Source organism: Dromiciops gliroides, chromosome 1 (genome assembly GCF_019393635.1).
Source record: "Dromiciops gliroides isolate mDroGli1 chromosome 1, mDroGli1.pri, whole genome shotgun sequence".
NCBI classification, from domain to species: Eukaryota; Metazoa; Chordata; class Mammalia; order Microbiotheria; family Microbiotheriidae; genus Dromiciops; species Dromiciops gliroides.
The window spans coordinates 167999289-168143467 of record NC_057861.1 but is presented as its reverse complement, the minus strand read 5'-3'; the positions used below and the strand labels follow the sequence as shown (position 1 = coordinate 168143467).

General features: G+C 38.0%; 2 protein-coding genes across 2 annotated transcripts; both read right to left on the bottom strand.

Moving 5' to 3' along the window:
- Positions 1-38965: 38965 nt before the first annotated feature.
- On the bottom strand, positions 38966-64393 carry SNRNP48 (small nuclear ribonucleoprotein U11/U12 subunit 48). Its single transcript, XM_043975317.1, has 9 exons — positions 64181-64393; positions 60785-60898; positions 60274-60334; positions 59495-59569; positions 49488-49676; positions 48197-48318; positions 43348-43466; positions 42763-42927; positions 38966-39187 (listed from the first exon to the last, which is right to left on the bottom strand). Exons 1-9 carry the CDS (start codon positions 64355-64357, stop codon positions 39148-39150), a joined length of 1062 nt encoding a protein of 353 aa, XP_043831252.1. The 5' UTR covers positions 64358-64393; the 3' UTR covers positions 38966-39147.
- Positions 64394-78710: 14317 nt separating this feature from the next.
- Positions 78711-132232, bottom strand: LOC122735628 (desmoplakin). Its single transcript, XM_043977332.1, is given in 30 exon segments — positions 78711-82698; positions 83794-86088; positions 87349-87447; positions 88120-88227; positions 88611-88694; positions 89026-89188; positions 89733-89926; positions 90342-90480; positions 91192-91358; positions 94678-94817; positions 94820-94882; positions 94885-94896; positions 95313-95351; positions 95354-95392; positions 95395-95421; positions 95424-95511; positions 96930-97056; positions 98812-98966; positions 100153-100200; positions 100202-100303; positions 100857-100982; positions 101526-101662; positions 101993-102098; positions 103133-103294; positions 104852-104902; positions 105798-105926; positions 110679-110853; positions 112373-112521; positions 115876-115981; positions 131457-132232. Coding segments are annotated over 30 exon segments (8673 nt in total). The 5' UTR covers positions 131678-132232; the 3' UTR covers positions 78711-79476.
- Positions 132233-144179: the final 11947 nt, after the last annotated feature.

Here is a 144179-nt window from a genome sequence, read left to right as displayed (position 1 = left end):
TATTCACCTTACTTTGCATTGTCTACTGAATTCTTGATATGACATTGTTTACTGTTCAATCTTTTATCAGTCCTGTCCAACTCTTTGTGACCCCATTTGGGGGTTTTCTTGGCAAACATACTACAGTGGTCTGCCATTTCCTTCTCCAGCTCATTTGACAGATGGGGAAACTGAGGCAAACAGGGTCAAGTGACTTGCCAGGGTCACATAGCTAGTAAGTGACTAAAACCCTTAAAAGCTTTGAAAATCCTTTCCTAGACATAACCCTCTGAAGTACTGTTATCCCCACTTTCTAGATGAGGAAATAGAGACCCTGAAAGACTAAATGACTTATGGCTTTATAGTTTATATGGGCTGGAAGTGAAATATGGACTCAGGTCTCCTGGCTCCCAAGTCCAGTGCTGTACTCATTACATACTTACTACTCTATCTCATACTTGCCTAATCTCTTCACTTCCTATCCAATCCAATCAACATTTATTAAGGATTTGCTAGGTGCCAGACACTGTGCTATGTGGGATACAAATACAGAAAAGAAAGATGGTCCCTGCCCTCAATCTAAAAGAGGAGACAATACACAAAAAGAGACAAAAACCGGTAGGGGCATGGGAGGGTACCAGCATGGGGTACCCTGCCCCAGCGGCATCTGGTTCCTTAAGCTGAAACGAGGCAGAACAGCAGATGCAGTGAAGTGAACTAAGGGGCTGGTTTCAGCTGTCTAGAAAGGAAAGCATTAGGAGGTAGCTGAGGGAGGTAGTATCAATCAGGGCTTGAGTTAGAAGCATGACAATGAGATTGGTAGTATGAGTTTATACAGGGAGGGGCTTCTTGACCACGAAGAGCAGCAGATGGGATGACACCTATAATTTAGCAAAACTGATTCTCACCTGTATCTAAAGTCTTGCCAGATTGGTAAGATTGCTCAAAGCTTGAACTTCTCTAAAAAATCCTTCAAAAATCCAGGGTCAACCCCTAGATTTACCAAGCAATGTGCTTGGTAAATGTTTAACAACCAGCTCTCTGATGTTTTTTTTTTAAGTTTACTCTACATTAATAATATTTTCACCATCACTTCCTTAATCAACAAAACAATAAATTAAGTCCCGATTTGTAGCATTGTCCAATTTCTGAAAATTTAACAAGCAGCTCTCCCCTTAACCTTAAACGGATTGCAGCACACCCCTGCCTTATCTCTATGAAGCATCAGAATAGAACTTCGATTAAGATGATTCTTATAATTATTTATTCTAGGTAATAATTTTAATTGGTGACAACAGCAATCAGTCTTTTAGCTGAGTTTAAACAACCAGTTCACAGAACTTCCGGAGATCATTGCAGTACTATAAAAGGAGGAGCTCACATCTCATTTGTCAGAGACATTTATTCAGTAGGGCCTTTAGCATCCTGTAGTACATATTTCTTATATATTCTGGGTTGTTGTCAAATTGCTCAGTCCCTGAAACCCCACAGGCATCACTTTATTCAAAGGAGCCAAAAGCTATATGCTGGAGTCGGTTCAAGCTGGATCAAGAGCATGAAGTGCAAAGGGGAATACAAAGACCCACTCCCAGAAATGAAGGCCATTTAGTGACAGCAATAGCGTGCCAGCACACTGAAATGTTTTATGAACAGATGTGAACTTTCCATCCAAGGAATATGTAGATCCAAGACTGGTTTCCAGGCAGTGAGAAAATCTTAATTAAAGAAAAAGAAAAGAAGGAGATGAAGAAAACAGAACTGGGAAAATAATATTCACAATGACTATGATAAAATAAACAAAATCAATATTAAAAGGCACCTCAAGTCAGATTAAAACAGAGTGCTATCATACCCACATTTAGTTTACATATTCAAATATACTTGACCCCCAAAAAGAAAAATACCAATTTAAATAGTGATATGCTCCTGCCATTCTCTCATGAGAATTTTCCCAGAGTAAATGTGTAAGACGGGGTTTCAGAATCTGTTGTTGCCTCGGTTGGTCTAAGTACCCAGATCCTCTCATAGCGCAATAGTTTCCATGTGCTGAGTATGGTTCTAGAATTCTCTTCATCATCTCCCCAGATAGTATATTCGTTCTCTCTATGCCAGTAGGCTTGGTGAAAGGGAAAGCCTTGGCTGGTGTTCTGAACATAATGAGTCAGCTACAAAGTCCTTGCTATGTTCCCTTTGATTTCCATAGGTCTTCTCTCATCTCAATATGAAGCAAGAATAAGAAAGAGCTAAGTGACTTATGCATGAAGCCCTTTCAAGGGCATTTCCTCATTGGCTCAGTCAGTGCCCTCCTCCCAACCTTAACAGTTTTCTTTCCAGTTAAGTTTTTGCCTTTTTTTGTTTTCTTCTACTTGAGTATAAGAAATGGCATCAAGATAGTAGTGTCAGGGCTAGAGCACCAGACTCAGGAGTTAGAAAGATCTGAGTTTGAATCCTTTTTCAGATAGTCACCAGCTGGGAAACCCTGGGCAAATCCCCTAACCTCTCCCATCCTCCCATTTCTCACCTGTAATAGGAGGGATTTGGACTTAATAGCTTCTAAGGTCCCTCCCAACTCTAAATCTACAATCCAATGATCCTAAAACTTAGTTCCCAACTGTCTTCTGATCAATAGTTTAGTTGGTTATTATAAAAAATAAAATTCACCTCTGGTATAGTAACCTTCCCATAACATTTTCAGGTGTCATCATGGTCATCTGAGGCAACAACAGATTCTGAAACCCCATCTTACACATTTGGCCTTGATCGAGATACATGGTGGTAAAAAGTGTTATTGATAGCATAATAGCCTCAACTCTATATCGCATATGGGTATAAGCATCCTCCACAGGGGAGAATGTAATATGCTGTATGTATCGAGTTTAAATTTGTTCTGTATGAATTATATTTTGAAGAACTCTCACTGTTTAATTTGATCATTGACAATGCTCTACTAAAGATTAGTGGGAATCCAGCAGTTCAACAGCTAAAGAAGTAAAAGTATCCGGAGACAACCAGAATCCAGATTCCCTGATGGTATCTTAACACTCAATGAAGACAAGATTTCAGGGACTTTAGATGAACATTTTTGTTTTTTTCCTTCTGTTAGTATATACATCATCGTAATATGTATTTTCTGCAGAGATGGTTAAGAGACAGTTGAGATACAGTTAAAAGTCAGTTAGGGGTTGATGTTAGAGGGGTTAGAAGAAAAAGTGAGTTAGGGAGGCTTCTGAGGTAAACGGGGAAGAAAGGCAGACATTTTAGAGGAGCTGCTGGTGTTTAACCTTTGGACCAAAATAGAAGAGACTACAGCTACAGATTTTGGGTGTGGTAAATGAGTTTTGGTTTTTTAGGCAGAGCTAGCTCTTTGGAGGTAGGTTTGGGTGCCTGGGGTTTTTCTTTTTACCCCAGAGATTTATACATTGTTTCTAGTCCTATTGATCTCACTTGTGTGATTCAGATAGTGTTTTAAACTTGTTCCCATTAATAAACCTGTTATTTATTTATTTATTTTGGTGAGGCAATTGGGGTTAAGTGACTTGCCCAGGGTCACACAGCTAGTAAGTGTTAAGTGTCTGAGGCCGAATTTGAACTCAGGTACTCCTGAATCCAGGGCTGGTGCTTTATCCACTCTGCCATCTAGCTGCCCCTAAACCTGTTATTTTTGAAAGAGGCTGTTTCTTTTTATACTTCAATAGTAATGTGAGCTACCCAATTAACTCTTATTATTACTAAGTTTGGCCCTTACACCTCCAATGGTTTCCATAGCAAGTATCTCATATCTATCCAATTATTCTCTGATACAAACTACCTTCTTTTAAAGAGCCACTATTGCCTTTTCAGACACAATTAAGGCTAACACAGTACTTTATGACCCATTTAAGGAATTTTCAAGGATAAAATTTTTACCATATGGGTTTCTCATTATCCCTTTATCCTTCTTAGCAATTGCTAAATACTTTTGCAAAATTAAGGATCATCTCTATACATTACCAAAATTACTCATTTAAATTCAATAAATATTCCTTGAGTCATTAAAAAACATTATGGGGCAGCTAGGTGGCACAGTGGATAGAGCACCGGCCCTGGATTCAGGAGGACCTGAGTTCAAATATGGCCTCAGACACTTAACACTTACTAGCTGTGTGACCCTGGGCAAGTCACTTAACCCCAATTGCCTCACACACACACACAAAAAGTTATGTATAATTAACCTCTCTGCCTTTCCTGCCTTCCCTTCAATCAAATAAATATTTGTTTAAATTCCAGATAGAGAGGGGAAAAAGAAAAGGGAGGTCAAATTGGTTAATAAGTTTACACACATAGCATCTACATTTCTTAAACTTTAAAGTAGGGTTCCATTTCTTTCTTTCCAAGACTGAGTCTTTAAAGAGGAAAACACTTTCTCTCTTCAGTCTTCCTGTCTCATTCTAATCTAACCCATGTCATGAATCACTAGAATTTTGCCAAGAAGCTTTTCCATTAGAAAAATGGACCCCAGGGCAGCTAGGTGGTGCAGTGAATAGAGCACCGGCCCTGGAGTCAGGAGTACCTGAGTTCAAATCCAGCCTCAGACACTTAACACACACTTACTAGCTGTGTGACCCTGGGCAAGTCACTTAACCCCAATTGCCTCACTAAAAAAAAAAAAAAACATGGACCCCAGGGCGGCAGCTAGGTGGTGCATTGGATAAAGCACCGGCCCTGGATTCAAGAGGACCTGAGTTCAAATCTGACCTCAGACACTTGACACTTACTAGCTGTGTGACCCTGGGCAAGTCACTTAACTCCCATTATCCTCCAAAAAAAACAAAAAAGAAAGAAAGAAAAATGGACCCCAATTTCAGGAATATCACTTTTGCTCCCCAATTTCCTCCAGTCCTAGCACTATTAATCATGTGAACTAAAAAGATACATCCTGGGATCCCTGGCTGTTATATGATTTCCATTTTCTGGCAAATTATTTATGTCCTGGCCCAGTTTCCTCAACTATAAAATGGGGATAATAATAGTGTCTACCTAACATGGTTGTTGTGAGGATCAAATGTGATGATATTCAGGGGGCAGCTAGGTGGCGCAGTGGATAGAGCACCGGCCCTGGATTCAGGAGGACCTGAGTTCAAACCTGGCCTCAGACACTTGACACTTACTAGCTGTGTGACCCTGGGCAAGTCACTTAACCCTCATTGCCCCACAAAAAAAAAAAAAAAATGTGATGATATTTGTAAAGAGCTTAGCTTGGTACATAGTAAAATATTTAATAAATATTTGTTTCCTCCCTCCCCTGCCCTTAAACTTGAATTTTGGCTCTTCAAGAATGTGCAGCTCCTAGCCTTTGTCTAAAGCTGAACACCACCCTCCCCTCAAATAGAATTTCATCATTGGGAATTCTCCTGATCCTGCAAGATCCAATTGGTCTTGGTACACGTCCTCTGCCCCTCTGACTGGACAGTAGAGCTGTGAACTCCAAAACCGCCATTTAAGGAAGCAGCCTAGTCCAGCCATCTTTTCATTTCCCACCCAGCTACACTCTTTTGAATTTCACTGAACTTCTCCATCATGCCACAGTGCCCAGTACCTTCTTCAGCTTCCTTTTGTGAGCTGTCTTCCCCTATTAGGTTATGAGCTCTTTGAGATCAGGGACTGTCTTTTTTTTCCCTATCTGTATCCCCAATGCTTAGCACAGTACCTGGCACATTGTAGGCATTTAATAAATGTTTATTGACTGACTGACAGAAGGAACTGAACCCTAGATCCCAGAGGGTATATTATACTTAATTAGAGGTACCATGATGACATAATGTGTTGAAATAGAAAGGACTTGATTTGGAGTTAGAGGACTTTGGGAAAATCTGGAGTTTGTTACTTGCTATCTCTGTGACTCTGGGCAAGCCACAACCTCTATGGGTCTCAGTTTCCTCATCTGTAAATATATAAGACAGCCCACCACCCTGACCCCCCACTGCCTGAAGGCTAGGTGTGTTACCCCTCCCTCAAGGCTCCCCAGTAGCCTTCAAGGGACTGGGGGGATGTCTAGGCTCTCTGCAAATGGCTTCAGTCCCCACTAATGGGTCCCTCAAGTATAGAGGGGATCTCCCTGTGCCTCAGTTCCATTTAACCACTGATAGTTGTATTCGCTTTAATAAAGGAATTTTTACTTCAAAAGATATAAACACAAATATATAAACTTATTCCCCCAACACATAGGAGGCATAATTCCCACCCACTCCTCAGTCTTTGGAAAGGGGAAGGGAATTAGCTTTCTAATTTAGCTTGGTTCCTATAGAGCACAGTCCCAGTTCTAAGTCCAAACCCCATTACCATACCCCCACCAGGCTCATTTCCCAAGCACCCTAGCTTCCCAGGGCTTCCATGCTAGGCTGACTGGTTGTCTTTCCCATCCCTCCTTAAATCCTGGCTCCAAGGTCACCATGGCTCCAATTCCTGGGTCCACAGTGGGGAAATACTCCTGGTACCTGAACCTGGGAAGAATAAATGACACAGCATGGAAACAAATATCTCCAGACCCATTTCTCATAGCTGGGGTAATCTTTACCCTCTGGATCTAGCAGATGAGAATGACCAAAAAGAGAAACCCACTCTGTCTCAGTTTTAAAGATGAAGACAGACAATCAAAGGAGGCTAACCCAACCCATGTGGTAGAGGGCCTAGAGGCCTCCATGTTAGGGAATACAGAACTGCTCCAAAGGCCCCTCATGGGCACCGCCGTGTTAGGCAAAGTGGGCATGGCTACACAAGCCTGGTTACACATTTCCCCCATTTTAAATTCACCATCCCTGGCAAATAGGGAGGGATGCATTCAAGAAAAAAAATTGCAGAACAGTTCCCTACAGTGTCTGAGAAGGCATAAGCAATATCCTTACACTTGCTTCCCAAGAGCAATATGTTAAAGTCTCAAGACCGCAAATGTTACATTATCATGTGGAATCTCATATGTACAGATGAAAATCACAATCATCTCCAAATACCGTTGCAGTAATCTAGGCTAATTAACTAAGGGTGTAATTATGTGAGTGGAACAAAGGGGTCAGATGGGAGAGATGTCATGAGGGTAGAAATAGCAAGATTTCTCAAGTGATTAGCTATGTGGAATGTATGAGACTGAGGAACTCAGATTACAAACCTGAGGTTCTGGAAGGAAGACAGCCCCTTTGACAGAAAGAGAAATCAGAGCCAATGACAGTAGCAGTCAGTACAAAGACACTCCATTCTTTTTTCTGGCCCCAAAGTTATCCTAGGTTCTTTTTACAACAATGTTTACCCCCTCCCACCTAGTCGAATTCATTCTATGTCCAATGTTCTGGGGCACTTACCTGTCTACAGGAATCAGGTGTAGTGGGAATTGAAGCAAGGCCTGACCAAAGTCTACCACAAAGCTCATAGCCAGGAGTGTGCTGGTAAATGTTTAACAACTGGATCTCCAGGGGCGAATATTGTCATAGTAGAGGTAGAGGTAGAGGTAGATATATATAATACACATATATATATATACATGCATCCATATATACACGTGTATGTAGGCATATTTGTATGTGTATACACACAAATATATCACACCCACATGTGTATGTTTATACATGCATGTGTATATATGTGTGTTGTATATATACATACACACAAAAATATACCTATACATATGTTTGTGTATATACCTATATATGCATATGTAGGTATTTGTATATATTTTATACACATTTGTGACACACTTTTAAGTTTAATCTATGTTATTAATATTTTCTCTATCACTATCTTAATAAGAAGTAGGCCAAATTTAGCCACTCTCTGTTTTTATAAACCTCCAAGTTAAGAATGTATTTTACATCTGTAAATAAAGTTTTATTATACTTTAAAATATAAGGCAAAATGTCTTAGTTCTCTGACACACCAAAAACAGCCCTAGTTTGCTGACCTATGGGTCTAGGCAATCAACAACACAATAAATTAAACCTTGATTTGTAGCTTCTGATTTCTAGCTTCTGATTTCTGAGGTGTAAATAAATTCAAGGGTCTATCACCTCCAGGATCAAGTATAAAATCTTCTATTTGGCTTATAAAGACCTTTATAACCTGACTTTCCAGTCATCTTATAGGTTACTGCCCTACCCAATCATTTTCTCCCATTCAGTGATGCTGGCACTCCTTGATTTTCCTCACACAAGACCCTCTGTCTCCCACTTCTAGGTATTTTCACTGACTGTCTCCCATGTCTGCAATTCTCTCCTTCCTGGCTTCCCTAGCTTCTTTCAAGTCCCAGCTAAAATCCCATTGTCTACAGGAAGCTTTTCCATATCTCCTTTAATGTTAGTGCTTTCCCTCTGCTGATTATTTCGTGTGTGCGTCTGTGTGCAGTTGTTGTAGTTCAGTCATTTCAGTCGTGTCCAACTCTTTGTGATCCCATTTGGGGTTTTCTTGGCAAAGATACTGCAGTGGTTTGCCATTCCCTTCTCCAGCTCATTTTACAGATGAGGAAACCGAGGCAAATAGGGTTAAGTTTCCTGCCCAGGGTCACACAGCTAGTAAGTGTCTGAGACTGGATTTGAACTTGGGAAAATGAGTCTTCCTGACTCCAGACCCAGTGCTCTATCCACTGTATTACCTACTGCCATATATACATACACACAGATATATATAGAGATAGATAGATACATGCATATACCCATATACATATATTTATTTATATTTATAGAGCTATATATAATTTATATATTTATCTAGAGAGATGTACACACACACATACACGCACACTATATATATATACATACATACATATATATATATATATATATATATATATATATATATATATATATATATATATATATATATATGTACGTGCGTGTATGTGGAGAGAGAGAGAGATTATCCATAGTTGTTTGCCTGTCATCTCTCCCATTAGACTTTGAGCTCCTTGAGAGCAGGCACTGCCTTTTACCTTTCTTTGTATTCCCAGTGCTAACTAAGGACAGTGCCTGTTATATAGTAGAAGTTGAATATGTGTTTATTGACTGATACTGAAAATTTAATAATCTGCTCTCAGGAGCAGGTATGAGCTGACTCTAGTACACCCCTGCTTATAGCTAATGAATGAATGAATGAATGAGAAACTTCCGTAGGAAAAAATGAGTTCTTGATCTCCTTGGAAAATGATATAAGAAAATTAATGTTTCAAGTCAACAGCAAGCTGAAGATGGGGTTGGTGTGTTCATACTGGGAGGTATTGCTGTCATCCTTCAGCACACACTCACAGGCTCATCTATGGGATTGTTACAGCAGCAATAGCATAAAACCTTGCTAAAAGTGGCAAGGATCTTTGCAAGGCTCAAGTACAGAGCCACACTATGATTCTTGCCATGTAGAATAAAGGTAAATAATAAAATTCTGAACCATGTCCTCATCATCTTCAATGCCCCTTACCTGCCTTTGAGGCACACATACACGTACATGCACATGTATGTGCAGACACACATATAAACACATGTGTATAGACACATATATACATATACACATACTACTCTGGTATCTTTGCCAAGAAAACCCCAGGTTACAGAGTCAGACGTGTATGTGTGTGTGTGTATATAGTATATACACATATGCATATGTACATGTGTGTTATGTGTACATATGTATGTATATGTGTGTATCTATATGTATGTGTGTGTGTTTAAGTTAGGTCCCCTTTCAACTAGCACCCTTTATAAAATTTGAATATAAATGCAGAATACTGGTAAAGCAGTATTGCCTATCATGTCATAGCAAAAGATAGTTGAATTAAGGAAACTACAAGGAAGCATTTACAGTGCTGATGGTGCTCGATTAATTGAGTCTTCAGGGGTTCAAGAATTTAAGGAAAGGTTGGACAAAGCTTTCGGGACAATGAAATTACATTTCATAAGCATTCTGCACACAGAAGAGCACTTGGAAGCTCCTGCTGAGAGAGCTAGGGGCCAAGCACTAATTTGCAATCAATCTCAAGCCCTGATTTTGAAGCTCAAGTGTGAGGTACCATTTTCATTTCAACATTTTGAAAAAAGCTTCTGGCATTGATTCCCAAGGTTTTCTCATTTCTAGAGAATGTACTGCAGGCTGAACAAAGTCACGTGATTTTTGATGGCCCAATTAAATTGAATAAGAATTTATCAACCCCCTATTATGTTGCAGGCATTGTGCTAGGGGCTTGGGATACAGAGATAAAATGTCACAGTATCTGCCCTCAAAGAGCTTACAATCTAATTGAGAAGGATAGGAGAGAAAGGTCAGATATACAGACAAATAAATGTTTCAATGTGGAATATGATCTGGACAAAGATCTAGGTAAAGTTTTCTAAGAAAATTGAAAAGGGAGAAATCACCTTCACTTAAGTGGGCTTTGAATTAGAATTAGACTCGATGGTTTTATGGAGGTTGTGAAACCAGAACTGAATAGTAAAGGAAGAGGATTTCAATAGATAAGGGTGAGGAAGGAGTAAATTCCAGGCATAGGGTTTGGCCTACCTCAGTACCCTCAAATTCAAATAGAAACAGGGGCCATATATAATCCTTATATAAGGATCCCTGTGGCTTGCATATTGACTTTAAAAACCACATATTAACATCATCTATGTCCTATTGTATTTTTATTTATTTTATTACATATTTTCCAATTACAGTTTAATCTGGTCGGGCAACACTCCTGACCATACTTGGGAATATTTTCCACAGAGGCCAACTGGCCTAATTTTTGATACTTCTGGCTTTGCCTGAAGGTAGAACAATAGGAGGGAAGAGGACAAAAGAACAAAATTGCCTAACAGCTAGCAGTCCATTTTGGCTAGAACATGGAGTATATGAGCATAATTACATTTTGTTTTCTGAGAAGGTCTTTCTTTCTTTCTTTCTTTCTTTCTTTCTTTCTTTCTTTCTTTCTTTCTTTCTTTCTTTCTTTCTTTCTTTCTTTCTTTCTTTCTTTCTTTCTTTCTTTCTTTCTTCCTTCCTTCCTTCCTTCCTTCCTTCCTTCCTTCCTTTCCTTCTTTCTTTCTTTTTGCAGGGCAATGAGGGTTAAGTGACTTGCCCAGGTTCACATAGCTAGTAAGTGTCAAGTGTCTGAGGCCGGATTTGAACTCAGGTCCTCCTGAATCCAGGGCTGGTGCTTTATCCACTGTATCACCTAGCTGCCCCAAGAAGGTATTTCTTAATGTAAAATTTTATGCTATCAGGAACACAATGTCAAATATCTTGGGCCTTCCTATGGACTGAAAAAAAATCCATCTTATACTTCAACATCTGACTGAACAAATTCAGCAGAGGAAGGAAATCCATCATTCAATTTTGGATTCAGTAGTAAATGACAATATGGCACAGACTATAGACATCATCTCCTTTTATATCCATTTCCTGACAATCTATAGACCAGGGCTTCTTCAACTTTTTCCACTTGAGACCCCTTTTCACCTGAGATACTTTTACACAACTGCAGGTATATAGATATATAAAATAGGTATACATAACTTTTTACTGTTGCCAAATTTTTCTTAACCCCTACATTCAGCTACATCACCCCAAATGGGGTCACAACCCACAGTTTAAGAAGCTTTGTTGTATACAACAAAGAGTTCAAAGGTAGTACTTATCCAAAGTAGATGGGGCAGCTAGATGGCACAGTGCATAACGTGCTGGGCTTGGAGTCAGAAGACTTATCTTCCTGAGTTCAAATCTGGCCTCAGACACTTACTTAGCTGTGTGATTCTAATCAAGTCACTCAACCTCTCTCAGCCTCAGTTTCCTCAACTGTAAAATGGAGATAATAAAATCACCTACTTCCCAGAGTTGTGAAGATACAATGAGAATTATCTCTGTACACATATGAGTGTATATGTGTATACATACATACATATATACATACATTACATTCAATTTAAAATGTTTTGCACAAACAAAAGCAGTGCACCAAAAATTAGAAACAAAGCAGAAAACTGGGGGAATTTTTTTACAGCAAGTTTCTCTGATAATGGCCTCATTTCTCAAAAATATAGGGAAGTGAGTTAATTTTCTTTAAAAGAAAGAGCCATTCCCCAATTGATAAATGGTCAAAGGATATAAACAGTTTTTAGATGAAGAAATTAAAGCTATCAATAGTCATATTTTTTAAATGCTCTAAATCACTAATAATGGAGAAATGCAAATTAAAACAATTCTGAGGCACCACCTCACATCCCTCAGATTGCCTAAGATGACAGAAAAGGAAAATGACAAATGTTGTGGGGTATGTGGGGAAATAGATGCACTAATACACTATTGATAGAGCTGTGGATTAGTCTAGCCATTACAGAGAATAATTTGGAACTATACCCAAAGGTTTATTAAACTGTATATTCTCTTTGGCATAGCAATAGAACACTAGGTCCCCAAGGAAATCAAAGGAAAAGGAAAAGGACCCATATACAAAAAATTTGTATCCATATGCAAAAATATATATAATAGCTCTTTTTGTGGTGACAAAGAATTGTAAACTGAGAGGATGCCAATCAATTAGAGAAGAGCTAAACAAGGTATGGTGTGTTAATATAATGTAATACTATTATGCTATAAGAAATGATGAAGCAGATGGTTTCAGGAAAACTTGGGAAGACTTAAATAAACTGATGCAAAGTGAAATGAGCAAAACCAGAACATTGTACACAATAACAGCAACATTGTAAGGATGATCATCTGTGAATGATTTAGCAACTGATCAATTCAATTGTCCACTAGAACTCCAAAAGACTCATGATAAAAAACGCTATTCACTTTCAGATAGAGAAGTGATATATTCAGAAAACAGATTGAAGCAAACTTTTTTCCTTTATTTTCTCTGCTTTTTTTGTTCAGAACATGGGTGATATGGAAACATGTTTTATTTGACTTCATATATAATGATGAATATCTTATTTCTTATGTTTATAGGTAGGAGGGGGGTAGAGGGACAGAGAGAATTTGAAACCAAAAATAAAAATAACTTTTTGAAAAAAAGTGTAAATGGAACAGGGGTGTAAATAACTACTAACAGTAGGAGGAAAACACTAGAGTTCAAAACGATAGCATCATAGAAAGACATTTTTGAAATTCTTGGAGCACCATTAGAATACCATGGGGGAGATGTAGCTGGCTCCACTCTGGGAAAGTGAAGCCAGAATCATTTGCTACATACACATAAACACACACATAGGGTGGGGAGAAAGACTGAATTAGAGAAAAGTAAGTGGATCATCAAAATATAGTAATTTCATTTCTTTCTTTCTTTGGTAAACATAGGAAGAGGAAAAAATACACTCTCATGTACGATGAGCAATATAGTGTTCTGTGCTCCACCTCACTTCATTCAGATACTCGCACTCTTGATCCTGACATCATCCATAAATATACCACCTTCATGTTCATGAACTCTGAAATTCCCTTATCTAATCAGTCTGTTGACTTTCCACCCTCCTCTCTTCCTTCTGTTACCAAACCCTTCTTTCTCCACACAATCACCTCCAATCCCTTGACTCCTAAGTTCTCCCCAGACCATCACCCCTGTACTAGTCACATCTCTTCCTTTCCCCATCTTGACCCCTTGGTGACACCATCCTCTTCTCTTGAGTCCCTGGCCCCCTTATTATATTGCCAACTGAGCCCTTCCAAGCCTGTCTTTGATCACTCCCGTCATTCTTTGCCTTCACTCCTACACATGTGCTGCTGAGGAAAGGCAGAATATTATTCCACCATTAAATCAAGCAACCATGCGGACTGGACCCACTACAAATTTATTTAACATAACCTCAGCTAGACCCTCACTGCTGCAGGCAATCCTTTTACATCTCCCTAATTCATTCACTCTCTCACCCACAGAAACTCTTCCAAACCTTTTCATCTCTCTTCAAACCTCCCATGGCCCCCAACGCCCACGCTCTCACCTGAAAACTTTGCTTCATATTTTACTGAAAAAATTGAGGCCAATCATTGAGAGTTCCCTTTTCTCCCCTCTTTCTTCATCTCATATCACCCAGATGTCCTTTGCCACTATTTAGGTAGTTCAGTGGATAGACTGCCAGGCTTGGAATCAGGAAGACTCATCTGGGTTCAAATCTAGCCTCAGACGCTTACTGGCTGTGTGACCCTGGCCAAATCACTTAATCCTGTTTGCTTCAGTTTCTTCATGTGTAAAATGAGCTGAAGAAGGAAATAGCAAACCCCTTCAATATCTTTGCTAAGAAAATCCCAAATGGGATCATGAAGAGTTAGACATAACAGAAAACTGACTGCATAACAACGGCTTCACCTCTATCTCACACAGCTCCCTGTTGCTTCCAGGAACAAATACAAATACTCTGTTTAGTGTTCAAAGCCTGTCATTACCTATCCCCCTCCTATTTTACCAGTCTTCTTACACTTTACTACAGAAATTCTCAATCCAATGAAGCTGGCCTCCAGGCTGCTCTGAGAACTAGACACTCCTCTCTGCTGGAGGCATTTTCTCTGGCTATCCCTTGAGCCTGGAGTATTATCCCCCATTTCTGCCTACTGGCTTCCTTGGCTTTCTTCAAGTCCCCCAAATCCCATCTTCTATAGGAAGTCTTTTGCAACTCCTCTTAATTACTATACTTTCTCTATTTTGTTGTTTCTTATTTTTCCTGCATGTTGCACATATATATGTATATGTGTATATACATATATGTATGCATACATACATATGGACATTTATGTAACTGTGTGTGTTTATATATGAGCAACATGAAGGGAAAAATAAAAAACTTATTGTGACAATTAAAAAGTTGAGAGACAGTTTCTGGGTAATTGAATCATTTTATTAATAAAGCTAGCAGATTATTAATAAGAGGCTGGTCATTTGACAGTCTGTCTCAGACAAAAGACAATCATGGCAGTGGGGCTAACAGCTTATATACCCTTGCATGTTTGGGTGGGGTCTGACCAAGACGAAGAGAGTTAATGCAATTTTATTACCAAGGAGAAAGTGGACCACTAAAATACAAGACTTAGGAAGAAGTTGGAGGAGCTCTTAATCTTCCTAAGATATTGCTTATTAATAATTATTTTTCACAATATATACCCATGAGTTGATATATCATGTATATGATATGTATATATGTATGTGTATGGTCACTTGTCTCCTCCATTAGATTTTGATCTTCTTGAGGGCAGAAATTGCCTTTTGCCTTTGCATCCTCAGCTCCTAGCACAGAACCTGGTATAGAGTACATACTTGATAAATGTTTAGTGACTTCCTAACCATTCCATCACATTTTCTTCAGCAGATTGCCTCTTCTATCATCCCCACTCTCTTATTTATCTTTAATTTCTTCCTGTCTACTGGCTTCTTCCCTACTGCCTAAAAATACGCCCAAGTCTCCTTCATTCTCAAAAAACCCATTCCTACTAATTGTTCCACATCTTTCCTGCCTTTTGTGACTAGACTCCTTGAGAAGACTACGGAAAATAGGTGCCTCTACTTCCTCTCCTCTCACTGTCTTCTTAAATCTCTATAGTTTGGCTCCTGACCTCATCATTCAATTGAAACTACCCTTTCAAAGTTGCCAATGATTTCCTAATTGCCAAATCCAATGGCCTTTTCTCAGTCCTCCTCCTTCTTGACTTCTCTGCAGCCTTTGACACTGTAAATCTCCCTCTTCTCCTCAATGTTTATTTGTCTCTAGGTTTTGGGGGCACTACTTTCTCCTCTTATCTATATGACCACTCCTTCTTAGTCTTCTTTGCTGGATCTTCAAGCAGGTTATGTCTGCCAACTGATGGTGTCTCACAGGATTCTGTCCCAGACTCTCTTCTCTTCCCTCTACATACTGTTTTACTTGGTGATCTCATCGGCTCCCATGGATTCAATTGTCATCTCTATGCTGATAATTCTCAGATTTCCTTAGCCAGTTCTAACCTCTGCTGAACTCCAGTCTCCCAATCTCCAACGGCCTATTAGACATCTTAAACTGGATGTCCAGCAGACAGCCTAAACTCAACGTGTCCAAAACTGAACTTATTATCTCACACACACTCACCAAATCTCACCCCTTCCAAACTTCCCTATTATTGTCAAGGGTACCCCAATACTCCCAGTCCTCCAGAGACCCAAACCACATGTCATTCTCACCTCCTCACTTTCTCTCATCTACAATATCCAATCTTTTACCAAGCCCTGTTGATTTCACCTTTATGACATCTCCAGAATATTCTCCCTTCTCTCCTCTGATACTGCCACCACACCACCATGGTGCAGGTCTTCATCACCTGGACTATTGCAGTAGCCTGCTGGTTGGTCCGCTTGTCACAAATCTCTCCCCAGTCCAGTCCATCTTCTACTCAGTCAGCAAAGTGATTTTCCTAAAGCATAAATCTAATTATGTTACTCTTCCCACTACTCAATAAAATCCAGTGACTCCCTATTACCACCAGAATCAAATATATGATCCTGTTTGGTGTTCAAGGCACTCATAGCTTAGACTCCCCACCCTACATGTACATGCATACCTTTCCAGTCTTCTTACACTTTACACTTTACACACACACACAAGAGCAACCACTTTCCTATTCCCTAAACAAGACACCGCGTATTTCTTGGCTCTGGGCATTTTCACTGGTTGTCCTCCATGCCTGGAATGCCCTCTCTTTTCATTTCAACCATTCTTCAAGTCCCAGCTAAGATCCCACTTTCCCAATCTCCTTTAATTCTAGTGCCTTCCTTCTGTTGATTATTTCCTATTTATCTTATATATGGCTAGCTAGGTGGTACGGTGGATAGAGTAGACAGGCTAGAGTCAAGTAGACTCATCTTCCTGAGTTCAAACACAGCCTCAGACACTTACTAGCTGTGTGACCCCGAGCAAGTCACTTAATCCTATTTGTCTCAATTTCATCCATAAAATGAGCTGGAAAAGGAAATGACAAACCACTCCTATATCTTTGCCAAAAACAAACAAACAAACAAACAAACCCAAATAGGGTCACAAAGCTAAACAGGCACAACGGAACATCTACATTTTCTTATCATAGTTTGCATGTTGCCTCTCCCATTATATTGTGAACTTATTGAGGGCAAGGACTATCTTTTGCCCTTTTCGGGGGCTTAGTACAGTGACTGGCACATAGTAGGTCCTTAATAAATGTTCATTTACTGACAGCTCTCCTTTCTCTCCTTTCCCTAAATGAATTTGCTTCAAGTTGCTGGTTTCCTAATTACCATTTTGAGCCAGAGACAAAAGACCCCCTTCCCTCACCCACTCCTCACCCCACTTCTTTTCTCTGTTCCTTGTACTCAGGATAGAGAGAGAACCTCCCATCTTTCTCTCACATCGGGGAGACTGTTACTCTTAGCAACATTTTCTAACAAAACCCCTATTTCAACCCACTGTGGGGAATATCAGGGTCTCATGGAATAGTTTAGGAAATGACCTAAAACTGAGAAGAAAGATCACTCTACAAATATTTGTGCTGCACATGATGAAATGAGATCAAAGCTTCTGAGGATGGGCTTATCAAGTGAGATCATTTCTCCCCCTTAAGCATTCAGCTGGAAAACTCTTAAGGCAGGTGAATATCGAGTCAGACAATCTTCAAAGATCACCTACGGTTTTCAGTGGTCTACTTTGTTTTCAAATGGAGTGACCCATGCCAAAAAGTTATATATTCATTCGTTCTCGCCATCCACCCATAGCACCATCTGATATAACAATAAGAACATTTTGCCCATCACTGCTATGAAAATAGTCACAGAGCAGCGGAGGCCAAACAATTTCTCTGTCTCCTTGGGTGTTGCTAGCTTTCAGCTAACACCACCCTACTCCAGGGGCCCCCACCCCTCAGCAGATTCTCACTGAGCTGGAGTACACAGGCTTATTTGCTTCAGCTGGTTCTCAATAAAGGCACTTGAGAAGAGGGAAATTCCTGGGTGAGGCAGGAAAAGGGAGTTTCTGTTAAAGTAAGGACTTCTGCCTTTTATGGTCCTATTAGCAGAATCACTGAAAACCTTTTCCCTAACTAATTGCAAACACATTGCTGTTGTTTGTTGTTGTTCAGTCATTGCAGATTCTTCGTGACCCCATTTGGGGTTTTCTTAGCAAAGATGCTATGGGAGCTTGCCATTTCCTTCTCCAGCTCTTTTTACAGATGAGGAAAGTGAGGCAAACAGGGTTAAGTGACTTACCCAGGGTCATACAGCTAGTGTCTGAGGACAGGTCTTTCTGACTCCAGGCCAAGCACTCTATCCACTACTCTTATCCACATTGTTCCTTCTTACTATTTAGCCTACAAAGATCTAGAAATTTTTTTTTAATTTTTGCTTTTCACAAATCATTTAGGGTTCACAGCTTAGTTTCCTTAGATAGGAATGCCAGAAATTTCTCTAAGTGGTAGTTTTCTGCCCACCTCCAATTTAGTAGAGCTTAATATTGTAGAAAAGGGGACCTCTTATACAATCAAGTTAAATGAGTGGGGAAAGTACAGAACTGAGATAGGGTGCCAGGGGCAGTGTGGTCCGATGAAAATAGAACTAGCTAGAGGGGCAGCTATCAGTGGATAGAGTGCTAGGACTGGAGTCAAGAAGACCTGAGTCCAGATCTGACCTCAGCCACTCACCGGCTGCGTGACCCTGGGCAGGTCACTTAAGCCTGTTTGCCTCTCCTTCCTTATCTGTAAAATGAGCTGGAGAAGGAAGTGGCAAACCATTCCAGTATCTTTGCCAAGAAAACCCCAGATTGGGTCATGAAGAGTTTGAAATAACTGAAAAACTGGACAACAAGAGAGTCAGAGGCTATAGGTTTAGAGCTTACTACCTGTATAGTCACATAAGCTACCTGGGCCTCTGTTTTCTCACCTGTACAATGAAGGGCTTGCACTAGGTGGTCCCTACTATTCCCACCACCTCTAGATCTATCTTCCTGTGATTCTAGTCTAAGCTTGGCTACTTATCATAAGACCCTAAAAAAACTGTTTTTCATTTAAGGGTCTCAGTTTCTACACATATAAAATGGAGAGGAGGTGTCTTCCTGCTCCCTCCAGAATCAAATAGTGTTCTTTTTTGCTTTCAAAGCCCTTCATGATGGGGCTCCTCCCTGCCACTGCAGCTTTCTTACTCCTAAGCATTTTCACTGTTGTTCTTGGGCTTTCTTCCTCCTCATCTCTTCCCTGGCTTCCCTTGTTGTTGTCCAGTTGTTTCAGTCATATTTGACTTTTGGTGAACTCCATTTCGGGTTTGTTTTGTTTTGTTTTTTTGCGGGGCAATGAGGGTTAAGTGACTTGCCCAGGGTCACACAGCTAGTAAGTGTCTGAGGCCAGATTTGAACTCAGGAAGATGAGTCTTTCTTATTCCAAGCCCAGCACTCTATCCACAGTGGTGCCGCCTGGATTCCCTGGCTTCCTTCAAGAATCAGGTAAAATCTTATCTTCTACAAGAAACCTTTCCCCATCCTCCTCAATCTTAGTGTCTTCCCTCTGAGATTATCTGATTTTTTTTCTTTCTTCCTTCTTTCTTTCCTTCCTTCCTATCTATCTATCTATCTATCTATCTATCTATCTATCTATCTATCTATCTATCTATCTATCTATCTATCTATCTATCATCTATCTCTATAGATAGGTATATAGATATACACACATATATGCATATGTGTGTGCATGTGTATTGAGGAGATTAGGAGAGCAAGTGGTTAATTGTGGGAACTGAGTGAACCATACTGACTCCATCTAGTGACTTAATTCTGGAGCTAGTTCAGTTCCATTTCTATTCACTTATGGGTCTAGTCCAATTTCTGTCTTGTGAGAAAACCATATTCAATTGTGGGAATTGTGAGAAAACTTTATTGTATTGTTTGAACCTAGTATTGCATGACTGGGAAAATGGACCACCTCTACCTGCTGTTTAGACACCCTTATCTAAGGACCTATGTTATGCTGACCAGAAACGGGTCAGATCCTAAGATTGATACAAGCAGTTTTCTCCCAATTGTACACCTCAAGCAACCCATATGTTTTTAGCTGAAAACTAACCCCACACTGATCAATCAGTTATTGTTTCCATGTTCTTTTAAGTGTATATAGATGCTTGAGGGGAGTGAGAAAGCTTTTTCGAATTTAGGGAATTGCATCTCTTTGCCCTCTGCCTTCCAACCTGAAAAGTTCCTAATCTGTACAAAACTAATATGGCAGAGAGAAGCCAGGAAGCTGCCTGAGCTCTCCCCAGTTTCCCTCATAAATAACATTAAATTGAGCCTCTAAACGGATTCTGGAGCACTAGAACCTACAAAAAGATGGACTGAAGCAATCTTCCAGCTGAAGATAACTTAGAAGGACTTCAGGAAAGGTCTGTCTCACTTGGGAAAAAGGGGTGCACAGCCCAGCAAAGATAATGTCTGGGCAAGCCAGCAAGACACTTAGCCACAGAACAGATTAGCAACTGAGGCCCCTCTGTCCTGGCTCAGTAGGTTAGTGGTACAGCAGGCCAACTGTGAGGCCTCCAGCCCCAGCGCAGAAGGCAAACTGCCAGTCCCAGAACCCCAGCTCCTCAGGCATGACTAGATTGGGCCATCCCAGCACAGTTGGCAAGCTGCAACCCCTGAAGCCCCAGCACAGAAAGCCAATGGCCAGGCTCCTGGTTCCCCAGTGCAAGAAACTTGGGACAGTGCCCTCTGTGCTCCAGGAGTGGGTCTCAACTTTAAAAGTCATGAAATAGGCTAGAAAATGAGAAAAGAAAAAAGAAAAAGAGCCCTAATCATAAAGCTACTATGACAACAGGGAAGACCAAAACACAAACTCAGAAGAGCACAACACTGTCAAAATGCCTACATGCGAAGCTTCAAAGAGGAAGACAAATTGGTCTCAAGACCAAAAAACCTTCTTGGAAGAGCTCAAGGGGCAGCTAGATGGTGCAGTGGATAAAGCACCGGCCCTGGATTCAGGAGTACCTGAGTTCAAATCCAGCCTCAGACACTTGACACTTACTAGCTGTGTGACCCTGGGCAAGTCACTTAACCCCAATTGCCTCACCAAAAAAAAAAAAAAAAAAGAAGAGCTCAAAAAGAATTTTAAAAATCAAAAATAGGAGAGGTAGAAGAAAAACTGGGGAAAGAAATGAGAATTATGCAAGAGAGAGTCAACAGCTTGGAAGAGGAAGGACAAAAATTGAGGAAAAAAATTCCTTAAAAAATACAATTGACCGGGGGCAGCTAGATGGCGCAGTGGGTAGAGCACCGGCCCTGAATTCAGGAGTACCTGAGTTCAAATCCGGCCTCAGACACTTAACACTTACTAGCTGTGTGACCCTGGGCAAGTCACTTAACCCCAATTGCCTCACTAAAAAAACAAAACAAAACAAAAAAATACAATTGACCAAAATGGGGGGGGGGGAGCCACTCAAGAAAACAACTCCTTAAAAAGCAGAATTGGTCAAATGGAAAAGAAGGTACAAAATCTAAATGAAGAAAATAATTCCTTAAAAATGAGAATTGAGCAAGTAGAAGCTAATAATTCAATGAGACATCAAGAATTAGTCAAACAAAACCAAAAGAAAAAAATAGAAGAAAATGTAAAATACCTCATTGGAAAAACAACTGACCTGGAAATAAATTCAGGAGAGATAATTTAAGAATTATTTGACTACCTTAAAGCCATGTTCAAAAAAAGACCCTGGAGAGCATTTTTCATATGAGCAAGGAAAATTGCCCTGATATCCTAAAACCAGAGGATAAAATAGTCACTGAAAAAAATCCACCAACCACCTCCTGAAAGAGATCCCAAAATGAGAACGCCGAGGAACAGTGTACCTAAATTCCAGAATTAGGTCAAGGAGAATATACTGCAAGCAGCCAGAAAAAAACAATTCTAATCTCAAGGGGCTACAGTTAGGATTACAACAGGATTTAACAGCTTCTACATTAAAGTATTAGAAGTCTTAGAATGTGATATTCTGGAAGGCAAAAGACCTTAGATTACAACCAAGAATCAACTATCCAGCAAAATTGAGCATAATCTTTCAGAGGAAAAGATGGAGATTCAATGAAATAGGGAACTTTCAAACTTTCCTGATAAAAAAGACCAGAGCTCAGGGGCAGCTAGGTGGCACAGTGGATAAAGCACGAGCCCTGCATTCAGGAGGACCTGAGTTGAAATATGGCCTCAGACACTTGATACTTACTAGCTATGTGACCTTGGACAAGTCATTTAAACCTCATTACCCTGAAAAAACAAACAAAAAAATGTTTTTTAATTAATAAAAATAAATAAAAAGACCAGAGCTGAACAAAAAACCTGATCTTCAAATACAAGACTCAAGAGAAGCATAAAAAGGTAAACAGGAAAGAAAAAAACATTTTATTCAATAAAATTAAACTGTTTACATCTCTACACAGGAAAATGATACTAGTAATTCTTTTTTTGGGGGGGGGGGCGGGGCAATGAGGGTTAAGTGACTTGCCCAGGGTCACACAGCTAGTAAGTGTTAAGTGTCTAAGGCCAGATTTGAACTCAGGTCCTCCTGAATCCAGGGCCAGTGCTTTATCCACTGCGCCACCTAGCTGCCCTGATACTAGTAATTCTTGAGAACTGTATCTTTATTAGGGCAGTTAGAAGGAGTATACATAGACAGAGGGTATGGGTATATGTTGATTCTGATATAATGATATAAAAATTAAGGAGTGAATAAAAGGATTGGATTGGGAGAAAAGGAAAGGGGGAGGCAGAATAGGGTAAATTACATCACATGAAGACTCACAAAAGACCTATTACAGTAGAGGAAAAGAAGGGAGGGGGTGAGCATTGTTTGAACTTTACTCTCATCAGATTTGGCTCAAAGAGGGAATATATACACACTCAATTGAGTATAGAAAGTTATCTTAACCTATAGGGAAGTAGGAGAAGAAAGGGAAAAGAAAAGGGATGGGGGGCTGATAAAAGGGAGGACAGAAGTAGGAGGGGAAAGGAGGAAGAAAAGGGAGGGGGGCTGATAGAAGAGAGGACAGATTGAGGGAGATAGTGGTCAGAACCAAAGCACTAGTGAGAAGGGACAGGGTGAAAGGAAGGAGAAAAGTATAAACAAAGGGAAAAATAGGATGGAGGGAAATACAGTTAGTAATCATAACTGTGAATGTGAATGGGATGAACTCTCCCATAAAATGGAAGTGGATAGCAGAGTGGATTAAAAACTAGAATCCTACAATATGTTGTTTACAAGAAACACATGTGAAGCAGAGAGATACACTCAGAGTAAAGGTGAAAGGCTGGAACAAAATCTATTATGCTTCAGCTGAAGTAAAAAAAAAAAAAAGCAGGAGTAGCAATCCTGATCTCAGACAAAGCAAAAGCAAAAATAGATCTAATTAAAAGAGATAAGGAACACACTTACAAGCTGTGTGACCCTGGGCAAGTCACTTAACCCCAATTGCCTCACTAAAAAAAATTTTTAAAAAAAGAGATAAGGAAGGAAACTACAACTTGCTAAAAGGTACCATAGACAATGAAGTCATATCAATACTAAACATATATGCACCAAGTGGTACAGCATCCCAATTCTTAGAGAAGTTAAGTGAGTTAGAAGAACTAGAGAGCAAAGCCATACTAGTGGGGGACCACAACTTTTCCTTCTCAGAACTAGATAAACAGTTACGGTGAATGGAATTCTAGAAAAGTTAGATATGATAAACCTCTGGAGAAAATTGAATGGTGATAGAAAGGAATATATCTTTTTCTCAGTGGTACATGGCATCTAAGCAAAAATTGGCCATGTATTAGGGTACAAAACCCTTACAATCAAATGCAGAAAGGCAGAAATATTAAATGCATTCTTTTCAAATCATTAAGCAATAAAAATTATGTATAATAAAGGGGCATGAAAAGATAGACTAGAAATTAATTAAAAACTAAATAATCTAGTCCTAAAGAATGAGTAGGTGGGGGCATCTAGGTGATATACTAGTTATAGCACCAGCTCTAGAGTCAGAAGGACCTGAGTTCAAATCTGACCTCAGATACTTGACACTAACTGTGTGACCCTGGGCAAGTCACTTAACCCTGATTGCAAAGAAAAAAAAAATTAGTGGATCAAATAACAATCAAAATTTCATCAAAGAGAATGACAATAATGAGACAACATACAAAAACTTAAGTAGTTCTTAGGGGGAAATGTATATCTCCAAATGTTTCCATGAACAAAAAGAAAAAGAGGAGATCAATGAATTGGGCATGCTAAAAAGGCTAGGAAAAAAAACCAAATTAAAAATCTCCAATTAAATACCAAATTTGGAGTTCTGAAAATCAAAGGAGAGATGAATACAATTAAAAGTAAGAAAACTATGGAACTAATAAAACTAAGAGCTGCTTTTATGGGGTGAAAAACGATAAACTAGCTAAACCTTCGGTTAATTTAATTAAAAAAAAAAGAAAGAAAAAATCAAATTACCAGTATCAAAAATGAAAAGGGTGAATTCACTACCAATGAAGAAGAAATTAAAGCTATAGTTAGGGGCTATTTTGCCCAACTGTATGCCAATAAATCTGACAGTCTAAGTGAAATGGATGAATATTTATAAAAATATAAACTGCCCAGATTAACAGAAGAGGAAATAAAATACTTAAATAATCCCATATTAGAGAAAGTAATTGAACAAACCATCAATGAACTCCCTAAGAAATATCCAGGGTCAGATGAATTTATAAGAGAATTCTACCAAAGATTTAAAGAACAATTAATTGTAATGCCATATAAACAATTTGGAAAAATAGGTGGCGTCCTGCCAAATTCCTTTTATGACACAAATATGGAGCTGATACCTAAGCCAGGAAGAGCTAAAATGGAGAAAGAAAATTATAGACCAAATTCCCTAGTGAATGTAAAAATTTTAAATAAAATATTGGCAAAAAGATTTCAGCAATATCTTATGAGGTGGGATTTATACCAGGAATGCAGGCTTGGTTCAATATTAGGAAAACTATAAAAATAATTGACCACATCAATGACAAAACCAACAGAAATCATATGATTATCTCAATAGATGTAGAAAAAGCTTTTGACAAAATATAGCACCCATTCCTATTAAAACACTAGAGAGCATAGGAATAAAAGGAGCTTTCCTTTTTTTTTTTTTTTTTTGGTGAGGCAATTGGGGTTAAGTGACTTGCCCAGGGTCACACAGCTAGTAAGTGTTAAATGTCTGAGGCCGGATTTGAACTCAGGTACTCCTGAATCCAGGGCCGGTGCTCTATCCACTGCGCCATCTAGCTGCCCCAGGAGCTTTCCTTAAAATGATAAACAGTATCTATCTAAAACCATCATCAAGCATCATATGTAATACAGATAACCAAGAAGCATTCCCAATAAGATCAGGAGTAAAATAAGAATGTCCATTATCACCACTATTATTTAATATTGTACTATAGATGTTAGCCTTAGCAATAAGAAAAGAAAAACAAATTGAAGGAATTAGAATAGGCAAGGAAGAAACAAAATTATCACTCTTTGCAGATGATATGATAGTATATGATGGTAACATAAATCATCAGCATTTCTATAAATTACCAACAAAGCCCAGCAGCAAGAGATTGAAAGAGAAATTCCATTTAAAATAATTTTAGACAATATAAAATATTTGAGAGTGTACCTGCCAAGACAAACCCAGGAACCATATGAACACAATTACAAAACACTTTTCACACAAATAAAGTTAGATCTAAACAATTGAAAAAATATCAATTGCTCATTGGTAGGCTTAGCTAATATAATAAAAATGAGAATTCTACCTAAATTAATTTATTTATTCAATGCCATACCAATCACACTACCCTAAAATTATTTTATAGAGCTAGAAAAAATATAACAAAATTCATCTGAAGAACAAAAGGTCAAGAATATCAAGGGAATTAATAAAAAAAATACAAAGGAAGGTGGCCTAGATGTACCAGATCTAAAACTATACTATAAAGCAACAATCATAAAAACTATTTGGTACTAGCTAAGAAACAGAGTGGTGGGTCAGTGAAACAGATTAGGTACACATGACACATTAGTAAATTACTATAGTAATCTACAATTTGATAAACCCAAAGACTTCAGCTTCTGGGATAAGAACTCACTATTTGACAAAAACTGCTGGAAAAAAAATTGGAAAATAGTACAGCAGAAACCTGTATATACAAAGATACCATGATTTAGACACAAAGAGTTATACCATAGGCAAATCAGGAGAGCAAGGAATAGTTTACCTGTCAGATCTATGGAGAAGGGAAGAATTTATGACCAAACAAGAGATAGAGAACATTATGAAATAAAAATGGATAGTTTTGATTACATTAAATTAAAAAGGTTTTGCATAAACAGAACCAATACAACCAAAGCAGAAAGCTGGGAAACAATTTTTATAGTCAATGCCTCACTTCTCAAATATATAGAGAATTGAGTCAAATTTATAAGCATATAACTCCCCAATTCATAAATGGTCAAAGTATATAAACAGGCAGTTTTCAGACAAAGAAATTTAAGGTATCTATAGTCATATGAATAAAAGCTCTAAATCACTATTGATTAGAGAAATGCAAATTAAAACAACTCTGAGCACCTCACATCTATCATATTGGGTAATATGACAAAGAAAGAAAAAATGACAAATGTTAGAGAAGATGTGGGAAAATTGGAACACTAATGCACTGTTGGTAGAGTTTTAAACTGATCCAACTTTTCTGGAGAGCAATTTGGAACTATTCCCAAAGGACTATAAAACTGTGCATAAACTTTGATCCAGCAATCCCACTGCTATATCTGTATCCCGAAGAGATCATAAAAAAGGGAAAAGGACCCACATGTACAAAAATATTTATAGTTGCTCTTTTTGTGGTGGCAAAGAATTGGAAATTGAGGGAATGTCCATTAATCAGAGAATGGCTGAACAAGTTGTGGTATATGAATTAATGAAATGCTGCAGGCTGATTTCAGAAAAACCTGGAAAGACGTATACGAAATGATTTTGAGAGAAGTAAGTAGAACCAAGAGAACATTGCACAGAGTGACTACAATAATGTATGATGATCAACTGTGATAGACTTAGCTCTTCTCAGCAATACAATGATCCAAGACAATTCCAAAAAACTTATGATGGAAAATGCTATCCACATCTAGAAAAAGAACTATGAAGCTGAATGCAGACCAAAGTATACTATTTTCACTTTTTTGGTGTTTTTTGTTTCTTGTGGCTTATTCCTTTTGTTCTGATTCTTCTTTCACAATATGACTAATGTGGAAATATGTTTAACATGATTGTACATGTATAACCTAAAACAGATTGCTTATTGTCTTGGGCAGGGGGGAAGGAAGAGAAAGAGGGAGAAAAATTTGGACTTCAAAATCTTACAAAAATGAATGTTGATAACTATATTTACAGGTAATTGGAAAAAATGAAACACTATTAAGTGCAAAAAAACCCTCCCTAATCTTTCATCCAATTAGAAATCAGATTAACTAATGTTGTATTGTTACCTTTCAATTAAGTGGTCTTATTATTTTTAACGTATAAAAGTCTGTCTTTCTCTGTATTTGGAGTCCAGCCCTAAGCTGAGGAAGAGGCCTGGTCCCAGTTGAGAAATTGCCATGCATTGTTTAATAAGTCAAAATGCTCGGAAGTACAAATCTTTGTTTCCTCAGTCATTTCATCTTTCACCTACCACAGTGGTATGTATGTGTATGTGTGAGCATACATATACACATATATATGCACACATATATGAGAAACAAGTATTTTTATGTGTGTGAAAGAAACTAGTATATATACATATATGTATGTGTATCACTGACACTGTATAGGTATATAAATATATATATGAAAGGAACAGGCATTTAAATATATATACATATACATATATATATAATTGAAAGTATATGTGTGTATGTGTGTGAAGGAAACAAACATTTATTTATCTAACTGAAAAGATATATAAATATATGAAAGGAAAATGCATTTATATATGCAAAATCACTGAAAATATGTGTGTACATGTATTTATATGTAAATGAAAGGGAACAAGTATTTATTAAATACCTACTATGTGCTAGGCACTATAATAAGTACTATATAAACATCTTATTTGATACTCACAACAACTATGTGAGGTAGATGCTTTTGTTATTCCCATTTTCCATTGGGGGAAACTGAGGCAAATAGTGGTTAAGTGACTTGCCCAGGCTCACACAGCTTGTAAATGTCTTAGACTGGATTTGAACTCAAATCTTCCTAACTCCAGGTCCACCATTCTGTCCCTCTATGCCAAGGTTTCCCCCATTAGCAAAGTTCCTGGCACATAGTAGGTGTTTAATAAATGCTTGTTGACTGACTATTTTTACCAACCTCAAGTAGGTATGAAGAGAACAAATGAATGAATCAGTGCCTATACATACTGCTTCAGTTTTAGGGAAGAACACAATTCATTAATAAAATTTGAAAAATGTGACAAGTGCAGGCTAGGTGTGTACCTGATGGATAACTCCTTTGTTGAAATAGCAATAGTTGGGGCAGCTAGATGGTGCAGTGGATAGAGCACCGGCCCTGGAGTCAGGAGTACCTGAGTTCAAATCCAGCCTCAGACACTTAACACTTACTAGCTGTGTGACCCTGGGCAAGTCACTTAACCCCAATTGCCTCACTAAAAAAAAAAAAAAAGAAAAGAAATAGCAATAGTTATACATAGCTGGCTTGTTTCTTTGCTTTCTTCAACCTAGAGAAAAGGCAGTTTGTTAAATTAATTAATTCACCAGCAAAGAAGTGTAATAAATAATTTCGCCACCAAGTGGTGCTACCCTCAATCCCCTAGACAAATGGCATCATCAAAGGGTATATAGGGAAAATGTCCTGGCTTTCTAAAAGGCCTTAGTATGCCCACTAGTCACCAAAGGGTACATACATGAACTCTTAGACTACTAAACCCTTCCACTAGTTCAGGATTGCAGGGATTTCAGTACAATGCTGGCCCCATTCAAACTTTAGCCTAAGGGAACAGAAATGAATATTATTCTAAAATATTAAAATTATGGAAATTTCAATTTGGTTCTCATAACCTACTTTGCATTTGGGAAGTCTGCTCCTAGTCCCCTAAACTCACTCATAGGTCTTAGATGATTAATTTCTGGTGGTTAAATAGTTTTTTAAAACACAGTAAAGTAATGGTAAAAGATTTAAGAAAACTGTTGGGGAAAAAGTTGTTATATAGCAGAACCACACCATGTCACAAAAGTCTTAGTGCAGTTTTAAGCTTTAATAACTCTATAAATGTAAATGTTACAAACTTACAAAAAACATCTGAAAGGTTATTAAAAATGTTAAATATGTACTTTTCTTATTAAATATCAACATAATCAAGTCTTGTGCTATATATCATCTAATTAATTTTCAAACTTCATAAAAATTTCAATTCTGCCTTTTGCCTGGGAAGTGACAAACTTCAGATCCAAAGCCCTGAGGGACTCAAAGAAGGGCAGCATCAGCCAAGCCTAGATTCAAGGTCACTGCCTAGAATGAAAGAGCACCTTAGCAGTTCTGTTATCAGGAGCACAGTGATATCTTGCTGAGCTAGAAGCTGGAGGAAGTAGAGATTATGGCAGCTCAGGCAGTCCAGCTGATCAGCCCAACTAGCTGAGATACTATGCACGCTCTGGGAAGAGCCATCCCAATCACTAAGTGACTTTCCCAGACACATCTGGAAGAGGCTGCACCCAGGGAGGAGCTAGCCCATCTACCAAGCAACCTGCCAGGTCCAGGCCTGCCTCAGCTATGCCAGGTGAGGAGCAAGTCCAGAACCTGCTTGCCCAGCCCAGCACTGAATGGATTCACCTAACAAAGATGTCATGCCTTTGGAGGAGCCTCATGTATCAACTCTCCCATGACTTAGAGTGAATGTTGCTTAGACACTCCAGAAAAAGAACATGGAGGCCCTGCTGCCTCAGCATTGAGTTGTCTTTGCTACATAGGTTTCTTACATTTGTGCCTACTACCCTTTTAATGTAAGTTTATGTACATTATCCCTTTCCCTCCTTACCCACCCCCAAACCTCCTCTACTATTCTTCAAGGATTCTGTGTCTATTTATAAGAGTGCATTACAATGACAAATGATCTTACTATGTCATTTGAGTTAATACCTTCGATAAGAAATATCTAATGTACTTGCTGATTGTTAATGGGAAGCTTACCAGTGAGGGTTCATGAGCTATAGCCTTAGGACAACTACTACAAGATTACCTCTAGAACTCAAAGTAGCAGTCTCTCCTCTAGGGACCAACCTGCCTGTCCTAGGGCAAATTAGAGAGTGAATTCAGAGGAGATGTTACACACTGAGTAGAGATGACTTTGGGATATCCAACTCAAAATATCCAAACAGGCAGGTGGTGATCAAGGAGTATGGCTTGGGAGGAAGTCCGAATATACATAGAACTGTGTGAATGGATAGAACATTGTGGTGATAATTAAACCCATGCCAGCTGATGAGGGTATAGAAAGGATGAGAAGAGAGTCCGGGACAGAGATTTAGGGAACACCCATAGTTAGGGGGTGAGACATGAATGATGATCCAACAAAGGAGACTGAAGAGAGATGTCAGATTGGTAGGAGTACCGAGGGAGTAGTATCCCAAAAACCCAGAGGAGAGAGCATGTAGAAGGAATGGTTGTTAACAGTGTCAGATGCACAGCTAAAGACAATTTCTCCATAACAAAAAGGTTGAAGTAAAATCTTTGTGCAAAGTCTATCTGAAAAAAATCTGACGTTCAGAATCTATAAGGCCCTCAGACAAATTTTTTCTTTTCTTTTCTTTTCTTTTTTTGGTGAGGCAATTGGGATTAAGTGACTTGCCCAGCGTCACACAGCTAGTAAGTGTCAAGTGTCTGAGTCCAGATTTGAACTCAGGTCCTCCTGAATCCAGGGCCTGTGCTTTATCCACTGCACCACCTAGCTGCTTGCCCCAGGACAAATCTATTAGCATCACGTTCATACCCCAAGGGAAAAATGGTTCAAATGACATAAATGGTCAGTTTTCAGAAGAGGAAACATTGCCAATAAGCACTTTCAAAGTTATCCAGACTCTAATACTCAGGGAAACGCAAATCAAAATATCATTGAGGTATTACCCCCATGAAGCTCAGGTAAGACAATCGACAAAAATAGCTAAAAATGATAAATTTGGAAAATGGGGAACACTGTAGGGAAACAAATACTCTTACATTTTTGGATGGGGCTAAATCTATAAAAGTCTTTTTGAGAATAGTCTGACAACATACAATAAGAGCTTTTAAACAACCATATCCTTGACCCTATTTGTCTATTGCTAGGACCATAACCTGTTTTTGTCATTCAGTTGTTTCAGTCGTGTCCAACTCTTTGTGATCCCATTTGGGGTTTTCTTGGCAAAGATACTGGCGTAGTTTGCCATTTCCTTCTCCAGCTCATTTTACAGATGAGGAAACTGAGGCAAACAGGGTGAAGTGACTTGCCCAGGATCACATAGCTAGTAAATGTCTGAGGCCAGATTTGAACTTAGGATGGATGATGAGTCTTCCAGACTCCAGGCCCAGCACTCTATCCACTGTACCACCTAGCTGCAATAACCTACAGCTGGTCTTAAAAGGGGGAGAAAGGACCTAACTGTACAAAGTGCTCATAGCTCCTTTTTTTGTCATAGTAAAAAAACTACAGTCTGTATGTCCAATAACTAGGGAATAACTGAATAAAGAGCTAGTCTTTTTTTGTCCTGTGAGGTTAAGTTTGCCTCTTCATCCAGGAGACACCAGAGAAACCCTTTTAGAAATGTAGCAATATTTTAAACTTGGAACAAACATGTTTCTGATTCCATTTCCTTTTGCATTTCTGACCCCAATTACCAAAGCTGACCTCACACATCTTATTATAACGTCCTCCTCCTCCCAGATACATGTTCCCAAGTTTGGGGAGTGGGGGGGGGGGAATAAAATGACATTACTTTTCCTAGAAAGACCATCATGACTATAAATGTTAAGTGACTTCAGGCTCGGTCTAATGATGTCATATGGGAGTAAATAAGGTTATGGTTTAAGGTTTGCAGTCAATTACATTACAAAATAAAATAATAATGTTCTTCACATCGTGCCCTGCCTCTGAGAACCTTAAAATGTTTTACAAATACTTTCCTTGTTAATTCTTACTCTGGTTCAAGGGAGACAGGTGTTACTCTATTTTTATCCTCATAGTTTGGTCTTGTCTAGTGCCTTTCCTAAAAAAAACAAAAAACATGGTAATAGGTATATTTGAAATATAGGGGGCTAACCCAAACCTGACCCCCTCCACCAGGATTAGTCTTACCCCTAAGCATGAGGTACATCTTAGAGGGGGCATTCCAGGAGACTAGCACCCATCAAATGTCCCCCCCCTTTCTTAAGTTCCAGAGGAAAAAAAACATTAATTCCACTATGAAAAGGCTTAAGATGCAAATATGCCTGGAAAGAATATCACATTTCCTTAAATTCCCACTGATACCTGAGCTTCCTAAGAGCAGGCTGAAATAGCAGGGAGGAGCGTTCTGGGTGCCTGAACTGCCAAGTGGGGTTCCATGACTGAATAAAAAAGGGGGAAGAAAGAGTACACAGAAGGGATTAAAGACAAACATTTTGCTTTTCACAGGATGACAACAATTCAGCAAATAATGCTTGGGACTGAAAGACTTTGTTTTCTCATAATCTTCCATATCAAAATGTAAATGTAACTTGGTAAGGGCAGACACATCCTATAATTTTTTTTTTTTTTGGGTGAGGCAACTGGGGTTAAGTGACTTGCCCAGGGTCACACAGCTAGTAAATGTTAAGTGTCTGAGGTCGGATTTGAACTCAGGTCCTCCTGACTCCAGGGTCGGTGCTCTATCCACTATGCCCCTAGCTGCCCCCACATCCTATAATTTTAAAGCATTTCTTTTCAATTCTGTCATAGGATGATAGATTTAGACCTGCAATGGATCTCAAAGATCAAGTCTGACCTCTCATTTGACAAATGAGGAACTTAGGGAACAGAGGTTAAGTGACTTGCTTAGACTCACATAGCTAAAATAAATGTCTGAGTTGGGACTGCCCTATCTGAACATCTGACCTTGTTACCCCAACCCTTCAATAAATTCCAGGACTTCCTAAAGCCTTGAGAATCAAATAGAAAGACCTCTGTCATTTAAAGCACTTTACAACCCGGTCCATTCTTGCCTCTCCAGTGTCCCTTCACATTCTCCCTGGCTGTCTTCAAGATTGAAAGCCTTCCCCTTCAAGGCTATCTTGTGTTTATTCTGTCTGTCCACTATATTCCTGTATATGTATAGAACAGGAGACTGGCCAATAAACCCAATCCTTATGAGTGCTCACATACGTAGTACTTAACTGAAATGCCCTAGATGTAAGAGACTGGGAGCCTGCTCGCAAACAGGCATGCTAATGTGTAATGGAAGTGCACTGTGCACCTTAGCTGAAGCACACATACATGTCCTGGAGTTAGCTCCAGTCTGACAACCACAGGCTGAAGATGTACAGCTGAACTGGGATGCAGTGAAAAGAACACTAATCAACCAGGACCTCTTCCAGAGGGCTCTTTTTCTGGACCAACTGATATTGGAGCAGACAAGGGTCCTCAAACCCTCTCTCACCTGGAGCTATATAAAGAGAGAGAAATATACACACACATGTATATGTACATACATTCATATACCCATACATATATATGTATGGACCTATATATATAGGGGGGTATATATGTATGTGTGTATGTATATATACACATATATACATATATATAAAACACATACACATATATATATATGAGAAACACATACACCCACACACATATATAAACTGCATGGGGCAGGTAAAGATACAATCTGTGTACACGTGAGTCTATATATGCCTTTATCTAGACATAGACACACATAAGAGTGTATATATGTATCCATACATATAGACATATGCATGCAAGATGCACACATATATTCAAGATGTGTGTGTATGTATGCTTCTTTTAAAAACTGCCTGTTAATACCTTTTGATCCAGCAATACCACTGCTAGGTTTATATGCCAAAGACATCCCCAAAAAGAGAAAAAGACCAATTTATACAAAAATATTTATAGCAGCTCTTTTTGTGGTGGCTAAGAATTGGAAATCAAAGGAATGCCCCTCAACTGGGGAATGGCTAAACAAACTGTGGTATATGATGGGGATGGAATATTATTGAGCTGTAAGAAATTGCAAGCAGGATAACTTCAGAAAGACCCAGAAAGGCATGTATGAAATGTATTGTGAAGTGAGCGGAACCAAGAGAGAGAACATTGTACGCAGAGACAGCAATATTGTTTGATGAAGAACTGAAGGTCTTAACTATTCTCAACAATACAATGATCCAAGACAATCCCAAAGGATTATTGATGAAACATACTATCCACCTCCAAAGAAAGAACTGATATTGATGTAACAGACTAAAGCATGCTATTTTTCACTTTCATTTTTTTCTTTTAATCAAATTTTCTTTTACAAAATGATAAATATGGTAATGTTTTACATCATTATACATATATAACCCATATATGATTGTTTGCTGCCTCAGGGAGGGGAAGGAGAGAGGGAAAGAGGGATAAAAATTGGAACCCAAAACTATAAATAAAAATGTTTATTATTAAAAAAATTTAAAAGATTGTTAACCTAAAAAAAATTAAATTAAATTAAAACTGCCTGTTTGTCATTTGAACCACTTCTCCTTTGAGGAATGAACATGATGTTAATAGATTTGTATGATGGCCTTATAAACTCTGGATGTAAGATTTTTTTTCAAATAGTCTTTGCACAAAGATCTTTCTCCAACTTTTCTTTTAATTTTGAAGACGTTGCCTTTAGTTCTGCATTTGACACTGTTAGCTACCCTTCCTCTTAGATACTCTCTCCTGGGGTTTTGTGATGCTGCTCATCTATGTATCTATGATACACATATCTTTATATTTGCATATAGTATGTGTGTGTACAAATACACATGTAGTATACACACATATGTATATATATATATATATACATACACACACACATACATAGTGTATCTTTGCCTGCCACATGTAAGCAGTTAAGTCATATCCGGAGATGACTTGCCCTAAAGCAATGTTGTAAGGAACCAACACGACTCATAGGCAGCAGTAGAGGGGTTAGGAGACAGATGGACAGGGAATCATTAAAGGATAAGTCGGTTGTCCAGGGAGAAGGTCTTTTTCCAATGATCGACAAACCATTTAATCCTGGGTGCCACTAGAGAGACTACAATCTTCTGTGGGTGCTGCAGGAAGTTCTAAGACCAAGGAAGAGAAGGGGAGGAGAACAAGGTAGAGAAGAAAGGAATAGAATAAAGGAAGATGAGAGAAAAAGGAAGAGAAAGAAAAACAATGCCTCTTGTTGATTGTTTGATGGCACCAGCAACCAAAAAGCAACTCTGTGAAGTCATGGAGCAGAAAACAGGTTCCTATTAGAGAGCCTTGGGAGAGACCTACCTACCTCCTTTCCTGCCTTCCTAAGCAATAGGGCTGGCACCTGTCAGTAAAGGGCTCCTTTTTCTGCTTTGTGGTGACAGCTCTATCTCAGGCACCTTCCACATCAGACTTGATGGGTTCGACACAATAAGCCTTAAACAGTGATGCTGTCAGTTAGATCACACTGGTCTCCAGACATCTCTCCAGAAACCTCTGAGTCCCTAGATTACCTGCCACACCTCAGAAAGTAAAACCTAGGAGTACTGAAAGTTAACTATTTCAATTCTGGAAAGGACATGACAAAGGACTGCCATTGTAAATTTATTATTTGGGAAGTCTCTGTGGCTCTCTGTGCCTGCCAGTCAGCAAGTAATGTTTTCTTTTTCTTTTCTTTTTTCTTTTTTTTCAGTGAGGCAATTGGGGTTAAGTGACTTGCCCAGGGACACACAGCTAGTAAGTGTTAAGTGTCTGAGGCTGGATTTGAACTCAGGTATTCCTGATTCCAGGGCCAGTGCTCTATCCACTGTGCCACCTAGCTGCCCCGCAAGTAATGTTTTAAAGTCTCTTCTATCAGGGGCAGCTAGGTGGTGCAGCGGATAAAGTACCAGCCCTGGATTCAGAATGACCTGAGTTCAAATCTGACCTCAGATACTTAAAACTTACTAGCTGTGTGATCCTGGGGCAAGTCATGTAACTCTCATTGCCATTAAATAAATAAATGAGGTCTCTTCTGTCTTAGGCATGGTACTAGTGGCTTGGGATACTAAGACAGAAAGTTAAAGCCCCTGCTCTCAAGGGAAGACAATATGTATATAAGCACATACAACATTAATACAATCTAAATTTTTTTGGGGGGGGAAGGAAGACACCAGGAGCCAGGGGCATCAGAAAAAGCTTTCTGTAACAGGGTTAATCATTTCAAGCACAGTACCCCAGACTCCAAATCTTGCACCATATTGTAGTTTGTTAAAAAACTGTGAACCTCTCAAATTTCTCATGAATTAAATAAAAACACCTTTAATCAACAGAAGACAAATTATTAAGCAGAATGATAAAATATGTATTATTCTGTTTGGATCTTTTTTGTTGTTGTTGAGGGTTTAAAAGTAGGATCAAAATTTTAGATCTGGAGCATAAACTAGTATTTATATAAAAGAGATTTACAAAGCATTTTCCTCACAATAATTTCTCTAAATTAGCATGTTGTTCTCATTTTACAAATCTGAGTCTCTGAGGTTACATGACATGACTAAGGTCATTAAACTAGTAAGAAGCAACAGCACTGAGACTCAAACCCAGGTCTCAAGTCCTAAAGTCAAGTGCTCTTTCCATCATCTTATCAGAAAGGCATATTAGTGCTCCTATAAAAAATTAAGCATCCAAAAAAAATTAAAATTAAAAAAAAATAAGCATCACGAGTGTCTGTTCCAGAATACTATTTTATTTTGTAAAATGACATTTAATTATTTAATTGCTCTAGGCAAAATTAAATTTAAATTGTTTTAAACTCAACCCATTATTAAATAAATTATTTTCCTTTTGTTGGTGTTTATGTCAGTGGTAGGGCTTACCTAGAAACCACTGTAATCTCCATATACTGGGAATTCTCAATCTTTCTTTAAATAATGAACATAAAATGACTGATAAAAGCTTAAAAGCACTAATATTTTCAAGGCAGCCTACACAACATACTGTTTCAATTTAATTTTATTAAATGCTTCACAGACATCCATTTTGTACAGATGTTTTTATATATACTCTCCTTACAACTTGGATTTTGATTTTGTCTCATTTTAGATGTTTTCTTCTTCTCTATACTATTTTTTCATACCTCTCTCTTCATTTTTACTTATTTTTTCTTCTCTATTGACAAATTGGATTTAGTCATTCAGTTTTACTATTTACAATGTAACCTTTATATAAAGACTTTCTTTTATAGTTGGTAAAACATAAACATTCTAGTGAGAAACTGAAATTTAAATGAATGCATGGACTCTTTGGGCCCTGATATTTTGGGGATCCATCCAGTTCTTTCTTTCCCTTGATTTTCCTTCCCCTTGTCCCCATCCCCATTGCCCCCACTGGCAATGGTAATAGCACTGTGATCTTGCACTTTCCAAGACAAGCCCAAATCACTACTTGCTTGCTTCTGGTGCCTTTCTGGGTTTTTCCCTCTGAAGTCAGGAAACAGCGATTCTGAGAAATGGATCTCCTGAAGTGAAGTGCCAACTGCCTGTCAGGTCACATCCATCTCAGCACATATCTCAAAACGGGTAGATGACCACTGACAGGATCATCCTGAAAACTGAGTAAGTAAAACCTGTGCCTGGCTAGCCAGGAGATCTGCTGAAGTAAATGAAAAATGTCAGGCCCAGCTGTTGAAAGAGTCCCACAACCTAGAGTCTAATGAATGGTCTATGTCTTGGGTATATGAATCTTTTGAATCTTACACAATTTCTATGATGGAGGAAATAATTGTTCTATATCTAAAAAACAAAAACAAGACACAAGAAAATCAGTCCCTACCCACAAGTAAATTATATGACAATTAAAAAAAAAAAAGACCAAGTGTCCACATCATTCTCAGCATGCAGTGCAGGGGTTATTACTCCTGGGCCCAGTCTCACTTTGATCAGCACAAGAGCCTTGACCTGCTCTATTTCTGACCTGGCCTGGTTTGACCCTTTCTAGGCAACTTGGTGCTCATTCTACTTCAAGAGGCTCAATACATTAATGCTGGACTTACCGCAGATACCTGGTATCAGCTTAACCCACTGTAGATCAGGAGTTCCGACCTCAAGAGACAGCCTCTGCCTCTGTGGTAGCAGGGATCACTTTATAGGCATGAGCCACCAAACCCAGCCTGGAAGAGTCCTAAAAATTTAATCTAAGGCTCTTTACAGCTGTTCATAAATCCAGCAAGCAAAATGGATGTGCTTCAAGGTTCCTACTCATAAATCTTATGGACATCAGGTATAAAGAAAGCTAAGATAACTGGTGAGCCAAATTCTATAGTTATTTTGTCACTGTCTACTAACTTGAAAGAGTTCAAGTTTCATTTTTACTTGGGAAGCACACTGGAATTTTTAACCCAGGGCTACCAGATGAAAGGCCAATATTTTGCCATTTAAGTTCTAGACATTTGACATTTATGCCAATTTTTCACCTGAATGGTCGAAAGCACAAGGAAATTATGAGATCTTGAAAAAACTGGACTTTGACTCTGCCAAGTCTCAGATTTCTTGGCTTTAGGCTTTTGCTCTAACATATGCTTTCTTATTTAGACCAGGTTAAGCATTTTATGATACTTGTAATAAGTGACCAAGAAGAATAAAATTTCCCCAACAAATTCAGAAATGAGAAACTGGCTAACCCACCCACAGTGAAGAAATTAAAGTATATAAGTAATGTTTTCAGCAACTAACCAAGTTTGATATTAATGAATGTTTATTGAAAAAAACAATAATAATCTAAGCATTACACGGATACTTTAATTACACATAGTTCCAACAAAATGCAATTACAATAAAAATAAGTACATTATATTTCTTGGTCCCTCGAGTAGCTGAGATAGTTGAACTATCTTCATTAGTTCATATTACATAAACATCATTAATAAACACATATGTATAAATATTTTCACTTATCTTTCTGACCCTTACTTTGCTATTTTCTTCTTTTATGGCCATGATGCCTTTCTTCATCCCTGAAATAAAAAGATATTATGAGCTACTAAACATTTCAATGTCAGTTTAAAAAAAATTAATTCAGTACAGATACATCACTTAACATTCAAACTGTTACTAAAAACAACAACAAAAACTGCAACGAAATCTTCAGCTATCTGTCCTGATAATGCAAAAGACCACAATGTGGTTAGCAGGTGAACTGTTCAAAGATTAATATGAACAGCTACAGTTGAGTAATGGGTCCCAAAATGTTAGTGTACATAATTGGATGTTTATGCAGTTATAGACATATAGGAACTACATCAGGGATGGGAAATGAAAGGGCTTTAGTGAGTTCAGGAGTGGGAAGCAGACAAGGGGTTTCAGGAACTCATCTGGGCCCCGTGTTAGGAGCCATAGTGGTGAGGACTAAGAACTAGCACTGAATGGGAAAGGGGTTTGAGATAAAAGGATCTAATTCAGCTGCCCAGATGAGATAAAGGCACCTGTAAGACTTTATGAACTGGGAGTAAATGGGGAAAGACAGTTGTATCTGAGACATGGGGGACCCAACCCTTGAAAGGCAACTTTTTATGAAAACCAAGGGAAGGGACGGAGAGTTGCCCTTAGGTATCTGAGAAAACAGGTTCTGCCAGCTTTACAAGTTTGCACACAATGGCAGATTTCATTTTCTTCAGCAAAAAAAAAGTTCATAGAGGCTTTTTTTTGTTTCTAACAAAGAAAAAACAACTTTGTGCTTTAAGTTAAACTGTGGTCAGCATTTAGAACATACAGTAATACATATAATGGGAAGGAAATAAAAAGATATTTTTAGGTACAGATGTTAACTTTTTCCACTCCATAGCTTATGAAACAACTATGAACTTTTTAGCTTTTTAGAGTAGCCAAAGTTACAGAATCAGCACTCTATTAAGTCATAGTAATAGACAAAAACAGAGACATGTAACACTAAAACTGAAAACAATCCAATCTGTTCCCCACCACCAAACAACTGAGTTTAAGTATGTCTAATCTTCCAGGAATTGTCTTAATAAAATAATGAGAATACAGAAACTTTCTGATGTCCCTCCTCCAATTTATTTCCTTAACTCACCCTGCAACCCACTCCATGTCAGAAATAGCTTGCAGAATTTAGCCCCATACTACAGCAGTGGTGTCAAACTCAAACAAGTGAGGGCCAAGTAAGCCATACATTAAGGATGGGGGAAGGAGGGGGGGGGTCACACAGTCATGTAATTTTCAAATGCAATATTATCTGTTATTTGTTTTGTTAAATATTACCTAATTACATTGTAATCTGTTTGGGGTCACACTTGGGAGTGTTGTGCATCATTGCGGGGCCAAGTGTTTGATGACTGTATTACCTACAGGACAGGTCTGCACTTTCTCAAATTATCATGGCGGTGGGGTTGCTACACAAAAGAGAAATCTGAAATGTCAAAGTATTACTGAAACACAGTAGGTGCTGTATCAAATAAGCTTAAGAGCAGTACTGAAAGATGGCAATCAGGGACAGCTAGGTGTTGAAGTGGATAGAGCACCAGCCCTGGATTCAGGAGGACCTGAGTTCAAATCCGACCTCAGACACTTGACACTAGCTGTGTGACCCTGGGCAAATCACTTAACCCTAAATGCCAGAAAGGAAGGAAGGAAGGAAGAAAAGCAAGCAGGCAGGCAATCCAAGAATGAGCAATAATCAAGAGTAGACCAAAGAAAGACAGATATTTTTCCCTTTTATCAACCAAAAAGGATCACAAAGTAAACATTCAATTCTGTAAATTAAGGATTAAATGTGAGCCAATAAAGAAATGAATGACTGCAAAAGTTTAGGATAAACCAAATAGATAAAAGGGTATTCTTTGAATATAGCTAATTCTTGATCCTCAGTGGTAATGGAGAGCAAACAATAAAGATACTTGAAATCCACAATTCATACAAAACCACAATTCAGGTGTTAGTGACCTCAGTCATTCAAACCTTTATAAGAGCTATTATCACAGAAGAAAAATTAATTATTTTGAGGATGTAGTTCTTTTTCTCTAGCCCTGCAAAGAGCAGCTGGCACTAATAAACACTAAAAATAATAAAAGGAAGCAAAAAGGACATGAACAATTCCTCAGAATTCCTTACTTCACCCTGCTCTCCCCTCTAACATCTACACTTCTTTTTTTATTTGGTTTGTTTTGTTTTGTTGCAGGGCAATGAGAGTTAAGTTACTTGCCTAGGGTCACACAGCTAGTAAGTGTCAAATGTACTCAGGTCCTCCTGAATCCAGGGCCTAGCTGCTGCCATCTCCACTTCTTTTAACAGCACTGCCATGTCAGATGCAAAACCCTGCCATCATCTTTGACCCCACTTCTCACATGCCATCCCTCTTGATGGCCAGTGCTCCTCACCTCTACCTCCACCACACCTGGCCCTCCACTCCAATACCACTGCAATCCTTTAGGTCAAGCATTCTCTCTTCTTGTCTAGACTACTCTACTAGCCTTCTACCTAAATGGTTTTTTGCTTCCAGTCTAACCTATCTCCAATTTATCTCCCACACTGCTACTTAAGTAACCTTCCTCTGATCACGTCACTCCTCCCCTTACAGACTTTCAGTGCCTTCCTATGACCTGTCAAATAAAATAGAAGCTTCTAAGTCAAGGCCCTCAGTCCTGAGATTCCAACCCTGCTGCCTAGCCTTCTCCTCATATCCTCTAAGTCCTAGAACCACTAGATAACTGCTCCTGTACCATGCTCTTGACCTGCCATTTCGGCAGCATCCCCCAAGCCTAGAAGAGTCTTCTTTCAAGTTTCCCCTAAGACACCTCTACAAATCCTCCCTGAGGCAGCATGAGAGTAACCATGCCTATCTTCACATGAACATGCTCACAGCATCCTACCTAGATCCCTCCTTTTCCCTTCATCCCTCACTTCTTTAACGCCTTCTGTTAGCCTCTGAGCTCCCTGAGATCAGGGTCTGTGTCTTACCCATCTTTAGGTGACTAGTATTAGTAGGCAGCTAGGTGGCACAATGTATAGAACACCTGCCCAGAGTCAGGAACTCATCTTTCTGAGTTCAAATCTGGCCTCAGACACTTACTACATGTGTAACTATGAGTAAGTCACTTAACCCTGTTTGACTCAGTTTCCTCATTTATAGTGAGCTGGAGAAGGAAATGGCAAGCCGCTTCAGTACCTTTTCCAAGAAAACCCCAAATGGGGTCACAAAGAGTTGGACGTGACTAAAAACAACTAAAAAACAACACAGTAGGAAGAAAAGAAGCATTCATTAAGGGCCTACTATGTGCCAAGCACTGTGCTAAAGTGCTTTATAATTATCTCATGATCCTCATAACAACCCTGAAAGGTAAGTGGTACTATCCCCATTTTACATTTGAGGAAACTGAAGCAAAAAGAGGTTAAGTGATTTGCCCACAGTCACACAGCTAATAAGTGTTGGAGGGTGGATTTAAACTCAGATCTTCCTGACTCTAGGCACAGAACTCTATCCACTATGATACCTAGCTGCCAAGTGGCAGTACAGTAATGGATAAGGTAGGATTAGGAGTGATTGTAGTTTACAAGGAACAGCATTTAAACTTACCTATCTCTCTTTCTTCTTAAGTCCCTATCTCTCTCTTTCTCCTTACTTCTTTTTCGTTTACGTGGGCTCCGGCTTCTATCTCTTCTGTGTCTTGAGTGGTCAGCATCTTTATGGCTTTCCCCAGACTGTCGTGAATCTACTGAAGCTGATCGTCTTTCCTCCTTTCTGGAAAGCAATATTAACCAGTGAATCTTAAGCAGGTGTATTTCCTTCATTCTTCCTTGTGCAAAATGAAGCTACACCACACCCATGAAAAATATTTTAAGCAATGGAATCTCAGAGTAATACAATTTATTCCAGAGTGGAATTCAAGATTAAACAGGGTTTTCTTGCACCTCTCTTCTGGGGAGTGAGAAGTGAAAGAAACAGGTTATACGGCAGTTTCACTTACAAGGGAATTGTATGGCAGAGCTTAAGAGTACAGTATACAGGAAAAAATCTCATCTTGAGTAATAGCTTAAAGTATTTTTTTTTTAATTAAATTGTTTTAAATGGTTCTGAGAATTCCAGAATGATGGCAAACTATGAATGTACAAGGACATGCTCAGAGAAGAACATTCTGACAGTGCCAAATGATACACACACCTTCCAGAAGATTTTGCTGTGTTAGAAGCATTTTCAGCATCATCCTCTGCTTGTTCCACTTCCTCCTGCCAATGGCTGCTGAGCTCTGCCATGTGCACACTGATCACATCTCTAATTACCTGGGGAAAGGGAGGTCATGGGAAGAAGTTCAATGAAAATGAGAAAAGACAATTAAGGGGCTTATGTGCAATATACAAAATATGGAACTAGTCAGTCATTTCCCAAGTATTTACCCTGACTTCCTAAGTAATCTGGAAATTCTTTAACAACAGGGACCATGTATCTATTTCCTTCATACCCCATCTTCCACTCTCAACCTCTTTCAACAAGTTTTCACAGTGAAACTGTTTACAACTAGAGATAATTTGCAGAGTCCATCCAATCACCCCACCCACCCATCCCCCCCCATCTCCCCCTCCCCCCTCCCCAACCCCTACACAAGGTTAAGGCTTTAGGGAAGATAAGAAGGTACTTTGAAGTTGAGAAAAGAAGGGGAGCGGAGGGAGGAGAAAGTGGGGAAATAAATTCAGAGCTGGAAGTGTCTCATCTAGGTTAGAACAGTGAGGTCAGGCTCTTGGCATCAAAGGAAGCCAGCATGTTGGGGAAAAGGGGGTTAGAAGGTGTACACACAATCTGCAAGTGCTGAGAGATCAAGGACTAAGAGTAAAAGTTAGCTGAGAGAGAAGTGGTGAATCACTGGAAGATTTCAAACAGTAAAATGAAACAATTAGTAGTTCTGAGAGGAAAAAAAGATTGAAAGTAACACATGAGTGAGTGAAAGGGAATGAAATCAGGAAAGAAGTCAACAAATGTATTAGTGTATTTTATGTACCCAGTATTCCATTAAACATAATGGGAACTACATATGAAATTTTTAAATGCTCTATGACTTCAAAGGGATTATAATACAGTTAGTGAAAAAAGGATTACATTATGGACTATAACTACAATACATAACAAGTCAACTAAAAACATTATTAAGCATCTATGGGGTACAAAGCATTGGGGGTACAAAAAGATAAAAATAATATAGATCCTGTCCTCACAGAGATTACAATCAAATAGGGAAGTAAAGACAAACATCCAAGTACAATATAAAGTAAAATATGTTAAGGGCAAAGGAGATATGCAGACAAAATGTTATAAGAAAATTTGAAAGAGAGATCACTTTCAGTTGGGGTGGTCAGAGCTGACTGAAGTGACAGCTGAGCTGAATCTTGAAAGAAGAAAAGGACTGTAAGAGGCAGAAATGTAAAGACTTATACTCTGCACATGGGAAGGATATTTGTGCAGAAAAGGAAAGAACAGAAAGACTGTCTGGAATGTGCAATGCCTAGAGGATAATGTGAAATAAGGCTAGAAAGGTGGGTAAAAACCAGCCTATAAGAAGCCTTAACTACAAGATTGTGTCTATCCTGAAGGGAAAATTTTTGAGCAGGATGTGGTATTAGAAAGATTTCTTAGCAGCTGCATGTAAAGGGTAGATACTAAAGACAGTGAAACCAGTTAGGCATGTGTTATACTAGTTCAGGTTAGAGATATGTGGGCCAGAACTAGGATGGAACAAATATTGTGGAAACAAAGTCAATAGGACTTGACAACTGACTGGATTAGAGGGTAAATGGAAGAAGAACCTGTATAAACTGTGAGAAAGGTGATGGCAAGAGCAGAAGCTGAAAACCTGGGAGGACAGAGAGGCCGGGAAAGACAAGTGATTATTCTGTTCTGAACATACTTTTAGTTTAATATGTTGTCAGGACATACAAATAGAAATGTGCCAGCAGCCAGGTGGAAATGAACTACTAGAGCTTGAGGATGAAATAAGAGCTGGATGTTTGGAAGTCATCTGCAAAGACTCCATAACCGAAGCCAGGGAAGTGTATGAGACATCCAAAGGAGAAAGTGTATAGAGAAGAAAGAAAAGGGCCAATGACTGACCCTTGAGGGACACATACTTAGGAGGCAGGAGAAAAGGAACCACCCAAAGATACTGAGGCAGGTAGGAAAAGAACCAGAATACTGGTGCCATGAAAGACAAAGCAGAACAGTGATCAATCATATTAAGTCTTGTAGAAAGGTCTAGGTGCGAGGAATTGAGAAAAGTCAATATTATGATGAGGTCCGAGAAACTACTGTTGGCTTATGTCATATTCACAGCCATCACTTTGTGAAAACAAAAAACTAGAAATGAAGTGGACACTGATCATTTGGTGAATGGCTACAGACAGACTGTGACACAGTCAGATGTGAGCAACAGAAAGATCATTTTAGTTAACTATATTTAAAGAGTAGATACTGGAGACAGATAGATCAATTAGGCAGTTATATCGGTTCAGGCTAGAGATAATGAATGAATGAATGGAATGGAATATTACTGTGGTAAAAAAAAAAACACAATTGTTTAAAAGAAACAATCTTTAATGACCTTAGAGCAGTTTCAATAAAGTGACAGACATAAAAATCAGATTAAAGAAAGCTGAGAAGTGAGTAAATGGTGAGAAAGCATAGCATGGTGGGAAGAATGCTAGATTTGGAGTTAAAAGAGATCGGTTCAAATTCTATTCTTGCAGCTGGGTGTCCTGGTGGAGAATGTTGTTCTTGGAGTCAGGTAGACTAGAATTCCAATCCTGATGCCAACACTTACTAGTTGTAAGACCCAGGGCAAATCCTTTAACCTTTCAGTATTTTTCCTCATCTATACAATGAGGATAATAATAGCATTATCCTCACAGCAGGTAATCAAGTAAGATAACATATGTAAAGCATTTAGCATACCTCAAAGGATTATTTGAATGTTGGAAGCTATTATCATTACTATTACTGTCATTATTTTGATATCTTTGTATCTTCACTGGTTCCTTTTCCTCTTGCCCCCTATGTGTGGATGTCCCTCAAGGGTCAGTCCTTGGCCTTTTTCTTTTCTCTCTCTATACTCTTTCTATTGGAAATCTTCAGCTATCACCTGTTTGCAAATGACTTCCAAACATCCATTCTATTCCCAACTTACTTGAACTTACTCCCTGCTCCTGGGAAAGTTATTTACCCTCTCTGAGCCCCAGTGCCTCATCTGTAAAACAAGGGGTCTTACCCTTTAGATGGTCTCTAAGGTCCCTGCTAGCTCTAAAGCTATGATCCTACAAAAAGCTGAAGCAGCAAAAAAGACTACCCTTCCTAAAAATAGGAAGTGAAAGATTGCTCACTATCTTTGTATGGACTACTTATCTCACTATTCACTCCACTTCAGCAACATCTGCTGCTCAGCCTGATTCTGAATCCAAGATGCCCTCCCAAGATAAGCTCATCACTTCTAAATTCATCCCCTGATGGACACCACCTCCTCCCTCAGTCTCCTCTTCCCTCTGCCTGAAGAATAGAGTATCAAACTCCTCCCAATGTCTTCCTTTATAAAGGACAGAAACTGAATTCTCAGGTCACTCCACTTTGCATCTGCTGCCCTGCCTATTTTCAACTCCCCAAATCAAGAAAGCCCCTGATGTCCCATTCCCCCCCAACTACCGCCATCCCCACTTTCTCACCCCCTTTTCTGTGATGTCTTCCTTTTAGACTGTAAACTCCTTGAGAGCAGAGCCTGTCTTTCTTTTTATTAATTGTATCTTCAGAACTTAGCACAATGTGTGGCACGTCATAGTGATTGGATTGGATGGAAAAAGATACTGGCTGACAACTTAAGGGAGTTGAAGTGTGGGGTTTTTGGTTGTTTGTTTTGTTGTTTTTAGGTTCTAGGAGATCTAAGGTCTTTTTTAAGTAGTGAGGAAAGATGGGAAGGAGAGTGATAAATTAAAGACGGAATTAGGAGGGAAAATCAATATGAAGGACTTAGCTTTGGCAAAGAAGATGAATGAAGATATGGAGAGTTTGTGAGGTACAGAGGACAGGATATGAGGGCACTCATGACAAAGAGCTGCAATTTTTCAAAGAAAGAAATCAATGAGGTAGTAACGACTTTATGGAGTGAGTGGGACTTGTGAGATAGTCCTTTAGGGATGGACTGAATAGACAAAGAATGTTTTAGGACAGCAGTATGAACAACAGCACAAGAGGAAACTTCGCAAGCTTGTGGAACAATAAGGACATCAGCCAAAACGAAGCAGAGAGAGCATGGTGGAGAGGCAAACTGGAACCACATTAGGAGTCTTAAATGCCAGAATTAGAACTGAGGCAGCAGGAAACAGAAAGCCAATCAAGAAGTATTTGTGATCCAGCAAAGAGATAACACAATTATTCTAAGTAATAAAAATCAGCACATTACCTTAGAAAATTAAGAGGCTAAAGTTTTTCTATATATAAACCAAAGACTTTCTGCTGCCATCAGAAAGTGATTCTCAAAATATGGTATGAAATAAACTCAAATTTTCCTTTAAGTAGTAAAATATTCAGAATTCTTAATCAACTCATTAGTTGAGTTCATAAAGGCACTTAAAGGCACATAAAGGCATCTTAAGACTATAAAATTCCAGGGCAGCTAGGTGGCGAAGTGGATAAAGCACCAGCCCCTGGATTCAAGAGGAACTGAATTCAAATCTGACCTTAGACACTTGACACTTACTATGTGACCCTGGGCAAGTCACTTAACCCTCACTGCCCTGGGAAAAAAAAGAGAAGAAAAAGAAAAAAGACTATAAAATACCTCTGTGCTGTTTTACACGTTCTGAAAACCCATTCCCTGCTAAAGGGTGGTTTTTGAAGCAAAAGATGCTACATACTATTAAGTGTCTACTCCAGCTACACTTTCATCTTCCAAAATATCCCTGCAGCATCTTGGAGTCCCATGGAAAGTTTAAAAAGTAAGTACCCAAGGCACACAGACCATTTTCTGGTCATCACTTACCTCAGTATAAGACTTTTTGGTTATATGAACATTCTTCGCTCTGTAAGACTGACGTCGTCTTTTATAATCTCTCATTTCGGCCAGAATTTCAAGATGAGATTTTGGACCCTTCTGACTATCATCTAAGAATGAAACATAATGATCATAGCCTCAACATGCTTTCCAAAAAAAAAAAATCAGCATTCATAGTATACCATCAAATGACATTTCAACTGTAGAACACACATTAGAAGGAAAAAGATTCTGCCTTACATAAATGGGCCAAGTAACAAGGAAGCTAGAAGCACAGCTCTTTCATTAAACAAGATGGGAATAGAGGGAGGGGTTCAGGTTCATCAAACTCATTTAAAAGTACCATGCAGAAGGGGGAAAGGGACCCACATGTACAAAAATATTTATAGCTGCTCTTTACGTGGTAGCAAGGAATTGGAAGTTGAGGGGGTGCCCATCAATTGGGGAATGGCTGGACAAGTTGTGGTATATGAATACAATGGAATACTATTGTGCTGTAAGAAATGATGAGCAGGAAGAGTTCAGAGAAACCTGGAGGGTCTTATGTGAGCTGATGATGAGTGAGATGAGCAGAACCAGAACAACATTGTACACAGTATCATCAACATTGAGTGTTGACCTACTGTGATGGACTATATTCTTCTCACCAATGCAATGGTACAGAAGAGTTCCAGGGAACTCATGATAGAAGAGGATCTCCAAATCCAAGAAAAAAAAAAGAAAGAAAGAACTTTGGAGTATAGATGCTGATTGAACAATATTATTTCTTTTGTTTTGGGTGCTGTTGTTTTTTTTTTTCTATTTTGAGGTTTTGCATCACTGCTCTGATTTTTTCTTTTGTAACAGGATTAATGCAGAAATAGGATTAATGTTATTATGTGTATATATATGTGTGTGTGTATATATCTATATCTATATGTATATGTATAGAGATATATAGACATAACCTATATCAGATTGCCTGCTGTCTAGGGGAGGGGGGAGGGAGGGGAGGGAGGGAGAAAAATCTGAAATTGTAAAGCTTGTATAAACAAAAGTTGAGAACTATCTTTACATGTAACGGAAAAAATAAAATACCTTATACATTAAAAAAAAAATTAAAAAAAAAAGAAAAGAAAAAAAAAAGTACCACGCAAACACAATACATGGAATTTCACTGATCAGAAAGTTGTACTATTTTAGCTCATTTTAAAGAAGTTTTTAAATGACTATATAATCTTAATACTGTACCAAATAACAAATACTGTACAAATAACAAACTACAGTATTTATCTCAAACCTTGATTGACTTTAGCAGCCAGGTCTACAAAAAGGTCACTGTCATTTTCAGTGATTTGAGACCTGGACCGCTGTTTCTTTGTCTCTTCAAGGACATAATCAAAGATGGCATGACGATCAGCTTGGGTCAGGTCACAGATGAAACGCTTGTGATTCTGAGGCACTTCAACAGGCACTGAAGAATAAATCCCTACAGTAGAAACACAGGGACAAGAAAACTACATGAAACAATGTAGAATAAAACTTTTGACTGATATCAACACATGAATGTCATAAAAATGCAACATACTGATAAAGTCAACACACCAGGACAAATAACACTCATCGAGCAATTTCTGAATACTTAATATATGTATTTATGTTGTCAGTTGTCTTGAATATACAACGTCCATAGTGAAGGGTTTGCTTATTCACAATAGTAGTGAAGATAGATCCTTGCAGTGACAAAAACAATTAAGTATAGCAAAAGGCTTACCAATGACTTAGGAAACTCCTCAGGGTGATACGTTTGACATTGTTATTGTGCAATTTCAAAATGACTCATATTGGAAAATGTCTGCTTTGTCAAAATAAAACATACCAATCACACCAAAATCTAGGGGGCTTTGTAAACTGTGAAGGGACAAGTATATTCTGAGTTGGTTAATGAGTTCTTTGTGTATCTACATTAGTCTCTTCAGTTCTACAAAGTTCTACAAAGTTCTACAAAGATATGAGGAGAAAACGAGGAGGAAAAAACACAGAAACTGCATGGAGAGACTGATGTAGATGGACAGGAAACTCATTAACCAACTCAGATTTTAAAATCATGAATAGAAGATGAAACCAAAGGCAAATAACAGAGAACATGCTAATGTAGCAGTCTCTTAAGAATTCCACCCAAAGAACTACAGCCAAGAATGAGATATTCCTAACAATTAATACTAAAGACCAAAAAAAAAAAGTAGTCCTTTTTCTACTTATGTTAGGGGTTATTAGGACTGAGAAAGGGCTATAACTGCCGCTGGGGGACAGGGGGTGGGGGTAGGGAAAAGAGGTGGAATGATGGACAATGAAAAGAGGACTAATCAACTCATTTTATTTTTGATTTTTTTGGAATAGGAACAAAAATGGGACCAGAAAGTGGAAACTTAAGATGTCAGGAGTCAATGAGTTCAAGTCACTATTTCTGGTCAAAGTACTTCCTACAGACTAAAAGAACTGGCAGATGTGATTGGTGAACCACTCTGCTGGCTCATCATCCATATTATACTCTGGAATTGGAAGTGGGTCCCTAGGCTCTGTCTGAGGAACTTTTCTCTCTTTATAGCCTCACACAGTAACTTCAGCAGACACCACTGGTTTAACTCCTGTCTCTATGCAGAAGACTCACAGACCTATACATACAGCCAAAGTGTCTCTTCTAGTCTCTAGTACTGCATCACCAACTGCCCACTGGACATCTCAAATTGGATGTTCCATAGGCATCTCAAAGTTGACATAGCCAAAAGAAAACTTTGCCCCAAAACTCACCCCTCTCTTCCAAACTTCTCTGTATCAAATGAGATCATTACCTTTCTTCTAGTCTCCTAATCTCAACAGCTTCCATGCCTCCCTCTCCCTCACTCCACACATCCAATTGATCACCAAATCTTGACCTTTCTGCTTCCACAATCTCTCTCAAATCTGTCCACTTCTTAACACATCCACTACCCTAGTTCAGAGCCTCATCACTTCTCTCCTGGACTAGTGCCACAGCTTCCTAATCAATCTCTGTCTCAATCTAGCCTCCACAGCTGCCAAAGTGATGTTCCTCAAGCACAAGCTTGCCAACTAAATTGTACGGCTCTTCTTACACTTCAGGCTCCAGCCAAAATGGTCTGCTCTCTGTTCCTCACATACCACTCCATCTCCTGTTTTGTACTAGCCATACCCTAGGCCTGGAATGCAGGCCCTCTCTACCTATGCCTCAAAGAATGCCTCACTTCCTGGAATGCTCAGGTCAAGCACCACCTTCTATATAAAGCCTTTCCTCCCTCCCCGACTATGTGGTATTTATTTTGCATCAATTCTGTATGCACTTATGTACATACACATTGTCTCCTCTGATGGAAGCTTCTTGTAAGTAAGGTCTCTGTTGTTATTGTTTTTATTTCTATCCTCAGCATTCAGCCCTGTGCCTGGCACATGGGGAACATAGAATAGCTCATCTTGGAGAGCAAGAGATGCAACAGAATTGGAGAAATGAAAATGACTCAATTTTCAAAAAAAGGAGAGGATAGAATCAGTAGTCTATAAGCCAGTAAGCCTTACTTCTATTCCTGGCAAAATTCTAAAACATATTATCATGGGATGGTATGTGATGAGCACAAGGGAAACAGCAATGACTAAAAATCTAGCATGAGATAAAAAACCAGTCAGATCAAACTGACTTTATTTCTTTTCTTAATAAGGTAACTAGACAAGTAAGTCAGGGAGACGCTATGAACACAGACTTTAATTTTAGCAAAGCATTCTTTAAGCTTGTTTGTTTGAATTTAAATTGGTTGATATTTGCTTGTTCATCTACATTGGTCTTCTTCAACAACTTCCCTCAGTAGTATTTCTTTCATTTTTTCTCTTCAGAATGTCATTCTTGAGAGTTTCCTATCCTTTCTAGGCTAACTTTTCCTATAGAATTTCAGGCCATAATTTTTTACTTATCCTTTCCTTCAACGCTTTGAAAGTTTCTTTTCTAAAATCCAAGGTTCACATAAGATTGTGCCTGGTTTTTTTCTCCTCTTTCACAAACTACCTTGGAGCGGCCACCCCAAGATTGCTACTATTTCTACCTCAGCAACCAGTTCTTCCTTGTGGCTGACAATCAGATCCAAAAGAGTAATTCCCCTATTTGGGTCCTTCACCTTTTTAAGAATGAAATGACCATTAAAGCAAGTAAAAAAAAAAAACCAATTACTGTTCTGTTTGGGGCAGAAACAGAGCTCTAACAGATGCTAATTAAGGTCCCTTACTACTATTATATAATCACAAATCACCATGCCTCAGGCTTATAATCTACTTCCTCCATTAGTAGTACAAGAAGAAAAGTACAATAGCATTACAGTATGTCTCCTGCCTTTGTTCATCTTCACTCACACGTTCTTCACCATGTTTCCCTTCTCTGGTTCTTGGATTTTCTCATGAGTATCTCTTTATAATCTAACTTAAAGTGCTATAGAAATGCTACTTTTTTTTATTAAATAATTATTTTATTAAATAATGCTACTCCTCCCTCCTCTCATCACGCCTACCAACACATACCCTAACTCGATTTGCCCAGCCTATTCCTTATGAATACAAAATACCCTTCCATAGTCATGTAGTCATCAGTCTCATCCCGCTAAGCTTCAGAGATATGGATGAAGCCAAATTAGGATTTCTAATTTACTTTGATTGTTACTTATTCTTCACACACGTACACAAAAACACAAGGCCACTGGTTTAACTGTTCCTCAGATATTTTGCTTCCTGAACATAAAATTCTACGCTGCAATTTTAAAAATCAATTTTTACAAATAAAGGATGGGAGGACATGTCTAAACAATATGTCCTGTGGAAAACAATTTAAGGGTTCCAGTGAACTGCAAACTCAATGAGATAACAGTGTTAACATGGCAACTAAAAAAGTGAATATTATCTTAGGCTACATTATTGAGATAGGTACTTTGTGCAGGACAAGGGAAGATAATCACTGTGCTACACTTTCCCTGGTGTTCAGTTCTGGGGGCCAAATTTAAGAAAGAGAGAAGCGCTCAATGTCCAGAAGAGTAACCAGGGTGGTGAGAGAATTAGCCACTGGAGGATCGGTTAAATAAAGTGGGGGTGTTCAGTCAGAAGAAGAGACAAGTTAGGAAGAATGTGATAACTGTCTTCAAGGATCTGAAAGGCTGTCACATGGAGGACTGGACTTACCCTGCTCTTCCCCAAGGGCAGAACAAAGTGAAATGGACATTCCAGATGAGTGACCTCGGGCCTGATACATTAAAACTGTCCAAAACTGAAATGCGCCCCTTTGAAAGGCAGTAAATTCCTCCTCACTAGAGCTATTCAAAGCAGAGACTATATGATCACTTGTTGGTAATTGGTGTAGATGGGACCCTTGGTCAGGCAAGAGTCAATCTAAAGGACAATTCAGAATCTATAATGTGTAAATCAGCATGGGACTACATGAAATACACAATCTGCTATGTATGATTACTCAGCTTACATTCAGAGATTCCACGATTTTCTAGGCCAACAATAAACCAACAAAATTTATGCCAAATTCGTTTTACATTAGTCACCATGTACCATCCTCAAAAAAGTAAATACCAAGTTAATTCAAAACCAGTTAAAAGCAGTGTATAGCAACACTTGCAAGTTTCCAAACCAATGCATTAATGAAAAAAATGAATAGGCACAGTACCTTGAAGTGACAAATTAACAAGTGAGCAGAAGTATTTGGGGATTTGAGGCTCTCAAAATAATCATATGGTTATAAAGTAGTACAGTTACTTTATCATTTATTAATGCAAATAACAGTTTCCAAATTGCATTGTTAATAATACAACATATACCAAATGTTATTAAAGAATTATTTTAATCATCACTGGATTAACCCAAGGGAATAAATCAAGTAGATTTTATCTTAATGTCCTAATTCATAATACAATGCCAAGTCACCAGATCTTCCCAGATATTTATTTGGGTAAGAAGCAATCTCAGTGACATCCTAGACAAAAAGCAGAGGTGAAAAAAGAACTCTTTAAAAAAGAACATCTGAACAATTAAACAACCTAGAATGACAGATGATTGTTCACCAGTCCGTAGGCAAATTAAAACACAAGTTATTTGGAAAACAATTCCCTAATTAGCCCCTGTACCAATACCCTAGCCATGTCTACTACTCAAGGGTTTGATTAAGTCAATATACTATATGTATTGTCAGTATACTACTAGTAGGCACAAGAAAGAATGTCTTTGTGTAAGTACTATATATATATATAAATGTAAGTACAATTTGTGTAATTACTATATATATATGTAATTTTAAAATGAGTCAGCTCTAATACCTAATTATTTAGAGTAAGGGCAATGGAAATTTAGGTAAAGTAACACAAATATTAGAAAAATGTTAACTATTGACTCACAATTAGTTTTGCCCATATGTTCATTATTCTCAAAAACGGAAATACAATTTACTCTTTAATATGACCGTGAGGTGGGGGGGTTTGGGGGGTGGGGGTAGTTGTGAGACGACATGATTCCCTTTAATTTCATTCCAGTTAATGAAGCAGTGTGGGGGAAAGAGTGCTAATATTTTCTTCTGAATTTAACCAAAAAAAAAAAAATCAAATTAAATAAACAATTTTCTGCAGCCCATCAAAATAAAGTTTAGTAACATGTTGATACTTTTGAAAGGATATCTGCAAAAAGGATACTGCAAATCTTTTAATAAGGAGTACAATGATGTTCCTAATTCCTCCTTATACTCACCCCAATTACTGAAAGAGAAGAAGGGGGAAAAATTATTAACTATAAACTGTATTTAATTTTTAAGAATGTATTACATACAAATACATCACATTTCTGAAAAAGAAACAATATGAAATGCCACTACAGAAAGGAATAACACAGACAAATAATGTTTGCATTGAAAGATCACAATACATAGGACATTATAGCTGAACGTTCTATATGGATGGCTTCTGCCTCCCTTCTACTTTCATTTACTAACCCATAGTTGGCATTCAATTCTCATGCTTCCTTTCCAAACTGCTATGGCACAATTAACTAGCTTATAAATTTTAACAATTAAAACACAGTATGATGTATTAGAAATAGGATAAGGATCACAGGATTAAAGAGTTGGAACTCAAAAAGACTTTGGACATCATCTTGTCCAACCCCCTTAATGTCCAGATGAGAAAGAGAGGCCATTAAGGGCTAAGTGACATATTCCAAGCTAGTGGTAGAGCAAAAACTTAAACGCAGGCCCACTGGCTCTAAAGCAATGTTCTTTCCACTTTATTACACACTGCACTAATCTCATCCTTTACTATTGGGTTTCATTATCTCATCTATAAAATAAGGATAATACCACCTGCCCTATTCAGAGGATTGTTGCAAAGTTCAAATGAGGATTAAAAAAAAAAGCTACACACAAATGTAAGGTGAGAGTTTGATTATTACTATATGTGCCAAGTATAAGAAGGCTGCTAGAAATGTAGAATCATAGGGCCTGAGGGAGCTCAAAGATCATCTCTTCTAACCCTCCTGTTGCATAAGTAGAAAAACTAAGGCACAGAGAATTTAAAAACTTTAATGCTATATTCTGTCACATACATAATCTTACACAGAATCCTTACTTTAAAGGCTTATTTATTAAATGTATGACCATGTGAAGCATGTGTTTAGAGTATATGTCTATAAACACATTCAGATGGTTAACAGAATTCTGTGAATTTTAAGTCAAATATGATTGAATTGTTATAGTTAGGTTAGAGCAACACCTAGAGGTGAAGAATCATACTTCATTAATTTCTCTAAGGCAGGTTGCTTCTTTAAAAGAACAACATAAAGCCTTAGACAGAATGTGGGCTGAGAGTCAGAAAAACTAGGTTCTAATCGCAGCTCAGCCATTAATTAATGATGTGACCTTCAACAAATGATTTAAACACTTGGGGCCTTGATTTCTTCATTTGTCAAACAAGTGTAATACCTTTTCTCCTACCTACTTCTCAGGAATTTCATGAAAGATTCTATTTTTACTATGCAGTACTAACTTGAAGTACATCCTATTTTTCTATATTGTTTACATGTCTTTTTTTTCTTCAGGGCAATGAGGGTTAAGTGACTTGCCTAGGGTCACACAGCTAATAAGTGTCAAGTGACTGAGCTAGATTTGAACTCAGGTCCTCCTGAATCCAGGGCCAGTGCTTTATCCACTTCGCCACCTAGCTGCCCCAATTTACATGTCTTTATTAAAGGAACTTCTATTAAGTTAAGATAGGTCTTTGTATGCATAATTTAAATTTTCTTCCTTACAAAGACCCAAAGATCTAATTTTTACTGATCTTCTTTCATGGAGGAAGTGAGATACGAAAATTTGTATCATGCTTAATGCCTGTGAAGTGCTTTAAAATGTCACCTCATTTGGAGGTCAGAATAACCCTATGAGACAGGTGGAACAGGTATTTATCCCCATTGTCCAAATAACAAAACTGAAACTCAAAGAGGACAAATGAATGAGGATAGCTACATAGCTGCTTCAGTATCAGAGTGGGCTATGGCTCCAGTCTCCTAACTCTAAGTCAGCCAGGCTCTCTATTACTCCATGGTACCTCTTGTAGTACTGCTGAATTTGAAGTCCCAGGACTAATTACTTGTGCAACTTTAGGCAAATGTCTTACATCTCTGGCCTTTATTTTCCTCATCTATAAAATGTGGAGGTTAAGCTAAACTATCTCTAAAGTCCCTCCATGATCATCCTATGAGAAAAGATAATAATACTTTAAAAAGACATTCACAAATCTTAAAGAGGACTGTACATAACCTTTCAAAACAAATGCCCTTAGAATTTCATAACAAAACCAGACATGGGAATTAACATCAGGTAAATAGTTCAAAATTAAGATAAAATCAATTTCCTAAAATATCTTTACCTTTTGGCCAATTAACATGTTGATAGTTAAATGAATCAACTTTTAACATATCAACAGAAACTAATTTTGATGTCTTAACCTGGATTCCTGGATCTGAGCACAATCCACATTTTTACTGTCACTGACAACTCCCTAACAATGTTATTATCATAGTCAAGAATGCCACTATATCTCCACCAGAAATCTCTTTGGTGCCTTACTTCAAACTAATAATTAACTAGTTAACTAGTTAGTTCCCTTGTCTGCTTCTGAGTGAGTATCTTTTCCCTTAGTGGAAATTATTTCTGATTTTCACTGTAGACTTAAGAATACTGGTGTTGAACGCCCATAATGATCAAATTCTAGAGAGCCAATTGCCACAAGCCATCAAAGTAATGACTCCTTAGATAATAAATAAAGGAGGTGAGTGAAGCTGGTAACCTGGACCAGAGAAGACACTAACTGAGGTCATTCATGTAAATTATATCTGCTCTACAAATAAGTTAAGAGTTAGGGGCATCCTGTATACAAGAAGGAAACAGGTACTTAAGTGGCCCAAAAAGGAATATGAGTGTTGAAACAAGAAGAGACAGAGAATCTGCTGTCAGATTGACCTGATATGGAATAGACAGCTCTTAAGGAAAGAAAGAATAGTTTAGAATCACAGCAGAAAAAGCCAAGCATCACCAAGGGATAGTTCCACTAGAGGCTGCTCAGATAAAATGAGGAGGTCAGATAAAAATGGGTCAGGGTAAATGTCCAATTTCCAGGGTCCTAGAAACTTCTAGGAAAGGTAAAGAAAGATGGCCTAAAGCTCAAAGGGAAAAAAAATCTCCAAATGTTAGACAGTAATAATGTTTTACTCTTCCAGGAAGCCACAGACCAGGACAAAGCTTTTCCAAGACAAGAGCAACTGTAAAGTTGAAACTCTCTAAGTTTGGTACCAAGGGCCTGGAGCACCTCACCGGGAGTTAAGACTAGAAAACAAGTTCTAGTTAGGACTATGAATCCCACCAAATCTAGAAGCAGGGCCAACTTCAATCTAAGTCAGTTTAGAGAGTTGAATATCTTTGTTTAGCCTGCCACTGGGGGTGGGCGTGGGAGATAAACCAAGTTATGGACAAGGACAGCTAGGTGGTACACTGGATAGAGTGCCAGGCCTGGAGTCTCTTCCCGAGTTCAGATCTGCCCTCAGGTACTTACTAGCTGTGTGACGCTGGGCAAGTCACTTAACCCTGTTTGCCTCAGTTTCCTCTTCTGTAAAATAAACTGGAGAAAGAAATGGCAAACCACTCCAGTTCCTTTGCCACGAAAACCCCAAATGGGGTCACAAAGAGTTGGACACACTGGGGAAAAAATAACTAAGATATTGCCCCTGACCTCACGGAGCTTCTAATATAGGGAACATGACACATATACAATATGCAATAGTATAATTCAGAATGAAATGTGATAGGAGCATAAGAGAAAGACAAAGAGGAAGAAAAGAGAAAGAATCAGGGAAGCCTTCTAGGAGAAGATGGCATTTGAAATGGACTTCTATTTGCCCTGATTTAGCGCATCCCCAGATACAAGGTATGGTGTTGATAGCAGCAAACCAAATAAGCTCTTGGAGAGCCAACCAAGAAATAAGAAGCCAGCAGAAATGAATTGGAAACAACCATGAATGTTGACCTTTTCTTGTCTTAGAGGAATGCCTCTGCTATTCACCAAAATGAAATTCAGTAAAATGCAAATTTGTCTTGGACCTCTTCCAAAAGAGTTACTTCATAATATGCCAATGAGAACCTACTTACAAGGCAGTCTCACATAGAAAGTGGTTCCCCTACCTCAAAAACAAAACGGAGGGGCAACTAGGTGGCGCAGTGGATAGAGTACAGGCCCTGGAGTCAGGAGTACCTGAGTTCAAATCCGGCCTCAGACACTTAACACTTACTAGCTGTGTGACCCTGGGCAAGTCACTTAACCCCAATTGCCTCACTAAAAAAAAGGAAACCCAACTCTTTATCTTCTCCATTGTTTCGACAAGTGTTCTATTCACAACAGGTACTTATAAAATTTGATTTATATAAATAGAGGCCAATGAACTCCTTAGGACAGCATTAGAAAGAGGCTCTGCTACACTAAGATGGTCATAGATACAAAATGAAGCAGAAACCAAGATTATCATTTCTGAACCTTAAAACTTATACTTTGCTCACCTCATACTCTTTCCACATGATTTATCTTGAAGAAAAATGCAATTTTTGGTTACATGTCAAAAAAATAATTTGGTTGCCCCCCTTAGCAAAATGAGACAAGTAAAAGTTTTCATGCCAATATTTCACCTGTCAGTAGCTTACTTAATTAAGCCATGTATGACACTTACTTTGGCTATAAACATCACCATCTCTTCCACTGGAAGCCCTGGCTTGTTTAAGTATCTGGAACTGTAAATTCTTATCTGCAAAAAGGCATAAAGGATTTGTCGAAAGGTTTAATAATCACTTAGTGCTGAGGTATAAAAATTATGAAATAGAGTCCACCTTCCTTATGCTGAAAAATCAATTCTAAAATTCACATAGGAATTTTTAAAAATTAAATATCGTACCTAGCATAGTTCAGTTTTAGAAGACTTCCCCATTTTCTACTTCTACCTCTTATCAAGCATAGAGACAGACATACCTTCTAGGGGGCAAAAGCAAAAATTTTCTCTCTAAAAGCCCATACACTTTGAATGGTGACAAAGTCAGTCATATCAGCAGTCAAGAGCTTAGAAAACCATTTAAGGGACTGTTGCATCACACGAGCAGCAAGAAGAGCTATATATGCCAGAGAACAATTATGAACATGTGCTGACAATTGTTGTTACTCCAGTCATATTTTCAGCTTGTGCTATCATCCTATTTTTCTCTGGAAGGATAGGCACAGTCTCCCACAACACATAAAGCATCTGCCATAAATATGAACTGGTTCTCCAAACCATGGACTAAAGAATCAGGTACACTGATAATTCACTTACTCATTTATTCCATTTTTCCATAACGGAAAAAGGATTCTTTCCTATTTGTGAAGTATGCTTAGAAGTAGAGGGTGCTCTATTAGGTAATATGTGGGAATCATTAAAGAATTTCTGTTTTAAAAACAAACTGATGACTTGATACCTACCCAAGTGAACTACAGGTATCTTTGCATTCCCATAGAAAAAAGCAGAATCATACATTTCAGCCTAAAATTTAAACAAAAAAATAAAACAAAACACCGTTAGAAAATGCATTTCTTGAGTATCAGAAATTTTAACCTCAGGGATTTTATGAATATGCAATTGTTAATTTGGTGTGATTAAATTATTTTTCTATAATAATCTCAATTGGGCAAGCATTAATATTATCATCCTATAAAGAAGGGCAATAATGTGCTACTAATAAACTTCAAAATTACTTCTGAAAGATTAACATACAAATTGATCATTAGATGAGGGATGAGAAGTTCAACCCCCAAATCCCACATTTCTCACTTAAAGCCTCAAAAGTAAAGTTAGCCTTTCTTTGGGGAGACAATAATTTTTCATTTTTTTCACAAATAAAGTATTTAGAATTTCACAATGCAAAAATACATACATAAACATACACTGAATAGTTATACATAGATCTACATAGAAAACATATATATGTGGTACCTCTTCTTCTTTTGTATAATCCAATTTCCTGAGCCTACAAGATGCCATGTGCCTTACCAAAGATGACTTTGGCATGTGATGATTAGAATCATATGGGCATACCACAGTTTCATTCTGCAAAGAAAATAATTATCGTCATAGAAGTTAGATATAAAAGTTAAGCAACTTGTCCCAGGGTGTGCAGCTAGTTGACAGAAGAGCTTAGACTAGAATGGAGGTTTTTTGACCTCTAGTGCTCTACTACACCATGCTACCTTTCTTCTTTTTTTTCTTTTTTTTTTTTTTTTTTTTAGTGAGGCAATTGGGGTTAAGTGACTTTCCCAGGGTGACACAGCCAGCAAGTGTTAAGTGTCTGGGGCCGGATTTGAACTCAGGTACTCCCGACTCCAGGGCCGGTGCTCCCTTCATGCTACCTTTCTTAAATAATAAATTTTAATAAAAATTTTATCTACAAATTATTATATAGCATCACAGGATGTGAATAGGCCATTAGGACTGAACATTTCTTCTACCCTGATTAAGTGCAAACTTCCATGTCAGGAAATCAAACATGGCAACAGAAAAATGAAAGGCACTGTGGTACAGTGAGAAGAGTCCTGATGAATCCTCAAACCTGGATTCCGGGCCTAGTTCTGTCACTACTTGTGTGATCATAAGCAACAAGTTTAACCTCAGTCTCAGTTTCCTAATGTATAAACCGAAAGGTTTGAATTAGATGATTAGATAAATTAATTAGATAAAAAATTTAGATAAAAATTAGATTAATTAGATAAAAAATTAGATAAAATTAGATAAAAAAATTCTATGATTCTATTCTTTCTGGCCAGATTTATTAGAGGGATCATCAAGGCTGTTACCTCAGCAACTCTCAAGTGCACCCAATAACATAACACACACAACCACTGAATTGCTGGGGAGACAAGTTAGTGTCTGCTATTATAATATAGGGTAAACAATAGAATAGGAAACAGGTTTTCCTTTGGTATCATTCAATGACATTCACATTAATAAATCATTTCCTTCTCCTTCACAAGAATGATTTCCCTACATTGTAACTATCAATTGAAAAACCTTCACCATATTTTGATATAAAGTATAAAACTACAGGTTTTGCTTGACAAAAAAGATGAAAAGTTGCATGTGAATCAAGAAATTTAAATGTACTGGAAAGGTGATTTTAAGTCATTACCATAAAGTCCAAATATATAGAATACTTTTTTTGGCCGCCCCGCCCCCCCCCCCCCCCAGCAATGAGGGTTAAGTGACTTGCCCAGGGTCAAACAGCTAGTAATCGTCAAGTGTTTGAGGTCGAATTTGAACTCAGGTCCTCCTGAATCCAGGGCTGGTGCTTTATCCACTGCACCACCTAGCTGCCCAAACACTTTTTTTAACACTAAGAAGTAGATTCTTCAAATGTAACCAGAAATGATAGTTCACACTCATGTTATCATATTAAGGATTGCTAAGTACCCTCTCCACAACCCTAAGAGATGGGTATTTCGAATAGACTTATCTCCATTTCACAGATTAGGAAGCTAAGGTTCAGAAGTGTTTAAGTGACTTAGCCAATGTTCAACTCAATTCAGTAAACATTTATTACATTCCTACTATGTGCCAGGTACTGTGCTAAGTGCTGGGGATACAAAAATAGAGGCAAAAAGACAGTCACTGTCCTCAAGGACAGTGGGTCTAATGGGGGAGACAACACAGTAGTGTATACAGGAGCAGGCTACATACAGGATAAATTTGTTGTTGTTGAGTCATGTCTGACTCTTCATAACCCCATTTGGGGTTTTCTTGGCCAAGATACTAGAGTGGTTTGCCACTTCCTTTTCCAGCTCATTTTACAGATGAGGAAACTGAGGTAAACAGGGTTAAGTGATTTGGCCAGGGTTACACAGCTAGTGTCTAAGGCCAGATTTGAACTCAGGAAGATGAATCTCCCTGACACCAGGTGCCACCTATCTTCCTGACCACCACCATCCCGCCCTTTAAATAGGAAAAAATAAGCAGAGGCAAGGTACTGGAATTAAGGCAGGGGAGGGAGAATACTTCCTGTAGAAGGTGGGATTTCAGGTGGAACTTAAAGGAAGCGAGATCAATAGAGTGGAGGAAGGAGAATGTTACAGGCATGTGGATCAGTCAGAGAAAATGCCCAGAGCTGAGAGATGAAGTGTCTTGTTTATGGTACAGCTAAGAGGTCAGTGTCACTGGATACAAGAGTACCTGATGGGGAAAGATAGGAGGGGCCTAGGTTATGAAGGTCTTTGAATGCCAAACAGAGCATTTTGGGTGTGTTCCTGGAGGAAACTGGGGGTCATTGGGATTTGCTGGGTAGCAGATGATGTGGTGGACCTGCACGTTAGGAATTCACTTTAGTAGCTGAATGGAGAATTCAGGTCAGACTAGTGTCAGAGTCCAGATTCATTTGCAGATCCCTTCTAGACTCCCAACTCTGTCCACGCAGTGAAGTTAAACGATTTTCCCAAAGTCAGGCATTCTGCTGGTAACATAGATGGAGGTACTCCACCAGTGCTCTTTTGTGAATTTTCCTATAGTTACTTTCTTTTGGGAAATCTAACAAGAAGCGCAGCCTTTGATATTTCTTTTTGTTCCCCCTCTCCTCCTCATCCCTACCACTCATTTTGTTTTTATTACCCCTATAACTCCGGCAAGATGCCAAGGAATGGATCTACTAACCCATCGAGTGACAGCCAGGTGATCTAGTAGATCAAAGGGCTGAACTCCGAATGAGGTAGATCACTGAGTTTGAATCCTGCCTCATACATTTACTGGCTGAGTGTCCCTTACCCTCGGGGCCTCAGTTTTCTGATATATAAAATGCTAAATAACAACATCTATCTCACAGGGTTGCTAAGAGGATAAGACACGTGTAAAGCACTTTGCAAACGTTAACGCTCCATAGCGAAGCTAGCGATTGCTACATGTCCCCTAGAGCAAGAAAGGCATTGAGTGGCAAAAGCTACGAGTGTCACTTCCCTGATCCGGGAAAACTAGACCCTCGTCCTAAGGAACAAATTTCCTAACCCCACAGGTAAGACAAACCTAGTCCCACTCCCTACTTCCTTATTCCCATTGGCTTTTCCGGTCACGTGACAAGAGTGGCGCCGACCACTGAAGGAAGGGGGAAGGGCAATTTATTAATTTTACTCAGCAGGCACTTAGAAAGCGCCACCTATATGTTAGGTGCTAGGAATAGAAAGACAACACTTCACTGTGATCTGTCCTCTTTACATTTCAAATTGTTTACTATAGGCTAAGCCGACCAGGAAATGAAACAAGACTCCAACCCCCTCCCCCCGGAAGACCAATGGAACAACCCAGCGGGCTCCGCCCCCGCCCCGCCTCGCCCCGCCCGACCACCGGCGCCTTAACCTGCTCGGGTTCCTCGCTGTCTCCTTCCCCAGGGTCCAGCTCGTCGAGACTCCAGCCTAGAGAAACTGTCACCTCCTCCAGCGTCTTGTAGCAAGTCTCCACAAAGTCACTCAGCTCCTGCTGTAGGTGCTGCCGCTCCTCCAGCGACGGAGGCCCAACGCCTGGCGTTACCTCCATAACCGCGTTCTGCGAGAACCAGCCGCCCACAGGCGCGCAAGGGCGGCTGGGACGTCGCAAAGGGGCGGGGCGGGCTGTGTCTCCCACGTGACTGTGAGAGCTAATGAAGAGGAGGCGGGGGCTCTTGAAGAGAAAGTGCACTGGGGATGAATGAAGAGTTCTAGCTTGACGCGTAGACTGATTGTCAGCTTTTCAGTCACCTTTTTATCGCTCCTCTAAGCCAGGGAAGATGCCTTAGACTTCCAGGCCCTTTAAGGAGCTTGCAGTCTGAAAGTTCTTTTCCTTATGCTGTACCTGTTTCTCCCCAAACTGTAATAGAGGAAATGTGTGTCACCATCCACTAGAGACTATAGGCCTGCTGTTTCTCATCTCTTACCCAGTTCAAAGGAAAGACGACGGGCAGAGAGGGGAAAGGAATACTAAATAATAATAGGATGTGGGAAGGAACGCTGAACTATGGGGATGTCCGAGAACTAGATTTTTCGTGACTTTGGGCAGGTCACTCGCTAGGTCTTGATTGCCTGTCCCAACGCTGTGCCTGGTGCTGGGATTACAAAGACAAAATGAAACAGTGCTTGTCCTCTGTCATTCAGTCACTCTGACTCTTCATGACCCCGTATGGGGTTTTTTGGCAAGGATACTGGAGTGGTTTGCTATTTTCTTCTCCAGTGGATTAAGGCAGAGGTTAAAGTGACTTGATTAGGGTAACACACCTAGTGTCTTCTATCGACAGCTCTCTATCCACTGGGCTACCTAAGCTGCTTCTTCCCCACCCTCTAGGAGTTTACATTTTATCGAAGAAAATAACCTTCGCATATATGCATTGGCAAAATAATAGGGATAAACTAGCTATGCTGTTAACAAGTTTACCAGGTTTATATCCATATAATATACATAACCTGGAATAGCTCTCCTCAGTCACTGAGAGGGATATTACCCCCACCCAACCACTAAGAAGTAGCCCCTTTGGAGATGCAGCCTGACAGCTGCTCTTGAAGATTCTGCAGCCTTGGCTAATGATGATTCAAAAAGGAAAATACTTGCCACCAAAGTCTTTGGCACTGTCAAATATCAACAGTAAAAACTAATGAGTTTGTCAGAGGAAATTACATTAGAGGCTTTACCATCTGCTTTGATCTACCCTAAGGACATGGGACCTCTCCATCTAACTGGGAGCAGAAACCTCCCCTCTGTTGTTTTTCCCATTAGAATGTGAATTCCTTGAATACAGGAACTGCTTTGCTTTTTCTGTTTGTGTTTCTAGCACTTAACACAGTACTTTACATATAGTACATATTTAATAAATTCATTTTTCATTCAACTCAGGATTGAGATAAAATTCTCTGTTCAACAGAAAGAAAACAATCTTGCTGGAGTATTCCACTCTGAGCAGTCTCTGGGGTTGTCTGCAGTAGTAATCTAGGAACATGGTGGGGTAGGGCAGCTTTGCCCAGCTATCTGTGGCTTAAGGAACTTCTGTTAGTCATTCCAAAGGTCACACCTTTCTCAAACTGCTCTCCAAAATTTTGTGGTCTTAGAAGTTTCTCAATCATGAAAGTCACATCTCCTTCTCACCTCATTAAACACACTTAAGGTAATCAGACAACAAGCATTTAAGTATTTACTATGTGCAAAGAACTGTGCTAAGAGGGTACTGTGTGCTAGGTGGCACAGTGAATAGAGTACCGGCCCTGGATTCAGGAGTACCTGAGTTCAAATCTGGCCTCAGACACTTGACACTTTCTAGCTGTGTGAACCTGGACAAGTCACTTAACCCTCATTGCCCCACTCCCACCCCGCCCCCCCCAAAAAAAGAACTGTGCTAAGTTCAATACAAAAAAAAAAAAAGGAGGCAGGAAGAAGGGGTGTACAAAAAAAAAAAACCCAGTCCTGCTCTCTAGAAGTTTACTATATAATGCATACTAGCTGTCTTCCAACCCTGCCTGTGGCATAAGTTGATCTGCTTGCCAGAATTCTACTTGGAAAGAGTCTAACCTGTAGTTTCCCCTGCAAAATGAGAAAAGCCCTTCTTCCCCATCGGTTTCCAACACATATTTTGTTCTTGTTCCTGTTGTTTGATCAATGACAGCATAAGTGATGTCTTAACTTGTGCTCAAATTGGATTTAAGTGAGGCATAAATGCACAAAGTCATCAGTGTCATTCTCTCCCGAGTCATTGAAATCCAGTGGCAGGACAAAAGTCATGATGCAGTGGTGACCTTGCTGTCTTTGATGCCTGACCAAGCCCCAAACCGTCCACATCACCTGCTTCAGCTGCCTTCATGACCTTGCAACAAATTGTTCTCATCCATTGATTCCACTGGAAAAGTATTCACATTTTATACCAATCATGAAATAAAGGTTGAAGAAATTCTGCAGCAAGGGGGAACTTCAATAAGAACATGCTCGTGGAGAAAATGTCTTTGAAAAATTGCTCCCAATAACTTTTTTGATCTTTTCAATGGCATACAAAAGGGACACCTCTTTTGATTTAAGTAATAAAAAGATTCCCACTTAGTTTGGTGAGTAATAAGCAAGGCCTTCCCACTCTTAGTAAACTCCCTCAATTGGGCTAGCTACCAATTATCTCTGCCTTATTTGGGGAATTAAGTACAGTTCCAACTTTGATTGTCTCCTATTCAAGAAAGTTTCTTGACTTCAAACAAGTACCCAATATTAATTCTAAATTTTTATAACATAACTGTGGTCTTAACATTATATGTTTCCATACTAAGTGAACATACTCCTGGACATTATATTTAAATGCTGAGGTTTCTCTATGATTAGCTCTTTTGAAAGATTTTGTTGTTCAGGTATTTCAGTCCTGTCCAATTCATCATGACCCCATTTGGGGTTTCTTTGGCAAAGATTAGACTGGTTTGCTATTTCCTTCTCCAGCTCATTTTACACATGAGGAAACTGAGCTAAACAGAGTTAAGTGACTTGCCCAGAATCACACAACTATTAAGTGTCTGAGGCCAGATTTGAACTCAAGAAGATAAGTCTTTCTTACTTCAGAGGCCCAGTGTCCTATCCACTGTTCCAGCCACCTGCCCCTTTTACAAGATTACCTTTTTCCTAATAACTCCTATGTATAATTTCATTTCTTTACATGATCACCACAGTATCACTCATCTCTAGTTGCAAATATCCTGATAAATGTAGGAGAGTACTTTTGGAAGTAATGGAAAACCTGAGTGAAAAAATATGTATATTCTTCTCTGCCTGAGGAACCTGACTAAAAAATTAAGATATTCATCTATGCTTAAGGAAAACATTGTTTATAACTTGCATCCATCAAACAGAAGAAATGCATTTTTATCTTTAGAAAATTGTATTTTCATATACATAAAGACATGTGTATCTAGATAGATAGATAGATAGATACTTTTAACTACCTGTTCATACCCTTAGAAAAACCAGGTCCAGAGAGATGATGTACTTGCCAAGTTCATACAGGTATTCCATGACAGAGCCAGTCATTGAACCCAGGTCCCATGACTCCAAATTCAGTGAAATTTCAAAACCTTTAAAGTTGGCAAAGACTTCATTTGGAAGGGAGAGCAAATGATTGTTACTGAATAGGGAAGGGACAGAGGGCAGCTGCCATAAAGACAAATCTGTAAGCAGAAAGTTACTTGGTGATCATGGAATTCTAGAAGAAAAGGAGTGGCCTACCAAAAGAGTAATTTCTTCATCCTGGTTGGCTAGTCTCCTCTGTAGGAAAAGACCAAATGCATACTGCACTCTTGGTCAAGGCTTCCTTTCACTGATAACCTTATTCTTCTGTATATGTTTTCCAAGATTTTAGGAAAACCACAACTCTTCACTTTGTCCTTGTTCTTTTTTTTCTTTTAAAATAATTTTTGTTCTTTTGTTTCTTAATCACTGGAATTTCTTCTAGTATCCTTTCCTCTCCCTAACTCCAAGGAAGTCATTCCATATAACAATATTTTTAAAGGGGAAAAAAGAAGAGAAAAAAATCAGCAAACTAATCAACACATCAAAAAAGTATGATACACATACATATATACATGCATATATGTATGTGTATGTATGCATATATATATATGTGTATATATATATATATATGTGGGTGGGTGGGTGTGGGTGTGTGTATGTGTATATGTACATAGTTCCACATCAGTGGACTGCTCAACTCTGCAAAAGAGTGAAGTAAGAGTGTCTTTTCATATCTCTTTTTTGGGGGTGATATTATTTTAATTTGTCAACATTCAGTAGTAGTTGTTTTGTGGGTGTTCTTTCCATATGAATTGTTGTAGTCATTATGATGTATGTCATTTTCTTGGCCCTGCTTACTTCAAGCCTGCATCAGTTCATGCTGATCTTTCCATGCTTCTCTGTATTATTCTACATATTATTTCTTACAGGACAATAATGTTCAATCACATTTATATATCACTTTTTTTAGCTATTCCTCAATGAATATCTACTTTTTTCTGGTTCTTTGCTACCACCAAAAGAAAAAAAATATGAATATTTTGGCTTATATGGGGACATCTTATTTATGATATCATTGGAATATAAGCTTAATAATGGAATCTTATTGTCCAAGGAAGTGGACTTTTTGTCATTTTATTTGCAAATTCTAAATTGCTTTTCAAAATTATTGTACTTGATCCAAGACAATTCTGAAGGACTTATAATGAAAAATACTATCCATGTCCAAAGAAAGAACTAATGGGGTTCTGAATGCAGATTGAAGCATACTTTTCCCCCTTTCTTTTTCTTTCTTTCTTTCTTTTTTTTTTTTGGTTTGTGTTTTCTTTCACAACATGACTAATATGGAAATAGGTTTTGCATGACTGCACATTTATATCCTATATCAAATTGCTTGCTTTCTCAATGAGGGGGGAGGGGAGGGAGTGAGGGAGAGAATTTGAAACTCAATTTAAAAAAAAAGAATGTTAGAAACTTTTTACATGTAATTAAGAAAAAATAAAATATTTTTTTAAATCAAAGTGATTATACTGATTCACAATTTCACTGACAATTCACTAGTATGTCTCTCTTCCCAGATCCCATCAAACATCAATTATTCCTCTTTTGTCATCTTTGCCAATTTGCTGAGTTTGAAGTGAAATCTCAGAGTCATTTTGATTTGCATTTTTCTTATTATTAGTGATCTGAAGCATTCATTCATTCATATGGTTGTTGATAGTTTGCAGTTCTTTTGAGAGCTATTTTTTTTGCCAGTAATCAAATCAAACAATGAAAGTTCTTGAAAACATGAACTGAGAAAACAAGAATTATTTTAAATCTTCATTTCATCACTTTTTGTATCATCTGCCTAATTATCCTCATGCCATTTTGAGAAATTTTAAAATCTAATATAATTGGTAACAGATGTCAAGGCCAAATCCAACACTGTATTTATCATGACATCTGAGATAATTATGGGGATTACCATAAAAGAATAGAGAATTGATGGGATATGAGCATTCTGACACTTGAGCAATATATACAGCCCATGAAGTATGCCAGGCTTAAAATAGGTGAATGAAATATATGTCCATGCCACCAAACATATTGGAGGAAACTGAGTCAGGCTTAATCAGATGCATGGGATTGAGACGTCCATGGCATCAGGCATATTGGAAGGGGAATAGAAGCCAGGTGTAGAATGAGATGGGTGGGATGAAAACTTCCAGCCATCTACATTGTCTCATCTGAGAGACCTCCAGGAACCTGTAGGTCCCTAGGTACAATATTGTGGGGAAATGGAGCCAAAAGAAGCCAATCTCAGCTCTTGCCAATAGTTGTTCTTTCGGTCTCTCCCAAGTCAGTGCAGTACCTGGACTTCATAAATGTGTCCCCTTCTGTGAGAGTTCAGTGCCTGCTCTTGTATGTATTCCTCTCATGGGTAAAGGCAATTAATGTCTTAAATGGTAAATTCCCATAATCCAAGTCTCATATGGATTTAAAATTTGAGGATAATAATGATCGCAAAAAGTGTGAATTTGCTTTGACTCAGAATATAAGGTTTTTTTGCAAAAATAGTATTTCTAGAATTAATTTATACTTGTCATGGTAATCAATTTACCAAGGAAATACTTTATATAATTTGATCAAATAATCAGTTGGAAAAATAAAACACAATCTTAAAAGAATGAAAATCTCTATGAAAACAAACGTACTATTAATTTCAAAATGTAGATACAATGGCATAAAAATGAAACCTTTATGTAATGTTTGAACTGACATTATTTATCTGAGTGAATTTAGAGCATTTTTTATTTTGATATTTAAAATCTCCACATCTCATATTAATATCTTGCTCTCTACTTCTGCATTTCAGCAAAATAAGTCCCAGTTTATGGTAATAGAAGCAGATTTTTGAAATATGATGATGATAAAGTTTCTCTTGTTTTTTTAACCTCTTTCTTTTCTCTTTCATAATACCAATGCTTTATAAAGTTATTAGTTAAAGGCGAAAGCAGGCAAAGAGAAATCAAAATAGAAAATCCACAAAAAATGAAGCATTAACATGATCTTATCCCCTGTTTGTCTGATTAACCAGAGAAAAGCAGCTACTTAGGAGATACTTAGGTACTTAGTGGGTAGAAGAAACCCAATTGAAAATTTAAAGGTACATTCATGTAAAATCAATGAAAATAGGAGAAACTTACAAACATAAAATTTCTTACCCAATGTGAAGATCAGAAGGTTGAGGGGTTCAGCAGTCCCTTCGTGGTCACCAAACTGTGATGTTTAAAATCTATATTGTAGTTGCCTTAAATTAGAAGCTTCAGCACCAGTCTTTGGGCAGTAAACATTTATTAAAGCATACAGGTATTCACATGGAGTTCAGAAAATTAAGAAAAAGCCTATCTAGCCTAGAGTTCCAGCCTGGTCTGGTTCTTCCTCAAGTCCTCCGTCAGGAGCCTGCTTCAACCACGAACTCTCTAGCAAACTGATTGTGGAAGCTTTTTATAGGTCTGGAACAGAGGCAGTCCTTACATACTGCTTCAAGTTGATTGGTTGGCATCCTCCAAATCCAATGATTTTATCTCACTTTCTCCCCAGTGAGTTAGGCATCCTCTATTATCCAATGTCTGGTTTGAAAGAAAACCACTGGTGGGGTGAGGATATGAAAAGGTGGTGGCAGAGGACAATGTTACAACTGAAGGGAGAAGTGGCCCATATGGTGTTGCTTATCTGCCCAACAGCCCAGTAGTAAGCAAGCGCTGTTATACTATGCTCTACATCTATAAAATGACTTGGGCTAGTTAATCTCTTAAATTTTCCATCTCTAAATGTTATGCTTCTAATCATATGGTACAATGGGTTATCTCTTGATTTGTTTCCTAAAAACATCAATCCTGTCTATGGAGGGAAGATTCCTCTTAACTTATTTGCTTTAGTCCTACAAGGAAACAGATTCTGCTCCTGTCTTTAGGTTGTCAACTCTATTGGGGACACTGCCCGATGACTACAATTCCTCCTTGGGAAAGACAAATGAGGCATAGTGAGTAAAACACCATTACTGAAATGAACGACCAAAAGATGATGTCAGGTTTCAAGCCTGGAAGCTCTATTTTAATTCATTTAAGTTAATGCCCTTTTTGATACCATAGTCATTACCTGATATATTCACTTACTTAGGTTGGACCCTCCCTTGTCGAAAAGAAAATAGTTAAGCAAAATGCATATCATTCCACACCAATAGCACCCCCTCCCCCTATCTCTAGAGAGGTGGGAAATATGTTTCATAATCCCTCTCCAGATCCAAGATTTAGCCTGGTCAAGGGTCAGGAAAAGAGGCCATATAATAATTCATATCCCTGGAGACAGGACACTGGACCAGATAACCCCCTTGAGTTCTTTTTTAATTCCATACTTTAAAGAGCCCATCATCAAATTATGAATATAATTTTAAATACTTTGATGAGCATCTGCTTCTAATACCTTACCAGCTGAAAAATTCTTCATTTTTTTGTAATATGGAGCATTTCAGAAGACCTTTTTAAAACTTTCTTCCCCAGTTCATTTTTTCCCCTTTTTTCTATTTTGTGGGGCAATGAAGATTAAGTGACTTGCCCAGGGTCTCACAGCTAGTAAGTGTCAAGTGTCTGAGGTTGGATTTGAACTCAGGTCCTCCTGAATCCAGGGCTGGTGCTTTATCCACTGTGCCTCCTAGCTGCCCCAAAAACTTTCTTTCCAAGAAGCTGAGGGATATCAGGACCCTTGGCTTGGGGGACAGTCAAGAAGAAGGAAACCTTGAAAATCCTGAGCCAAGGGAGTGGAGGTAGTTTAGTATTCTGGAAAGAGAACTGGGAGTCAGATTTAGATTCTAGTCTCTGCAACACTGGGCAAGTGTCAACATCTTTCCCTTTTCTCACCTCTAGAATTGACACTGGGGACCACTTTCTTTATATTCCCTCCTCTCTGGGGCTTTGAGGCATTGTTCTCTCTTGGATCTCCTACCAGTCTGATGCTCCTTCTTAGTCTCCTTTGGTAGATCATCATCCAAAACCTAGCTCCTAATGCAGGAGTACTAAAGGATCATTGCTGAATCTCTTTTCACTGTAACCATATCAGCTCCCATGACCCCATTTATCATCTCTATGCAAATGACTTCCAGGTTTTTATATACCCATCTCTCTCTTTCCTGAGCGTCAGACCTATATTACCAACCACCCATTAGAATTTTTGAACTGGATGTTGTGAGAAATGATTCATTTGTATCTCTATTCCAATCAGTATTAATCAGTTTAATATTTTACATAAATCATATAGGGATAATTAGATCATATAGGTTTTTATAGTAGGCCTCAAACTTTAATCCAGCATTCATCACTTGTTTACCAGTTATGAAGTTCATATTTGCCCAATCACAAGAATGCCAAAAAGGATATCTCAATCCTGTTTTGCTCAAATTCCATGTCTAAATCCAGAGTGGGTGGGATGCCATAATTCTTTGGAAAGTTCCCCAATTTAATTTTGTACCTCTGGACCACTCTCTTATGTACAACATGAGGAGGTGACCATCTTATGATCACTTAGTCAGTGGAGATGACTCTTGGCTTACCCATCTGGTGACCACACATGCTGAAGCATCATTTCTAGCCCTCCTGGAGAATCAAGAATGAGGTCTACCAACCAATGGGATTTTGTATTTTATTTTTCTTCTCCTGAATGTTTGGGTTTCAAACCCTATATAAATAAGGCCCCAGGGAAAAGAAGGCATCTCAGATCACAAGGAAGATCTGAGGTCCACTTTATTAGAGGGAGCCATGTACCCCTTAATGAAATGCTATTGACTTGGAGCTCTGCCTCAATGGTTTTGGACAATTTTGGACCCCACAATGTCCCATAGGCATATCAAATTAATTCAACATGTCCAAAAAGATATTTTCTTCTCTATAAACTAGGTTGAGGGTCCTTTCAGTCACCCATGTTTACAACCTTGGAATCATCCTTGACTCCCTAGTGTCCCTCACCCCACATATAATTTACTGTCTTATCAATTCTAGTGAAATAACATCTCATGTCCCTAATTTCTCCACTTACATGGCCACCACCCATAGTTAAGGCCTTTATCACCTCTTGCTAAAACTATTATAATAAAGTCCTAATTGATCTCCCTGTCTCCAGGCCATCTTCTACATAGCTGCCAAAGTGATCAGACCTAAAGTATAGGTCTGCTCATGTCATTCCCCTGCTCAATAAACTTCAGTGGTTCCCTATTACTTCTAGGACTAGATACAGACACCTATGTTTGGTATATCATATAAAACTCAGTTCCAACCTATCCTTCCAGGCTTATTATATACTGCTCTTAGTGTTCCAACCAAGCTAGCTTTCATGGGGTTCAACTATCTCTGATTTCCATGCTTTTGCGTAGGCTGTCCCCATACCTGAAATATATTCCCTCCTTACCTCTGTCTCTTAGAACTCTTCATTTCCTTTGATCCTCCTACTCATCTTCCCAGCTGCTATTGCCTCCACCCCAGAATTATCTGGTAATTATTTTGTATATATTATGAATGAGTAAATATTGTCTCCACTTGTAGAAAGTCTGCTCCCTGATGATAGAAACTTTCATTTTTCTATTTGGCTGTACTGATTTCTAAGAATGGAAACTGGCTCACAAAGCAGTTTGGAGACTTTTGTGGTTACTGGCCATAGTAGTTCCTTTGTGGCACGGTTATTTTTAATGGTATTATGTCATGGCACTAAAGATGTGATTGGGTAGAGCGCACCAATTGGATATATGTATCCCCAGAAGTTGTTCTTGTTCTTTATAGAATCTTAGAGCTATATGGGACTTTACTCATCTAATTCAACACCTTCAGTTTACATTGTTAGTGGAAATAGCATTAGAAGCATTACCATCTGCTTTGCTAAACCCTTAAGGACCATGGGACCTTTCTGTCTGACTTCCAGTAGAAACCTTTCATATGTGATGTTTCCTCTATTAGAATGTGAGCTCTGAGAGAACTAGGACTGTCTCACTTTTCTGTTTGTATCCCCAGCCCTTAGCAGAATGCTTTGCACATAGTAAGCATTTAATAAACGCTTTCATTTATTCATTCTTGTCTTTGAATCATCAGTACTCAGCCTGGCACCTGGGTATAGTAGTAGGTGCTTAATACATGCTTGTTGATTAATACTATCTATTTTTATAGGGATTTAAATACTGGTTGTGTGACCCATGGCAAGTCCCTAAATGTCTAAGAACTCTAAGCAATTCCATATGACTAAATTGCAGCAAAGGTGCCAGTCTGGTTTGGCAGAGGAAATTCCTCATGGGGAGCTTGAACATGAGTGAAATCACCCTTTTCAAAAATGTAAATGTGATTCTGGATGTGAAAGAATTTTGAAAAGTATAAATGTGCTAGATAAATGCCAGACATGACTATTGTAGCCAGTTTTGGGGTCTTCATCCTTTTCTTCCCTCTCCTCTAGACCTGATTTAGGAGATGGCATGAATCTGAGGTCATGGATGCTCTCATGGATGCTTGTAAATTTTCATGCATCCATTTTTTGTGTCAAAGAACCAATTTCAGTAGAAGATTCAATGGCTATAATCCATTCCATAGTGTACATTTAATTTACCATAAATTTATTAATCCCTGAACCTGATAGGTGCAATGTGCCAGGAATACAAAATGTTCTTTAAAAGATAATGCCTGGGGGCAGCTAGGTGGTGCAGTGGATAAAGCACCAGCCCTAGATTCAGAAGGACCTGAGTTCAAATCTGACCTCAGACACACTTACTAGCTGTGTGACCCTGGGCAAGTCACTTAACCCTCATTGCCCTGCCCCCCAAAAAAATCTAATTGGGAAATATTTAAATAAATATGCAATAGAACATGGGTAATGTGGCTCCGTAAGTCACTATGGGCCTCAGGGATCTTTAGGTCTAGTTTAGTCTTGACACCACTGGAGTAGATGACCTGTCAAGGTCCTTATGACTCAAAATCTATGATCAAATGGTAATTATAATACAAATTACCAATGCTTGCTTGCTCAGGAGAGACCAGATTCAGACTGGTGTCAGCTTGAGGGTGAGGAGTGGGGCTTTTTTGTGTTTTTTTTTTCCCTGCTGGCCAACGAATCCATACCCCTAAGTAGGCAGTGTAAATTGAAGAGACCTAAAACAGTCCAACCTCTTGGAGTTATCAAAAGGGTTTTTTCAATAAACAAATGCAACTTGATCCCTTTTGCCTAGAATATTTTTCATAGCTGCTAGTACCATCTCATTCATGGATGTCTGGTATCTGCTTTGTTGTTGTTGTTGTTAGACCTTCCTTCTCAAAGAGGACCATGACATTGGGGTGATGTTATGACTTTCAGTGAATTGGATTTAAGTGAGGGAGGGCTGTGCAGTCACCAGCCTCACTCTCTCCTCCAGAACTATCTGGGCCCAGTGGCAAGATAGATATCAGGATGCCTGGAAATGGACCTGGATATAGTGGGAGACCTTGGCCTTTTTAAGCAAAGGCCTTTCCCAGGTTTGTCTGAGGCAACACCCATTCAGTGATCTGCTTCAAGTCTTGTGTATACTTGTTTATGTGAATAGTCTCCCTGATAGAATGTAAGATCCTTGAGCATAGGGGGTTTTGTTTTTGTTTTTGTATCCCCAGTGCCTAACTCAGTGCCTATAACAAGGCTTCTTAAACTTTTTACACTCATAACCCCTTTTTGCCCAAGAAATTTTTATGCAACCCCAGGTGTATAAAATAGGTATAAGCAAACTTTTACTGCTGCCAAATTTTTCATGATTCCCACATTCAATTACGTGACCCCCTATGGGGTCTCGACCCACAGTTTAAGAAGCTTTGGCCTAGAATATAGGTTTTTAAAAAATGTTTGTTGGTTAACCCTTGATATTTTTTTCTCATACAGAGGACCTTCATAGTTGCCTGTGATTTAAAATGTAATACTGAGAGAAAAGACCATATTTGGACTCTTCTCAGAACCCTAATGATAGAGTGAGTTTAGTTTCAAGTCTCACAACTTTGTTGCCCAAACTTCCCAGTAAGGGGCCACCCAGCATACAAAGCTCCTGGGAAGCCAAGGCCCTGGGACTTAGGCCCAAACAGGGCTTGGAATGGGGCCTGCACTTTGTGGGAGCTGAACTAAGCTGGGAGGTCACCTTGAGGCGCCCGAGGTGATTCCCACATGACCCCGGCATTCAAACCCCAACTTAAGTCTTATTTCTTGACAAGTTATGTCTATCTCTCTCTCTCTCTCTCTTTTTTTTTTTTGGTGAGGCAATTGGGGTTAAGTGACTTGCCCAGGGTCACACAGCTAGTGTTAAGTGTCTGAGGCTGGATTTGAACTCAGGTCCTCCTGACTCCAGGGCTGGTGCTCTATCCACTGCGCCACCTAGCTGCCCCTATGTCTATATATCTTAACACAGCACTGTTCTAGTAAGGAATGGACATTCTTGCCCAGAATAAGGTTAAGGTCTATTGTTGCAATCTGATTGGTCTTTACAGTTACCATATATGGGAGGTTGGTAAAATATGCTGATTGGTTGTTTCTGTAATGCTCAATGGGATTGCAATAGTGTAATGTGATTGGTTGAGAGGTTTGCTTGGTGGATATAACTAACAGTGCAGGACCTCACTTCAGTGCACTTTCCAGCACATTCAGAAGAGTGCCCATCTTTGGCAAGATGAATAAAGAAGCCTTTAACCACATTCTGCTGTCTACTTGGATTCTTTGAGCTACAAGCTGCTATCAACACTTGAGCTGCTAACACTATTCAGCTATTAGGTACATTTCTAACAATACTATACTTTTATTTTTTTTTTACCAGAGGTCTAGAAAGAATAAAGTTTTTTGCCCCTCCACTTGCTTCTTATATGATCAAGAAACTCTCCCTCAAATTCCCTAAATTTATAAATTGAGTTCAGAGAAGTTCTATGAATCAGTGGCTGTCAAATTGTAGTTCAGATACTATGAGATTAAAATGATTTTCATAAAACAAGAGGTTTTAATTTCTAATGTAGCACATGTTAATAGATATACAATCCATCTAAATAAAAGCTCTTTTGCTGGGGTGGGGGGAGAGTCCTCAGTATTTTTAGTATCAGGGGGTCCTGATACTAAAAACTTTGAGAACCATTGTTCTACATCACAATTTATATATCAAAACAAAAACAAAAGTAGAAACTCAGATATCTAAAGTAGATATTCTGAGAAATAAGTTAGTATACAATTTAGAAAAGGTCTTAAATTCCTCAGATGAAATTGCTTATTACTATGAAACTATGAAGTACTGTTATTCAACAAGAATTCACTATTTAAAATCACTTTCTCACTTACAAAATCTGCAAAAAAAAAAAAAAGAGCACTAAAAGCCCTCTTTCCTCTCTACCATCTCTAGCAAGTTTATTTTTTTTTCCTGAGGCAGCAAGATGGCATGGGGAAGGAGTGCTAAGCTAGTCAGGGAAGATTTGAGTTCAAATCCAGCTTCAAACACATAGTAGTTGTGTGATCCTGGGCAAGTCACTTAGCCTCTCTCTCCCTCAGGAGTAAAATGGGGAAAATATAGCACCTCCCCCACAGAGTCGTTATGAGCATCAAATTAGATATTAAGCACTTAGTGCTTAGGAGTTTAATAAATACTTCTTCCTTCCCTTGTTCCTTTTAACATTAACCACTAAAAAAAAATCACATGGTTGTTAAATTTTACTATGTCCTTCTATCCTTAAATGGCTCAACCCTAACAGATCAGCTTTCTGAGAGAAACATAAGAATAGAAATTGCTGATCATTTTTTATGGCCCACTTTTGAATATGTTTTAAGTGATCAAAAGCATACATCTAATTTTCCTTGGATGTGCAATCAGTTTTCAAATGAAAACACAAAACACTTTAAAAGTTTAAAAGTTTATTGCCAGAATAGCAAACTTGCTGCAGACCCCTTTTTAAGATTACATGGGAAAAGACAAGATGAACAGACTTCAGGTGAGGTAACAAAAAGGAAAAGCTACTGATAATCATGCACTTCCTGTCGAGTTATAACTGTAGCAAACAAGTACATTAAAATGAATGTGACAAAAAACTCCCAAGTATTTCATTTTAGGTCAGAGCCCACACTGAAAAAACTAAAATGCAAAATGCATTCCAAAGTGCTCAGGCTATTATTTGTTTGTTTTGCAGTTATTCAAGTGGGGGGCTGTTACACAATAAATTGAAAAATTTAGATAAGCAACAGAATAAAATGTGATTTGAAAATTCTTATCAGCTTAATTTTTTTATTCCCAAGATGAGTAGCAGTGTAAAGTATATGCAACAACAACAAAACTTTTTTTCAGAAAGAATTACTCAAAACTCTAAATGGGAAGCAAAAGAAAAAAATAATTTGTGATATTCTTACAAATGATTACTACTACTACTGCATACAGAGTATACCCAAAGCAAATTATGTTCATTTGAGATGAGCTGGGAAGATAAATAAGCAGAAAAGGCTTCGCTATTTGATTTTAAACATGGCTTCATCTTCTACTAGACCATCACCCTAAGAACAAACTATGTTATCACCACTACAAATATGTTTTCCTTTTTTTCTTTAACTTTTTACTTAATAAAAGAGTAGGTTCATATAAAGACAAGATCTAGCAACTACTGCCAACATTACTAATGCCCAATGGAGCTACTGCTGAATGTGTAGGAGGAATAAGAGTATGATGAATTCCCAGATGCATCAAAGCTTCCTCTCCTGGATCCACTGCGTGAGCCAGAGCGAGACCCAGATCGAGACCCTGAACGGGACCCTGGAGCAGAGGATACATTGTAAGGGCTTGGCAAACCCTTGGATGAAACTGAAGCTGCTTCCAGCAGACGTAGCCCAGTGATATCCTCCACCATGGATCGATTCATGGCATCTTTGTAGGATATTTTCAGTTTGGTTTTGGGGCAGGTCAAAATCTTGGCATAGTTGCTGGTGTCATGAAGCTTCTGAGCTGCTCGGCCATCAATCAACCCTTTTCTGATAGCCTCTTCAGAACTTATTCTTCCATGAACCTCTGGGTCAACAAGGCCTCCAGTGAGGTACTGGAACTCCAGGAAGCGCTGACCTGCCTCATAGGGCAGCCATTTCTCCTTAACTGCTTCTGCTGCTGACATCTTCTTCTTCCCCTTCACCCCTTCAAAGCCAACATATGCTTTCTGTGCTGGCTTCAGCCTGGTCGCCATATCTTGGTCAATGAGGCCCTGGGAGACTGCATCTTGAAGTGAAAGCTTCTGACCTGTGGTGGGATTGATGATGCCTCCTGTACAGGCTTGAGCTTCCAAAAGCCTCTGACCTGTGATGCTATCTACAATGCCTCTCTCTATACCTTCTGTAATTGAAATTTTCTCCAAGTTTTCTGTGTCAAAGATGGCTGCAATGGGGCTTGTCTCCTCTAAGGGGTCAGACCAAGAACTGCTCCGGATGGTTAAATTTCTCACACTGGAAATGCTGGAGGTCTTGCTTACAGACTCATGTCGAGAACTACTGAAAACTTCATCTCCACCACTAACACTGCCAATACTGCTGCTACCATTTTTTAAGGAGATCATATCGGCAAACTGAGTGAGGCTAAGGCTGCCAGAGCGGTACTGCTCAAAGAATTTTCTGTCAACAAGGCCCTTGTCAATGGCATCTTGAATATCATACTGACTGCCTGTTTTCCTGTCAACTAGGACCACCCTGGTGGACCCATCTGATCCAGTGATGGTAATTTCCTCCCACTCACACTCTTGCTCACAGAGTTCTACAAAAGTCTCATAATCAATAAGACCCTTCTTGTAAGCCTCTTGAACAGACATTTCCTTGTTAGTTTCCGGGTCTACTATGACCACTCTGCGTTTCCGGAGTGTGTTCTTTTGTGATGTCTGTATTGGTTTCTTCTTCTCCTTTAATGGCAAAAGACAGAGTCCTGTTTCTTCATCCTTCATGCACCTTTCTTTCAATTGCAAGTAGGTGAGATTTTCTTCTGTGTTTGGATCAAAAAATCCCTTTGTGTCATCACTGGGGTCTGACAAGATTTCACTTAACTCTTCATTAAAATAGCCCCTCTTGTAGGCCATGTCAACTGGTAAGCGATGGCTCTCTTTTGGGTCAATGATTCCACCTGTTGCGATCTGAGCCTCCAATAAGCGAATTCCATGACCCTTCTCAATAAGCTCTTTGTTCATGGCTTGGAACAAGGAGATGATGTTTCCTGTTTCTGGATCCTTATACCCAGTAACAGCCCGTTCCGCTGACAGAAGTTTCTCTTTAAATTCAATGCCCACTAACCCTCGTTTGTAGGCTTCTTCCACTGGTAGCCTCAGGTTGCTGACAGGATCCACGATAAAGCCAGTGGCTGCTTGAGCTTCTAGAAGTTCGAGGGCAGTACCAGGTCTGACCAGACCAATTTTCATGGCCTCATAAATGCCAAGCTTTTGTTTTGTGGTCTCATTGTAGATGCCTGCTATACAGCTAGAACCCTGCAGGAAATCCTTGATTCTCTCACCAACCTCATCATAGGAAATCTGGCCTGATTCAAGTTCATTTACAGTGGATGGCCGCAAAATTCCCGAATCCACCAGTTCAGTGACTGTGACAGGTTGCCTGATGCCTTGGAATGACATACTCCTCTTCTGTACTAACAGTAAAAGCAAGCCAGTGTGTGGCTCAATTCTACATCTTTCTCTCAGCTGCATGTAACTAACTTTCTTTTTGTTGATGGGGTCCACAAAGTTCTTCTGACTGTCTCGGGGATCATTAAGGGACCTATACAAGTCTCGGTCAATTAGCCCACGGGACAAAGCGACATCTTTCGGCAAAAAGACGCTGTTAACGGGGTCCACGATGCCTCCTGAGGCAATCTGAGCTTCTAGTAGGCGCATTCCTGTTTCTCTGTCAATCAGATTTTTCTTGATGGCTTCAGAAACAGATACTGTCTTGCCTGAAAATGGATCATCAAATCCAGTGACAGCCTTTTCTGCAGTATAGATCTGTTGCCGGTCATCAAAGTCAATGAGGTCCCGAGCGATGGCACTGTCAACAGTCAGCTTCTCATTCCTATGGGGGTCAATGACACCTCCTGTAGCTGCCTGGGCCTCCAGGAGCATTACTGTGGATTCTGGAGTAATAAATTTCTTCCTCTTGGCCTCCACCAAAGAGTACTTTTCTTTAGGGGAAGCAGAAGCCCCAGCGATAGCACCTGCTCCTCGGAGGAAAGGTTGGATTTCAGAAGCAACTTCTTCTACTGACTTTTTCCCCCTCAACAGTTTGTCCAACGTGGTTTTGTCTATCAGTTGGCATTCATAGAGTTGCATTGCAGTCACCTTTTTCCTCAGCCCATCAAACATTAATTTGGAGGGGTCAATGGACCATTCATCTTCAGTCTGAGTCTCCCTATGAGATCCATATGGACGCTGTTTGAGTTTATCGATCTCTCTCTGCATTCGACAACGTTCTGATTCCATCTGGGATTGTGTTTCCCTGGTGGAATCCTCCAGCTTTCGCCTGCACCGGTCCTCAATCCTCTTAATCTCTGCTTGCAACCTTTCAATCTCGCTCCTTAGGCAGTTCTTCTCTCTCTCACTCTTTTCTCTTTCAGATTCAATCTTCCTAATAGCCTCTTCCTTGCGGGAATACTGACTTTTCCACTGATTTAAGTCATTCTGAATTTGCTGTTTCTCACACTCCAGTCGCTGTTTCACCCGAATCTCTGACTCCAGTGTGGCTTTTGCACGATTCAGCTCATCTTCTAATCTTTGCAACCTTGTCTTGTCTTGTTCCAGGACTTTGATTTTTACCAGCAGGCTCTCTCTTTCTTGTACAACTTGAGTGCATTGACTCTTGGATTCCTGAATCCTATTTGATGCCTAAAATAAAAAAAATAAAAATAAGTGAAAAAGCAGTATTGATTTTTTTTCTCTCATAATTCTCTTTGGCTCTAACATTCTCACTTTACATGTGCACACCCTTTTCCTTCTAATCTGTGTCCTCAGTTTACTTTTAGCTTGTCATTCTACACCTTTTAAAAAATTTATTCCATTTCCACCCAACATATATTGCTTCATACTCACCACTCTCATCTTTTCAAAGGAAATGGGGAAGTTGCAACCCTAACTATCTTACCTTTATCTCTTATGCAAATTTAAAGGGAGTCTGATCTTGTTAAAGGTGATCATACCTATTATACTTGCACTAAAAACTTAATATAGCAATGAAAATACTTTGTATTTGCATATTGCCATAAATGTGGGTATATACATACTTCCACTGATATAGACACAGTTCTATTCCCACACAAATATTGTCTATAGAAGTCAAATATATTAGAAGTTAAAGAAATCAATTCTTTAAAATCAGGTGTTAAAGGAAATCAAACCAATCAACAAACAAACCGAGGGATACTAAAATTGACATGCAAAAAAAAAGCAACATGCTGGGGGAGTGGTGAAAAGAAAAAAAGGAATTAATAAGCAAGAAGAGAAAAAAGGATTAAAAACCTGCATAGAAAATAGCTTTGTTGAGTGGATAATTTTTAGTTCAAGCAAATTTGAAATCACACAGATATGTGTTAAAGATCCCTCTAAATATATACAGTTTATACATGAAAAGCATATGTTCAAATAAAGTAATTATCTAGTACACAAAGCAAGACAGATGCAGTCCTGCCTTCATAGTAAATGATCCCAAACGTCCCACCGGCTATTGAGAACTCTAAAACGAGTCACACACAGGTTATGTATATATTAAATTTGGTTAAAGGTCAGAGCATAAGGACAAATAGCATCCAAAGTTCTTGTCAAGCAGTTTCCTGGGTTATGATAGATATTCATGCTTTAGTAGATACACAGCAAATAAGTATAATTAGAGTTAGTTGGAATAGCAAAAGACTGATTAAGGTTAGAAGACTATTTGAGTGAATTATTTGAGAAATAGTAAAGCCATGATCAAATATTTGTGAATACCTCTATAGCCTGCTTTTGGAATTTTTCAATTTCCTGTCTCAAATTTTCCCTTTCTCTCTGTAAATCATTAATCAGCCCCTGTAGTTCCATGGTTCGGTTGTTGCTGATTTGTAGTTGGCTTCTTAGATCAGAGATAGTGGCATTTTTATCAATATCGGCTTCACTCCTTCCTCTTCGTAGATCATCATATTCCAGTCTCAAGTTCCGTAACTCTTCCTCTAGCATCAAATGTTCTTTGGTCAGGTTCTCTGTGAGACACTGTAGTCTCTCTATTTCTATCTTACTTTCATTCAGACTCCTGCTCTTGTCTTCAATTGCCTTCTGGAAGTGCTCGTTTCTCAGGTGAGCCTGTTTAACATTCTCTTGTTCCTGGACCAACTGCCTCCTCAAGGCTTCAACCTCTGATGCCAATTTTCTCAACTCCTCTTGAGTTCTCTGCTTCTCTCTCACATGCCCATCCAACACATCCCTTTGCTGTCTGAGGTCATCCTCACTTCTCTTCTTGCCAATGGATGTTTGCTCTAGCTGCTGCGTCAGGTTGGTGATTTTGATTGCTTGCTCTTTCAAAGATCTCCTCATGGACTCCAGTTCATCTTCTAGCTTCTTCCTCTTAGAACACTCATCAGAAGCAGTTTTCTTCAGCCTGTTCAATTCATCTTCTACTTTCTGTTTTTGGAATTGAAGGTCTTTTAGAGAACTTTGGAACCTTGAAATATCTTGGTCCTTTATTGTTCTCTCCTGAGAAATTCTTTCATAGTCAATTTTCAGGCGTGTCAGTTCTTGTTCGTGAATCTTCAGTTTACTTATAGTTTCTGTGGCGCTGCTGTTTGCTTTCTGCAGATCATACTGTGTTCTTTGTAATTTTGCATTTTCTTCCTCCAGACATTTTCTTTGATTTGTTTCAGTTTCTATCAACTTTTTGAGTCTTTCAAGTTCTTTGTTTTTATCCTGAATAGTTTTGGCAGCATCATCAAGGGACTGCTTATATCTCATGCTCTCTTCTGAGCGCATCTGAGTGACCTGTTTGAGCTCAAACTCCAGCTGCTGTTTCCTCTGAGTAATCTCAGTGCCTGTCACCTTCTGCTGCTGGACATTTTCTTCTACTCTCCTAAGATTCTCTGTGGTCTGAGCTAAAGTAGTCTTCAGTCTCTTAATTTCCTCTGACAAACTCCTGTTCTCTCTGGTTAGATTATCTATCTGAGTACGGTAGCCACTGGTGTCCTCTTCTTTTTGCTTGGTAAGCTGGTGGAGTGTGGTCTTGGTGATGTTTATCTCTGTTTCAAACTGGTTCTTTAAGCTAATAATTTCCTCATCATAATTGTTTCTTACCTTACCTAGCTCATTCTCATAGTCCCAGCGGCGTTTAGCCTCCTCCTGATACTCAACTTTGAGTCTTTCTATCTCTTTGTTTTTATCCTGAATAGTCTTTGCAGCCTCCTCAAGGGACTGCTTGTGCCTGGCATTGTCCTCTGAGCGCTGCTGAATGACCTGTTTAAGCTCGATCTCTAGCTGCTGCTTTTTTTGCATGATCTCCGACCCACATGCCTTTTGCTGAATAGCGTTTTCTTCAGCCCGCCTCCGCTGCTCTGTGGTCTGTAAGATGCTGTCATTCAGCCTGACAATTTCATCTTTCAGATCTCGGTTTTCTCTTGAGAGTCGATCAAGCTGGTTTTTGAGACCTTTGGTATCATCCTCCTTTTGCATGGATATTTCCTTGATTGTGGTCTTCGTAATATTAATTTCTGTCTCATACTTGTTCCTTAAATTACTCATCTCCTCATTATAGTGGTTTCTTACCTTTGCCAGCTCATTTTCATATTCCCTCTTCCGGGCGCCCTCCTCTTGAAGAAGAACCCTCAACCTTTCTATCTCGTACTCCTTCTCCTTGATGGCCTTTTCAGATTCTAATCTTTGCCACCCAAGGTTCTCCTTTTCGCATTGCCTTGCTTTCTGTAGCTGGTCATAGTCATTCTTCTGTTGGTCAAATCTATCCTCCACAGACTTTCTTTTCCTCTTTTCATCTTCAATTTCATAAGTGAGTCTTGTGATCTTTTCATTGAGCTCTTTTATCTGCCCATAGCACTTATCTAGATTTTGTTTAGCTGATTTTCCATCCAGCTCGGCTTGTCGCTTTAGCTCTTCCAGGCTCACAAGTTTGGCTCTGAATTGGGAGCACTCTGCCTGGTATTTCTGCAGGTTCTGATCCAAGAATTTGTTCTTGTTACAATTTTCAGAATTGGCATCTCTGGCAAGACGGAGTTCTTCTTCCAAAACTTCAATTTTGGTGTTTTTCAGCTGTTGGATTGAAAGCACAAAACATGTTGAAGTCATTGCTTTCCTAATACACAACTTAAATATCCCATTCTTTTTCTTCTGTATGTGTTTGTATACATATATGTATGCATATGCACACCAGGGAGCAGTTAAGGAGCTGGCCTCACAGTCAAGAACAGGGTTTGAGTTCCACCTTTGACACCTACTAACTGGAAAGCTGGCAAGTCAATTAACTTCTTATGGCCCCCTGTCACCTCTCTCTGATAGTAAATTACTGAAAATTAGCTGATCTGCTTTGGATGAGGAAGATTCCTCCCCAGAGTTTCTTATACCAATAAAATCACTGATCTGTTTAAAATAAGGTAGACAGGAAACAGCTATGTTCAATATTTGACATTGTAAAGTCTTTTCTTATTTTGAACTCTAATCATTCATCTATTTTAAAAACACTCAATTGAAAAATAAGGAAAATGTTTGAAAATTGTACCTTTGTTTTCATTCTTAGGTATAAAAAATGTTTATTAACTATTGGTCACACTTTAGGTGAACAAACTTTTGTTTATTTATTTGGGGGAGGTGGTAAACTAATTCTTTTTAAATCTTGAACTTCACAGTTAACACTTGTTAAGTGCCTACTATAAAACAGTCTCTGGCCTCATGGAGCTCACAAACAAAATGAGCATCTTTAAATACAGAGGCAAAGAGAACACAAGAATTGATCGTGAGACCACACATGTCCCTCAGATACTGCTTGCTCTTCCCTTTAAGCATATAACAAACTCAACATGTAACTTTCAAAGCTATCCAGGTGCAGACCTATGAATTCATAGGGAAAGGGAGCTCCTGAGGAGGAGAAACTTCCTTTACCACTGCAGACAAAAACACTAAACAATAAAGAAAACGTATTATACACTCAATATGAAGAATTGTATCGTCTAGTGCACACTGACCACAAATTTAAAAGAAAGAGATCAGTAAATGTTCTTAGTCAAAGGTTTTTGGTGTTGTTTTTTTTTAATCTGTCTTAATAGTATTTTAAGGTAACCAAGATTTGACTAGTAATAAAAAATGGAATGTCCTTCATAACTCTGGTGTCAAAGCACAAGATTACTATCTGCCTAATAGGTGAACTGAATTTTATCAAACTTTTTACATATTTGGTTATATTTGATAGAGACCTAAGTCTTTATTCATGTCATATCCAATTCCATGAAACAACTAGGCAAGGATGACAAAGTTCTCCTGTGTTTTTTTAACTTTATCTTAAAAGAAATCAATTACCTTCAGGTCATCTAAACTCTTCAACATTTCACTTAGGAATCTGTAATAGTCTCCAGATCTTGTAAGCAGTTCTATGTACCGAGCATGAATTTCTGCAGCCTTAAGAGGAGAAAAACAAAACAAAATATATTTCAAAGAGCTTCACAAAATAAGCTTACACCAGTATGTCTTCTGAAATAATAAGATATTTTAGTCTTTAGAATGGTAAGCATAGTAGTACAAAAGTCCAGAATTGTAGCAAAATAAACGGCTATAAGGAAATAATACAAATAATACAGCCCTGTGCCTCCAGGTAGTTTCCACTAAACCAGGGTTCTTAACCTGGGATCCATGAACTGTATTTTAATATAATTGGTTTCTTTTCTAATCCTATGTCTTTTCTTTTATGCATTTAAAAGAATTATTCCAAGATGGGCTCTGTGGCCTTCACCACATCTGCCAAAGTGGTTTATGGCACAAGAACCGCTACACTTTCCTATTTCAGATATATGTCCTTTAAGATTTTCTAGAAGAGAGATTCAATTCAGTTATCATTGATCACAATCTCCCTGCATAGACTACTCAACTCTTTTCTACCACCACAATTTAAATACATTTTTTTAAAGACCACAATATTATAGATGACAGATTCAAACTTAGTTGAAATACTTTACATAAAAAGGGCTTGTAGTAGATGATACAAAGATTGTCAAAAGCAGCAAATGCACCAAGCTTTGTTTATGACACCCCCCCCCCAATTTAATGTAACAAATTTTAAAGATTATTATAGACCTCTTGCAGGATGACCCCTGAGGGAGACTGAACCATAGTTCTCTTTATAGGTATATTGAGCAGAGTTTCCAGTCCTGAGGTGTATGATGCAAGCTGAAGTTCATAATCCTAGAGGGAAAAAGGTTAAGAAAAATAAATTCCTAAAGGATCTCAGAAAAATAATTTGGGTCTAAATTTCCTTAACAATTTGTATCCCTAGGAATAAATGCAAAACAGAGGCCTAAACATGTAAATATGTGATATGACATTGTTTAGTCCTAAGTGGTGTATATCCACCCTAAAATGTACAAAATCAAACTGAATTATTCCCAAGGAAACTGACAATGAAATATTCAAATTTATTAATAAACATTTATAATTTTCTCTTCACTATAAGAAATAAGAGCCACAATCTCTATCCTAAGAAGATGATATGTGTTAAATATGTAGATAAATGTAGCAGGAATAACATTCTTACTGAAATACTGATATGGTCATAAAGAACAACATACCTTAATGGAATTTGAACAGAGTTCTGCAATCTTCTGTACTTCTTCTGATTTGTCTCGTTTACCAGATATTTCATTGTGCAAATTCTGCATAAGAAAAGTAAATATTTATAAGGCAATTTTCAAACAGATATATCATCATCCTTTATCCTTCCTAATTAGTGATCAAGGACATTCAGGCTCATTCTTGCCAGTAAGTCTTTTCACAATTACAGTATGTATATGAAGGAATGTTTTTCACAGTAGATATTTGCACTTCTTTTCAATTATTTCAACTGATTTTTTGCCCTAAAGATCTTTTAGTTATATTGAAAATATTAAAGATTTCATATTTCAAACCACAGAAAATAAATACCCTGAGCCCTAATTCCTGCCAGAATAGATGACTGATAAAAAGTATTACTTCAAAATGACATACCTTTTGTTCATTCAAAAATTTCATAACTGTACTGGAATCTCCAAACTTCATGGATTCCAAAGAATCCTGGCGACGTTTGGCATCATAGATCCACTTGCAGAATGCTTGATAATTATCACGGTAATTTCTCAGTTGCTTGATTTGTTTTTCTAAATCCCATAATCTGGTCATAAGAGAAATATTAAATTATTAAAGCTTCCTAATTAAAATGGCTCTTAAGTTGTAATTCCAATAATTTTGAGTAAGATAATTAGCATTAGATTTCATTTACATAGGCTTTTTGGAAAAGACTACACAAGTTTTTACTACATCCCAACAGTCATACTCAGAACTTAGAGAAAATACAAGAGTATGCTGAATGATAGTTCAGTGGCATGAGAGTGACTATATTTTCCCAAGCACCAGATCAATTTAGGTACAAGAGAGAATGAGGCCAATGCCATTTCAGGCTACAGTATGACATTCAATTCCATTCCTTTCAATAAACAATTTTTAACCAACTACTATGTACCAAGACTTCTAACCAGTTCAAGAAAAGCTGGCCACAGTGAGGAACTACCATGTGACAAAGTATTTTCATCATTTACTTACCCACTTCACCCACAAAGTACAATCACTTTTTAAAAAAAAAACCATCACTTTTAGAGTGATAATATCTCAGTAATAACTCAACAAAAGAGAAGGTCTTATAAGGAAGCTCAACCAACCTGAAGTCTATCTGTTTATCTATCCTTTGCCAACGGTCTGACAACTGGTTGACTTTGTCACTGAACTTTCCAAGGTCCAAATCATAAAGTGGATACTGCTGGGAAGTCTGTGAGTGGATCTGCAGAGCCTTCTGCAGCTCAGTCTTCATGGTAGCCAACAATGACTTCTTCAAGTTCAAATCATTTTTTATTTTCTGCAAGAAAACAAGATGAGTAATGGTGAATCTCTTCTTTCAACTCCATGCTGTTAAACATTGATGACAAAGTCAAAATGGAGCAATTTTTAAAAATTGTCTTTCTAAAAATCTTGCAATCAATCATGCCAATACCTCAATACTGCAAATAATTTAGTCCCCTAATTTTTATTTGCTAAGATACCTACCGATAATGCGTCGACAATATAGTCAAATGAACCTAATGATCCTAAAAAAAAATAGAACTCTAATAAAGCTACCTCTATCTGTTTTGTGTGTACATGTGTATAGATCACATATATACTTACATATGTTTATATACACACATCCATGTAAATTTATGTATACATGCCTATATGTCTTTATAAATTGGGTATTGGGCCTTTGTCATTTTCTACAAAGTGAAAAAAAATACCTTCAGTCCACAGCGGTAAGCCTCCACTTTATCAAGGTCTAGGCAAACAGTTTCCTCTTCAGTGAGTCGGGATTCATACACTTTCAGCATGTCTTCTGTCTGGAGAATAGCCTGAAGAAGTCCTCTCACTGAGCATAAGCTGTAATAAGCAAAAGGACTAAAGTCAGGCTGCCAACAAAGTGGTTTCATGGTGAACAGAGTCTTCATACTATGACTAATAGCTGGGATTTATATAACTATCATTTACAAAACACTTTCACTGGCATTAATTCTCATTTAATATAATCAGAAAACCCTTAATCCTAAAAGGGAGATAAAAAAAGTATTTTAGTCCCAGATTGTAGATGAGGAACTCAGGGCTTGGAAATATGCCTTGCTCAAGGTCACTCAACTAGCAAATGGGGAATCACAACTTGAACCTAAATCTATTTCCAGTTCAAACTTTAGGGCCCTTTCCATTTCACTCCAGTGTTCCTCAAATATAAATAAGAAACATAGTAATAAAAAAAAATTTTACACAATTTATAAACTGCAAAGGCAATAAGTTCTTTCCCACCCTTATAATGATTCAATCTAATATATCATATTCACAGGCAGAATTACAAGACCTAATCCTTAAAGCATGATCTCAGAAGGCATCTTCTAAAATACATTAAGAACTGAAAATACTAAAGTGGAAATTATGATCTGAAGATACTAAGGAATGTTAAGGAAACCTCTATTAAAGAACAATGGAGAAAGAACAGCTGTGCACAGAAAACAAGTAAGACTCTAGGTAGAATAGTGAAAGAATATTTTGGAAAAGGAAGACATCTCAGACTATTAAGTTAAGAGATTTAGTATTTTTTACCTATTTAAGTAGCCATCTGTAACACCGTTAATGTTTTCCAGTTTCTGGAACAGCCCAAATATCTCATTCTGCAAATAACAGTATTTTTCGGAGCCTCTGAAGTTAGCTAGCATATCTTTGAGCTGGTTGAGGACTTCAGCAATTGCTTGTGAATCATTCTGTACACTCTGTCACAAAAAAAGAGAAGGAATGCCTATGTCAACACATCTTAGGTATCTGTTTTTTGTTGCATCTTTACCTCAAAGAAAGTTCACTGAATATTATTCGTTCAATATTAGAAAAAGAGTTGGCTTTTTCATCTTTCTTTTTCTAGAAAACTCTAAAAAGTAACACATAAATGTGTCAGTCTACAGGTAATTTAGGCTATACTGATGGAATGCCGTCTAACTTCAAGAATTTTGAAAGAGTGTGGTTCTAATCTCAGCTCTGTCACTAGCCTTGTGACCATATATAAAACACTCAATCTCTCTGTAAAAATCCCCTCATTTGTGATGTATACCCTGCATAGCTGGAATAAGAGGATCTGGATGAGTATATAAACTTATACATAACACTAAGACATTCAGGTACCATGGATTTATCACAGCTCTGGTCCCCAGTTACCATCACGGTTCTGAGAATGGCTGGTACTTTGATGCATGGTGGTATTGTAGAGTCAGCAAAGACCTGATCTGAATCCTGCCTCTGACCCCCTAAAGTGTTATCTAACCACAGGCAAGTCAGTTATACTCTCTGAGCCTCAGTTTCCCTATTCATAAAATGGGGATTATACCTGGAACATCTACTGCATAAGCCTATTAAGATCAAATGAGTACTTGCTTCGGCAGCACATGTACTAAAAAGATCAAATGAGATCACGTATGTAAAATGTTTTTGTCAATCTTAAGTGGACATGTGACTGTCAGCTGATACAGTGTCCCAAAACCTTGGTGCCATTTTAAGCTACTAAAGATTAAAGATACCTACTATTATTTTGATCAAAAAATGGAAAGCAGAACTCTAAAGAGCTGAATTGCAATTTATAGTACATTCAGATAGTGAAAGCATTTCTAAACAGCACAGTTTAGTCATCAAAAACTAGCATTATTTTTAGAAATGCAGCAATGTGAAAATGGTGAGATGGGTTCAAAACTCAGTAATATTAAGTAAATTCAAAAATGGAAATAACATTGGACAAAAGCATCCTGATTTCTCAGAAGTGGGAATTTGTCATCTTTATTAGAAGATGCTAAAAGGAATGCCACTTCTAAATTAGATAACAGTTGTGGGCATTTTTTGGAGAGAAAAACATGCCAACTTTGTCCAAGATTAGACCATCCCAGGAACTGGGAAACATGGAAAAGTAAAAATTATTCCTTTGAATAAATTAAATTTATTAATAAAATATGATAGGTCTTTAGAAGATATAAAATGATATCTCTCCCATTTAAATATTGGCCCTCCAAATCCAGACTGGCGTGGTAACAGAGTGCAGAACCTTGTGTGGCTTCAAAAGGTGAAAGGAGGGGGCAGCTAGGTGGTGCAGTAGATAAAGCACTGGCCCTGGATTCAGGAGTACCTGAGTTCAAATCCGGCCTCAGACACTTGACACTTACTAGCTGTGTGACCCTGGGCAAGTCATGTAACCCCCATTGCCCCCGCCAAAAAAAAAAAAAAAGGTGAAAGGAGAAAAAGAGTAGCTTCATGAATACAAAGGTACATATGTACCCTATATCTAGATATACCCCAAACTATATACCTTAAAATAAGGCATAGCTTGCCTACCACTGTCATAAAACAAATCAGTAATAATGTAAGACCAGTGCTTCTGACATACAGCCCCTCACCCTGACTAAATGACTCCATGGAGTAAGAATGCTAGAAATAATAATAATTATCATTATTATTAACATTTATGTAGTGTTTTATGGTTTGCAAAGCACTTTACGAACATTATTTATCTTTTGATCTTCACAACCCTATGAGGTAGATTCTATTATTATCCCCATTTTATGGATGAGGAAACTGAGGCTGTTTGATGACTTGCTCAGGGTCACACAATTAGTAACTAAAATACTGTCAGAGGCACTTCTTCCTAATTGCAAGTTCAATACTCTATCCATTAAACTATCTATCCGAGTAATCATGTAAATTGCAAAGGAGGCTTTGTTATTATTCTCCCCTCTCTCCTAGTATCTGTATAGCCAGAGCTTATATGCCTGAGGGACTAGAGTATTCTACAATGGGGCCAAGTTGGAAACCTGGTCAGAAAAGAAAACATGGGAGAGCAAACAAGCTTTTTTACTGTCTCCTCTTCAGAATGCCCTCCCCCATCCTCTGTAATGAAATCCTGCCTCTCATTTAAAAACCAGTTCATATCCTCCTTCTTCCACAAGTCTTCCTAACCAACAGAACCCTAAATTACTCATCCTTTTGCTATAGCCTATCAGCCTTCACTAATTCCACTACTCCAATAGCACTTATTTATTGCCTTACAACATTCATTATATTCTCATGCATGTCTTATATGTAGAGTGTAAGCCCTCAGGAGGAAAGGGCTATCTTATACATCTTTGCTCCCTCCATAGTACATCACATAAGGACAAGTTAATAGATATTTATTTACTGATTAGAAAGAAGAGAGCTTTTGCTTCTTTGGCATCTAAGCCCAAGAAGCAAGGAATGAATGGAAGAAATGATATGATTATCTCTTAGTGGTTGGGGGGTGGGGTGGGAAATGAAATAAGAGTAGAAAGAAGTAACCATTAACTCTGAATAACAATAAACTCCACTGTTTTCCATAAGGGGCTAAAATTCTAGCTATGATGTCTAAATTCTAATGAGTGGTCACCTTAAATTAGAAAATGTATAACACCAATCTTTGGGCATTAAGTATTTATTAAAGTATACTAGGGGTTAGTAAAGAGAAACACGTGGATCAAGTATGAAATTTGCTTGCTTCCCTATCCTGCCTGTCTCTTTCTCCCCTGCCGAAGTATCCCACCAAAAGGCCTGCTTGCTCCTTGGCACAGAAGCCTCCTGAGTAACCTGAAACAGGGCCATCCACACACACAGCTCCAAGCTGGTAGCTCTTATTGACAGGTCCCACAGGTGGTTCTATAGAGGTAACTTCCAGACATTAAAGTCACATGGTTTCTAAATCACATGCTTTCTCCTCATGGCAGGGCTTCCCTGAAATGTCTTTCCCAGTGGGGGTGTCATTCCAATTCTCACATTTATTATGCATAACACGCTTCCCATATCAATTGTTTTCTGTAAGTAGCTACTTTAAAAAAGAACACTTCTATAAGAGGTTTTACTTAACATCTTCCTTAAGAAGAAGTACAAACAATTCCTACACAAAGCTAGGATGCTATAAAAAATTATGACTTTCACAAATTCATACTGAAATCTAGACTTGACCTGGTCCTTGAATAAGCTTAAGTACAACTAGAATTTATTAGAAAGTTTAAAACAAAAGTTTAATATAATTTAACAAATACATACCTTCAGTTCATTAATTTTCACTGTGATGTGGTGGCAAGAGCCTTGGTCAGCTTGAAGGATATTTTTAAGAGTCATTCTGCTCTCACAGTGTTCCATTTGCCGACGAATCTTCTGAAGTTCCAGCAGTATCCATGTTTCTGCTTGTCATTTTCTCTGTTGACTTCAATGACTTGATTTTGGTTTGGGTCTTTGCCAAGATGAGTGATTCAGTTGTAGTGACTTAAAAGGGAAAAAATTATGGAATTAAAAACTTTGAGGGTTCATAAGATGGGAAAAAGAAATAAAATTACCTGAAGAGAATAAGTACATCTTCATCATGGGACTTTTCCCTTCCCCCTTCCAGCAAAGGAAAATGAAAAACCTTTGTTTTCCCTCATATAAATAAACATGAAGCAAAATTCATGAGCCACTGAGGCAGCTGGGTTTTACTGTTTGCTCACTGAAAAAATCCATTGTTCTTTGAAAATTAAATGAGCCCAATTTTGAGATTGCTATATAAAAATACTTTTGGCAAAAATTCCTTTCAAAGAAGTTTTCAAAGTCCCCAAATACCTCCAAGAATCCAAATATCTAAGTTATATAAAATACTTCATTTGTAAACAGCCTATTTAATTCATGGAGGAGAAAATGCAAACCTGTCTGATGCTGGTGGTGACCTGGAAGCTGTATAACAAGGTCTGATAATGTTTCTGGGCATCAGTAAACTGAGACTGTATTTTCGTTTGTCATCATCTCCCAACATCTTGAGCCTTGGCTATTCCTGATGAATTCTTGGTAATGTAACTCAAGATCAGATATTGTCTTCATGTAATCTTCCTGGCGCATTGTTTTCAGCTGAAAACAAATAGGAAGAAACTGTTAAACAAGCAATCAAGCATATGGTCAACTCCACTATGCAAACCAAGCCAAAGGAAGAGACTGTTGAAAAATAGCCCTACTCTATTTGTGACTGAAGGGCTGCCTCTTTTGCATGCTCAATGTAACTGAAAGAGATCTTTGCTGATTTAGAGATTATTCTGTGAATACAATTAATCCTAAGAATCAAATATTACCTTATGATAGGCTTCAGATGTTCTTAAAAGAATCCCACAATTAATCATATAGGAAAGAAAAAGTGGTTCAATTTGGGGATGAGGGGGACATTGCCTCAACTCTGTCTGATAAGCATCTGATATCCAAGATGTATAGGGAACTAAGACAAACAGATAAGACCAAAATCTATTCCCCTAAGAGACAAGTGGTCAAAGGATATGAACAAACAATTCTCAAAAGAAGAATTGCAAAGTATAAACAATGATTGCTCGAAGTCATGATTAATAAGAGAAACACAAAGCAAAACAATTCTGAAGTTTCACCTCGAATCCAGCAAATTGGCAATAATGACAAAAACCAGAAATAGTTGATGTTAGAATAGTCACAGAGAGACAGGCACTGTTGCTGGAGTACACATCATTTGTGTACTATCCCCAATACTAGATGCCAGGAAATATATAAAAATGAGACATGGCTTCTAATCTCAAGGAACTTGCAGTTTATGAGGGAATATAAAATGTGCAAATAAAGAACTAAAATCCAAATTCAGACACTGATAATACAAATTAAGGGCACATAGCTTGGTGGGTAGAGTCAGGAAGGACCTGGTTTAAAGTCCTGCTTAATAAAAATAATAATAATAATACTAGTTAACATTTATATATCTCTTTGAGATTTATTAAAAAAGTATGTTACATTCAAATCGGTCTCAGACACTTGACCACTACTAGCTGTGTGAGCCTGGGCAAGTCACTTAACCCTCATTGCCCCACAAAAAACAAAACAAACAAGAAATATAAGTGATGTAAAATAAAATATATTATAAAATTCTTTAAAAATAAGAATCTATAAGCCCCCCTTCTTTTGGTCAGTCAGCTAGTAGCTCTAAAATATAAACATTTAGTCCTCAAAAGAGATCTGACAATTTTAAGGCAATAAGCACAACGGTTTCTAATCATAAAATAGCATAGTGATGAGTGCCTTTAAACTTCTATTAGTATTTCAGGATCCTCACATTACTCTATGTTAAGTCTCTCTATTGTCACGGGTGCCAGGTTGCCTGTCTCCCATTAAGAATATGCTTAGGGCTCTACCTCTACCCTTGTCCATCATGTAATAAGGTCACTCAGAAATAGCTTCCAAAGCTCTTCAACCAGCCTTATAAAATGGGTAATCTCTTGAGATGTTGGGGCCCCATTCCCACTCTCAAAGGTACATACCTTAGCAATGGTCATAGCCCTGATTTTCTCAATATCAATCATACAGTAATGCCAAGACACCAGACTCTTCATGTTAATATACAACTGATTCCACAGAGCCAAAATGGCTTCATAATACTGCTCAATCCTAGAATAATTAAAGGAAAGAGATTAAACTTTCAAATTTCCTAGCAACAGAGAAAATGAAAGAATAACCTATAACTGACCATATGGTAAGCTCAAATCAAAATAATAGTACAAAGGGGAAACAGAAGTATACTTTTCAAAATCTGTGTCTTACGCAAAAAGGGAATGTGATGATATTTAATTCACTTTTTAAACTTGGATATGGCTGTTAAAATCCCCATATTATCCATAGTAATAGATATGAGCCATTACATGAATAATCCCAAAACACTCTGCTTTGAAATATATTATATACCTGTCTGTGTATGTGCATATTTGGTCAACAGCTTTTCTTAATTGGACATGGAAAAAGAGACCTTTGAAACATCCTGAATAGCAGAGAGGAGCTAACTATAGATTAAAATATCGCCAAGGACAGTCCATAAATTCAGTGCTGCAAACAACATCTGTTGAGCAGCTATTATGCACAAGGTACTTATACCAGCCACCATGGAGAACACTGATAATGACAGCAGCTGACACTCATATATGACTTTCCAGGTCACATAGTGCTGTACATGCATTAGCTTATTGGATCAAAGTGAATACTGCACATTCACTCTCATTCCTCTCCAGGCTATATTCTGGACCTTCTCTACCATGCTCATTCCACTCCTGGAATTCCCACACTGGAAGAAACCTCCACCCCTGGGATCTTTTCCTCTAATTTGATGAGTTTTCCCAGAAACTCCATTTAAGGAAGACAACCAGGTCAGGCATGTCTCATTCCTCTCCAGGTTACACTCTAGAAATTTTTCTACCGTGTGCTCTCATTAAGTACCTTCATTCTTCTCCTTGCCTTTTCATCTTCCTTTTATGTGTTATCTCCATCTAAATATAAGCTCCTTGAGGACAGGAACTATATTTGTATTTGAATTCTTAGACTTAACACAGACTCTGGCCACATAGTTTAGTGCCTGATATAAATGTGGTTTTGATTGACTATTTCACTTGTATTTGTTACTAAATGCAAAATTATTAATATGCTGGGATATTCATGGGTAATTCTTCAAGAATAGTTTTATAATTACAAAAAAATTTAAAAATTGAAGCTCGGTGCACAGTGGATAAAGCACTGGGCCCTGGATTCAGAAGGACCTGAGTTCAAATCCGACCCTCAGACACTGGACACTTACTAGCTGTGTGACCCTGGGCAAGACACTTAACTCTCATTGCCCCCACAAAATAAATAAACAATAAATAAATATTTTTTTAATTGAAAAAAAGTAGATGGAGTAACTGACCACTATCATTGGCTTTTCACTCACAGCTAGACTAAGGTTTTTTTCTTTATTAGTGTAATGCTTTTTTCAAATCTTCTTCCAAACCCTTCTATAGTATAGTAGGTATAAAATTTCAACATAGAACAATAATCTTTAAAGTAAAAGCACAACTGTCTTTGTACAACTAATTTTTTTTTAAATGAAAGAATAGCTTTGTAAAAATGTCTTTGAACTTTGGGGAGGGAAGAAGGAAAGAGGGTAGGTAGGTGGCACAGTGGATAAAGCATCAGTTCTGGATTCAGGAGGACTTGAGTTCAAATCTGGCCTCAGACACTTGACACTTACTAGTTGTGTGACCCTGGGCAAATCATTTAACCCTCATTGCCACGCAAAAAAAAAAAAAAAATTGGGGGGGAAAAGTCATTCTCTAGATATTTTCCCCAACTACCAACTAATAGCTGACCATTAATAAGTGAGACTCATAGAAAACTTACTTGTAAGAAAGGTCCACTGCCAATGGATTTGGAGGAGGGATAATAAGACCAACAGAAGGGACCAGCATGTCTACACCTCCTGGGCCAGTCACATACCACTTGCTTCGTTCATTGTTGTCCTTCAAGATACATTCATCTCCCTTGTGCACTATTTTCTGTCACATACACACATACACCAAAAAAAAAAAAAGGCATTTTTGCCTCTATTCATAGAACAACAGAAAAATCAGAATTGGATTTGACCTTAAAGGTCATCTAGACCTGTTGTGTCAAACTCAAGTAGAATCAGATCCCTGTGGGCCACAAAGTAACATTATCTGTGTCTTAGTGTATTTTTTATTTATTTTTTTAGATATTTCCAATTGCATTTTAATTGATTCAGGCTTGCACTCAGGAATATCTCAGGGCCACATGGTTGACACCTACTGACTAGTCCATAAATACCCGTGACTTTTGTCCCACCTTGTCAAAGCCACAGGGGGAGCTTAGGGGTAGGGGTGGAGTTGAGAGATAAGGTTATAAAATGTTTCAGATTATAATATATATTGTATAAATATGTGTGTGTGGTGGAGGGAGGAAGGATAGAGTGGGTCTCCCCCACCAGTCAAAGATATCATAATTGTCTCCCTCTGAAATTTAAAAAGACAAAACCCAACAAATATTCATTTCCGTGTCAGGGCACTAGAAATAACCATTTAACCAAAGGTCCCAAGTTCCTTAAGCAGAGATGACAACTGGTTTTATTTTGATGTATGTCAATCTCAACATTCCTTTCAGCCCCCATCCTGGGCATTATACTTATTAATCTCTAAGTTTGCTGTCAGGATATTCTGTTTAATATATTAGCACTAAATTTCACTTAATGTATTAGATATCACATTTTACATGCAAAAAAACCACTGGAAGGTATTATCTAACTAATTGATTAAAACATGAATTTGCACAATGCTTGTTTGGTATGCTTGCTTGCTGAGTAGCCAATAGAAAAAAAATAACTCATTTAATTAGTGCATAAAATTTGTACTAAATCTCTTTTTATTCAGCTTAATAGTCTACCTCTCTACTACTTCTCTCTTAAAGTAATATAGAAGAAAACATATACAACTACACTCATATTCCAAGCTAATGTTCCCTAAAGCAGTTCAACTAATTATGTACATCAGCATGAAACTGTTTAAACTACTAAGCTTATTTGATAAATGACTCTTCCAGATATGAAAGCGAAAACCATTGCTTTTAAGCAATTTGAAACTTCAGGTAAATGTTGCTTCTATTTATGGAATAGCCTGTAGGGAAGGGAACTTTTTGAATCCTCCTCAAAAATAGCCAGTCATTACATACCTGGTCTTGTTTATAGTCACACAGAGCCCTGAGGATAATAGGTTTATTTGCTCCTGTAGTCTGGGTTTCGGGGTTTTAGCTGGACAATCTTCTTGGACTTGTTTACCAAGTTTGCACTGCGCTTATATTCAAGGATCTTCTCTCGTTCTTTCTGTAATTGTATTTTAAAATCATATTTTAAAAAGAAACATCCTAAGAATTTTTCTGGCAAAATCTTCTAGATACTTTAAAGTGTCATTATTATAACCTGATAAAATACTTATATTCATTATAAGGCCACAGAATTCATCCCCAGGGAGTCTGAGAGCCTTTCAAGATAAACCATTATATAAGCTACTTACCTGTGGAAAAAAAGGAGCAAAAAAGAATACCACATTGTGGAAGTATTACTTAAACTTCTAAGTATTCTTTTCCAAAGGATTGTTGAAGCTAAGAAATCACAGTTCTCTTTGTTTTCATTTTGGCACAAAACATGCAAAGAGTCCAAACACTCTGAATAACATGACTTGATAAAAATTGAGAAATTCACATAATTTGATCTATGAAAGATCAAGAACCCACGTACACCTAGGAATCTTATTTTATTTGTCTTGGCCTCTTTTAAATTTTACTAGTAAGCCAGTAATCATGAGTGGTATGCTAAGTGAATAGAAGTCCTACCATATTGCATTTTTTCACTGTCAAAGATTTTATATTGACAATACCTCAAGTTCTTTGATCTGTTCCAGTAAGCGTTGCAGCGACATATTCTTATCACAGGTATACTTCTTCCTGATGGAATCTTGTAGGCCTTTCAGGTAGGCTTCGGTTGACTGAGCCTCTTCAAAAAACTACCAAAGATAATAATTATCATAGTTAAATACTTTTAAAAGAGCATGCCAATGGGAATTGCTTTCCAATAAATTTTTTTTGGATCTTTCTTGGCAAAGATACTGGAGTGGTTTGTCATTTCCTTCTCTAGCTCATTTTACAGATGAGGAAACTGAGGCAAACAGGGTTAAGAGACTTACCCGGTATCACACAGCCAGTTAGTGTCTGAGGCCAGATTTGAACTCAGAAAGATAAGTCTTCCTGACCCCAGGCCTGGCAGTCTCTCCACTGTGCCACCTAGCTTCCCCAAAGCAATTAATAGATAGCTAAATAAAAATGTTAGCAAAGGGGGAAGTTTTTTCATGTGTAGGTTGTCTACTCCTAATGTCTCAGGATGCCTAAGAATCATTTGGTGACCTAGAAATACATACTTTTCAAAATTAAGAACAATTCATGTGTTTGTACATTGTGGAGGGGGCTTTTTTGCTTTTACTCTTTAAAAACAGATATGAGATACGAATCCCTAAAATAAGTAAATTGTTACTACAGAAATAAAAGCTTACCTGAAAGTAGGCAGCATTTTCCTTCAGATGAACATCAATGCATTTGGTGATCTGAAGAATCCAACTCACTGTGTTTGCAGAGATCCATGTATGCCTGCAGAAAAAAAGAGGAATTGTTTTAAATGTTATTAAGCAGGCTAACGCTATTTCTCCTTAACAGTAGCCAGAGGAACCAGCACTTTCAGTTTGACTGGAAACTTGGGCACTTGTTTGTGATTTTTAGTGCCAAGTCAAATGAGCTTCTCCTAAAACTTAAAAAAGAATCATCCAACAGAGAACCGGGTGTGAGTTTTTAAAACAAGGCTTGATAAAGAAACATGATATACTGGCATAAAAACTAGAATTCAACCTGTCAAATAGAGCTCTATCATAGTGCAAGAGAGTCTACATTATCCACCTTTCCCCTTTGTGGAGCTTGTTAATTATTCTCCAGCACTACAATAATAAATGCCATATAAGAAACCTACCTCGATTTTTGTCTGAAGCAGGGTGCTGGTTAAGAACAAGCTGGTCACTTTCTTGCTTAAGCTTGTTGAGTTCTTTTTCCTTAACTTCCAACTGGCTCATGCGTATCTGGGAAGAAAAGAACAGGAACAAACAATCCTTTAAAACAAATAATCCATTAGCATTCCATTTCTCTCGCTGTTTTTGTTGTTTTTTTAACTAATGTCAGGACAAACTACATTTTATTAGCAACGTACCCACTCCCATGTTATCAATGAATTCTGAATAAACGCTTTCCAAATTTTAATAATAATAATAATAGCATTTAATCTACCTCCAGAGAAAAAACTGATTGAATCTAAATATAGATTGAAGCATACTTTTTTAAACTTCCTTTATTATTCTTGGTTTTTTTTTTTTTTTGGTTTTCCATTTTCTTTTGTAAACATGGTATAAAATGGAAAATGTTTTGCAAGACTGCAACATGTAACCTATATGAAATTGCTTCCTTATCAAGGGAGGGAGAGAATTTGGAACTTAAATTTTTTTTTAAATGAACATAAAGAATTTTTCCTTACACATAATTGAGAAAAAAGTAAAATTTTAAAAATGTAAAAAAGTTATAGTCAAAAATAGATTTTTTTCTTAAAAATAATCATAGCATTTATATCATGCTTATTATGTGCCAGGCAATATGTTAAGCTCTTTTTACAAATACTATCTCATTTGATCCTCACAGCAACACTGGGAAGTAAGTGCTATTATATCCCCATTTTACAGATGAGAAACTATTGGCAACAGAGGTTAATGAGTTTACTCAAGGTCACACAACTATTAAGTATCTGATGCTAGATTTGAACTCACATCTTCTTGACTCCTAGCCCAGGATTCTATCCACTGAACCACTTAGCTGGCTCTTAAACTGACTACTATGCTATTGACCACTTCCTTTTCTACATAAGTCAACAAAAAAGTCTTTCAAGTGAATAGTTTTTTGGTATCCAATAGACTGAAAGATAAATAGCTTAACAAGAGAGGAAAGGCATCTAGTATCTATTATTATTTATTATCATGCCCTTCTATTGAGCAGTTTCTAGGCTGAAATGCTGAGAAAAGTTAGGTAAGGTGGGGAGGGGAGGTGCAGAGAGGGGCAGTGCACTTACTGAGAAAGCCTCCTGTTTCTGGGCAATAGCTGTGTTTTTATCACTCCAATCATAGAGTAGCTCCTCTTCCTCACAGTCATTGATCCACATGATCTCACGGGAAGTAGCCTGGATGATGCTTTGAAGCTGGCGAAGGTGATCCATCCTCTCAAAGGATGCTTTCTGCAATATTCAAAACACATCAACTCAGTGATCAAATGTGGAATTATATAAGACTTTCAGTTGATGCCCCTCTTTAGGGTAAAAAACTCATCCAAAAATAACTGTGGCTTCTCTCTCACTAATTAAAAATATTAAGCTACAGTGTATACTAGGCAAAGGCATAAGGACTGGATTTGTGATTTCACTGGCATAGGGAGCTCAAAAGAGGAAATTCCTTCTACCAATTCAGACTGGTACCTTTTCTGCAACCTAGAGTCTTAAGGGAGTTACCTTGAAGGCTGAGACCTGCCCAGGATCACACATCCATTTGTGTCCATGGCAGAATTTGAATGTAGACATTCCTGGCTACATGACTGCTTCTCAGTGTCTTATGAGCACACAACTAAGGAATAAGGCTGTATTTTTAAAAGCTACCAAACAATTCTGTTTGGTAGTATATTTCTTAACTCATTTGGATTCAGCTACTGGTGCTCAGTGAAATATTGCATTTTTAAAGAAAGATGAATAGGCTATGGAATATGGCCTGCTCTGACCATAAAACCACCTGTGGTCATCTCTACCATCTTTTCTCATTGTTAGAGAGGATAGGCTGATGTCATAAAAACCACAATGCTTGCTAGGTATGAAAAAAAGGTGAAGACTGTTGCCAGTGATGAAGTAATCATGAAGGTACCAATAATAAGTAGCTGACTTTATGGTGTTCTTCAAGGTTTGCAAAATGCTTTGTCTGTATTATCACATTTGATCCTCATAGCTCTCTACCTTTTAATAATAATAGCTAGCATGTATATGGTTGCTACTATGTGCCAAGCACTTTTTACAAATATCTCACTGATTCTCACAACAACCCTGGGAGGTAGGTGCTGCTCATTATGCAGAGGAAGAAACTGGCAAACAGAGGTTAAATGACTTGTACAAGGTCACACAGCTAGAGAGGCTGGATTTTAATTCAGGTTTATTTTATAGATGAGGAAACTGAGGCACAGAGAGGATAAATGATTTATCTATGGGTCACATATCAAGTAAGAGGTGAAGGCTAGATTTGGACCCAGGTTATTATGACTCCAAGGCAGGTATGCTATGCATTACAGCATGCTGAGTAGTAGGTATTATCATCTATAGAAAGACTATGAGAATCAAATGTAAAAGTTGTTTCTCCTGTGTGTCGCTTTACTATTATAGAACATTGTCACTATCCATGTGATGATGGTAAAATTAAACTACATGGAAAATACAAACTCTTTAGCTACTTTTTCTTTTTCTATACAAAAGTACTAGGAATATAATGAAAAGGTTGAAAAACTTCATTAACTTTATTTCACCTACCAGTGTTTAACAATTGTTCTAATAATCCCTATCATCACAATCCATTTATCAATACCTAGTTACCTAGTTACCAAGTACCTAATTTTCTCAAATTTAATTTCTGAAGTGGATTCTTTCAATAAACACAAAATTATAATCTAATAGAATTTTAAAACATTTATGATGTTTTAGCAATACCTTTTACTAAACATAAACATGATTTATATTTATTTGGGGAATACATGTGCTTACCACAAGGTTTTCATATTCTTCCTCCAGTTGATAGATTGCAGATTTCTCACGCTTGAAGAAAATAAAAGGAGTTATTATTCAATGCTCCCTATGAATTCAATCTAGTCCTGGCATTATTCCTGATATCCTCTTTCTCAGGTCTGACTTCAGATCCTTTCCATCCAATGTAGTGTTTGTTCTATGTGTGAAAGAATCTTTCAACCACAATTAAATTAGTTGTGCCCAGATAATTTACCTGAAATCACTCTCCTGATTGTGGATGCAATACAGCATTTAGAGATTAATTTTTTCCAAGGTGGAGAATATGAGTAGGATTGTTTTCTCACCACCTCCTATCTTTAAAAAGTAAGGAGATGCACATATATCAAGAGAGTAAAATAATAGGTAGTAAAGTAGAATTTTAAAAGCCAAACTGATCTTTTATTATCTCTTACTCAAGGAAAGCTAGTGATTTAAATGGTCAAATGAAACCAGATAAATATTTTTGTTTTAATTCCTTTACATCCAATTACTCTCTCCTAATTTTCAGTGAATAATAGAAAGGAATTGGGAAAAGAGATTGTTCAGTATAAATACTATAGTCACCTCTAAGTAAATGATTTGCCAAAGATGCAGAAGCAATGTATTATGCCTATTGCAGGTACTTCATTTAAAAAAGGTGCTTCCTTACTCATAAAACACTGAATTATTTGTCCAAACACAACAGAAGCAACTTGACTGTGTTTATGACATTTTTTAAAATTCCAGTTTAAGTGCAATTTGTGCCATATGATAACAAATAATTCCACTGCCCCGTGTGTGAAATAATATTTTTAAAATATTCCACCATTTCAGGAACGGTAATAATCATAAGCTAATGTTATTTATAAGACTTCTTAGAGATAAAAGAAATTACCTACCCTCCCAATAAACATATTTTAAAAAGAGAACATGTGAAAGGTAGTACCAGATCGGCCTTAATTTTATCCAGCTGCCAGCGATAGTCTCCAATGGCATTGTGGATGACTCTGTGGCTATTGATATGTTGCTCTACAGATGCTGAATCGACACCCCATTGCACTAAATCCATCTCCGCCTAGGAAAGAAAAAAAGAATATGTGCCTTCATCTTGAGCTCCTTGAATGAAAGGCATATCTTCCCTACAACATGAAGTCTCAAAATACAAGGAAAGCTGAGTTATAACAGCAGTGAAAAAGGAATTACAAAACTTTTAAATAAAATAAGATACATTTTTTTATCCATGGAGACAAGATACTTTAGCATATAAAATAATTTCTAAAACCAATATATTCAAATATCCCAGAATTCCCAAGGATTTTTCATAGCCACTGTGGTTGCTACCTAGGACAAACATGGTTTCAACTAATAGAGATTGCCCGAGGAGATCATTCATGAAATTGTCTCCAAGTAAGAAAACTTAGGGGTTTTTTGTTTGTTTTTATTAAAAATCTACTCTTTTGGGGGGCAGCTAGGTGGCTGAGTGAATAAAGCACTGGCCCTGGATTCAGGAGGACCTGAGTTCAAATCTGACCTCAGACACTTGACACACTAGCTGTGTGACCCTGGACAAGTCACTTAACCCTCATTGCCCTGCAAAAAAAAAAAAAGAAGAAGAAGAAGAAGAAAAGAAAAACCTACTCTTTTAAACTACCACTGGTTCACATATTAAAAATATATAAAGTTATTACCAGGAAGGACAATATGAAGTTTTCCCTCATAGCATGGAATTTAAGATGCTGTCTGCTAATAACTTTATGTACCTGTAATATATGAAACAGTGGCAAGCAAAAAGAGTGGACCACATCATAGATCTAGGATTTTAGTTTATTTTTTTCTAATCCCCTACCACATATAAAAATATGTGCATTATTCAGTTATTTTTCAGTCATGTCTGACTCTTCATGACCCACTCAGGATTTTCTTTTTTCTTTTTTTGGTGAGGCAATTGGGGTTAAGTGACTTGCCCTGGGTCACACAGCTAGTAAGTTTCATGTGTCTGAGGCTGGATTTGAACTCAGTTCCTCCTGAATCCAGGGCTGGTGCTCTATCTACTGTGCCACCTAGCTGCCCCAGGATTTTCTTAGCAAAGATACTTAAGTGGTTTGCCATTTTACAGATGAGGAAACTGAGGCAAACAAGGTTAAATCACTTGCCTAGCTATTAAGTACACACAGCTATTGTCTGACACAAAATTTGAACTCAGGAAGATGTCTTCCTGATTCCAGGCCCAGCACTCTATCCACTGTGCTACCGAGCTGCCTGTGTATATATGTTATATGACATAATGATATAATATGTACAATTAAATATATGTACATAAATGCAAAAAGAATGTGTAAACACAAATAAAATATATGCATAAATATATATGTGTGTGTTTACATTATTTGCAAATTGTCAAATCACCATTACTCATTTCCAATGCAAACCTTTTCAGCTGAGGGCTGTTTTCAGGACTTTGCAACAAGTGCCATACCCACTTCACTGAGCCACACCTGTGCTCAAACAGACCCTGGCAAGCTTTCAAAATATGAAGCCATTTCACAGAGTCCTACACCTAAACATTACAAAGAACTTTGACCCTTTCTCAATGAGCTGGAGCAAGCCTTCAAAAGAGTCCAGCTGTGTAATACAACATCATGGTCATGCTGCGGCACCCTTCCAAGCTGGAGCCTCTCAATAATTGCCAACCTCAGGGAATTTAACCCAGCTGTACAGAATCTGAGTCTTCCATCAGTGGAATACCAAGTAAGAAAAGACAAAACAAAAACTTTAGAAAGGTGAAGAAGCCAAGTATGCTCTACCAGGGACTTTGCTGTTAGAGAAAGAGATCTTTTGAATTGAGCACTGCAACTCAGTCTCCGGGGACTGAAATGCAGAATACAAGGCTGTGTGCTTGGGAAAGAAAAGGCAAGGAAGTACAGGGTAAGAGAGAATGCTGGGGCAAACCACTAAGTAAACGATAAGATAATGTTCCCTAGGAGAAAGGAACACTGAATAGCTATTTGGACAGTGATAGTTTCATTAGGTGTCTTCTGATAACCCTTCTGACATTAGACACTTTAAGATAGGAAACATTATTCATTTGCTAAGGCAAGTTTCTCCTGATTTAAAAATGGTGGACTTTTGCTACAAGGGTATTTCTATAAGGTTAAATTAGCTTGCATAGGAGCTAATGCTGATTAAAAGCTAAAGAACTGGGCCAAGCATGATTATAGAAAATAAAATTTCTATAAGTTTCAAGCTTACTTTCCCAGTTATATTCATGACACTGCCCATTATGGGTTAAGAAAAGTATAATAACTAACCTACTTTACAGGGACTGTGGCCTAAAACTGTAATCAAAATATTAAAATTGTTGCTATAGGGGGCAGCTAGGTGATAAGGTGGATAGAGCACTGGCCCTGGAGTCAGGAGGACCTGAGTTCAAATCTGGCCTCAGACATTTAACACTTACTAGCTATGTGACCCTAGGCAAGTCACTCAACCCCAATTGCCTCACCAAAAAATATATAAAAAAAAAATTGCTGCTATAGTCTGTAAGTGACTCTTAATGCATTACTTAGACTTCAAGCCCAGGATCATAGCCACCCATCTCCACAAAGTCCTCCTTTATCACTGTAGATCATAAATCTCTTCTAGATGGAGACCAATTACATTTGCAAGTGCTCAATCCTCCCTCCCTCCCCACAACTATTTATCACTATTTATCTCTCTGAATTCCTATAGTGTTTACTGCCCATGACACTCATGGGACAACTGATAATATACTGAGTTATTTAATTTTTCATGTGTATATTCCCTCTTTTCCTTCTTTGTAATTCCTACAGTACAGAACACTGTGATGTGTATGTTGTAAATGCTAAGAAAAAAATCTGTGTTCAGTGGGAAAAGGTTTGGCTGGATGAAAAGCTCATGGATCAGAGAGTATCACATCAGAACATTTTAAAACAGTTGCAGGCTGTTGTTGTTCAATTGTGTCTAACTCCTCACGATCCCATTTGGGGTTTTCTTGGCAAAGATACTGGAATGGTTTGTCATTTCCTTCTCCAGCTCATTTTACAAATAAGGAAACTGAGGCAAACAGGGTTAAGTGGGTTGCCCAGAGTCACATAGCTAATAAGTATCAGAGGCCAGATCTGAACCCAGGAAGATGAGTCTTCCTTATTTCAGGCCTAGCACTGTATCCACTGCACCATCTACCTGCCCTAGTTACAGGTTAACATCAGTTAAATTTTTTGTGGGACAGGGACAGTGATTAGACCTGTGTCTTCACTGGTCTTGGTCACATCAGATGAGGTAATGCCCTCTGCCCATGCAGGTCAACAGCTCTGAAATGTATTGTCTTAGAGAGTTGTATAAAGCATTAAGAGGTCAAGTGACTTGCTTAGGGTCACACAGTTATTACATAAGAGGCAGGGTTTGAACTCATGCGTCCATGACTCAGAGGCCAACTTTCTATCCACTACACCACACTATCTCTTATAAATCTGTCATGACACTGATAAATAACAAAACTGTCTTCTAGATATAGACATTTGTAAATGCTCACTCTTCCCACTCCCACCATCATTCTGTGTTATATGCCCATTTTTGAGAATTACAGTTCATCAAAAATAGATTTCCAAGATCAAATTCCAAACACCTCATTATGACAACTGGTTCATGATAGTTATGAAAGTAATGGATATTTAAAATAACAAAACACTAATTAGAGTTAAAAACACATATTTTATAGACACTCCAGGTCTAGGGAAAGGGTCAGAGTGTATTTTAATTTTCATTATTTTACTTTACTCTTACTCTAATGACCTCCTATGAAAAGACAATGTCATACCACAAGTATAAGGTAACCAACCAACAAGCCTAAACAAGAATATCTGGTTTTAATGCAGGCTGAGCTCATCTAATTTGTTAATATGCTTAACAATGTTCGGCAATTGTTCAAAAAGTAAACCCAAACTTATCACAAAAATGAAGTAAGGCAAAAATCTTAAAAACAAAACCAAAAACAAATGCCTTAGGATATTAGTGGGTATATTCCTATGGCATTTTTTTTGTATCCTACCAGTTGTGGTAACTAAATATGCATTAAGTATGATGATAAAATAATGACAGTGATTTCTTAAGCAATTCACTGAAATCAATGTTCTCATATTATGTTAGTAGACAGATAAATACCAATTCTCCATGCATATATATATATAATGGCAACAATGTAGGCTGATTCTAGGTCTATTTAAGTAGCTAAGTTTTTAAAACAATTCCCTACCTTTGTTCTTGAGCTATAAAGTCTAGACTTCATAGAGGGTTTAACATTACATAGCAAAAGTTATGATTAACTACTAGAAATGGCATCAAGCTAATGGTAAATAAAAAGAAATGGAAAGCAGGTCTTAGAGACAAGACCAGAGTAGATTTTTAAGTTTACTCTCCTCCTACATCAGTAGCCCAACAAGTTCATTTCTATAGGACTATACAAGACTGAGACTTTGTATATACAAAAACCTCATATGATTGAAGCTGACATCTTGGACCCACATAGAAAAGAACAGATCTGGATGAATATATTCTTCTTAATGGAAGAGCATTAAACTCATTTATAAATGGCACAGAAAGGGAAAAATACAAGAGATAAACACCAAAAATCTCTGCTTCAGGATGCAATCTACTCTACTATATGATCTCAGCATTCACTGTAATATATGCATGCACAATGTGGTCTCAGACCCTATTCAATCTCACTTAGCAAAAGAATACTCTCTCAGGTCCCTGTTTTGTGGTCTGTAAGGACCAGATTAATAAGTTTCCTCAGAAAAATGCTTACCCTTTGTTGTCTCATCCATCCCAAACAATCACTGGTGAGGCGCTTGGTAAATTCGTCCCACCCAGAGCCACTCTGACAAGTGTATCCTCCACCACCCCTGGAGCTGGCCTTTCTTACTCGGGGAGCACTAATGGCTTTATAAAGGGCACGCATTTGTTCCTGAAGCTGGAGTAATCTGAAAGGAAAAGGAAATAATTATAGAAGGTCAAGAAGGTGTCCTGGAGTCTCCTTTGACTCTGAAAAGTCTGAAAGCACAAGCTAGCAGTGCTTAAATTTGCTTACCTACATCATGAATACATTGACTAAACCTTTGTCAAAACAAAACCTCAAGACAATTAAAGCATAAAACAGCATGATGGAAAATATAACTGTCATTGGCCAAGCTGGTAGAACCTCTCTCTCTTTAATCTCAAGACTCATTGTTTGGTCTTTTGTTCTCATGGAACACAAAGTCAATCTAGAAATCATTTGAATGACTTTTTTTTTTCAAATAGAAGAGTCTCATTTTAAAAATTCATTCTCAAGAAGTCAAGAGCAAAGAATGAGAAACAAAGTGTATGCCTATAAACTAAACTGCTAAACAAACTGTGCTCCTGAATGCAATGGAACGTAACCATACTATTAGAAATGATAAATGAGGGATACGAAGAAACATAAGAAGACTTATATGAACTGATGTAAAGTGAAGAAAGTAGAACTAGGGAAATGACATACACAATGAAAACAATGTAAATGGAGGGAGGAAAAATGAAAGTGAATGCCATTTAACCAATGGTCCAGCTTAACTACAAGGAAGAGATGAAAAAATACACTTTCATCCTTTCACTGGAGAATAGAGGGACTATGAGTATGAAACACTGTAGATGCTGTCAGGTCTGGTGGTGTGATGATGAAACTTTCAGAACTATTTTTTTTTCCTTTTGTCTCTTTTTAAAATTTTTTTGCTAGCAGAGATGGCTGTCTAGGTAGCAGAAGGAAGAGAGTTATGTTTGGAAATGAGGGTGGTGTAAAAACAAATATGCCAATAAGTGTTTTTTTAAAAATGTAAATAAGAAGTACAGAGTCAACAGCATCCACCATCTTTTGAATAAAGGTTTATATGCTCTCTTATTTAAAAATTACCTGCCCCCAAAGTAAGCCACTGTTATTTTTCAAATATAAAAACCATACTTTACCATTGGCACATGAATCACGTGTTTACCCCTTTTGGAGAAATCATTTAAGTTTCACTTTAGAATTGCTTTGCAACTTCACCCCCCCCCCCAAATCCATTCTATATCTCTTTTAGAGGTATTTCATTTATATTTCTTTTTTTTTGGGGGGGGGGGGACAAGGCAATTGAGGTTAAGTGACTTGCGCAGGCTCACCCAGCTAGTAAGTGTCAAGGGTCTGAGTCCACATTTGAACTCAGGTCCTCCTGAATCCAGGGCTGCTGCTCTATCCACTGCGCCACCTAGCTGCCTCTAGAGGTATGTCAAATGATATATATTAAAGACATCCAAAGCAGACAAACACAACACAAATACTTTTTTCAACCAGAATCGTTGTATATTGGGAGGGCTTGCTTCCTTAAAGGAAGCATCCATTCTAACTGAAAACATGTGCCATGGGAAGAATATAACTGAACTTGCTAGAATTTTTTTTTTAAATGATGGAATCTAGGCTTTCCTCTGAACACTCAACATTGGTAATACCTTTTCTGATAGGCATCACAGGGTTGGCCCATTTGCCGCATCTCTCTGATTAGGCTGTCAGTGATTTCCATCTGGTCATTGGCTTGAGCAAAACATTCATCCAGTTCTCTACTCCGACCCAGCTGTATACCATCTCCATATTTCAGCTCCTGAGAGAAAGGATACACATAATTGATATAAAATTTCCCAAAAGGAAACTCCATATATGCTAATTTAAGCAGATAACACTACTTAATTTGTTCTTTTACAGATATTGGCAAATGCCATAAATTCCCCCCACCTAACTGCACCAAATTTTTAAAAGAAAATAATCTTAATAATTTGATAGTGGGAGGAAGAAGAGGAACAAACCCAATTTCACACCATGAAAATCTATAAGCCAGCTACTTTTCAATAATTGCTTGAAGTTTCACTAGCTTTTCAAAAGCTACTTATAACCTGAGTATCTCCTGTATGTCAATGAGCTAAAGACTCATCTGTCATTCTCCCACTGAATGAGATGGGGCAGCTAGGTGACACAGTGGATAGAATGCCAGGGCTGCAGTCAGGAAGACTCATCTTTCTGAGTTCAAAGCTAACTTCAGATACTTACTAGTTGTGTGACCCTGGGCAAGGAACTTAACCCTATTTGCCTCAGTTTCTTCATCTGAAAATGAGCTGGAGAAAGAAATGGCAAACTGCTCTAGTATCTTTGCTAAGAAAACTACAAAAGGGTTCACAAAGAGTCAGACATGACTGAAAATGACTAAACAGAAAACAACAAACAACTTTGAAAGAGAAATGCAATGGAGTGAGGACAATACGTAAGCGTCCTTGCAACTATGGACGTTGACTTCACTGCAAGATTTATTCATTCATTCATTCATTCATTTGTTTGTTTTATTTGGGTGAGGCAATTAGGGTTAAGTGACTTGCCCAAAGTCACATAGCTAGTAAGTATCAAGTGTCTGAGGTCAGATTTGAACTTAGGGCCTCCTGACTCCAGGGCCAGTGCTCTATCCACTGTGCCACCTAGCTGCCCCTATTCATTTATTTTTATTTGGTGATCCTAGAACTTAACTAGTCCAATTTTAGTATTCAAGGGGGAAGAAAAATTAAGCTTAAGGAGGTTAATTACTTGTTCAAGGACACACGTAGTTAATGTTCATATCAGCACTTAAATCCAGAGCCACTGACCCCAAATCTTAAATTCTTTCTATTGCATCAATAATAGGCATTATTGATGGACTCTTTAGCTGACAAAATCATCCCACTTCATTTTTGTTTTTCAAATACCAATAAGTCACATTTATTGATAGTAACTCTAGTGGGTTTGCTTTACTAGTTATGTAATACAAAATCAGTAGTACATAAATCAACAGGGGGTAATTAAACAGTTTGGTCTAACCTTTTCCTTCTACTGAATGACTTTCCCCCCTCACCTTCAAGAAGTCATTCCGCATTTTATCAAACCCACAAGCTTTCCTAAGAAAAATAAAGTATGTAATGGTGTTACCTATACCAGCCATTTTACTTCTTAAACAGAAAGCTGTCTCTGTCCATAGGCAAAAGGGCAGACAGTTATGCCATTGCAGTGACATGAATGATCTTATTTTGAAATTATTCTCTTCCTTGTTTTAATTTGTATGTTTTGGACACATACCAATGATAGATTTGGGGTAGAGGGAGAAGGAAAATGAAATCCCTGAAGTCCATAAATGGAAAAGAGAACAGCCACAAAGTACATGTGATTGATTTCCACTAAAGACTAAGTAAATATCACTGGTGGCACACAAGGAAACCTCAGTTTAATTGCATACTCTTCCTTTTTTCTATTAAAGAAAGATGAGCTTATATGTATATATGGCTGGATACATGGAAAAAGTACCATTCAGACTCTGAATTCTTCTCTTCTTTGTTTTTGTTTGTTTTTGGTTTTTGTTTTTTTGGTTTTTGTGGGTCAGTGAGGGTTAAGTGACTTGCCCAGGGTCACACAGCTAGTAAGTGTCAAGTGTCTGAGTCCGGATCTGAACTCAGGTCCTCCTGAATCCAGGGCCAATGCTTTATCCACTGTGCCACCTAGCTGCTCCCCTCTTTTTTGTTTTTTGAAACAAGCCTTAATTTTACATCTTTATTCCAAACTTAAACTTTAAATATATTAACTACTAGTTAGTTACTAATAGTAAAATCCTATTTATCATATCTCCAATTAAATTCATATGGGAAGAGGGCACAAATGACATGATGCAGGTACATTTTTAGTACCACCCACAGTAATAAAACAGTAACAGTCATGGTAGTTGTAAAGAATTTTAAAAGCTATGTTATGTGTTCATTATTAAACTATCCCAAGGACATTTCCTCCTTCTGAAGGATAACATTCAGGAGGTGAACTTTGATGTCATAGTATTATATTTCAAACTATCATACCAGAGGCATTAATCAAAAGTCAAATCAAAATCCATGATGGAACTGACTTGCTGCACTCCAAACAGAACCCAAATATTTTTATGAACAAAACTAAAGCTGAAATAAAAATCAAATGCTTTGTGAATTACTTAAATACTTAATGAACTAGATTGATGTGTAAAAATGTACTTTTTTGGATTTAGCATGAACCAGAAAAAGTAAAGAATTCTCAGCTGAAATTCCTGAATTCAGAGACATTGCCTGATCTTGAACAACAAGTTTAATATTAAAAAAAAATAGGATATTTGGTAAAATGTCCTTTAAAAGGTCAGGATGTGGGGTAGCTAGGTGGGCAGTGGACAGAGCACCAGCCCTGGATTCAGGAGGACCTGAGTTCAAATCCTGCTTCAGACACTTGACACTTACTAGCTGCGTGACCCTGGGCAAGTCACTTAACCCCAATTGCCTCACACACAAAAAAAAAAAGAAAGAAAGAAAAAAGAAAAGGCCAGGCTATTTGGGGATTTGTTAAACATATAATTCTTTATGAACAGTTTTTATTGACATAAAAAATAAACAATCTCATACTGTTTTGCTAAACAACTTGCCCACAAGAATGGCTTTCTTAACCAGCCTATAGTTGCTACCTTCTTATCCTGGAATTTTATGTGGTGAATGAATATACTCTCTTTCTTCTCTGATTTCCAGAAGCCTATTTCCACTGAGGAGAATATATTAATGGGAATTAATATAAGAATGAATTATTTTTCAAATAAATAAATCAAACTAATGAACCAGGATATCAAAATATTCTCTAAACTAAATGAATATTGAAATTAAAGTCCTTTCCAGCTCCAAAATTCTGTGAACTGAGACTGATCTAATATTTGTCAGGCAATATATTAGAGCTAGTAATTTAATCAGTTAACATGAAAAATTAAATAAGAAGATACAAATTCCACTCCAGTCTGTACCATAAAAGGGCAGCTCCCATTATGAGGTCATCTGAAAGAGATCTGCTGAAAAAGGAGTCTCTGACAGAGTTAAGTAGTGTCTAATGGGCAAAAGTAACAGAAGTTCCTCTGATAGCTTTGCTAAAGATAAAGATAACTCACAGGTTGAACGATGAGCTCAGCCCGCATCAAGCAGTCAGCACAGTTCTGCAGAAGCTCCTGGATTGTGTTCTGGTTCTGGTGCCTGCACATTGTGCCGCCAGTTTGACTGATGAAACAATAAGAAAGGGGGAGAAAGGAATGGTTGCATTAAAGAAAAATTGCAACAAAATTATTATAAATTATGTAATACATATTCCCACACAATGCAGATTAGATAACACTTTTTCCTGTGGTGAATCATAGTGTTGAGTCTTCAACATCATAAATCTCACTATAGGAACAGATTAGGCTATGATAAATAAGCATGATGACTTTAGGGACAAGGGGAACTGAAGAAAAATCTGGCTGATGAGTGAGGAAGTGCTTTCATTCAACAATGGCAGAAGTAAAAAATAATGATAAAAAAAACATTGGGAAGGTCACAGGAAAAGCACTGGCCAATTAAATTTGTCCTTAATGTAGAAAAAGTTATAAAATTTCTTCCAGATTGACCCTAGGAAAATATCTTTCTTTAAGGGAACACCCACCAAGCATACATATATTTCTAATTGGGCACTTTTGGGGGAGCAAATATACTATAACTTGGTAACAATACTACAAACTATACCTTTTAGTAAAATGTACCACTATAAACAAGAGGCCCCTTTGTCCCATGGCATAGCTAAAACTATAGGCTAATACAGAGTTTTTACTTTAAATTTGTTAAAAGACCTAATGAAATAGCTGCACCTACTACAGTTTAACGTAAAAGGAATGCAAGGCACACACAACAAGAGATCAAGATGTAACATCCAGTATTATTAGTGGTGTATAAATTAACACTATCTGAACAGTGGTTATTTCTCTGCATTCTCTTTTATACTCAGCCCCTCCTAGAGCCCCAATTCCAACCCTTCCACAAAAATCATATAGGGAATATATAGAAAAAAGACATTTTTTTTGCCATAACCAGGTTTTATCCTCTCACTGGGAGTCTTTCCTCTCCAAGAGGCTAATAATAATTGGATCCTCAAGCTAGAAACAACAGTACTTCTAAATGAGGGAACCAGACAAATTCAGAGCGAACTCATAATCAATTGCCCACTAGTAAAAATCAAACAAAAACCCCCATTGGTTTAGTATCATGTGTGAGAAAAGACAAGGAAAATAATAAATGAGATCCCTATAGCACTTTAAAATTTGCAGAATATTTGACAGATTATCTCATCTGAACCTCACAATAACCCTCTGAGAAAGGTACTACTATCCCTATTTTATCTGAAAACCAGAAGGTGCTGGTGACTTGCCCAGTCACACACTAAAGTCAAATGTGAATCCAAGTCTTCCTAATTCCAAGTTCAGCATTCTTCTACAGATCTTCCCTCTCTGCAGACAATGAATATACTCTTCAGCTTGGCCCAATTTTCTTGGGAAAACATAAGCTATTAAAAAAAATAATTTGAAACCCAACATTATTGCATTATAATCCAATTAATTACTAGTCCAAAAGATGTACTTCATCTAGTAAATTTCTGATAGTTTCTGAAAATTTTTTCACAATCACCATGCTTATCCTTAGAACCCTGAAGAACCACAAAAGACTGAACAGACACCAGCCATATTGTTCCATGACAGACAACTAACAGTTACATTCATTCTATTTTCCTACTGGATTTTAGATTATTCTTTTGTATCAATGCAGTCATTCTCCTGTACTCTTCATTATATAAACTAATGGAAAATTTTTATCACTGCTCACAGCTAAGAAGTTTTCACTTGCTGTCTCAACTTGTATGAAATTCCAATTAACGTCTGAATCATAATGCTCTCTGTTCTTTAAAATAAAATAGACCTTTCATGTAAAAATGTTTTTTAGTTCTTAGAGGTAAAGAAAACTGTTGAAGCCTGTCTTCGAGTGGTGGGAATACAAAAGGATTTATGTAATTTCACATACCAAAGAATGTCTAGCTACTTTCCTAATAGAATGGAAGTCCCTTGAGTCCAAGAATTGTCTCCTTTTTTTATATCTGAATCTCTAATGCCTAGTACCATGCCTGGCACAAAATAGAAGTTTAGAAAATGTTTCTTGATCAGTTACTAACTGGGGAGGAAATAATAATAATATCTTCTAGGAGTGCCTTTTGAAATTTCTATTTCTAAATTCTTTGCCTTACTATTTTTTAAAATGTATTATACCAGAGGTGCTATTTCTAATTGTATAATCAATCATGGCTGAAAGGGACCTCTGAGGTATAATTCCTTATTTTATAGATAAGGCTAAATGACTCATCCAAGTAAGATAGTTTTGATCAATCAACAAGCACTTATTAGGCACCTGCTATGTGTCAGACTCTGACTAGACACTAAGGATATAAAAGCAAAAAAAAAAAAAAAAGAAAGAAAAGAAAAGAAAAAAGGAAACAGCCCCTCTTCTCAAGAAGTTTCTATTCATCCTCTAAGTCCAGACCACAGTCCTGTCCACTGTATCACACTGGAAAACAAAAGGGGCCTTCCATATTTTACAACTGAGGAAATCCTCTGAGAAAAATATGAGAGGACCACCTCACCAGAATGCAAGATCTCAAAGTTTTTGCTGCACAGATAGGAAAGTGGACAAAGCATTGGACTAGGGGAGAGGAGATCTGGCTTTTCATGATGGCTCCACCACTAACAACCTTGGATAGTTTCCAACCAGCTTTGCTCTGGACCTCTGTTGTCTTTTTTCTTTTTAATTTTTATCATATTATAAACAAGAAACGCCAAATGGGCATTTCCATTAATACAGAACAAAAAAAAAAGGTTATATATGTGTGTGTATATATATTCCATTCCCTTAATATGTATGTATGTATGTATGTATGTATGTATGTATGTATGTATGTATGTATGTGTGTATGTATGTGTGTATGTATGTATGTATAGGTATAGGTATATATATATACATATAAACACATGTGTGTGTATAAAACAGCTTGCTTTTCTTTTTATGTATGTGATAAATTCAACTTGTTGCCTTTGAAGCTATACTGTTTGTACTTCTTTCCAGCCTTTTTCCTGTTCCCTATTTTTTTAGAGATGTCTCAATGACCTTCTTTTCTTTTTTCTTTTGTTACCCTTTCCCTATCCTCTATCACAGTCCCACCTCCCTCCATGAGGGGAAAAAGGAAAAAGGAAATGAAATAGAAAAAGAATAAGCCTCCGATTTGTAAAAAGAAGGATTGAACCAAATAACCTTTAAAATCCCTGTGTCCTAACATTCTTTGAGTTGTTTTACCAAGAGAAAAAAAAAATCTCTAATTATGTGACTTCTATAGATACATTAAGGACAGGGAAGGGGACTTGAAACAATTACAGTACTACTGGCTGCTACATTCTTTCAGGTAACTAAGGGTTGGGGGCTTAAGAAAGTCTTCTTTTACTTTATTAGTAGAGTCTTGGTTCAATCTTTTTTTTTTTCACTTTGTTGCTGTGGACTAGCCCTCTTCATAAAACTTGACATAAATATTAAATGCACTGTATCAGTTTTGTCAAAGTACCATAGTCAGCTAAAAGTTTATGCTGTTCTCTAAGCAACTAATTTACAACCAGAAACTAACAAGGATTTATTTTTTAAAAACAGGAAAACAAAAACAGTTCTATCAAGCTTTTATATCTATATTCCCAAAACTGAACTTTATGCCTAGAAAGGAAATTTTATATCTGACAATTCTTAATTTAAAGTATTCAGAAAGAATCCTGAAAAGTATGTTGTTACTATTGTTCAGCTGTGTCCACCTCTTCATGACCTGGTGGGTCATACTGTCCATGGGGTTTTCTTGGCAAAGATACCAGGGTGGTTTGCTATTTTCTTCTTCAGTGGGTTAAGGCAAACAGAGGTTAAGTGACTTGTCCAGGATCACACAGCTAGTAAGTGTATGAGGTCATATTTGAACTCGGGACTTCCTGACTCCATGCCCAGGGCTTTATCCACGGAACCACCTAGCTGCCTAATAATGATGTGTGTATGCACCAATGAAAAGATCATGCATTTAGATAATATTCCCTTTTGCTAGAAAAAAAGGAGGGGCAGGAACTCAGATTAGCAGAGTCTATGGAAAGCTTATTGTTAGAACAATAAACTGAACAAGAAGAGTGGAAAGAATCAGTTATCGAATAAAGGCAGTTGATGTGCAGTAGATAAGAGTGCCAGCCCTGGAGACAGAAGACCTGATTTTCAAATTTTGCCTTAGACATTGACTAGTTGTATGACCCTGGGCAAAACACTTAACCCGTTTGCCTCAGTTTCCTCAATTATAAAATGGAGATAACGATAGCACCCACCTATGAAGGTTGTAGTGAAGCTCAATGAGATAATGTTGTAAAAATTGCTTAGCACAGTGCCTTGCACATAGTAGGCACTATATAAATGCTTATTCCCTTCTCCTAAATATAAATTGCATAGCTACTATGCACAAAACAATTCTCTGTCTGTTTTTAAAAACTTTGTAACACTTCCTATATTTTAAAAAATTGCCCATAGTGGCAAAAGACTTGTTTATGTCTCTACACAGCTATGTCTTCCCTACCCCACTCCAAATACAACATGCCTCACCCTTACCCCCATATGAACACATAAATTTGTATAACAACAATATTAGCACCTGATCATTCAGAATTGGAAAAAAGGTTTTCTACAACAGGAGTTTTTAACCTGGAGTCTGTGAACTTTCAATAGGTGATATCATTCATAGATGATAGATAGATAGATAGATAGATAGATAGATAGATAGATAGATAGATAGATAGATAGATAGATAGATAGATAGATCTGTATTTAAAATAACTGATTTCCTCTGTAATCCTAAATATTTTATTTTATGCATTTAAAAACATTATTCTCAGAAGGGACTCATGCATAGGTTTCAGAAGATTGACAAATGGATCTATGATAAATGAGTAACTCTAACCTTGCTTCAGCATGCTCAAGTGTTTGTGTTTCTTTAGTTTGGGCACATTATTAACTATCTGGTTTAAGGGATTAGGAGTAGAAGGTGGAAGTAGTGAGAAGGGAAATGCAACCTAAACTGTTAGAAGACCTAAAGTTGAAGTGTATGAGAGGACTTGCTGGAAATGTAATGCTAAGCCCACAAAAATGATATGATCACATTTACAAAAATTTCAAATACATCTACCTTTTCAGGAATGGCTCTATAGAAAAAATTAAGATGCAACTGCCTTTGTCCTGAAGGACACCAGTCCAGTTTGGGTTGCATACCAAGAATGGCATGCAAGAAAGGAAACATAAACCAACAAAGTCAGGAAGGGAACCAGACATACAACTTGTGAGCCTATTACATTAAATCAGGAATGAGAAAGAGGGATTTTGATAAAGGGTACCAAAAGCTTCATATCTTAGAGAAAGCAATTAACCCTTTATGTATTTCACATTTACATGTATTGTTTCTTAGAATCAACAAGCCATCATGCATTAGAATTTTTAGCACCCTAGGGGCAGCAAGATGGTGCAGTGGATAGAGCACCAGCCCTGGAGTCAGGAGTACCTGAGTTCAAATCCGGCCTCAGATACTTAATACTTAACTAGCTGTGTGACCCTGGACAAGTCACTTAACCCCAATTGCCTCACTTTAAAAAAAAAAAAATTTTTAGCACCCACATAGACACACTATAGATAGGAGAATAGATAGAGAATGTAGATTAATATAGATTAATAATATTCTTATATCTTATCAATATCTTCTCTCTATTCTATACATAGAGAATATTATATATGTACATATATGTATATATGTATGTATAATAAATAAATTATACACACACACACACACATATATATATATATATATAAAATCTCTGTGGTAGAGTTAGGACACTTGCATTTGAGTCCCCAGTCTATAATAAACTACTGACGGACCATAAGGAAGTTATTTGACCTTTCTAGGCCCAAATCTCCCCATCTGTAGAAAAAGGATGGTAGACTAAATAATATGTAAAATCCCTTTCTCTTTTATTAAAAAATACATGCTTATTTTTCCTCTGTACAAAAGAATGGCCACTCCAAAAGTCTATACAATTGGAATGTGTACCTGATAATCTTAAGAGCCATGTTTAAAGATTCTGTACTGCTACTTCTGTGAGGATGCTAAAAAATTCTATTTGATGGTTTATTAATGCCTAAAGCTTTCCAGCACACAGATGTGTTAATACCTTCTGAAAACTTTTAAAAAATGTTTCTCTATCACGTATGTAAGGTGTTAAAACTAAATTTTGTACAATGTTTAAAAATGAACATGAATTGAAAGATCCTTAAAGATAATAAAATAAAATCTTCAAGCTGTTCAGTTGGAAAAACAATTTTTAAATCCATTATTTTGTCTTGCACTTTGAAATGACAACCTAGATTATAGGATCACAGCAAAACTGGGATTTTGACATAGAGCTTCTGAGTCCATCTCTAAACCATAATGTTTCCTAACATCAAAAGAAAAGTAATTCATTAATTTGAGCAGGGAAAATCAGAGGATGTTAATTTCTGATTAAAAAAACAAACAAAACAAAATTACATTAAGTAGCTATCCTAAAGAAGTTCCCCTCTGGAAAAAATGTTCTTTTAAAAATTAAATTCTGTTTTTTCCTCAGTCTTACAAAAGCAAGCAATTCACACACTTCAAGCAGCCTATGTGTGTTAAAATTAAAAAGTTCATTGCAAAGTTGTTTAAACAAGGTTCCATGATTGGTACCTCTTCCAATTACTAAAAGAAAAACTTGACCTGGAATCAAATCCAAAATGAATAACATGAACATGCACGTGAATTTTAACTGCTTCAGAAGTTTTTACTTTTTGGTTTTACTCCCTTTAAATGCATCAATCTTGTGTTTGAAAAAAGTAAGATTTACATATTGGCAACTGCAATAGTGTATAATGGAAAGAGTAGACTCCTGATTTGGCATCCAAAACCCAACACTTCTACTTGCTACCTGTGATGTTGTACAAGTAACCTAACCTCTCAGTTTCCTCATCTGTAAAGTGGGGAAGTTGGACTTGATGGTGTGTGTGCAAGGTTCCTTGTAGCTTTAAATCCTATTTTTAAATTAACCATTTTTAAAAAAATTTTTCATTTAATAATAGCTACTTATGAGGGCTGCTAGGTGGTACAGTGGATAAAGCATCGGCCCTGGATTCAGGAGGACCTGAGTTAAAATCCAGCATCAAACACTTGACACTAGCTGTGTGACCCTAGGCAAGTCACTAAACCCTTGTTGCCCCACCCCCAAAAAATATATCTACTTATTAAGGTTTTTAAAATTAGCCCTATCTAAGCTAACAGGGCAATTAGATGGCACAATGGATATAGCAATGACCTGGAAATCAGAAAGACCTGAATTCAAATTTTACTTCGGCCATTTAATAGCTGTGATCTTGGGCAAGTCATCTTATCTTGGTCTCAGTTTCCTTAATTGCAAAACTGGGATAATAATAGCACCTACCTCCTATTATTGTTGCGAAGACCAGACAAGATAATATTGGTAAAGTGACTAGCATAGCGTCTGGCTAGCAGACACTTGATCCTTGATCCAAGCATTTGTTTGCTATCCTACAGGTTTACAGAAAAGTATCAGCTAAACTGCTTTGGTCCTGATATGAAAATTCCCTCCATTACTACAGATCATCAATTCTGCTATTATTTAAGTCTTAGAAAGCTACCCGGGGTACTGAGACATCACTGTTTTTAAGAAGAACATATAGCATTTTAGATAGTAGGTAAGCATTTTAAAATGGATCTTTTCTCTAAGTAGGTATAATGCTCATCTCTGGCCTGTTCCAGTGACTTCTCTTTTATCTGTATGTTTTATGCCTCAAAGTATATTGTAGACCCTATGAATACAGGAACCTGGTTTCATATCTCTTTACATCTTGAGTGTTCAGCACAGTGCCCAAAGGTCGGAAACATTTGATCAATATTTGTTGATAATAGTAATCATGATAATGATCTAACACAGAAAAAACTTCCTTGAAAAATAGAACCAATAAAGTACATTTGTTTAATGAATTGTAAATCTGAAAGCAATTTTCACAAGCACCTTCCTCATCTGATTCTCTTTCTAAAGTTCTACCATTTTAAAAAATTAAAGGCTCCAAAAGTGTATCCCCCCCCCCCCCCAGTAGGGATAAATCCCAATTTAGTGATGGCTTGGAACTTTTTGGTTTAGGGGCAGCAGGTAAGGGAAGGAAAAGATTGATCACAATAATTAGCATGACAAGGGTATGCTTATACTTGGCAAGTTTCTGAAGCTTTGGTCGGGTTTGTTCTTGTTGTTGTTGCTTAGTTTCATCCTAATATAGGATTTTAAAGCCATCCTAGATGAAAACATTAGGGAGGTTATAAGGCAAGTAAATGCCTGTCATTTAGGAGTTTCTAAGAATGCCTAGGAATAGGAACTAGGCCTGTTATATCAGAGGTGCAGGAAACCCCCCATGCCAATTCAGGCAGGCATCTTCTCAGCAATTTATACCATTAGAGAGCTGCCTCCCGAACTAAAAAAGTTAAAGTGACTTCCCCAGGATCACATAGTCATTATGTCAGAACTGAAACTTGATCCCAGGTCTTCCTAGCTCTGAGACCAGCTTTCTATGGACTTTGCTAAGCTGTCTCTCAAGAATATTCACAAGACACCAAATCTACTCAGAAACTTTAATGAAAGTGTCAGGGTCTGGATAAGGTTTCAAGAACAAGAAATGAGAAAACTCTGAAAATTGAGTTTTCTTTCTTTTATTTTATGGGTAACCTATAATTATTTGCTAGAGTCTGTCAACTCCAACACAACTAAAATAGGGGTTTCTATTTCTGATCACTACTTCTGCTGCACAAACTTAAGTTGCTTTCAAACACTTAGATTTTCAGTAGTCCTTCCTACACACTTCTATATAATCTGACTTTTTTCAAATGCTATTCATTAATTCATCCAACAAATATTTACTGAGTACATGTATGACACTGTACTAAATGCGAGATGAATTATTAGAAAGATCTTATGTAGGATTTAAAAACTCTTATCAACACAATAACCAATCATGATTCCAGAGGACTAGTGATGGAGAATTCTACTCAATTTCTGACAGAGAGGTGATGGATCAAACATGCAGAATAAGACACATTTCTGGATGTGGCCTATGTGGGAATTTTTTTTTTTGCCTGACTATGCGCTCATTACAAAGGTTTTGTTTTTCTTTTTTTCTCCTGGGGGTGTGGGGATTTGAAAGAGAGAGAAAATTAATACTTATTAATTGGGGGGGGAAAAAAGAAAGGATCTGATGCTCAACAACTTAAAATATAACTTTAGCAAGTCTTTCAATCTGTTTCAAGAAGCTTATAGTATAGTTGGGAAGAAACATGAATAAAAAATAAAATACAAAATAATTTCAGGGGGCACAAGCAATTGGAGGAATCAGGATAGGCTTCAGGAGATGGCATGTGAGTTGAAGGAAGAAGGGTTTCTATGAGTTAGGAGAAAGGTGTGCATTCCACCAATTTGGGAACAGCTTTACAAAGATGAAAGCTGAAACGTCATGTCTTGGCAGGAACAGGCATATCAGTTTGGCTAGAACCCATACTATACAAAGGAGAATAATGAGCAATAAGCCTGGAAAGTAGAGCTAGAGTCAGATTATAAAGAGCTAGAGTCACCTCTCCAGGTCATTAAGACCTAAAGTTATGACAAGATAACTATTGATATTTTACTGAATATCCCAAGAAATAAGTGATTAACTGCCTGAACCTTGGGAATGTTTGTTTTAGTGAGATGCTTGTTGTTAACAAGACTTGACCTCTAGTTTTTAATAGTTTAAATAGAAATATTTTGCAAAATGCTTAAGAAAGGATCTACTGAGAGTTAACACTGGTAGTTTACAGTTTAACTATAATTCTGCTGCTTTTGAGCCCTCTCTCCAGTTATTGTTGGAAGAAAAGGAGAAATGGGAAGGATGGGTGGTATTTTCCTATCCAGCAGTGGCTAGCTTAGAACCAAACCTCATACTCTTGAAGACAGTACTTCTAGAACCTCCTAGTCTGGAAATACTGGTTGGTTTACCACTTTTGGGAGGTGGAATCCCAAAGTCACACCCAGTTCTTCCTTAACCCCACCCTGAAAACTCAGCATTTTGGCATTGAGGCATCAGCAACCTTTTTTTTTTCTTCTTTTCTTCCCAGGACATTTAAATAATCTGAGTAACAATTAGATTATGTCCATGCTGAGGGGAAAGCCAACGTGGAAGTCATTAGCTAGAATTAGCCCATCATTTTGTCTGTTTGTGTAAAACCACTTTAAACACAAATTGCATTTCTGTCAAGTGGGCTAGAGAAATGAAGGTTGCAGAAGAAAACTGAAGGAATAGAATAGAATTTTAGAAAATCAAATATTTAATAAGGATGTAGCCAGAGGAAGACAACAAGTAAAACAGAAGCTAAAATTAATGTTAGGTAACACATTATTTTCAAAACAACGACAAAAAACCAATCCAACAAGTAGTCTGATTTTTGAAAGTATATTTTGAGCTTCAGCTTAGTAATCAACTAATTGGTACATGCTCATTATGAAAGGGTTGGGACCCAGTTTTGACCACAGCAAGTCATTAAACCGTCTAGGAAAACACAGAGGGGTTTCTCTCTGCATCAGTGGAGGGAGAACACACAGAGATGAAATTGCAATGCTTATGTATTTGTAGTTCAAGAGTTAGAGCACTAAAACTCTTCAGTTTCTCCTGTTTATGGTTTTACAATTTCACTTATACCATCTAATTATGCAATTAAGAGACTGCCTATCTGAACATCTGAAGAAAAGTTAGCACTAAGCTAGAAAGGGTGATCCAAGAGTGACTCATCTGGAGTTATGGGACCTGAGTTTGAATCCTTGTTCTGTCACTACCTGAGTAACATTAGGCAAATAGATCACTTAAACTCCTTCTTAAACCTGTGTTTCCCTAGTTAAAAGAATGAGAGTTGGACTAAATGACCTCTGAGGTACCTTCTAGCTCTAGCATCTATTATCTTATGATTCAGCTAGCTCTGACTAGCTAGGTGATTAAACTTTAGTAAATCACAACCATTCTGGACTTCAATTTCTTATTTAATTTTTTTTTTAATTAGAAGGTTGGACCTGGATGATCTATATCACCCCTTTTGGTTCTAAGAGTCTATGCTTATAGACCTCATAAATAAGCCTAAATTTATATACATACACACACACAAATACACATATATACATACACCAAGATAATAGCATGCTAAGAAAGAGAAAATTATCTTTTTTAACATTAAAAGGAAAGATTCAGCAGAGATTACATACCTTAGGATTTTGAAACCAAGAAATATCAGAGAGCTACATAGGGCAAAACAATTATTAACACTATACATGTCTCAATTGTTCTATTTTTAATCTTTGGGCAAATCCATCTTGTTGTCAAGGAGGGATGTAAGTGTGTGATTGGGCTTTTTTTCTAGCCTGGATGATATTCACTTTACAAATTTGGTTTTTTTATGATAAAAGTGCATTGCATTACGTATAGTTGTGATTTCTTTTAATGAAAAAAGTTAATTCTGTTTTAATGGAAGAAAATATTCAAACAACAAAATGTAAATGGAATTCAAAGTTGAATTTTCTAGAAGTAGTCCAATTTTGGGTAAATAAACATTTACTGAGCACTACAGCAGTTCATTGTCAAACCACAGTGCAGAGAAACAGTTACATGCAACTCACACAGCCTCCACTTAACCTAAAGATGGGGAAGGATTTGTTACTTATATATGCTGCCATTAAAAAAAAAGAATGCTCTTAAAATCTTATAGATATTAGAAACCAAATGAAGGAAAAAAAGGATTTTCTGGGGGCAGCTAGATGGTGCAGTGAATAAAGCACTGGCCCTGGATTCAGGAGGACCTGAGTTCAAATCCAGCCTCAGACACTTGACACTTACTGGCTGTGTGACCTTGGGCAAGTCACTTAACCCCCATTGCCCCACAAAACAAAATTTAAAAAAAAAAAAAAGGATTTTCTAAGCCTGATATTGATACTGCCTGAGAAATATAGTGCTGATGGTACTAAGGTCAGATGGTCCACTCCATTTGTATGAATTAGTTTTACATTTTTCCCATGGACTCTTTAGACCAACAGACATCTTCTCCCTTAGTGAGCTTTCCCAAATTTGCAAGCCATTGTTTACAGATGTGTGGCTCAATCTGCACCAATCCATTGCCACTGCTAGAAAAAAATGAATCTCTAGATTCACTTTTATGAAAGTAGGTCATTAACATAATTTTTATACATAAAAAGTAAAAATTATCATTATTATTGCTTTTGTTATTATCTGTTATTGTTTTCCATCCTCCACTTGCCCACCTCTAAATAATCCCATCACCAATGCACTCTCATAAATACAGGTTAGAACAAGTCTAAGAAAATGATATTACATGGTCTAAAAGAATGAGAGCATGCTAATACATGTCAAATAAAGCCTGTGATTGTGTGCACATTGAGCCAAGTGATGTCACCAAGCTACATATTACAGGTATCGGTTTTTTTTAAAGAAAAATCAACGCCAATGGGTAAAATAACAAAGTCGAATGAAAATGATCTTATTTGTTTATATTAAGTCTGTTTGCTACACCAAGAGAATATGTAAATCTTGCTGTCATTAAAGGAATTTACCAAGTAGGAGTTAGGTTGGAAAAAACAGAATAAAATTGTCAGGCATTTAAAAAATGAGTTATCTCCCAGAACGATTTTTCAGTAACTAATGGTTATCAATCATTATTGGGAATTTTACAACATAAATAAAAATAACACTTTTTAATAATATTTTTAATCAGCTAAGATAAAATACTGTATTTAACATGGCTGATTTTTTTTTTTTGGTGAGGCAATTGGGGCTAAGTGACTTGCCCAGGGTCACACAGCTAGTAAGTGTGTAAAGTGTCTGAGGTCGAATTCGAACTCAGGTCCTCCTGAATCCAGGGCCGGTGCTCTATCCACTGCGCCACCTAGCTGCCCCTGATTTTTTTTTTTAAAGAAGCATTTTCTAGACTTGAGATCTAGAGGAGCAAATTAAAATGTTCACTGTCTTTCCAAAAATAAAACTTTGCTAAATATTAAATAACCCTGCTATGTTGAAAGACTTTCAAGTAACCTCTCTATAAATTCTGAGTGCAAATTCATGGATAAAGAAAAAGAATTTGCACCTAGAATATAGTTAACATAAAGGACAAAATAAGGGAGAGGAGGGAAGAGAGAGACTTTTAAAGTTGGCAAAGTTCTAAAAACAAAACCCAAAAAACCCCTCAATAATCAACATAAAAATGTCTATAGGAAAATCCCAGCCCCATTCCTCTGCTGCTTGGCTTCTTTTTCTTTGAAAAAAAAAAAAAAAAACCCAGTTCATTTTATTTAGACAAGAGTAGTTTTAAGATGATTGACGACAGTCTTTGGCCAATCACAAAAATACTTAGAACAAGCAAGTTACTTTAAAAGAAATTAGACCCAAGTGGAAAGTAGATTGAGTTTCAATAATTCCAGACAATTTAAAAACTACTTTCAAACCTAAACTGTTAAACGTGTTTTCAGGTTGGTTCAGCTCCACCCCAGCCTAAGGCCACAGTGCTAACTACAAGGAGCAAAGCACCCAGAAGGGGGAAGGAAATGGTTGAAGCTACAGAATACTGAATATAAACAATCAGCTCGGCACTCAAAGAACCATATGAGAAACCCGATCTCGAAAAAACACATTATCTGAGCTCTTTCCCCAATTACAATCCGACTTGTTCGTGGCTATCCAAGTCTGGAAGTGGCTCCCTCAGAGTCAACAGACGCCATTCCTGGAGTTAACAACAGCGGTGGAGGTGGGTGGGAAGGGCCGGGGGCCCATCCATCGTCTTTTACAACCATCTCTCAAGAACTCTGTCCACACTTGCTGGGGAGCCCCTGCTGCAATGGAAACCTTCTTTTGAGGATACAGGGTCAATGGCACCAAACAAAAGGCACCCCTGTTCGCTAATTTAAAGCATTTCCCCCTTTCCTTATGGTTCATCGGTACGGCAAAGTCACCGCCTTCCCCGGGCGGCTGGGTCATCGATTGTCAATAAACACCCGGCAACTTGCCTGCAAGAGCTGAGCTCTGCAGCATCTGGACACTTAGGCCAGGGAGTGAGAGGCGCAGGTGACCGGGATTTCCTAATTTTCCTTAAAGTCCCTGGTGCATGCCTCCGAACCCATGAATGGGTTCGGTTTCTTCTTCTGGCAGGGGAAGGGATGAGAGCAACGACTGAACCATTTTGGGGGTTGGGAGAGGATGTTTGGACAAGCCCCGGGGCTGGGGGTGAGGGAGAGAATGGGAATGACACACTGGGATTCCCCACAGATAAGGCAAGGAGGAGACTCGCTCAGTATCTAGGTCCCTATACTGGCTCTTCAGGAAAGCAGGGGTGGCTTTCCAGCCTAAAGCCCTCAAGGGGCTTCGATGGGCTTTCCGAGTGACTAACAAAACTAATTTTGAGCTATACTGGGACCAAGGCACATAGCTGATTAGGCACCAGTTCTCGTTCTCCAAATCCAAACATCAGAGCTGGAGGGGTGGTGGGGTGAGGGACCAGGAAATCTTTTTCCTTTTGTAATTTTTTAAATTTATGCTTATTTTAGGGCAATAGGGTGTAATTTTGTTTTAACATCAATACCTTGCTCCCCTAACAAAGCAACCTATCAACAACCATTTTAAAAGCTCCTACTAAGTGCCAGGCTTCATGCTAGGTACTAGGGAAACAATGACAAAAATAAAAAAGACGAGCTCGTGTCCAAACGAAACCCAGAGGCAAAACCACATCTTTCCCACCAAGTCCCTCCCCCGCCGCCCCCCCCCACCCGACAGAAAGTAGTTTAGTAGGGGGACGGATTGGATGAATGACAGCAGTTCCTCTCTCCCCTCCCCCAGCTTCCTCCACTAAACCACAATAAAAAACAGATTCCCAGATCGCGCCCCAAATGCGGGTAGAAAAGGAAGGAGCCGATCTCTTCATTTTAAACACCCACACTGAGCAAAGGTGGAGGAGTCCCAACCAAACCAGTCTCCTCTCTAAGTTTGTAGGTGAACATTCGCCTCCCACACTATTCCCATCAGTTTCTGCTGGCTTCCTACAGGAAAAGTGACTCCTGCTTTACTTTTTTCGGTATTCCCTTAATTTCCTTTCCTTTTTTTTAAGTATGGGGGGGGAGCTGATTTTTTTTCACAGCTTTTTAAAAATAATAAACATTTTTATTCATAGCTTTGAGTTCTAAATTGTATCCCGCCGGAAGCTGATTTTTTAATTTGGGTATTTAAATCCGTCTCAAGATACGGAAAGGCTCGAGATTTCTGTCTTCGGAGAGAGTACAGTAGAGAATGAAAATCAAAGATCTTTCGAAGAATAATGCCATTTGCCCCCTGGGTAACCTGTTCTCTGGCTGGGAAAGGGGGAAATGCCCTGTCCGCTCTTGGAACAGGTTGTCTAAACTCATAGTAGCACTCCTTCCTGGCCCCCACCGGGTGCCGGGAAGGGCCACAGTGCGCCCTGGCCCGTACCCACCAATAGCCGTCGGAGTTCTGGTCGTTCATCGTACACCTCCGCACGTAATACATCTTGTTGTTGGATCCCCCACCACCTCCGCCTCCGCCACCGCCGCCACCACCACCTCCGAAGCCGCCTCCCCCGTAGGTCATCTCACAGCGTAGGTCCGGGCCGGACTCAGCGCGGGTCATTCGGCCCAGGGTGTTGATCCGCGGATGGGATCCTCCGTTGCAACTCATCTTGGCCAACAATCAATAGAGCGTTTTAAGACTGAGGCATAAGCGAAAGTTGTGCGGCCGAGAAGGAAACCAAAGGAGCTTAGCAATTAAAAAAAAAGTTCCCCAAGACCCCTGCAGGAGCGGACAGCGGCTTTTTGATTCTAGTTTTCTCTCTTCGCCGCCGCTCCGAGGGCAGTGTAGGGTACACTGCGGGAGGGTCCAAGTGGGGAAGGAGAGCAAAACGGGGCCAAGGAGAAAACCCCACCGGGGGGCGGGCCGGGGTTGGGGTAGAGCTTGGAAAAGGTGCAGCGCCCAGCGGTAGTGGTGACGAGGGCTGCCTTCCAGAGAGGAGGAAACGTTGTTGCTCTCGGGTGGGTGCTGGAGCAGAGAAGCTGGGTACGCGCTGGGTGTTGGTGTTGGTCGGTGGTGGAGGGCTAGTCTCCTCCCCGCTGGCACAGGAAAGGCGAAGCCACACCTGCCTGCTTTCTTTTTCTTCTACCTCGATCTTTTTTTTTTTAAATGAACACACCCAGGCGTGGTGGAGCAGCCGAGCCTCACCTCCCCCACCTACGAAGCCCAGAACTCAGGCCCAGTCTTCTCCTGGCCCCTCCCCCTGCTCCCGGCGGTCTCACTGACGCGCAGGCTGCCCAGGTCCCTTCCCACCGTTTCTCCCAGGCCCGCCCAGCCTGCAAGCCTGGCCTGGCTTCGCTCCTTCCGTTCCTCTCAGCACCTGAGCCCCGCCCAAGTAGCTCCGCCCTTTGAGCTGGCGATTCTTGGAGCTACTGCTAAAACTGAGAATCCCAACTCTAGAATGCTGTCTGTGGGGCTGGGGTTGGAGTGATGTTGGGGTGTGGGGGTGTTAGAGGAGACAGCGCGTGTCTTCTGGGGCATTTGTTCTCCGTGCAACACAGTAAGGGGAATATCTCGGCTTCGGAGGTTTACCCAGGGCTCTCCGAAACGGGAGGATTCCAATTCAAGAAGTGTTTATAAAATTGGGAGGGGAGGGGATAAAGAGAATTTTCTGTTCGAATTATCCTGGTAGCTGCCTTAATGTGTCTATTTTTCCTTGATTGTTTTATAAAGACAGACACCAATCCCTGGAGAAGTCAATCCGTTTTGGCAATAATAACTTTTTGGGAAGACACGTTTTTCCTTCAAGAAGGTGCACTTATTGAATAAGAACACTGCAGTTCGTTGGGGTTTTTTTATCCTTCAAGAAAGATATTTATTGAGCATAAACGATGTTGATTTAATTCTACATTTCCTAACCACTTATGTGCTAGTTACGGAGCTGGAAGCTGGGAACAGAAAGACAAAAACCGAAAGCTGCCTCTGCCCTCCAGGAACTTACATGCTATTGGATGTATATAAGGTAGACAAGTAAACACAAAGTACATAAAATGTTAATTTCAAGAGGGAGCTAGTGCTCTTAATTTGGGGAATAGTAAAAAGCCTCGATTTTAGATAGGAATTTTTTTAAACCCTCTTCAAGTTTCGAAAAAGCATATGATACTTTTATCTATTTCCAAGCCCACTTCTTATTAATGGTGTGTGACCACAGTGATCTGCAGAAGTATTCCCTTCGACTAGCCAGTAGTGTTAGATTCATACAATTTTATAGTAAGAAAGTATCTGTTTCTTTCTCTGCTACTTTGAAAGTGTTGGGCTAAATGATGTAAAATTCCTTCCATTTTTAGTTCTGTGATCTTAGTGATGTTAATCTGATCTCATATTTACAGAGTAAGAAATCGAAGCCCAAAGAAATTAAACGACTTGCCCAAGGCCGTTCTGCTAGTTGGTGACAGTGGAGCCCAGGCTAGTAATCCTCACTTTATTCAGGGCTGCCTCCTTTTCTTGCATAGAGAGTAGTCTGACAGTCCAAACTACATGCAACTCCTGATTTTGTAGTTTCATTATATTTAGTATGTTGGACAACATCCTAAGCTTGTTGGAATAAATCCTAGATTTAATGATTCCTATCATAATGTTCTCTCTCTCTCAAGTAACAGTATCTAGATTCTAAGAAGAAAATAGCAATGGTAGGTATTTGTTATTTCTCCTTTTGGTAATGACCCTTTGTGGGCTTCCTTGAATTAAAAAAAAAAAATACAGTTCCAGTCCCTTTCCTCCAATAAACCTCAGAAGATTTATATGCAGTAGTGAAGCTATTAAAATGCTACTTGAACATCTGTATCAGTGATAGACTCTGCATGTTCAAGTCAACCCTTCGCTGGATGTATCCTAAAAACCAAAAGTCTAGAGTTGGTAAATACAGGATCACAAGCTCTCAGAACTGGAATGAATCTTGAGAGTTGATTAATCCAACCCAAACCTGAACAACAATTCCTTCTATAGCATCCCTAACAAGTGATTAGCTTTCCTTCATTTGTAGATCTCTAGTGATATGGGCATCTAGGTTTTGAAGTGGATAGAGTGCCCTGACTGGAGTCAGGAAGACATATCATCCTGAAGTTCAAATCTGACCTCAGACGAGAAGTAGCTGTGTGACTGTGGGCAATTCACTTAACCCTGTTTGTTTCCATTTGTTCATCTGCAAAATAAGCTGGAAAAAGGAAATGGCAAACCATTTCAGTATCTTTGCCAAGTAAACCCCAAATGGGGTCATGAAGAGTTAGACACAATGGAAACAGCTGAATGACAACAACAACAACAACAAAAAGTGATATTCTAGACCATTTGTAGACCACTGCCTCCTGAAGCACCTCATCCCAATTCTGGTTAGCACTAATTATTAGAAAGCTTTTCTTTATATGATTCAAACCTAAATTTGTCTCTGCATCTTTCACCTACTGCTTCCTGATTCTTAAGACAAGGCTTAGAAGGAAGTTTTCAAAAAAGAATAGACACCGGGGGCAGCTAGGTGGCGCAGTGGGTGAAGCACCCGGCCCTGGATTCAGGAATTCCTGAGTTCAAATCTGGCTTCAGACACTTGACACTTACTAGCTGTGTGACCCTGGGCAAGTCACTTAACCCCCATTGCCCCGCAAAAACAAAACAAAACAAAAAAGGATAGACACCTCCAAACTGTTTTGAGGCAATAAAGGAAATATGTTGAACAGCTGATGGGTGCAAGATATATCTGCAAGTGAACTAATATAGATGACAATATCAAGTAGTTGAATTTATATTTATTAAATTCAGTATTTTAATAGGAAAAGGAAGGAGCACTAGGTAGGCTGCTTGCGATAACAATATTACCAAAAAATGTTAAACATGGGCAAAAAAAGATAACTCTATTTACAGGTGACTTGTTCTTATTTCTAAAAAATCCTGTGGTATCAAAAAAGAATTAATTTGCTACCACTAAGAGCTACTCAAAACCCTTACACCACCAACACTAAAATGTCTTTACAATCTATACTTTTCCAAAGCATATTTGTATATTGATAGAAGAATAGTAAGGAAGAAAGGCTAAGGAATTGTCTTGCACAGAGAAGACATTCAACAAATATCTGTTGATTAAAAGTAAGTCACATTTCCATACTACTTTAAAATATACAACATGCTTTCCTCACAACAACCCAGGAGGAAAAATTGTCAAGGTAATACAATCTCCATTTTGCAGACAAGGAAACTAATGCTTAAACCAGTCAATAAGCATTTATTAAACACTTACTATGTGCCAGGCATTGTGTGCTAAACTCTGGGAATACAAGGACAAGTAGAAAGAAAGATAATTCCTGCCCTCAATGGGCTTATATTCTAGTGAGAATAGACAACACATAAAAGGAAATTGGAAGAGGTGAAATAACTTGCTTAAAATTATACAGCTAGTAAGTGTCAAAGCTGGGATAGGAACCCAAGTTTCCTACATCATACTGCCTGTAAGCTCTTCTGTATGAACCATCCTTTCCCTAAGCTCATCACACTTCCATCTACCACCCTTGGAACTGGTTAGCTTCCTTTAATATGTGACCCTTCAGAAGTACTACTGAGGACCCTAAGATCCTTCCAGGAAAGGTTGGCATTTTGTATGTCTGTCAAGAGTGATGTAAGAAATGAGAGGAGATAAGAAAGAGATCAGCAACACCAAAAGATGGAATCCAAACCTTTTAATCCAATTCCAAATAGTTACCCTTTTATCTAACTACATCTATACTTGAGGCTTGTTACTGATGGGTATGTCTTACCATACTTCTTAAATCCTATCCCTTCTGTCCCTTGTCCACGTAGGTAGCGGTTAACAAAAAACAAACAAACAAAAAAGAACAGCAAGTAAGCAAAAATATATACACAAATCTATTTCTGCTGTGGAATTAGGTCTAGTGAGGAGCTAGAAAAAGCTGGTGGGGGGAGGAGGAGTAGCAAACCAAGGTTGGCATAAGACTGAAGTGAAAGCTGACCTGTGTGTCCCCATAACTATTATTTGAGGTCTAAAAAGTTGGTGAAAGCCAGGCTTATATGACATTTCAATTGGCAAAATGTCTTTCATCCCCACCTTCACCTGTGTTCGACATCTGCATTATAAATGAATTTCATAAAGGAGTTTTCTTTATATAAAGGGATTTGCATCAGTTTTGATCCTCAAACTTCACCAGTTCCATCTTCATCAGAGAAACAGTAGCCTCTATCCCTCTACAAGTAGGAGCAAAAAATTCCTTTCAAAGCCCAGATTTAAAGAGGACTCAGAAATCCAATCAGCTCTTCATTTCCTTCCAGCTGTACTCCTTGGATTTAACTCCACCATCATCATGTCCCCTTGCCCCAGGTACCTTCCACCCCAACCCTCACACACATTTTTCAGCTTCCTTTTGTATGTTGTCTTCCCATTAGATTGTAAGCTCTTTGAGGACAAGGACTGTCTTTTTCTTATTTATATCCCCAGTGCTTAGCACAGTGTCTGTCACATAGTAGATGCTTAATAAATATGTATTGTATTGTATTGTATTACATTGTACTGTTTTGCTACCTAATAGTATCAGGCAATCATGGGTGGTCTCTTTTGCTTAGTCCTTCTCTATCTTAGTTCCACAAAAATATCCGAGATCTATTCAGGAGTAACCTTTGGGACTTTATTTTTATACCCATTAATTATAACATAGAAGTTTTCTTCATTAAGTTACCAGGATACCTCACAGGGACATTATAATGGGGGTGGGGGGTAGAGAAGGTACAATTTAAAAACATTTGTGGTCAATAAAATGGATATAGTTTAAAAAAAAGAAACATTGCTCTCAGTGTGACCATATACATCAGAATGCTCATTCTGGAAACTCAATTATAAGCATCTCTACTTAACAGCAGTATTTGGTTAGCTCTCTTATTTGTTGGATTAAATGATTAAAATTAAAAACATTTAACTGGATGTTATTGCCTGAAAATGCATCCTTTAAAAACATACATACACAAAGAAATAAAAAGTTCCATAGGTTTTTGCATTCATCACTCTGTGAGCCATATTTAATCTAACTTTGAGTGAAGATGGAATAGTAGAAAGAACACTGACCTGAGAATTAGAAGACCTTAGTCCTAGTCCTAGCAGTTACTAAGTAGGAAGGAAGGAAAGAAGCACATGCTAAATATCTATTATGTGCTAGGCACTGTACTAAGGACCTTACAAAATATCACCTAAGTTGATCTTCACAACAACCCAGGTAAGTAGGTACAGTTTTATGGATGGGGAAACTGAGGCCAACAGGCTTAACTGACTTGCCCAAAGTCACACAGCTAATAAATGTCTGAGGCTGGATTTGATCTCAGGTCTTCCTGACTCCAGGTATAGTACTCTATCCACTGCCACTTAACTGCCTCAATGATAACAATGCAATAAGTCAATGACTAACTTTTCTGGACCTCAGTTTCTTCATCTAAAGTAATAATAGCATATTAGGTAGCATTTATATATTGCCTTAAGGTTTACAAAGTACAAAAAAAATTTGTAAAAACATTTCCTTATTTTATCCTCACAACAGCCCTGGGAATCAAGCACTGCTATTATTACCCCCATTTGTGGATTAAAAAACTGAGGGCAACAGAGGTTAAATGACTTGCTCAGCATCACACAGTAAGTATCTGAGGCTGGATTTGAACTCAGGTCTTCCTGACTTGAAATCCAACATTCTATCCATTGGGCCTGTAAATCTATAAACTAAGAAGTTTAGAATGCATAATTGGGAAAAGTTCCTTCAGCTCTAAAGTTTTAGAATTCAGTGATCCAAGAGTGCTCAGTTACTCAGTACAAGGTATTATTATCGTGTTATTGTTATTTTGGTCTGGACATGTGATTTCATCAGGGCAGGAAAAGTGAGGTTTAGAAATTCCCTCTACTAATGCAAATTGACTACTAAGTGTTTTGCAATTTACACTCTTGCAGAGCTATCCAGAGTCAAAAAGCTGTAGGTACCAGTAGTTGGATTTGAATTCAGGTCATCCTGATTTCAAGATATTGGGCCAGGCTGCCTCTGGACATGGGGCTTTAAAAGTCAATGATCCAGAAAATAGACAGAATAACTTTAGAAAGAAGAACTAACAAATAAAATTATACTTCAATCTGTATTCAAATATCATCAGTTCTTCCCCTGGTGATGGTTTGCATTTTTCATATGACCTTCTGATGGTATCCTGCTCATCATTTCTTTCATAGTTACTATTGCTAACTGTATTACCCTCCATCCTATTCCCTCCCCGTTATATTTACTCCATTCTCTATCTTTCACCCTATCCCTCCTCAAAAGTGTTTTGCTTTTAACTGCCCCCTGCCCCAATCTGCCCTCCCTTCCTTCACCTCTCCCTCCTTTTCCCCTCCCCCTCCCACTTTCCCTCAGGGCAAAATATATTACTATACCACTTGAGTGTTTATGTTATTCCCTCTTTGAGCCAATTCTGATGAAAGTAAGGCTCACTCACTCCCCCACTCCTTACCCATTTTCCCCTCTACTCCATAAGCTTTTTCTTGTTTCTTTTATGTGAGCTTTTTTAATACCCTTCTACCTCTCCCTTTTCCTTTCTTCCAGTGCATTTCTCTTACCCCTTAACTTTATTTTAAAGATGTCATCATGGGTCTGCTAGGTGACACATTGGACAAAGCACCAGCCCTGGACTCAGGAGGCCCCGGGCCCAAATCCAGCCCCAGACATAAGCCACCCCACCCTGCCTGCCCCACAAAAAACAAAGATAAATGCTTTACAGATATGATCCCTTCATATTCAATTCACACCTTTGCCCTCTAAGTATATTCCTTTTAGCTGCCCTAATACTGAGAAAGTTCTTATGAGTTGGAAGTATTATCTTCTCACATAAGAATGTGAACAGTTTAACCTTTTAATGTCCCTCATGATTTCTTTTTCCTGTTTACCTTTTTATGTTTCTCTAGGGTATTGTATTTGAAAGTCAAATTTTCTATTCAGTTCAAGTATTTTCATCACAAATACCTGAAAGTCCTCTTTTTCATTGAAGTCCCATTTTCCCCCCTGAAACATTATACTCATTTTTGCTGGGTAGATTATTTTAGGTTGTAGTCCCAGTTCCTTTGCCCTCTAGAATATAATATTCCATGCCCTCCGGTCCTTTAATGTAGAAGCTGCTAGATCTTGTGTTATCCTAACTGTGGCTCCACAGTATCTGAATTCCTTTTTTTCTCGCTGCTTGCAATATTTTCTCCTTGACCTGGGATCTATGGAATTTGGCTATAATATTCCTGGAAGTTTTCCTTTTTGGATCTCTTTCTGGAGGTGATTGGTAGATTCTTTCAATTTCTATTTTACCTTCTGCTTCTAGAATATCAGGGCAATTTTCCCTTACAATTTCTTGGAAGAAGGTGTCTAGGCTCTTATTTTGGTCATCAACTCGACTAATGTGAAGATGCTTGGTAAAACTGCACATGTATGACTTATATTGACTTGCTTGATTCCATGGGGGGATGGGGTTGAGGAAGTAGGGAGGAAGAAAATTTAGAACACAAAGTTTTAAAAAAATCAATGTGAAGAAATGATGAGCGAGTGGATTTCAGAGAAATCTGGAAGAACTCACATGAACTGATGAGCTGAGTGAGATGAGCAGAACCAGAAGAACATTGTACACAGTATCAACAACATTGTGTTTTGATCAACTGTGTTAAACTTGACTCTTCTCAGCAATACAATGGTCCAAGATAGTTCCAAAGGACTCATGATAGAAAATGTTCTCCAAATAAAAAAAAAAAGAACTGTGGAATCTAGATGCAGATTGAAGCATAATATTTCCATGTTCTTTGTTTTCCTTTTTTGAGGTTTTTCCCTTTAGCTCTGATTCTTCTTTCACAGTATGGCTAATGCAGAGATATGTTTAATGTGATTGTACATATATAACCTATATCAGATTACTTGCTGTCTTGGGGAGGGGGGAGGAAGGGAAGGGAGGGAGAAAAATGTGAAACTAGAAATCTTATAAAAACTAATGTTGAAAACTATCTCTACATATAACTAGAAAATAATATAAATAAATAAATAAATGATAAAAGTCAATGATCCACAGTTTGAAGCTGAGCACTTCTTGACAAGCCACTCTACTAAAGTCAGCTATTTTTTTCACCCACTTATGGTTACCTCCCCTTGAACTGATAAAAGCAAATCACTGGTACAGTCTCTTTCTCCCTGACTGACCTAAGAAATGACCTTGCTAGTCAGGAAAAAAAAGAACCAGACACATTCTGGATTAATTATAGAAATAATACACCTTGAACATAGAAATTCCTTGTCTGTTCAAAATTCCAAGGAAGCTTTGTATTTTCTTGGTAAAGGATATCCTCTATTCTATACAGAAGATTTCTGGTCCTGGATTGAATAGCCACCCTCCCTGGGTGGTAAGTATTTTCACAATTTTCATTAGAATCTAAGAAAAAGAACTATTGAAATGAAAGTTCATTCACCTTTTTTTCCCAATAAAAATAGAATGTCAATGCCTTTACTTCTAGTAAGCACCTTGATAAATGTTTGTTGAGTTAAATTTAATGGAATGATGATGTACTTAAGACAAATTTAATAGTACATCTGATATCCCCACTGCCTTCTAATTCTACCATGGCTATAAATAAATTCAAGTGCTCTAGAGATTACAAAATCCAGGCTTTATATGTCAACAAATAGGAACTGTTTATTTTATCATTGTTAAAACTAATTATAAAGAAGGGGTCCTTAACCTGGCATCCATGAACTTTTTTTAAAAAAATATTTTGGCTAACTGCACATCATTGTAATTGGTTTCCTTTATAATCCTAGGAATTTTATTTTATTCATTTAAAAACATTATTCTGAGAAGTCCATAGACTTTACCAGACTGTAACTTGGGTCTCTGATGCAAAAAAAAAAAGAAGAAAAGAAAAGAAGAGAAAAGAAAAAAGAAAAGAAAAGAAAAGAAAGATAGATAGATAGAAAGAAAGAATGAATGAATGAAAAGGGGGAAAAGTTAAGGTATCCTGAATTAAAGGATTTTACATAAGTTAACAAAATTGATAATAAATGTTAACTTTTTTCAGAAATGGAAAACAACTAGTGAAACACAATCAAAAGAAACTATCCATTTCCTTTTTTAAAAAAAGAAGGAAGGAGGGAGGGAGGAAGAATGGGAGGGAAGGAGGAGAAATTATAACTGAGCTGGCAGTTTTTATAAATTTTGATTAGCTCAAGTTTCCTTTAGGAACAGGAATGTGGTATTTGGTTTTTTCAGTCACTTTTAATTTAATTTTTTTTATGTGACAATGAGGGTTAAGTGACTTGCCCAAGGTCACACAGCTAGTAAGTGTCAAGTATCTGAGGCCGGATTTGAACTCAGGTCCTCCTGAATCCAGGGCTGGTGCTCTATCCACTGTGCCACCTAACTGCCCCCTTTCAGTCACTTTTTAGAAGTTATATAGTTGAGGTGAATTGCCATAGAAATCTTGAAGCTTGGAATTAAATACAATTATTGGGTTCTTTAGTTCATGCATAGAAGGTACCAAATAAAATTCAAAGAACTTTTATTCAGCACTTATTATGGGCAAGAGGCATTGTAGAAGATGCCTGTACAAAGATGCCTTCAGGAAATTTAAATGATAGTAGGGTTGATAAGACAGGGAAGGACACATATAACTATATTACAAATTGGAATGTAATAATTGTATAGGAGAGGTATGAAATGCAATTAGAGATTTGAAGAAGCTAGATCACAAGTAGCACTTAAGTTCTTTTATTCAAAAGCCTATAATATCAAGAAATATCATCCATTATTGACTGGCTGCTAGGAATAATGGATTGAAGGCTGACATAATTTTCAGGAAGATCTAAATCCAAATCCTGCATCTAACAGCTACTATCGACTTCAAAATGCATGTGACTGTGCTCAGTTCCTGTATACTCTCAGTTACTTAGTTTATTCTCTAAGACTATAAAGTATTGACATAATGCCTATTTGCATTGGTTAGTTCCCTACACTAATGAAATTACAGGTCCAGAAAACAATATCCATTATTAACCATCAACAAGCATTAAGTAACTACCTTCTATGCCTCAGTACTGTGGATACAAATACCAGAGGAATAGTCCCTACCCACAAGGAGCTTACAGTCTATTGGAGAAAGATATAAAATGTTTGCAGAGAAGTATAGGATAGATAATAAAATAAAATGCATACAGCATCATATATGGTCTCTGTGATGACTGACTTAGTAGAACTAGTTTTTGTTGTTTATTTAATCAATCACCTTTGTTACAAGAGAAGGCTCACTGGGTTGGGGAGAAGGGTTATTTAGTGAAAAATATGATGAGAAAGCAAGAGGCACCAATAAAATCTGACAAAACAAAGTAAACCCCAAATAAAATAAACACTATATAATGGGGGAAGGATGGCATCGATAACTGGAGATTTCTGAAAGTAGGTGGCACTTGAGGTGAGCCTTAAAGGAAGGTAGGGTTTCTGAAAGGAGGAGGTGAGGAAAGAGGGCATTGCAGGCATGGGTACACCCTGTGCAAAGACTTGGAAGAGGCAATTTGAATGTCACATGGGACTCAGTAACAAAAAGAATATTTTAGCTACAGTATCCTTACTGATCAAGTTATTGTACAGAATTAAAATGTATTTCCTGTAAAAGGTGACTTCAAATATATATTTCCTACTATTCAAATAAAGATGTTGTAGTTATTTTTATCAGCTCTACTGTATTTTCTTTATCCTTTTCATTATTATCCTCTTACAAAGACCGTATTCAGGTTTTGTAAAAAACATATTTGGGAAAAGAATATGTCTTATAGTGGAATCTGTAACAGGAGTGATCTGGAGAATCCCTACTAAGTTTGATGAGTCCCTCAAATCCATTTGATGATACTACAGGCATTTCCCACAGAACTGGACTTGGCCCCTTTCTGAGGGACATGTGCCTTTCTGAAAGGTCATCTTGAGCTTTTCTGATTGTTCCTAGTGACTAGAGTTCCTAGTAACTACCTTCTATGCTTCAGTACTGTGGGTACAAATACCAAATTTTTGGCTGATTGGCTGAGTGAGACTAAGAAGGAATTCTTATCAGATAAATTCTCCCTCTATGGCCTATAAGAGGGCCAAGGAGAAATTACTCCACCTGTCTTTAGCTCATTTGTCTTGGAGTATAAGCCTTGCATTTGTTTTCAAGGTTATATCCTAGAGTCTCTATAATGTACCCTGTGGCCCAGAGGCTCCGCAAAGGAGACTGGACTTGTAGATTCTGGTTTGATCCTTAGAAATGATTTTTAAATGGGGTGGGGGTAATTTTCTCCCTTAGGTACCTCCAAAAACATTTCTAAAAGAACACTTAGATACAGCTCGTGTCTGTGATTTCCCCTAAATATGGGTAACAGAGTCTCTCTAGAAAAAATGCTGTGTACAATTTGGATATCTGATTTAGAACACTTATTATTTCTTCTGCCATAGAAATTGGACAGCAATGAACATAGCTGTTTCTCCTTGGATTTCTCAGAGAGAGGCTGGTTTCTCCAATCAGAGCCTGTCTTCATGGGGCTCAGTCAACCATGAATCACAGAGATAATATGCTAGTTGGTTTTGCTGAACTGTCTTTTGCTTGTTTGTAGAAACATCAGGAGACAGTACCAGTCACTGGGGACAGTCGAAGCTCAAGATAAGAAACATGCCGCAAATTAAGGGGCCAAGTTCATTTCCATGGGAGGTTCTCCAATATAACAACAATCCACTTCCTGTTGTCTTATTTAGTGGATTTGGGGTACTCATTAAATCAACAAAGCTCTTGCCATCCCCTCCTAGCAAAAGTACAAGTCCTTCAGCAAGGAGCCAAATGTGCGTGCCTGCTCCATTGGAAGTACCCTACCTTACTATCTCATTGAGTTATTTGGGCAACTCATCAACCTGAGCAGGAGTGCTCCTGATTACCAATATATTAAGTATTAGGATGTTCTATCCTTCCCTTATGAAAATGATACTAGTGGGGGCAGCTGGTTGGTGCAGTGGATAGAGCACTGGCCCCGGATTCAGGAGGACCTGAGTTCAAATCCGGCCTCAGACACTTGACACTTACTGGCTGTGTGACTAGCAAGTCACTTAACCC

Excerpts from the sequence above, each read along its gene's own strand:
- SNRNP48 (XM_043975317.1), bottom strand. The coding sequence starts at position 64,357 with ATGGAGGTAACGCCAGGCGTTGGGCCTCCGTCGCTGGAGGAGCGGCAG. Across the intron at positions 49,677-59,494 it reads TGGTGATGTTTATAGCCAAA|GGATTTATTCTTCAGTGCCT; the intron begins GTAAGTGTCATA and ends TTTCTACTGTAG. Across the intron at positions 43,467-48,196 it reads CCAAAAAGTCTTATACTGAG|GTAATTAGAGATGTGATCAG; the intron begins GTAAGTGATGAC and ends CCCTTTCCCCAG.